The 144,179-nt window shown below is 41.5% G+C and overlaps 2 protein-coding genes and 1 long non-coding RNA gene across 6 annotated transcripts in view; 2 read left to right on the top strand and 1 right to left on the bottom strand.

Annotated features, from left to right (window-relative positions):
- LOC308661501 (olfactory receptor 6M1-like) overlaps window positions 1–870 on the bottom strand; it is a gene marked incomplete at both ends in the record, with an annotated part of 993 nt that extends 123 nt beyond the window's left edge. Inside the window, one exon of the mRNA XM_081316448.1 lies at window positions 1–870. This exon is cut by the window's left edge and continues 123 nt beyond it. Within this exon, the coding sequence (XP_081172574.1) occupies window positions 1–870 (870 nt within the window).
- A 27,149-nt stretch (window positions 871–28,019) lies between these two features.
- Window positions 28,020–31,882, top strand: LOC308661352. Its single transcript, XR_014024941.1, has 4 exons — window positions 28,020–28,157; window positions 28,390–28,532; window positions 28,678–28,747; window positions 31,103–31,882. It is a non-coding gene; the product is annotated as an uncharacterized lncRNA (long non-coding RNA).
- Window positions 31,883–54,486: 22,604 nt separating this feature from the next.
- Window positions 54,487–122,984, top strand: KEL (Kell metallo-endopeptidase (Kell blood group)). Of its 4 annotated transcripts, XM_081321343.1 has the most exons (20): window positions 54,505–54,607; window positions 54,712–54,851; window positions 76,476–76,608; window positions 77,848–78,051; window positions 81,975–82,099; window positions 87,583–87,729; window positions 88,631–88,696; window positions 98,498–98,686; window positions 102,473–102,618; window positions 103,542–103,671; window positions 104,742–104,852; window positions 105,275–105,373; window positions 106,244–106,321; window positions 107,232–107,335; window positions 112,830–112,940; window positions 113,568–113,635; window positions 115,503–115,669; window positions 118,935–119,030; window positions 121,943–122,115; window positions 122,263–122,984. In XM_081321343.1, the coding sequence occupies exons 2-20, from the start codon at window positions 54,834–54,836 to the stop codon at window positions 122,348–122,350; spliced, it is 2,253 nt and encodes a 750-aa protein (XP_081177469.1). In that variant the 5' UTR covers window positions 54,505–54,607; window positions 54,712–54,833; the 3' UTR covers window positions 122,351–122,984. The 4 variants fall into 4 exon arrangements, with proteins under 4 accessions (XP_081177471.1, XP_081177470.1, XP_081177468.1 ...); XM_081321342.1 differs by having other exon boundaries at window positions 54,497–54,851; XM_081321345.1 differs by lacking the exon at window positions 118,935–119,030 and having other exon boundaries at window positions 54,487–54,851.
- The last annotated feature ends 21,195 nt before the right edge of the window (window positions 122,985–144,179 follow it).

Raw genomic sequence — 144,179 nt, 5'->3', positions numbered from 1 at the left:
AGCTGTCAGAATGGCCACCACTTTGTTGAACTCCAGAGAGGAGCTCTGGGCTGGCTGAGCATACATAAAAAGGAAGCTGCCATAATAGATTGTCACCACAGTGAAGTGTGAGGCACAAGTGGAAAAGGACTTGCGCCTCCCGGTGCGTGATGGGATCTTAAGCACAGTGGAGATAATGTAGATGTAAGATACAATTATGAGCAGTAGAGTGCCCACAAGCATAAAGGAAGCAAGAAGCACATCAACAAGTTCAATGAGCTGTGTGTCAGAGCAAGAAAGCTTCAGGAGTGGGGTACTGTCACAAAAAAAGTGATTGATTACATTTGGTCCACAGAAAGGGAGCTGGGATATCACAACTGTTGGCCACAGGATATGCAAAAAGGCCCCCACCCAACAACCAACCACCAGAGAGATGCAGATATGACTGTTCATTATGATGGAATAACGCAGTGGGTTGCAGATAGCAACATAGCGGTCAATGGACATCACACTCAGAAGAAGTAACTCAGTGGAGCCCAGGAAGAAATAGAAGTGACACTGAGCAATGCAAGCTGAAAATGAGATAGTCTTCTTCTTAGCCAGCAAGTTAGTTAACATCTTGGGCACAATGACTGAGGTGAAGAATATTTCCAGGAGGGAAAGATTTCCCAGAAAAAAGTACATGGGTGTATGAAGATGAGCATCAGTTACTATAACACTGATGATAATCAGATTGCCCAAGAGGGTGAGAATGAAAATAATAGAGATGATTACAAAAAGGAAAATTTCTAACAACTGGACCTGAGGAAATCCTAGCAGAATGAACTCTGTCACAACTCGTCCAAGGCTCTGGTTGTTATTTATTTTCACTGCATCCAGCATGGGCTTCATCTGGAGAAATGGAAAAAAAGTGAGTGTGCACGAGGATAGGAATTCAATCACAATCACAATTAACTGGAAGAAAAGAACACCACTCTCACTATTATCTTGCAGAACTACATACCTAAAAAGAAAAGAGTTGGGAAGAACTGTATTTTTCAAGGAAATGTTTGGGAGACAAAATAAGTATAGAACATAGAGCATATAGACACAACATTGATGAAAATCAATCATCCAAAACCTTCTATAGTTGCAACATTTCACAATTATCTTATATTAGAAATGTCAAAGAGTTAAGTAAATTTTCATATCTGAAGGTTTAGTAATGCAAAAATAAAAATGAGCTTTTTCTTTGTACACCAAATATTTATTTATTATTTATAACTGGATGTTTTTCACACTTACAACCATTGCAGCATCCCCATGGCCAAGTAATCAGAATTTGGATGCTTGGCAACTGGCATGTATTTATGACAGTTGCAGTGTCCTTGGTCATATGTTCATCTTTTGCAACTCTCTGACAAGCAAAGACAATGGAGAAGCCAGATTCACTTAGCAATCATGTTACTAACTTAACAATTGTAGTGATTCACTTAATAACTGAGAAGGCCCTAAAATGAGGCAAATCTCATTTAACAACTATCTTGCTTAGCAACAGAAATTTTGGGATCAAAATTTTTGCCTGTAAATCAAGGACTACCTGTACTTTTTAAATAAGGCAACAAGCCTTTTTTCTCCAAATTTCCCCACACCAATAACCCTATGAGGTGAACTGGGCTGAGAGAGACTGACTGGCCCAAGGTCACCCAGATGGCTTTCATGCCTAAAGCAGGACTAGAACCCACATTCTCATGGTTTGTTATATTCTGCTGCTACCTAGCTACTTTATTGGAATATGTATCAACTTATATTTAAAATAGACAACTTGGAATAAGTTCATTCTTTTTTGTACTGAGGTACAAAAAAAATTCTAACCAGGTTGGACTACAAGGTACCTCACTGAAAAGGACAAGTAATGATGTCTCAATTGTTAATTATTTATAAAGAAATTCTATTGCATTTTCTTTTGTGTTTCTCCTCCTCTCATAGATGAGTCCACTGTGAGAAACTACTGCAGAGAACTGTAGTACTGAGTACTGTCCATTGTTGCAAATCTGGACCTTATTAATTTCCTCACTCACAAATGCTGGGCCTATAGGAACAAGATAACATTGGGATCATTTCTGAAGTCTTCTTTCCTATTTTAAAATTATTTCACCTGAAGAATTAAATACATCAGATTTGTCTATTTTCTTCTTCTCTACTTCCTTCCTCTTCTTTTTTTGTCTTTTATACTGGAATTGGGGAGTTTTATAGATCTTTTCATCATAATAAATATTGAATATTTTATGATTTCCTCCTCTTCATATTATATTTTTGAACCAAATGTTTAAGATAAATGATCTGAGTAGACCTGACCTAATAAATCAGGGGATACTGTTTTAAGTTCTAAATAATCAGCAACATTTTCCTTTGATCATAATTACTGAACAGTCTTATAAAACACACAGTTGCCAGATACAATAAGCATAGGCATTATATCTTCTTAACTCACTGTATCACATCATCAAGATCATAATTCAAAATATTGCTTTTCAGGAATTCAATATAATGCTTTGTTTCCTCATTCAGTATTATGATCTTTCAGACAAGCAAGATGAGTTATGCAGTTTCAGACATATAGCATTGATTCAGAAGAATTAATGTAGTTCAAAGAACTTTCATATAAATGCTTAGAATCAAAGAACCAGTAATTGTTCCCTGAATTATATAATACTCAAGCATTAGAGATCACTTCCACTTTGCTTCTTTGCTTTTATTAATCTCTGCACACTTAATGAACAACAGATTCATGATAAGTTGAGCAATAGATTCCCCCCCCCCAAACAAAACAATTTCTCAGAAAGATTTTTTTTCACATTATGGGATACAGCAATAATAAACGAATAGAAAGAATAATTTTACCTCCCAAAATGTACTAGTTTGTAGTGTAATTCTGGGCATTTTCAGATTAAATTCAGTAAGATGGAATCTCTGCATCACAGTCTTACAAATATTGTTCCTGTGCATAATTTGTATCTTCATTTCTTTTAATAGCATTTGGTTAGAATAAACTTCTAGCATCTGTAATAATGTTTCAACGGCTTCTTTCTTCTTTTGAGTGTGGCTTCTAAGATCAGAAATTGCACTGTTCATTAATACAAATGTTGACCTCTGGAGGAAACATATCCCTGTGGATGTTTCCTTCTATCTAACAATTAGTCATTATATCCAATAATATGGAAAATATTGAAATATTAATGTGGTCTCTGAATAAAGATCAGAGGCCATTTTTCTCATTTCATGTCTTTATGTGTGGCCCTTTTGCTCAAACTTAGATCTGTTCTACAGGTAATCTTTGACTTATGAGTGGTCACTTAAAGACCATTTGAAGTTACCACAGACTTCCTCAGAGCTACTTTTGACCTGCTTTGGAAATTTGGATGGCTGCCCACCTTACCCCATCCCCATGGTCACATGATCACATTTTGGGTGCTCGGCAACCAATCTGCATTTAGTGTCATTTGTAGCATCTCAGCATTTACTTTTGATTTCTGGCAAAAAATGACCATTGGGTACAATATATTACCACTCCCTCTCCAAAAAAAGGTGTAAAATTGGGTGCACTCACGTAGTGATTCTGATCCTTTCCTAGGTGATATTATTTTATGTCTTCCCTGAAGCTTCTCATCTCAAGACTGATGTAACCGGGTCACGCATCATGAGTCTTAGTTTCTCCTAAATTCAAAGAGCCATATGGCTCTTTGAATTTCCCAGTTTTTTTTCCTTTTAAAGTACGGGAGACTGTTTCTGAGGAGGAGGAGGAAGTCTGATTAAAGTGGGATAATTGTTTCTTGGGATTTGGAAACTCTGCTTCTGTCAAAGCTGTCAAACTGTGTGCTTTCCTATAGCAGCCACATCACAGTGCTGAGTTACATTATCTGAATTTATAGCTAGTTTCCAGATCCTCCTTCCCCACCCCCTTTGTTTTTCTCTTTCAGCAATTCCTAAAATTGCTCCCTGTCATTTAAAAATAAGATTGGCTTATATTGCACTTTTCATGTATTTCTGCCTTAGTACAGCCAGAAACTGCAACATTATTTTTCACCAACTGGAAAAAAAATGGAGATGCAAAATATGCATTTAGAGATAAAGAGAAATTTTGGGGTTCTCCAATAGTATCAGCTATTAGACCCTGCCATATGCTAAATTAAATAAATAAGCTATTGGACTTGAGCAATTACTTAATAATTCATTTTTTGCAGCAAGCCTCAAATATTCAGAGAAATATTGGGATGGGTAGTTTCACTTAATGGAATAAATGTACACATCAAGAAACAAAGTTAGAAGAATAGTGTTTTTACTAAGAATTCTGAAGGATGGTGCTTGCATGAAACAAAAACATTTTTTTATTGAAGTAACAATGTGATTGAAAGCCTAGTTACTTATTCTGATAGTGTAGGCATGGTCCATCCTCATATATCAAGAAGAACCTGAAATGAAATGGAAGTGATGAGAGTCCTGAGAATACCAATTTAATCCATTCCTTTCCATCAGTTTAATTCATTTCCACAGACAGAACTTTATGTCAATTCTGATGATCTGCCTTCCAGTCTCAAGGCCATGAAGAGAAAAATATCAATAACTCAGAATGGCAGGAAAAAATGCCATAAATACAGACTTATACAGATGATTTCAGTGTTGTGTGCTTCAGTAAGCAGGTCTTCTGTGTATATATGCCTTCATTTTTGTTTGAAATCAAAAAAATAATCTTGTGGTGCTATGTGTGTGAAACATCTGCTGAAAAACCAATTCCTGAATATAGAACTAGGTGTCTGGAGAATAAACTGCTATGTCTAGTTTGAAACCTGACAACTACATTCTTTCAAATATGGTGTCAATGGTGCTAACATCTGATATTCTTGCTTTGACAATGCAGCAAATGATTTATAGTGATCAAACAGGATTTGTAAGTGGTAGACAAATGAAGAATAATGTGAGACATATTGTAGATTTATTGGAATTTTTGGAAAGAAATAACCAGGTCTCTGCAGCGCTGATTTTTTTGGATGCTGAAAAAGCTTTTGATCAATTGGACTGGCAATTTTTATTTAAGGTACTGGAGAAAATGGAGTTTGGGGATAATTTTTTACAACCTATTAGGGCAATATATCAGAAGCAAACAGCTCAAATAATAGTCAATGGTAGTTTGACAGAAACATGTAATATTGAAAAGGGTACAAGACAGGGGTATCCGTTGTCACCTTTGTTGTTTGTTTTAACATTGGAAATATTATTGATTAAGATACGAGACTCAAATAAAATTAAGGGAATTAAAATAAGAGATCAAGATTATAGATTGAGAGCGTTTGCGGATGACTTGGTTATTACATTAAGTCAACCGACTTACTCAGTTGTAGAATTGATGAAGATAATAATGTCATATGGAAAAGTTTCTGGATTTAAGATAAATACGCAAAAAACTAAAATATTGTCTGAAAATATGACCATAGAACAAAAGGTTGTTTTAGAAGAGCTAACGGGATTTGAAATAGTTAAAAAGATTAAATATTTGGGGGTATATCTTTCAGCTTCAAATGTAAAATTATACAAAAATAATTATGAATTGTTATGGTTAAAAATACAAAAAGAGTTAGATAGTTGGAAAAAATTACAATTAGCCTTGTTGGGAAGAATTGCAGCAGTAAAAATGAATGTTTTGCCAAAATTTTTATTTTTGTTTCAAATGATACCTATACTTAAAAAAGATTCAAATTTGGAGGAATGGCAGAAAGGTATTAATAAATTTGTTTGGGCAGGGAAAAGACCAAGAGTTAAATTTAAGACAATGCAAGATGTACGTGAAAGAGGTGGTCTTAAAATGCCCAATTTTAAATTATATTATGAGGCTTCTGCTTTATCATCAATTAGTGATTGGTTTAATTTAACACAAGGGAGATTATTGAATATTGAGGGTTATGATTTGTTATTTGGTTGGCATGCATATTTATAGTATGATAAGAAGGTGGATAATGTTTTTAAGACACATATATTAAGGTATGCTCTGTTGCGAGTTTGGAAAAAATATCGACATAAGTTAAATTATAAAATACCAATTTGGGCAATACCTAAACATGCAATAGAAAATATAAATGTGGGATTTAAACATGATGTGATTACATACAAAGAAATTTTAAGGATAGAAAGGAATGTATGGCAATTAAAGCCATTGTTGTTGTTGTTAGCTGCGAAGTCGTGTCCGACCCATCGCGACCCTATGGACAACATTCCTCCAAGCCTTCCTGTCCTCTACCATCTTCTGGAGTCCATTTAAGCTCACGCCAACTGCTTCAGTGACTCCATCCTGCCACCTCATTCTCTGTCATCCCCTTCTTCTATTGCCCTCGATCTTTCCCAGCATTAGGCTCTTCTCCAGTGAGTCCTTCCTTCTCATTAGGTGGCCAAAGTATTTGAGTTTTAGCTTCAGGATCTGGCCTTCTAAAGAGCTGTCAGGATTGATCTCCTCTAGGACTGACCGGTTTGATCGCCTTGCAGTCCAAGGGACTCGCAGGAGTCTTCTCCAGCACCATAGTTCAAAGGCCTCAATTCTTTGGCGCTCAGCCTTTCTTATGGTCCAACTTTCACTGCCATACATTGCAACTGGGAAGACCATAGCCTTGACTATACGCACTTTTGTTGACAGGGTGATGTCTCTGCTTTTTAGTGTGCTGTCTAGATTTGCCATGGCTTTCCTCCCCAGGAGCAAGCGTCTTTTAATTTCTTGGCTACAGTCCCCATCTGCAGTGATCTTGGAGCCCAGGAAAATAAAATCTGTCACTACTTCCATTTCTTCCCCATCTATTTGCCAGGAATTGAGAGGGCCAGATGCCATGATCTTGGTTTTCTTAATGTTAAGTTTCAACCCAAGTTTTGCACTCTCCTTCTTCACCTGCAACAAGAGGCTCTTTAGTTCTTCTTCACTTTCTGCCATTAGAGTGGTATCATCTGCGTATCTTAGGTTGTTGATATTTCTTCCGGCAATCTTAATTCCAACTTTTGATTCATCTATGATATGCTCTGCATATAAGTTAAATAGGCAGGGCGACAGTATACAGCCTTGCCGGACTCCTTTCCCAATTTTGAAACAATCAGTGGTTCCGTGTCCAGTTCTCACTGTTGCTTCTTGACCCGCATATAGGTTTCTCAAGAGACAAATAAGATGGTCTGGTACTCCCATCTCTTTAAGAACTTGCCACAGTTTGTTATGATCCACACAATCAAAGGCTTTAGCATAGTCAATGAAGCAGAAGTAGATGTTTTTCTGGAACTCCCTAGCTTTCTCCATGTTCTGAACCAGCCTGCTACCGGCCTTGCAATAAGGCAAACCCCTGTTCAAACAGTAGAGACTGGAGAGCGTCTAAGGCTGGAAAGCGTCTGCCAAGATTTATTACTCAAATAACAGAACAAGAAACAAAAACACTGGAACTTGAATCCTCAAACGGAAGGGTTGCTTTCAGCAACCAGCCCTTCCCCAAACACTCCTTTTATTTAGAGTTCAGTGCGTGGCCTCCCTGTGCCTCCTCCCGAGGAGTCCCACAGCCTTTCTCTGTTTGGTCCTGCTCGACTGCCTCCTGCGTCGGGCGTCCTTGAACAGGGCCAGCTGTGGGTCATCATCCTCCGCACTATCGGGCTCACGCAGCTGAGAAGAGGGCCCCGGCTGGGGGCTCTGCGAAGCCTCCAAGCCATCATCAGCCGGTTCGTCTTCCACACACTCCTCCTCCCCCTCATCTGAGTCATCCGAGACATCTGAGCCGGCTGCCGGACCCACAGGCTGGCCCTGAGTCACAACACTCCATGATCCAGCGTATGTTGGCAATTTGATCTCTAGTTCCTCTGCCTCTTCGAAATCCTGCCTGTACTTCAGGTAGTTCTCGATCCACATACTGCTGAAGTCTAGCTTGTAGGATTTTAAGCATGACTTTACTAGCATGAGAAATGAGTGCAATGGTGCGATAGTTTGAACATTCTTTGGCACTGCCTTTCTTTGGAATTGGAATGTAAACTGATCTTTTCCAATCCTGTGGCCACTGTTGAGTTTTCCAAATTTGCTGGCAAATTGAGTGTAGCACTTTTACTGCACTGTCTTTTAAGATTTTGAATAGCTCAGCTGGAATACTGTCACCTCCACTAGCTTTGTTGTTGCTCAGCTTTTCTAAGGCCCACTTCACTTCACATTCTAGGATGTCTGGCTCAAGGTCAGTGACCACCTCATTGTGATTATCAGGGACGTTAAGCTCATTCTTGTATAGTTCTTCTGTGTAATTTTGCCACCTCTTCTTAATCTCTTCTGCCTCTGTTAGGTCCCTGCCATTTTGGTCCTTTATCATGCCCATTTTTGCATTAAACGTTCCCTTCATCTCTCCAATTTTCTTGAAAAGATCTCTGGTCCTCCCTATTCTATTGTTTTCTTCTATTTCTTTGCACTGTTCATTTAAGAAGGCATTCTTATCTCTTCTAGCTATTCTCTGGAATTCTGCATTCAATTGGGCATATCTATGTTTTTCTCCCTTGCCTTTCGCTTCCCTCCTTTCCTCAGCTATTTGCAAAGCTTCCTCAGACAGCCATTTTGCTTTCTTGCATTTCTTTTTCTTTGGGATGGTTTTGGTTGCTACCTGTTGTACAATGTCACGAACCTCTGTCCATAGTTCGTCAGGCACTCTGTCTATCAGATCTAATTCCTTAAATCTATTTGTCACCTCTACTGTATATTCAACAGGGATATGATTTAATTCATACCTGACTGGCCTAGCGCTTTTCCCTACTTTCTTTAATTTAAGCCTAAACTTTGCAACAAGAAGCTCATGGTCTGAGCCACAGTCAGCTCCTGGTCTTGTTTTTACTGACTGTATAGAGCTTCTCCATCTTTGGCTGCAGAGCATATAGTCAATCTGATTTCTGTGTTGACCGTCTGGTGATGTCCATGTGTAGAGCCGTCTCTTGGGTTGTTGGAAAAGAGTGTTTGCTATCACCATCGTATTCTCTTGACAAAATTCTATCAGCCTGTGCCCTGCTTCATTTTGTACTCCAAGGCCAAACTTGCCTGTTATTCCAGTTATCTTTTGGCTTCCTACTTTAGCATTCCAATCCCCCATGATGAAAGGACATCATTTTTGGGTGTTAGTTCTATAAGGTGCTGTAGGGCTTCGTAGAACCGGTCAATTTCATCCTCTTCAGCACTGGTGGTTGGGGCATAGACTTGGACTACTGTGATATTGAATGGTTTGCCTTGGATTCGAACTGAGATCATTCTGTCATTTTGAGGATTGTATCCCAGTATTGCTTTTCCTACTCTTTTATTGACTATGAAGGCTACTCCATTTCTTCTGAGGGATTCTTGTCCGCAGTAGTATACCTGATGGTCATCTGAATTAAATTCACCCATTCCTGTCCATTTTAGTTCGCTGATACCTAAGATGTCGATGTTCAGTCTTGTCATCTCTTGTTTGACCACGTCCAGCTTTCCTTGATTCATGGATCTTACATTCCAGGTTCCTATGGAGAAAAAATCTTTACAGCATCGGACTTTCCTTTCACCACCAGACACATCCACAGCTGAGCGTCCTTTCGGCTTTGGCCCAGTCGCTTCATTCTTTCTGGCGCTACTAGTACTAGCCCTCTGCTCTTCCCCAGTAGCATATTGGACGCCTTCCGACCTGAGGGGCTCATCTTCCAGCGTCATATCGATTAAAGCCATATAATATTTTAAAAGAAGAAAAGATAGTACAAACTTGGTTCCAGTATGGGCAGTTACAAGCAAGATGGAAAGAAGATCAGAAAGTTGGTATTTCGATAACTGATGGAAATTTGGTAAAACAAATTAGAGATCAAGGTCAAGCACATATAAGAAGGATATATAATGCACTGATAGAAATTGACTCAGAAATGGAACTTGTTAAAGATTGTATGATAAAGTGGGCCCAGAACGTTCAGGAGGTTATAACAATGGATACTTGGGAAAAGATTTGGGTCAGAAATGTAAAATTTACACAGGCTCAAAATTTAAGAGAGAATTTTTATAAAATGTTTTATAGATGGCATTTAGATCCTAAAAAATTTGCAAGTATGTATCCGAACTGCCAGCCCAAATGTTGGAGGTGTGGTTGTGAGGATGCAACGTATTATCATATATGGTGGACTTGTAAAAAAAGTTAAAGCTTTTTGGATTAAAGTTTGGTGGAATATGCAAAAGATATTTAAGAAAAAGATAAGGTTTTCTCCACAGTTATTTCTGTTGGGTATTATTACAGATTGTACTGTCATAGATACTAAATTGATGTTGAATTTAATTATGGCAGCAAGACTTTTAGTAGCGCAATATTGGAAGAAGGAGGAACTGCCTACTATAGAAGAGTGGACTTTGAAAGTTTCAAACCTGGCGGAAATGGCAAAGATTTCAGCATATTTGAAAGAACAATCGCAACAGAGATACATTGTGGAATGGAGAAGATGGATCGAATATATTCAGAATAAATATGGGACTAAAAAGTTTCATTTAGCATTTGAATAAGTATTAGTTTTATATGATGTATTATTAGTTATTCATTATTTGTTAGTAATTTAGTTATGTTTAAGGGGAGTTAAAGTGCGATAGAATTTAATGTGTTTTTTTAGTTTGTTAGCATATTTTAGCTTAAGTTTGTAAAGTTTTTACCCTGTATTCAGCTCTGGGAAGTTGGGGGGGAGGGTAAGGGAGGGTAAGGGGGAGGGGAGGGAGACGGAGGGAGTTTATGTTTTTAAAAATTTATCTTAAAACTTTTCAATAAAAAAAAGAACAAAAGTATCAGCACTACATAGTTGAAAGGAAAAACTAAATTCACCTCCCCTGGATACAAAGTAACAAAGCACAATTCCCTCTTCTAATAAACAGTCATAAATCACATTTCCCAATTAGCTTGAAGTGCGGGCTTTCTTCCCAGCTCTCCAGACCACCAAAACTCTATGAACTCTGGGCCCAATGACCTTGTTATGACTAGCTGAACTCTCATCCACGTTCCCCCTCCCAGCATCAACTAACTCTAAAAGCAATAGAGGAAAATGGCTGCATTTCTATCTGTTGTCAAAGCAAGAACATCCGATGTTAGCAGCATTGACAATAAGATTTAATTATTTACATCAAATGATGTGAAATGTATCTATATAAAAAGTAGTATTTACAGCAAGCAGCAGACTTCAACATTACTGCTTAAAAGATTAGGTATTTGGGAATTTATTTCATCCTCCCCCCCAAATAGGATTAATTTAAGGCAATTATTCCTAGAGTTAGAAAAAATAATGGCAGACACCTCAAGTGGAAAAAGTTGTAATTATCCTGGTTAAGAATTGCAATAATAAGAATGAACCTTGTCTCAATTATTTGTTGCAAATTATTTTTACAAGAATTGAATATAAAATACTTCATGACTGGCAAAAAATAAATTTTATAGGTCCTAGTAAAAGACCTAGGGTAAAACTTAAGAACTTATGAATCTCAAAGGATGCATGCAGCCAGTGCCAAGAGCAAGAGAGCATTTGGAAGCCTTAAGATTATGAGATTATATAATACAATTTCTTCCCTCCCCACTCAGGACTTGCAGCATGACCTCCATCAACCCTGTTGCAAAACTTTCTTATCTCTAAAGTAGGAGCTGTTCCCCCCATCAGGAGAGATTTTTCCTTGGCTGCTCCTTCTGCCATTTCAGTCCTGTCTATAGGGAGAGGAGATGTGTAAAGACTGTAAAAACATCAAGCTAGCTCAGCCTCCCCCTTCAAAGGTGAGCCAACCAGCCTGTCTGTCTTTTTCTAATCTGCAAGCCCCTTGTGAACAAGCAGGGGTGTTTACCCTCTGAAGTGCTACCTACCTTGACGGACAGGGAGTCCTTTCCTGCTGCATGACCCTCAGGCTGCTTATATAACCCTAACCCAAATCCCAACACCAACCCCACATATATATCAGAACAAGAAATCCAAACACTGGGATAGGAAGTAGGGAGTAGGGAGACTGCATTTATATTATCAGTGTTTCTGCACTCCACTCATAGAACACGTCACTGCTCTGTTTGTGTCAACTGGCTGTATTCTTTCGAGTCGCCTCGCATTCATTTCTATGGAGTGTGATTTTCTCTGAGTGACTGCTGTCGAAAGAGGATTGCTCTAGCCCAGGGGTGTCAAACTCAATTTCATTGAGGGCCACATCAGCATTGCGGTTGCCCTCAAGGGGCCAGGTGGGTGTGGCCTGGGTGGGCGTGGCTAGAGTGCATATGGCCTACTGGGTGGGCATGGCCAGCTCTACATCGTTCGCATCAAGGGTGCCTATGGGGGCCTGGGCAGGAGTGGGACAGATCTGAGGGTCTCTGGCAGAAGGAGGGTCTCTGGGCCAGGGCCAAGGCAGTGGGGGCCATTCCCTCACTGTTTCCAGGATGGCTTCGCGGGCCACATGAAACCACTTCGCGGGCCGGATCTGGCCCCCGGGCCTTGTGTTTGACATGTCTGCTCTAGCCTATCCCAATCAATGTGCTCAAGGAATTTGGCACTTGCACTACAATATATATTTGTGGTGCCTTGTTCCCAAAAACGATAAGATTTATGGTTGGATTCATATCCCACAAAAAACAATTGCCTTGCCCTATGCTGGCCTTTACTCCTGAGTTGTGCAGGAATGTGAACCCATGCTGGGGTGCCAAACGTGTGCAGGTAACCCAGGTCTGGTTTTCTGCCATGCCATAACGTGTATGGTATTTTACCGGTAGAAGAGTTCACCACGACATTTAGGACATGGTTTGCACATTTTGCCGCCTCCCCCCATAGTCTATCTGTTAAGCCAGAATCTGTTAACATAGTCCTTATCATAGCTTGTAACGTTTGCCCGTCTCTCAACAAATGCATTGTGTTGAGGCCTGTAAGGGGCTGAACACTTGTGCTCAATGCCGGCTGATTGTAGCATATCTACAAAATGCCTGTTAGTGAATTCAGTGCCGTTATCAGTTATTATACACTGAACTTTTCACTTTGTTTTTCTCTCTACAAACTTAAGCCAGTTTGAAAAATGTTGGAACGTGTCTGCCTTTGATTTAAGTAGGTAACAAAACCCATAAGAGCCTTGGTGGAGCAGTGGGCTAATGCCTCCTTAAGTAACACCAGCTGCCTGCAATTAGTGCAGGTTCGCATCCCACCAGGCTCAAGGTTGACTCAGCCTTCCATCCTTCCGAGGTAGGTAAAATGAGGACCCAGATTGTTGGGGGCAATGAAGCTGACTTTGTAACAATGCCGCTTGGGTGTGTGTGTGAAAGCCCTAATAAGCAGGCATATACATAGAATGAAGGCTATTGCTAAGCTTGTAAGCCGCCCTGAGTCTTCGGAGAAGGGCGGGATATAAATGGAAATAAAATAAATAAAATAAATAAATAAATAAATAACGAGAGTAAAGATCCATGATGCTCAGGACAAAATATGATCCCCCTAAACTAGGCTTCATGGGGCCGATAAGATCTGCAACTACAACTTCCAAAGGGACAGTGGTCTTGAAACCGTTTAACGTGTTTGCAGGAGTTGCCTTGCTCTTTTCCTGATTACATGCATTGCAATTCAGGTATCTCTTACACGGCTTCAGTCTTATTCTTTTCACTAATTCAATAGTCCTACGTAGTGCGGTAAAGTTCACATGCCCTAACCGTCGATGAAGCAAATGTAAGCACTCATCATGCGGCTTCTTGTTCTCACATATAGAGTTAGCATTAGTCGTATTAACCGGGTTGCCAGTGAGAACAAACAAACCATTTTTTAGGTTGGCAGTAACACAGGTTCCATTCCTCTCCATAATACATTTCTCCCCCTTGAACGTCACCACAAACCCAGCCTTAACCAATGCTTTTACAGATAAAAGGTAAAATCGTAGTTTTGGCACATACAGCATTGGTAAACGTTCGTCAATGTATGGACAGTATGCATTATCTTCACCAGAGGCCTTCATCCTCCAACCATTGGCCAGTGAAACATGTTGATTGCTGCATTTCATATAGACAAAACCCTCTTTGACTTTGGTGATACATTGAGAAGCCCCACTATCAACCACCCACAGATCATTGTATATGGTTGTTGGTTCACCAGAAACAGCCAAACCAATGTCCTTCTTTTTCTTCCTACTGCTATCCGCATTCTGTTTTCTACCCTTCCTACAGAACCTAGCTATATGCCCTTTAGCCCCACAAGAATAGCATTTCTTAACAGTATAAGCAGTAGTATACTGATGTTCCTCTTGTGGAGATGGCTCTCTCTGCTGGTCTCTGTCTTGCCTCCTTCTGGACTCCTCCAGCAATCTTCCGGTTATCCCTGGCAGTGTCATCTCATCTTTGGACAGGACTTCAAAAGAAGATACGTATGCATCATAACTGTCGTCTAAGGAGGACAGGATGATATAAACCTGATGCAGCTCTGAAAAAATCAGTTCTTTCTCATGTAGCTCTTGCCGAATTGTCTTCATGAAGTTCAAATGGGCTAACATATCCCCATTCTTTTGAAGACGAGCCCTAAACAGTTTACGTGTGAGGTGTATGTGTGCGCCCACACTATCACGAATGTAGATATGTCACAAAGTGGTCCAACACCTAGCAGCAGACACCTCACCATGAATATGGACAAGCTGCTGGTCATTCAGAATTAGTCCAATTATGCATAGAGCCTTTTCATTGTCACGGTTAAACTTGGCTATTTTCTGTGCATCGTCCTCATCTTCTGGATCCCAAGCAGTCACATCTGGAGGGTCATCAACTACAGCCCATAGTCCTTCCTTGCACAGCAGCAAGCAACACTTTGTCGACCACGTAATGTAGTTGGTCCCATCTAACTGAGTTATCCAGGAGATGCCTGACAACTGTTCTTGTGCCACTTTTACACCGGATAGCTAACACAATCTCAGCTATGATACTGTGTACTAACTCTCAGTACGTATCTGGGCCCATAACCAATGTTAGCAAAGTGTTTCTTGAGTTATGAGGAACCTACACAGGCAAAAGCGTATGAGAATAGCAAGAGTCACACAGTAACCACACAGATACACTGAGTTGTGCTAAACAGAAAAATACTTTACTATTAGGTGTAAAAACAAAAACACAATCCGAATAAACAGTCCAGGTCATACATGAATAACAACAGATAAGCAACAGCAACAGTCCAGGGAGTATCCAAAATACAATGTCTTCTTACTGATCTGAAGGTCAAGTACACAGTTCCTAAGGTTTAACACAGCAGTAAGCCAAAAAAGCAAAAACAATGAAAGCAAAGAGAGAGAGAGAAGCCACGTTCCTAGCTCCCTCTTATGGCCGTTGGAAAAACTTACACACCCATTGGCCAATTAGCACCTTAAGGTTATAACATCATGATTTATATATTTCCAACCCAACCAGGTAGGCTATAACCATATGCCTAACACATGTTATTATTTTTTTGATTTATTTTATCAAAATCACTTTTCATTTCCTCATAGTTTCCCATTGAAACTGTCATGTAAGTAACTATTGCCTCTTGAATTGCTTGTAACATTGCTTGAGTTTCCTTTTGGAAGTTTAGCCTTTTCTTGTTGGAGCATTGTATCAATTGATCTCTGATAAACTGGACTTGCAGAAGTAGAAGAGGGAGCAGAAGTTCCTTTTTCCCCAACTTTAGATAGATTGGGGATGCTCATCCTTATCTTTTAATTATATTTTACAATCCACCAGGTAAATCAGAATTTGTAATCCAATAGGCTCCTAATAAATAGGAGAGGTAAATAATAAAAATAATAAGTAATAAAAAAGAACAAAGGGGAAAAAAGAAAAAATATATATACCAAAATTTGTAATCCAAAGTGTTCTGTTAGAACGGGCATGTCAAACTGCCAGCCCGCGGGCCAGATGCATCACAATGAAACCGTGCCCTCCCCATTGCCGGCAATGGGGAAAACATCGTGATACGTCACATAACGTCACGTGATGTCGCAAGTTTGACATGCCTGTGTTAGAAGAAATTTCTTGTTATTCACTCTATCAAAACAGCTTGTAAAAATTCCAGGTCAAGCTGTATTTGTAATCCAGGGAAGTCAGATGACTTCAAAAACAACTTTTATTTATAATTGTAATCCATCCTGTAGAAAAGGGCAATCCAAAAAGAGACTTCTCTTTTCTAGCCACAATCTTCAGGACTATAAATTCCAAGGACACCAAAAAGTTTAAACTATAAGCTGTGCCTTGGCATCTAGCCAAGTTTTAGAGCTCCAGTCAAAACAATTTAGTAAGATTAAAAAAAAGCAAGGTTAAATGTAGTTCTCAGTTTTGCCACTAGATGTCATTAGATGTCCATTCCACCAAACTTTAAAAAGTTAAAAAGTTAAAATCCCATGGTTTCCAAACAAGGAATAAAAAAGGTTTATAAATGCAAAAGTTTCCCAAATTATCCTTCTTTTACCCCTCAATTATCTTCACAATATTGTTATAAGTCAGTTTTAATTTCCTCAAAGCTTAAACCACCGCTTATAGTTCAGGAGGGAGGGATAGAGAATCCCCCTCGCAAAGCTTAGGGATTTCTTGCTTTTGAGTGCTTTTTTCCAGAACTGGTATTTTTTGCTTGTAGAGAGGTAAGGAAAGTAGTCTGACCTGGATCAGCTGTTTTGCTTTCTGCTTATTAGCATTTATTGTTTCTGACAATTAGCTGCTTCTGGCTGACCACATGGGTGAGGTCAGCCTTTCTTCCTGCCGACCTGCTTGTCTTCTCTAAGGGTAGGGATTCGTCCGATGAATCAAAAAATGACAATGCAAACTTTCCCTCCATCGGCCTATCAACAAACCCGCAGAGACAGGGCTTCTACCATTACAAGGATGGGGAGATTGTCAGGCCGTGCCAATTCAATGGAGATTTCCCAAATTGTGTAGAGCTGTGGCCTCTTTTTCTATGGTTTCTCATCTCTGGAGAGAGAATGAAGCAGCCAAAGTTCAAAACTAGCCCTGGGCTGTCTTCAAGAGTGGCTATGTAGATGTCAACTGGCTGGCCAAGGGATTTTCCCTGAGTCATCTTCCTTTATCAGAAGCAGAAGCACCCTCTGCAAATGTTTCTTTTATCCTTTGTCTTTAGGGTGGTAGCGCAGCTGCCTTTGAGAGGACTTCAGAATCCATCTGCTGAGAGCACATGTTAAATTGAGAAGGTATCTTCCAGTCTGGGGGCGCTGAACATCCATCAAAACCAGAAAATAACAATTGTTCATTTGAAGGTATAAATTAAAGGTCTCTGCATGTGGTGGAGGGAGGAGCTGCATAGCAGAGACTGCAGAATTTGGAAAATTAGGCCCACAGGAAGAGGCTCAAAATGACCCCTTCCTGGTATTTTGCCCTCCAAGCCATCAAGATCTTTCCTGGAATCCAAGGGGCTCTTAGCTGAGAATGTATTTAATCTATTTAAACTTTAAGCATTCCATTCAGTAGATCTAATCATCTAATCCTTTAACTCTCATTCAAAACACATTTTTTATGCTTTTCTTATTATCACATTTAAATAACTAAAATGTTTGCTTTGTTTAAATCATTTCAACTTTTTTTTACAGAAAGGAAAAAGAGAAAAAACATATTGTATTAATTAAAAAAATCATCCCTCTAAGAGTAATATATTTCAAAGTTTTTCCATTTCTTTAGCCATATTCAAACAAAAGTTTCTTACTGTATTAGTTAACAAAAAAACATTCATCTCTCTAAGAGTAATATATTCCAAAGTTTTTCCATTTTTAGCCATATTCAAACAAATTTTTCTTTTTTAAGTATTCTCTCTGATACGTCCCATCATCTATTTTCTTGATTTCCATTTTAATCTTTTTTCCTCTGGCCATTGCCTTTCTTAATCAGTATGTTTTGCTGCATCATTCGTTTCCCTGTAAAGTATTTTTTCTCATTCTTTTCCTTATCTTCAAAGTTGCTTGGACGTGTTGAAATATTTCCCATTTGAATTAAATCATGATTTTTTATTTTATATGGTTCCATCTTTAAGTCTCTATCCTCAGAATTATGTTCAGTCATCTCTACTGTATTTTCCTGGGAAATTTCTTGGAGTGAAATTAAGTTGGAGATAAGTTGATTCATACTCTCAAGGTTGTTCTGTATTTCTTTGTGGTTTAAAATCATTGTCCTTTGAAATTGTTGCTGCTTATCATATGTTTCCTTTTGTAAAGTATTCATTGCTTCAGATTTGTTACTCTCACTTTGTTTACACAGCTGCATTTTTTAAGAACTTTGAGGGTCAGAGAATAAAAATTCCTCACCCACCAGTAGGTGTCAGAGTTTGCTCATTTTTCAGGTCTTTGTAGTCTTTTTTTCTCTCTTTAAAGGGTAAGTTTTGCCACTTCCGGTAACCAAAAGGAGGGAGTAAAATCCCTCTCCTTCCCCCCCCCGGAGATCTCTTATTTTTGGGACTTTCTTCTTCAGGAAAATAGGTAGGATAGAGAAAATCAATATTCTTACCCAGATTCAAACATGCTGTTTAAGATCTGCTTAGTTTAACAGCATATGGCTTCTGTTGTTTCAGCTATGACTGGACATGAAGTTAGCCAGCCTTTTCTTCCATTGGTTTCTGGGAGGCTTCTCCTGGACTGTTCGGAGAGACCGCTGTCTCTCCTAAGTCCCTGGGATTTCCTTCCTTCAATCCACCTCTTCAGGGTGGGTTCTGGCCCCTCAGGGTCCCCAACAAAAAGAAATTTCAGCCGAAGGGTTTAGCATTCTGAATCTTCCGACTGCTCCACTGAAAAACAGGAACCAGAAGCCTGGAATCCAAGGGGCTCATATTGACTTTGTTAGGCTGGCTGGGTTCCCCCAAGTGAGAATTCCTCCTTTTCCCATCCAATTTTGAAGTATAAACACCCATTGGCCATGTTGCAAACCCATCCCTACCACTGGGGATGGAGATATGTCTTCATCATGAGAGCTCTCCTACTCCTCAATCCATTTCTGGGCCTCATCAGTTCTGACCAAAGGAAGATGACATGTCAAAAAATATCTATCTAACTCAGCATTCTCTTTCTAAGACCAGCCAATCAGCCTGACCATCTTTTCCCCTGGTGGACAGAAAGCTGTCTTGGGGAGAGACTCTTACAGACACTGCAGCCCATTAATACTATCCCACCATGCCCAGCATTTAGGAGAAGGCCATGGTACCTGTCAGGAGGCACAGGAAGGCCTTCCACATTGCTGTCCATATAACATAAATGCAATGAACACCTTTATCAGAGGTCCTATGGAGAGAGGACTTCCAGTTTGACATCGTAGTGATACAGATGCAGGAAGGCAGAGCTTTACTTTCCGTGCCCGATTTTGCCCTGCTGGGGGCCCTAAATGGACCTAAAATCACCCCGAAGAGACGATGAAGAAGAAGGGATGCCTTACTGATCACAGAGAGATGGTAGTCTTTCCTTTCGATCCAAGGAAAACCCTCCAAACCAGCAAACGAAAGACTGGCTGTATCCCCGTGGCCAGCCTCCAGCTACTGACAATTGAAGAAACAAAGTATTAATTAGCAGATTGTAAACAGCGTGTTTGGAACTATATCTAGAGGGGAGAGATGCACCAGGTTAGAAAGACAGTGTCAGAAGAATAATTTGGGGTTCCAATTCGAGCTGGAGTTGCGCAAGAATAAAAATGAAATCCAGATAGCTGTGAGGAAAGGAGAAATATTTATTCCCAAAATTCAAGAGTTTGGCTTTAGGGGCAGCTGTAGAAAATTTGGGCATAGCAACATAGCTTTATAGGGGAGCTTGTCCTGGGTATGGAAGTGTCTACATGCTGATACTAGGGTGACAAGGAGCATGTGTGGGGTAGGTATGCTATCTACAATGTTTATTCTTGTGAACATGCAGTTCTGCTGGACACCTAATTTAATTAACTATATTTGAGTTTACAGATCTTATCCTTTGATATGAGGATTGGTCTGGGTAACTTATTTGGGTGTTTGAGGAAGTTTGGGTAAATGATCTAACCTGTTTGCTATTTTTACTTCTTTAACTTAGTTTCAGCTTGACTGTCAATTATATAGTGGAGATGCTTATTCTCAGTCCATTGTGAATTCTATTAATGTTTCAAGGGAAGACGGAAACAGTATAAAGAATAAAATATATTTTGATATAAAACTCTCAACAGGTTAATAGAGGGGTAGTCCACCAGCTTATTAGTCTCTCCCTCTGGCATGCTACTTGTTAATCAAAACCTAAGCCTTACTTTGTCTTCTGAACCTTGGAATTGTCACTCTTGGGGATTGCAGAAACCAACATTTGCAACTCAGGTTTGTTGGAGGTTATAATTTTGTAATGGATTTTATTATCATATTTATATATAGCTACCCCTCTAATTGAATGTGACTCTGGGCAGTCTATGATCAAATTCTAAAATACAAAAGTTAGTATTATTTATATAAGGTTAGGAGGGAGCATCAGGTATTATGGAACCACTTCATAAGATCACCATATATATTTCTATAAACCCAGTGTCTGATGGGCTTCAGAGTCAGACAACCAAAGAGGCCTTAGACTCTTATTAAAACAGAAGGATTTTTTTTGGGGGGGGGAGTTGCTGTCTTATTACATAGACCTTGACTTAAAATAGCAGATATTCTCCCACTTTTCTTGAATGCACAAATATTTAGAAAGTCCCAGAAACTGGATGATATCTTTATCTAGATAAAATGGTTTCTGCAACACGGTGACCTTGGTTACAACTAGTTTTGGTTAGTCTATTTAAGTCTTATCTTCTGAAAACATCTTTCGATTAGTTTCTGGGTCAATGTATTATGTCAATGTCAAAAAGAGGCTAGTTGAAACTGGAGAGCCAGTTTGGTGTAATGCTTTAGGTGCTGGTCTAGAAACCAGGAGGATGTGAGTTTTAGTCCTACCAAAAGCTATCTGGGTGACTTTGGGCCATTCCCCTCTCTCAGCCCTACCCACCTCACAGGGTTCTTGTTGGGAAAATAAGAGGATGAAGGAGTCTTAGGTACATCCACTTCCTTGAGTTATTTAATAAAAGTGTGATAAAAATTTTTAAAAAATAAAAATAATAATTACTTCTGTCACCAGGCTGAGTGTGTTTGGGAAACAACACTATTTAACAGGACACAGAGCTTCTAGGTTAATGCATAATAGTGTCTTTTGGTTAGTTAACTTCCTGAAATTTCCCTGAAATAATCAAGCCAAGGTCAATTTTTACCCTTTTGGTCACAGTGCTCATCACACTGGGACATCCTGAAGCCAACATTTTTTGGCTCCTAAGTCTTGTACATTTTACTTAGTGCACCTCCCCATCAGCCAACTGGCCCCAGCCTCCTTCCAGAGATGTGTACCTTCAATATGGTGGATGATGAGATTCAGTCACAGGTGTGGAAGTTACAAACAAAGCAGGTGCAAGCAAACTAACAAAATAATATCTATTTCCCCTCAGGGTTTGGATTGGCAGCCTGTGACAGCAGCTTTAACAGAGTCCCAAATAAGGGATATTCTTTCTGTGCAGAGAGTTCCAACCATCCAATCCACTCGCTTTCCAGTTATTTTGAACAGAGCCTCCCAGAACTGCAGTTTAGATTAACAAACAATTCTGGAAATGTGGGTGCTTGCCATGGTAACCTCCAGCTAATGAGCTTAGAAGGAGCCTGTGATGTCTCTAACAAGTCATTTTGATTTGGCTTGGAGTTGAGATTTGAAAAATAATAAACTGGTTGCCTTCACATGAGGGCCTGGCCTATTCATTTATTGGCAAACTCTTAAGGGCCAGTTCATCTGAATTGCTCTGTCTATTCTTTTGCTTGTTAGAGCCATTGTTAGGAACATCAGTTAGCTAACACCCACTTTGATACTTACTCGAAGCAGGTAAAGAGATTATAGAAAAGGTTATACTGTTTCTTAAAACAAATTAACTGGGAAACTAGTTCCTTTGAGTACTTATAAAGTCTACATTCTTCCTTATTGGTGTGATACAGGCAACTGTACATATGTCATCTTGGGCATGGTGGGCAGGCCTCAGCCACATGGAGGGAACTCAAACACAGCTGCCATTTTGTCCCACCCACTTGTGGGCTGGATCCAAATGGCAGCCACTAGACAACCTATTTCATTTTGCTGCCTTAATTTGGTCTGCACGGTGCTGTAGAAGCTTTCTGGAGCATTCAGAAGCTTCTGCAGCGCTATTCAAATCCTGTTAAGGCAGCATAATGAAGCAGTTTGTCCCTGGGCCATGTGACAATGACATGAATGTGGCTGCCATTTTGTCCCTGCCCACTTGTAGGCTGGGACAAAATGGCTGCTATCAGATAGAGTGCTTTATTTTGCTGCCTTAACAGGGTCTGCACAGTGCTGCAGAAGCTTCTACAAAGCAAAATGGAGCTGTTTATTCATGGTCCACATAGCAGCAACCAGAATGTGGTTATAATTTTGTGGGTATATCAAAATGGCAGCTGCTTCTGGAATAGCACTATGCAGGTGCATAAAGAAGCAATCCATTCCAGTCCTCTGGAAGGCCTTGGTACTCTTCAAAAGGTAAGTGAGAAGGAGGGTGTTTGACTTAGTGGGGTGGGAATCAGGCCTAAGTCCTGTAGTGACACAGTGTGAGGGAGAAAAGGCCTGTGGGGACCCAAAGAGCAGGAAGCAGAGCATGGGTTGTATTGTGGGTGGAGGAGGATTTTGGGAGGACCAGGGCAGATGGGTTTGGGCTTTTGCTAGGCCTCCAAGAACTGCCCCCACCTTTGAGGCACCCCATGAGCCACTTAACAATCTGGGCATTCTTTTAACAATTCATTGGGGAGGGCAGGGATGGACTGGCCTTAGATGAGACATTCATTTAACTACCATTGCAAAATATGACCATAAAGGGCAGGCTCTCAAAGTTGATCTGTACTATAATTTCAGATGTATTTCTGAGTTTTCCTTCTTATCTCATTATTATATAACACAATTCTAATATTCACCGTAATGAAGCAGGCCAAATTGGAAACATTTCTGTGGCTACAGTAGTAATATGAGTAGTATTATTTTCAGTTAACATTACTGCTTGATTCTTAAAAACCTTTTAAGGTCTTCATTGGAAACTCTGTTGTACAATACAGCTTTAAATATGGACAGGTAACAAAAGTAATGTATGTTTTTTTCTACTATAGTAAATTGTCCAGCTTGTGTAAACTGTATAGAAAGTTGAATTTTATAAAGGTGCAGATTTAACATGGTGATTAATGCCTTTCAGAAAGGGGTGGACCCAGTAGCTGATGGACTCATTAAATACCCTGTTGGATAATTTTTATCCAGTCTCCATCCTTCCCTTTTTGGGAAAAATTATTGAGAGGGTGGAAGGCTTTTACCTGCAGACAGCCCTGGATGAAGCAACCTTCTGAACCATTTTCAGTCTGGAAATATGGTATAGTACAGAGACAGTATTGGTTGTGCTTGCTGATGGCAATTCCAAGAGTTGTGTCTTACGGGATGGATGGCCATATTGATCAATCAAACAAACAAACAAATAGGTGCAGATATGTACTATAAGATATCTCAAAAAATAGCCCAAGGTTCTGCCTCAGTGACTGGTGGCTATTAGTTCCAGTTGGGCAAGAATGGGGTTTGGCTCAATCCCAGCAAGACGTGAGATTGTAGATCTAGTTCCAGGTATTTTCCAGCTTTAATTTCTTGTAGACCATGCACTGGTTTACAATTAATGTTTTGGTATGATTCCAGGTGCTGAATTTCACCTACAAAGTCCTTCATGGCTTAGATCATAGAAGTGTATAGGTCTGCCTATCTCATATTGGGTTTTGCCCGTTGTATAGGATCTGGCAATATTGGTATGTTCCAGGTCTCATTAAATAATTAGTTAATTTAGTTAAAAATAGACACCAAAGAGCACCAGTTCGATTGGAACAACACAAAAATCACTGACCATGTTATCACCCTCCACACTCGTGAGTTCATTGAATCCTGGCACTCCACAAGCAATTGCATCAACAGACATATTGACCTACAACTAGGCTATGAATCTCTCAGAATCCAAATCAACCACACAGCCAACCAGAGATAGCACCAACCTATGCAAGTTGCCCTTCTCACCAGCAGTTTGCCTCTAATGACACTGACCTGATGTAACCTCCCCATCACAGGACCCATTTCAAGAGTCACTGATGACTTACACCTGACCTATTACAAGACCCATCACAGACCCTCACTTGATACACATACACCTGAAGTCCTTATAAACAGAAGAACACTGACATCCCCTAAACTCTGCTGAAGATGTTACCTTTTCTGATAATGAAATGTTCAGAAATCAACCCACAAGCTTGTAGAATGAACCTTCACACTCATCCTAACCCCATTCTTGCCGAACTGGAACTAATAGCCACCAGTCACTGAGGCAGAACCTTGGGCTATGTTTTGAGATATCTAACAGTATTTATCTGCATCTGTTTATTTAATTGTTTGATTAATTGATTGATTGATCCATATGGCCATCCATTCTGTAAGACACAACTCTTGGTATTGATGCTATTGAAAGTCTCCTAGAGATCCAGGAGATGTAGGTCAATTATTCCACTCCCATTCTAGGGCATCTGGAGGCCATCAGTAAGCACAACCAATACTGTCTCTGTGCTATACCATATATCCAGACTGAAAAGGGTTCAGAAGGTCTGCTTCATCCAGGGCTTTCTGCAGAGCTACAGATATTTGCCAATATTGGAAATAAATAGTGTCATCTTATAGGTTCCCAGAGATGTACCTATTCTGTCACCACTCTTGTATTCGAAAATATCATTTTTCTCTGAGGATCATAGGACCTTGATTCTGTTGTGCTTTAGAACAACTTGAAAAGTTCTTCCAGCAGGCCCTAGGCCAGAACAATTTGTGAAACTGCAAAAAGTACACGCCTTTCATAATCTTTATATTTTCCCAATACAGTAGACTTTTATTAGCTCCATGTCTGAATTTCTGTAATTTGTTTTTAAATCCTTTTTATATGTCAGTTTGACTTGCTCTTAATTAAGTGGCTCAATAAATTGAATGAAATGAAACATCCATATTTAAATTAAATAATCAGAATGGCAGAATCTTTTGGAGCAGCCTGTTTATAATTATTCATGTAAAAAGGGATAGCGGTTGCTTCTTTTTCCTTTTTGTTATACTGTCCTTCTGTAGATTGCTTTTTCTGCTTTTGAAGGTCTGGATGTGCTTATTTCCCCATGAATAGCCTTCCTTCCTTCCTTCCTTCCTTCCTTCCTTCCTTCCTTCCTTCCTTCCTTCCTTCCTTCCTTCCTTCCTCCCTCCCTCCCTCCCTCCCTCCCTCCCTCCCTCCCTCCCTCCCTCCCTCCCACTATATTCTCCAACAGAAGTTCATAGGTTCTTTACATGAAACTTACATTTATAATTATTAGTGAGTCTGCCTGGTTTTCTCATTGACAGATGTGGATTCCACTGCTGATTGGGCAGATGTAGACTCCAGTGCCGATTCAATAGATGTGGAGTCCATTACTGAGTCCATTACTGACTCCAAATACAAATGTGGAATCTATTCATCATTTAACAAGGTACACCTTTTCAAACCAACTTGCTGACACAACATACTGTTATGTTTTCTTTAGGTGTTCCTTGTTTTCATGTTGCATGGGCATCAATGTAGAAGACATTCCTGTTCCTCCTGACAGGTAATACTGCTTTCTCCTAAATCGTGGGCATGGTGAGGCACCATTGATGGGCTGCAGAATCTGTAAGAGTCTCTCCTCCAAGATGGCTTCCTGTCCACAACGGGCTTACGGAGTAAAAGGATGGACAGGCTGACTGGCTGGTCTGAGAAAGGGGAGACTGAGCTAGGTAGATGTTCTTTGACATGTCACCTTCTCCCTTTGGTCAGGACTGAAGAGGCACAGGAATGGATTGAGGAGCAGGAGAGCTCTCGTGATGGAGACACATTTTCATTCCCAGGAGTAAAGATGGTTTTGCAACATGGCTTGAGGTTCATGCCTCAAGACTGTTTGGAGGAGGGGAGGAATTCTCAGCCAGCCTAGCAAACTCAGCAGAGGTAGAGGGAAGGGATTGGTGTGGCTGGATTCACACATGATTTTACCAAAATGAACCATGTGATGGTTTAGTGCAATGTGTCAATTCAATCTTTTCTCTTCATTACTTCCTGAGAAGGATATGAAATTTCCTTGTTTTGCTCTCTGTAGGAAAGAATACATCAGCTGAATGCCTAATCCTCCTTGGAAGGATGACCCCATTCATAATTAACTGTGCCTTTGCCTTTTAACTAGATTCCTTCTCATTTAAGGCTGCCACAGACTGACATACGTCTCATCCTAGAATCTCAAAAGCAGTGTAGATCTATGCTACACAAATTGGGAAGTTTTAAAACACTTGCCACAAGATGTCCCCATAACATAATCTAGAAATCACTGGTTGCCGGTGATGAAGCTACATCTAAAAGTCAACAATTAACTTTCCGTTCATCAGTTATTAGGTCACAAATATTCTATATGCTTGGAATGTCGTAGACCCAGTTTCATATGTTTTACTTCTTTTCACCCGCTCAACTAGCATTGAATCAAAAGTTAGCTCTGAAAATTTATATTAGCAAAAAAATATGGACATTTTCCTCTGAGCACACAGGATTGGCACCCACTAACAGGTGGGCAAAAGATGCCAGGTTGTGCTGGCCCAAAGGGGAAAGGAAGGTCAAATTGCCCAAGAGGTCCAGCAGAGAAGCAGAACCCTTTGAAAAGAAGAAGGAAGGAAGAAATAATAATGTCTTCCAATACATGAAGGTCTGCCACAGGGAAGAGTATTAATTCTCAATAATAGCTGAGGGTAGGACAAGAAGCAGCGGGTGGAAGCTCCTCAGGCAGAGATCCAACCCTGGAAATAAGGATGAATTTCCTAATGGTGAGAACTGTTAAGCAGTGAAACAATTTGCCTGCTGGAGTTGTGTATGCTCTATTGCTGGAGATTTTCAAGAAAAGATTGGACAATTATTTGAGATGTTATGAGGACTCTTATCTTGGACAAGGGGTTGGACCAGTAGACCACCAGGGTCCCTTCCAACCCTATGATTCCCTCTGTGTTTTGTGCCACACATGATTCTGCTTCTCTGTTGCTTATGAACAGACAGCTTCCCACATTAAAGGCAAAAGAGAGTCAGCCACTGGTCTGTCTAGTCACTCTTACTCCCACGTGAGCTGCCATAATTGTGTAGGTTCAAATAGTGGTCATTGTTTCCCTGTTGCCGAGGAAATGAGGTTGTGAGTTTGCCTGAAAAGCCAGTGCACTTTCTTCATGGCCTGAAATGCCAACATCTAGCTTGGCTATGGCAGCACAAAGGCTTTTTAGAGTAAGTATGGCCATGTCAGCGGCCAAGAAATGAGGATAGGGGAGAAAGTCATTTTTCCCAACTCTTCTGCCTGGTTCAAGTCTATTTCTCTTCTCTCTTCACAGAACCCCTGGAAAAAGGTATTTATTGTTTTCTTGGTGCACACTGTAGAAGACTTTCCTGGGCCTCCTGACAGGTACCACAGCCTTCTACACTATGGGCATAGTGGGGCCCCATTGATGGGCTGCAGTGTCTGTAACAGCCTCTCCCTGAGACAGCTTGCTGTCCACAAGGGGCTTGCAGGGGCAAAAAGATGGCCGGGCTGACTGGCTGGACTTAGAAAGAGAAGGCTGAACTAATTGGATGTTCTTCAACATGTCATCTTTTTCCTTTGGAGAGGACTGTAGAGGCCCTGGAACAGACTGAGGAGCAGAAAAGCTCTCCATCCCCAGGGGTAAGGATGGTTTTGCAGTATAGCCAGTGAGGGTTCATGGCTTATGAAGTCCAGGTGGGGAGGGGAGCAATTCTCACTTGGGGAAACCCAGCTAGCCTAAGAAAGTAAAGAAGACTCCCTTGGATTCCTAGTAAGATCTTGATGATGGAGGGCAAAATATTGGCAGATATTAGGGAGGAGCCATTTTGAGCTTGTTGGCCACATTTTATTTCCAATTTCTGCAGTCTCTTTGCCCTCTGCAATGCAGCCTACCCTCCCGGGAATCCAGACAACATTCCACCATACACAGAGAGCTTTGATTTATACCTTCAAATGAGCAATGGTTACTTCCAAGTTTTGATGAGTGTTCAGGCGACTGCCTGGAGCCCCAGGATGGAAGATGTTAAGTCTTTTCTCAAATTGGCAAGGTACGTGCTCTCAGCTAATGGATTCTGAAGCCCCCAAGAAGGCAGCTGCACTATTGCCCTAAAGAAAAAAGACTAGGAAAAAAGTTTGCAGAGGGGAGGGATCTCCACCCTCTACCTCTGCTTCTGATAAAGGAAAAATGACTCAGGGTGATTCCATTGGCAGTCCAACCCATTGGCTGATCAGCTGGTCAGCTTGCTGTCCTTGCACATCTCATTTTCTTCCTCTGGAAAGGACTGAAATGGCAGAAGATGGCCAAGGAACAGAAGAACTCTCCTGATGGGGACACAGCTCCTACCTCAGAGATAAAAAAGGTTGGATAACTGGACAAGCATCCCAAAGGACATGAAGCAGGAAAGGGGTCGCTGTCCATGAAGGTAGATAGCATCTTGGAGGGTGAAGGCGCTTGTTCACAAAGGGCTTGTAGGGTAGAAAAAGATGGACAGGCTGACTGGCTCATCTTCAAAAGAGGAGTCTGAGCTAGCTTGAATGTCCTTACATATTTTACCTCCCTCTGGACAGGACTGAAATGGCAGAAGACGAAGCTGACGAAGAGAACTCTCCTGATGAGGACACAACTTCTGCTTCAGAGGTAAGAAACAGGCTGATTGTGGTCATGGCACAAGTTCTGATTGGGGAGGAGAGAAACTGTGTTGTAGATCCTCCTAACCTTAAGCCTTCCAAATGCTCTCTTGCTGTTGGCACTGGGGCTGCATGCACCCTATGCAGAGAGCCTTGGATTTATGCTTGATACTGTCATTGGCAGGATTCGATGGAAGTCCAGAGGGCCTCCGGGACCCACAGCCTAGAAGATATTGACTTGTAATGGCAGAAGCTCTGTGTCTGCGGATTGTAGAGTCAAATGAGTGTTTTCTGTTGGGGAGGGATGGAGGTGCTATATTCAGTTCTCCTAACTTGAGTGAATTGTGCTGGAGTGCTCTGGGTGCTGAATTGAGATGACTCCTGGCCCCTCGGGAAACTTACATAGGCTAAATATATGCACCCAAGCTCTGGTGTGATTGACTAATTTACCACAAAGCAGAAAGAATAGCCCACTGCAGCAGACTGATGTCCTAATTGATGTGATGCCCCTGCTGATGCCTTTCCTTTTTCTGCTTCATCCTCTCCAGTATCCTACTGCTTCTGGTTAGGGCTTTAACAGACAAAGATTAGAAAGTTTATTTTCCTGGGGGATGGGTGGGGATTCCTCCAACTACAGAGATTCATCCTGTGACAGAAGCACTTTTCTAGTCACGCATCCCCATTCAATAAACCCTCTTTTTTATTTTTAACCCCTAGGTTCATGGAAATTGAAATTCCGAGTCTCTTTTCCCCCTAGTGACTAAAAGGAATCATTTTGTTCACAGAATTCCCCCAAAGAAAGCAAAAAGACCTTAGACTGTGAATAGCCTGGAAGAGGATGCCTAGTATCCCACTCTTAATCCAAAGAGGTACCCTTTCAGTTGTAGAACCATTGGGGAACTGGCATCCTTTCCCCAGAACACTGCCCTTGGAAAACTGCATTGTCTGCAGAAAGTCCTAATGTTAAAAAAAAACACCCTCCTATAGGGCAGTGGGTTTGAACAATGGGAGTCAAAAGGAAGCATCATGCTTTCAACCACGTGGAGACTTTCACTTTCTAATCAGTTTCAGAAATCACCTATTCTGCTACCTTAAGTATATAAGAATCTTGAAAACAACAAGTTTGAAAAGCTACGTGGTGAGTTTACCTTCCTTCTTGAATAAAAACAAAGAATTAGAATAGAATAGAATAGAATAGAATAGAATAGAATATCTTTATTGTCACTGGGTAACTCAGAATGAAATTAAATGCTGTCTATAGTGCACACCACACACAAGTAAAAACTACAAATAAGAACATACATTATATACAAACATCCTTCACATTCTGTTCACCATAAAACTATAAGCTTAAGAGTTTTAAGAATTAGGAACAAAAGGCAAAAAGAAAACAATAATCCAATTCAAGAAAATTCTAAATGAATTAAGGGGCCAAACAAGCTGGATATTTTGGGATATTAAGATTTAACAGAATAACAAAGTTGGGGGCCTTGGAGGCCCTAGTCTAACCCCCTGCTCAAGCAGGAGACCCTGTACCATTTCAGACAAATGGCTTTCCAGTCTCTTAAAAGTCTCCAGTGATGGAGCACCCACAACTTCTGAAAGCAAGCATTTCCACTGGTTAATTGCTCTCATTGTTAAGGATATTTCTCCTTAGTTCTAGGTTTGGTTCTCTTCTTGATTAGTTTCCATCCATTGCTTCTTGTCTTGCCTTCTGGTGCTTTGCAAAATAAGTTGACCTCCTCTTCTTTGTGGCAGCCCCTTAGATACTGGAACACTGCTATCATGGCACCCCTACTCCTTCTGTTCACTAGAATAGATATACCCAGTTCCTGCAACAGTTCTTCATATATTTTAGCCCCCAGCTTCCTAATCTTTGTTATTATTGTCTGCACTCTTTCCAGAGTCTCAACATTTTTTATTTTTGGTGACCAAAACTGGGTACAATATTCCAAGTGTGATCTTAGCAACACATTATAAAGTGATACTAACACTTCATGTGATCTTGATTCTGTCCCTCAGTTAAGGCAGCCTAGGATTGTAGTGGCTTTTTTGGCAGCTGCAGCACCCTGCTGGATCATAGTTAAATGATTGTCCACTAGGGCTCCGAGATCCCTCTCGCAGGCACTGCTATTGAGCCAAATTTCACCTAATCTGTATCTGTACATTTGGTTTTTCTTGCCTAAGTATAAACCCTTACTTTTTTCTCCATTGAATTTTGATGAAATTCATTGAATTTCCATTGAATTTGTTCTATATGATTTTGGAACTAAATATATAAATAAACAGCACCTTCATGAGAACTACGTAATTTGTTTAGTCTATCCTAAATCAAAAGAAAAACGTGAGGTTTTTATGATTTCAGAAAATGAACACTAGAGGAGACTAAAGATTCTAGGAAGAATGAGAAAACAAAGAAAAGAAAAGAAAAGAAAAGAAAAGGAAGAAAAGAAAAGAAAAGAAAAGTGAAAAGTCTGCCTCTTGTCATTGGACAACTTGGCACTTGTAAAATGACAAAAAATGCATTATAACATTCAAAATACTTCAGCAGATCTTTAAAGAATGGGGTGAAAAAATAGTAGCTGCAGCCTCAAAAATGATGCTTGTTTCTATGAATAGATTATATCCAAAAGATGATAAAGAAGAAAACATTGAAACATTTACAGAATAAAGGGTTGAAACAAACTTTAACTGGTGCAGAAATATTCGAATATAAAGAATTTATACAGTAGTACTGGAAAAATAAAGAGAATTATGGACCATAATACAGAGGAAACAAGTAAAATGGAACTACAAATAAACCAGAAGATTGACCTGGTAGATTGACTACAGGTAGTCCTCAACTTTCAACAGTTAACTTAGTGACCATTCGAAGTTATAACGTCACTGAAAAAAGTAACAACTGATTCCTGGAAAGAGTGTTTTAGATAGGAATAATTGTGATGCGATGACAAGTAGAATGATTCTGATAAGTGTTAGAGCCCAAGGCAAATTTAATGGAAAAGAAGCACTCATTCAATGAGCATGTTGCAAAATGGCCAGGCTATAGAGGGAATCAGAATTGGATGCCCCTCAGAGCTAGATTTATAGCACAAATCACAAGTTTAAAAATAACATTATTTATTTAATCTTAGCAGCCAAAGTAATAATTGTGCATCCTTCAGAAACTAGATAACACAACAACTGAGTTCTAGATTAATAGGGCCTCTTCAATTATAAGGAACGGTTGCTGGAATTGGGTATGTCTAGTTTAATGAAGAGGGATGAGGGGTGACTTGATAGCAGTGTTCCAATATCTCAGGGCTTGCCAGAAAGAAAAGGGAGTCAAGCTATTTTTCAAAGTGCCCGAAGGCAAGATAAGAAGCAAAGGATGGAAACTAACAAAGAGAGAAGCAACTTAGAACTAAGGAGAAACTTCCTGTCAAAACAATTAGTCAGTGGAACAACCTGCCTCCAGAAGCTGTGAATGCTCCAACACTGGAAATTTTTAAGAAGAGATTGGACAGCCATTGTCTGAAATGGTGTAGGGTTTCCTGCCTGAGCAGGAGGTCGAACTAGATGACCTCCAAAGTCCCTTCCAACATTATATTATTGTTATTATTATTATCATAAAAAATATAGAGTTAAACATCAGAAGCAGGAACCACAAATTTTTCAAACTTGGAGAGATTTAATAGTTTATTTCAATAGCAATAGATTTAAGGTATACTTTAGGTCATCCTTTATAGTGTCCAGCTAATTGATATTAGCATGTTCCCTTCTTTTTTTGCTGATCATTTCCAGCATGATTGACTTTTTGAATGAGTCAGCTCGCATGACATATGATAGCTTTTGTTTGATGATCCTAGCTTTGAGTGATATTTTGGTGAGGTTTGGTCTAGGACTTCTTTGTTTGTAATTTCTGCGACCCATGGGAGGCGTAATAGTCATCTTCAGCAACACAGTTTGAAGGTGTCCACCTTTCTCCTATTTGCCTTTTTCAGAATCCAAATTTTACAGTCATAAGTAGCAATGGGAAAAATTATTGTGTTGACTAATCTGCATTTGATTGGGAGGTTGATATTTTTACTCTTCCAGATGTTATTCATGCCCAACATCTTTGATTAGTAGTGTTGACTATCTTATAAAAAATATGCCAAAAGGCTATATTGATGACCACCTCAAAAAATAACCTTTTTGACAACCTTTCCAACATTTGGAAGAATAATTATGATATATGTGCCAGCCTAACAGGAGTTAAATAGTAGAGATGTATAATCTTTCATTGCATTTCTTGCTTTGAAGCTGAAGTGAATCTGCTTGGTTTCCAGAATGTCTTACAATTTGTCTGCTATATTGGATTATTAAATATCCTGAGCTTCCTTTGAATTATACGGTAGATCCTCTATTGGAAGGATTGGAATAACAATATATTAACTTAGACTATTTGATATTTCATTTCTTGGCCTTTTGTTCCTTGATATTTCAAATGGGAGCATATCACATAGATGCCATAACTATTTGAAACCCTTCTCCATGAAACTTGAAAAATGTTTAATCCACTGAGCAAATGTTTCAGCTGGTGTCCAAATGTATAGCATCTGAAATACCAAGAATTATTTAAGCAGATGATGGATCAAGAGATGCTACAATACTTTAGTTCAACATATGCTGTACAATATTACTAGCATACATTGAATTATTATGCTGATATGGAGAGAGTTGAGTGATGAAATTGTTTTTTTTAAAAACCTGTGTCTCTTGCCTATGAGATGATGTTCTTGCCAAAAATCACAGGAGCATAAGTATAAAAAAGAATAATGCTAATGTTCTGAGTACAATATAAGTGCATTGACCATATTTATATCTACAGATGCTTTTCTTGCTCCATAAAAGTGCCCAGGTTTAGCTCAAATATATTGAAGGTGGTTTGAGTTTTGTAGTTCAAGTTATGATATAACGTATTAAAGTTATGTCTAGAATCAAAGCAAAGCTTTAACAACTGATTAAATAATCCCTTTAGGGTACAGGGAAAACTGAAAGAAGTGTTCTATAAAATAATCTTATTTCTTCTGTGTCAGAAATTGCCTCTGGGACTGTAATTTTTCCTATCATTGAGCTGGCATGCAAAGATTCAGCAAGATGACACATGATTAAACTGCAAACAAATGCCAAGCATTTGAAACTGTTGCCTGCAGCATAATACCTCAATTAACTTTTCTTTTTGTGGAAAGTTAGCATCTGCATGAGATACATAAGATGCACATTTTAATTAGTTGAAATGGTTACTTTCCCTCGGATATTTTGCTGGGAGTTTTTCCTGGACAAATTCTGGATTGTGCTAACATTGTTCAGGTGTATTTCCACAAGTGGCACACACAAATAAAAAAACTGATGATGATCTTCATTTAAAAGCAAATAAATTACACTTAATAAGCTACAGTATTTCAAAGTATGTGTGTATACTGTAAATTATGGCTTTAAACTGCCAACCAAGCAAATTAGGTCTCCCTGAATTCAGTGAAACTTATTTCTGAGAAAAAAATACACCAAATTGGGTGATCATAATCATGTTTTTATACTACTTTAAACAACCTATTTTGTTATTTATATATTACATTAGGATGTTTTAAATGAAAACAACTCTAAAGGAACATATATTGCAGCCAGTGTAAGATGTGAATTTAAATCAAGCAATAGTTTTAACAACAACAAAATGATCCACAATTCACTGCCTCTTTCAGATTTGCCATGGTCATGCGATGTGATACCGAGGAGCATGGAGAGTGCTGATTCATAGATTGGCCAAGGGTCAGACACAACTGAATGGCTGATGACAACAATGTTGATTAATCAAGGAATTGGATCCTCCTCAGAGCTAGGTTTATTGCATTTATTTACAGCACAAATCACAAGCTTAAAAATAACATTATTTATTTAATCTTAGCAGCCAAATTAATAATTGTGCATCATTCAGAAACTAGATAATAAAACAACTGAGTTCTGGATTAGTAAGGCCTCATTCAATTTGTTATTTATATATTACATTAAGGTGTTTTAAATGGAAACACTAAAGGAACATATATTGCAGCCAGCGTAAGATGTGAATTTAAATTAAGCAATAGATTTAACAAAAAAAAACCTAAAATTGACTTGAGAAAATACTCAATAATGAAATTAACAAAAAAGAAAGGAGGAAATACACCATAGCATTCAGATACAAAAAAGACCTCAGTCGTGCACAATCATGCATTTTTCCAATTACAGAAAACCTGAGCAAGGGTTCACAGATGCTAAACATCCTGTTCTTGCAATTGGTCAAAACCTACCTCATCCCCATCCAAAATTAAAAGAAATGATTGATGGATTTCCTCCCCCCACCTCCAGCTGGTCACATTTGGTGATGGGGGAAACAAAGGCATGGGCAATCAACCTATTGCTTAGTTAAATTTGTCCAGATTGAACACCACTCACAAGCCTGATTCTTAGACAGATTAGAATTGGACTAACAAGGCAGCACCGTTTATTCTGGCCTTCTTTTCTGGTGACTCAGAGACTGGAGGAATATATGTTAACCTGGCTGTGAGAAACAGCCCATTGCTGTTATTTTGGCATGCTTATAGTTGGGTGATTCTAGAATATACTATAAATTGCTTTTGGGAAATGATTTGGATAGTTTAATGGCATGAGATGATCTGGTCTTTGAAGTTGCCATGGGAGCAATGAACAAACACTGACAGAAAAGACACTGACAAAAAAGTATCACTAAACCACCTAGAACTTACAGGTGAGATCTAGGGATGAACTGCCATAGTTCTGAAAAACTATGAAAATCATAGTATAACAGAACCAAGGGACTTTATAGGTCTTCTACTCCAACCCCTTGATGACCGCAGCAATCCTCAGAGCATCCCAGAGAAACAGTTGTTCAACCTTTCTTTGAAAAGCACCAGTGATGGAGCGCTTATGACTAAATATTCTGTACTTTGCTGCAGAAAAATCTAGGACATGAGAAAAAAAACCTTGTGAATGGTTCATTGGGCTCTTAGTGAAGAAAACCTCCTTTTTGACTGCTATTGTATATAAACAGCTGTAATGCTTCAATAATTAAAGAAAAACATCTTCATAGCCATGCAAATTCCTTTGCTTAACCAATTCCTGTCACAAACCAATTCCTCTGGTCACAGGACCAGAGGAGAAATTAGAAAGACCCTCTGTCTTCTTTCCTCATTGTTGCAGACATCCAGTTATTTTAAAACTATATATTTTGATAATTTTATTTAGTAAAATAGTGCAAAAACATGTATATGCATCTATCTAGGTACATTTTACAGGTGGATGTATAAACCATTAGTGTGAAATAAAGAGCTAAAATCTGATTAGAGAAGAAGGAAATACCTTCTGTGGGAAGTGTGTAGTGGGGTGCCCCAGGGCTCTGTTTTAGGCCCAGTGCTCTTCAACATCTTCATCAACTATTTGGACGAGGGGATAGATGAGGAACTCATCAAATTTGCAGACGACACCAAGCTGGCAGCAATAGCCAACACTCCAGAAGATAGGCTTTACAGGAGGATCTGAACAAACTGGAACATTGGGAGCTATCTTGCTCAATAGTAGAAACTGTGAGAGGGATCTCGGAGTCTTAGTGGACAATCACTTAGATATGAGCCAGCAGTGTGCTGCAGCTGCCAAAAAAGCCAACACAGTGTTGGGCTGCATTAACAAAGGGATAGAATCAAGATCAAGTGAAGTATTAATACCACTTTACAATGCCTTGCTAAGGCCACACTTGGAATACTGCATCCAGTTTTGGTCACCACAATGTAAAAAAGATGTTGAGACTCTAGAAAGAGTACAGCAACAAAGATGATTAGAGGTCTGGAGGCTAAAACATAAGGAACGGTTGCTGGAATTGGGTATGTCTACTTTAATGAAGAGAAGGATGAGGGGGCACATGATAGCAGTGTTCCAATATCTCAAGGGCTGCCAGAAAGAAGAGGGAGTCAAGCTATTCTCCAAAGCACCTGAAGGCAGGACAAGAAGCAATGGATGGAAATTAATCAAGGAGAGAAGCAACCTAGAACTAAGGAGAAACTTCCTGACAGAACAATTAACCAGTGGAACAACCTGCCTCCAGAAGGGGGGAATGCTCCAACACTGGAAGTCTTTAAGAAGAGATTGGACAGCCATTTGTCTGAAATGGTATAGGGTTTCCTGCCTGAGCAGGGGGTTGGACTAGATGACCTCCAAGGTCCCTTCCAACTTTATTATTATTATATAAAACTTTTATTCATAAAACATGAAACTCAGTCCACTGAACACTCAAACTGACTGGACCTAATGGTTGATACGGGTTGCTGCCAGCATCCTAGGTATCAACCACGTATCTCCTTAAAATGTAAGATGTTCCGAGTAGCGAAGTTTTTTGTAGCTTTACTGGAGTTATTGCAGGAAGCTGCAAAGTTTTTGGACATAGTTCCCAGTGCCCTGATGACAATGGGTATCACTGTTACACGTTTCATTCATAATCACGCAGTTTCAATGGCCAGGTTGTGGTATTTCGTAATTTTTTCCAGTGCTTTTTCTTCGACTCTGGCATCTCCTGGTACAGCAATATCAATCAACTGTACGCTTTGGTTCTCTATGACTGTGATATCTGGCGTGTTGTGTTCTAAATGGCAATCTGTCTGTATTCGGAAGTCCCACAAGATCTTCACCCTCTTATTCTCGATAACTTTTTCCATCCTATGTTCCCACGACTTTTCGGACACAGGCAAGTCATATTTTTTACACAATGCCCAGTGGATTAGTTTAGCAACTCGGTCATCTCTAGCTTTGTAATCAGTCACGAGTTATTATTATTATTATTATTATTATTATTATTATTATTATTATTATTATTATTATTATTATTATTATTATTATTATTATTATTATTATTATTAAATGCAAGAGTGAAACTTTTCCAGCAGATGAACTTAAAACATTCCCTCCTGCTAACTCTTAAGAGCACAGAGAGAGAAAGGGAAAAAGAAAAGAAAAAAGCCACACATTTCTCTTCACTCTGTTGGCCAGACAAACAGAGTGAGGGTATTTCCTTTTGGTGGCTTAATTTAAGCAGAATTTCTAACAGAATTTTAAAATTCTTTTCTCTTTGGATTAGAGACAGTTAACAGTCACATTTACCTCATACACAAAGACTTTGACACACATATACACGCAAAGACAAGAGAACAAAAAAGGAAACGGAAGTCTTAGTTTTACACATCCTAGTCATTCCCACTATAAATCTCAGTTAACTCAAATTAGGAAAGGCACAAATCTTAAACTTATCACGTGGTTAGAGAGAGAGAGAGAGAGAGAGAGAGAGAGAGAGAGAGAGAGAGAGAGAGAGAGAGAGAGAGAGAGAGAATCACTATTTCTTATTTTCCCTTTAAGTACCTTTATTTAGCCAAATTTGTTTCCCAGAAAAGCCCTAAGCAAAGTCCATTTTTTATATATAGTTTCTCTACCTATCTCTTTTTCATACCTGCCTGAACAGGTAGCTGATTCCCATCCCAGGCCTCAAGCAAGCTTTACTGGGGCACCTATCTCAACCCTTGAACTAGAACAAACCATGATTCCCTTATTCCTGATGCAGGGGTTTACTTTGGTTCTTTCGGGTTCGGTGCACTGAAGCCTCCTAGTGAGACTTCCAGCTACCACCACAGTTTTGGGTCAAAAAGGGACCCATGGAGCACTCTGGATCACTCACAGAGTAACTGGTTGCTCCTTTAGGGATCTACCACCACGATTTCAGACCAATAAGGAGTCTGTCGAGGACTCTTCTTCTCCCCTGCAGAAGGTACATGGACACTTACCAGCTTTACCTTCACTTTTCACCACCACTGTTTGCGGACTTCAAATGTCTGGGAGGACCTCTGCTTGCTTTCCAGAGGTAAGGAAAGCTCCTAGTCCGGGGCTTAATTTTCTAACTTTGCTTTGCTTTGCTTACAGGGACTAACCAGCTGGTTGCCCAAATCCAATTCTCTCATTCACTCATTCCATTCCATTTTCACACAGCCTGTCCCTTTTCCCTAACAAAAGGTTCTGCGTTCTGGCCAAACCCCCATGCTTCCCGGATCTGCCACTTGAACAGATCCTTTCTGTGGTTAGGAAGGACAGAGGGAGCAAAATCCAACTGAGATAGGGAAAAGGGTCTTCTCACTCACACACATAGAAACATAGACACATTTCTCTCACTCCCCTGGGCTTTAAAGTTAAAATTTAGAGATACTCACCTTCACTTTCTTTCCAAAGCAGCCCTTGAGCTCAAATCCAAATCTCCCTTTACTACCCTGGTTCCACATGGGTAGGGCCTAGGAAACCCATCCACAGACACAAGGGGTCTGCTGCTGGCAAGATGGGGTTTACCAGTCTCAGTCCATTGGAGAGGTTAGCTTGGAGTCCCATCTGGGTCGCCAAATTGTTGAAGGAAAAGTCTTCATCATGGTTCATCAAGCTGGGGATAAACAACATGGCAACTGCTTTAGAAAGAAAGTTGCAGTTTATTGAAGAGGAGAGCCAGACAGAAAGATGGCTCTGGAAGGAAAAGAGACAAAGGGTTGAGCATATGTAGGGAGTGGGTTGTTTCCTGTTCCTGTTTGTGGCTATTTCCTGTGTCATGTATTTTTTTAAAAAATTCCATTTATATCCCGCCCTTCTCCGAAGACTCAGGGCGGCTTACAAGCTTAGCAGTAGCCTTCATTCTATGTATATGCCTGCTTATTAGGGCTTTCACACCCCGCCCAAGCGGCATTATTACAAAGTCAGCTTAATTGCCCCCAACAATCTGGGTCCTCATTTTACCTACCTCGGAAGGATGGAAGGCTGAGTCAACCTTGAGCCTGGTGGGACTCGAACCTGCACTAATTGCAGGCAGCTGGTGTTACTTCAGGAGGCATTAGCCCACTGCTCCACCAAGGCTCTTGTTCTGACCGGAGTCTGGGTGTGCCCTTTGGCATCTGTGGATTAATCCTATTATGCCCTGTCTTAGAGTTTGGGTGAGGTATGTAGATTTTAGGTGTCTTTGTCTTCCTAAGCTTCTAGCTTAAACTTTCCCGAATGGTTTACATCTGCATTTCTATAGAGCTGGTTTCTGCTTGGGGGAGGCAGACTTGGGTCCATTAAGAAAAATTGGGCATGCTTTTCTGCCTTCCTTTGAGGAAATATATTTTTCTGCCCTTTTAATATTTCCTTCTCTGGGGGCCTGACTTCCCACACTTCTAAAAGCAATTATCTAAACAACAACCTTAGATATATTTATTAATTAATATATTCATTCATTGTAATATTTAGCTATCTCTACAAAAGTTCAAGGTGGAGTATGTGGTATTCCATCCTTCAGTTTTTCTCCACAATAAAAAACATATGAATAGCTCACCTGAGAGAGAGACTCTTGGCCCAGAGTTACACAGTGATCTATGACTGAAGGTGAATTTAATCTTGGGTTTTCCATATTCCTAATTAATGTCTTAATTGCTCTATCACATAAAATCACCATTATTATAAAAGATAGGAATCAAAATATGGAATTGTTCATAGACACTGACCTTCCTTCTGCCTTTGAAGGAAAACTTTAGGACAATGGTCCCCAACCTTTCCGGGTTGGTGAAACAGCAGAGGGCAGAGGTTGTTTCTGTGTGAGCGGTGGTGCATGCTTGCACGTATGGCAAGTGCTTGCCCACCACTTGTGTGACCCAGTTCCAAAGGGGACATGGCCCGGGGGTTAGGGACCTTTGATTTAGGAAATAGTTAATTTGAAAAAAAATGCCTTGGAAATTAAAGCAAGAGGGAGAGAGTCGGGATTAAAACTGCCCTCATGGTAACACCACATCCATTGTATTATGTATATTAAAACTAGATGCAGGCTTTATGAGAGACATCTGCCCAAATTCAGTTCATTCCTGCATAAAAATGGAGAATTGAGTGCAATTCTCTCTTCAGCTAAAGAGCAATGATTGATTAGTGTAGGGAGTTGCTTGTCCTGAAGTGTTCCTGCCAGGCTGTTCTGAAAAGTCACTGCGCTAATGCTTTCTTTTTCACAGGTTCTGCACAATCCCTCCCTCTTAGTATACTACTTAAAGTGACTTTTTTCATCTTGAGGGATGACCTGTCCAGTCTTGGCTGATCCTGGGATCCTGAAATACTGTTAAGTCTCCTCAGTATACAGCTGTCATCTGCAGTTGAATGATAAGGTGGAAGCCAGCTGATAGCTCTTGTTACTTCCTTATCACTACCCTCACTCTAACCTGCTCAGTGAATAATAACAATTCCCAGAGAAAAAGAAGCTTCTAATCAATTATTTATTTTGAGCTGTAGTCTTTGCTTATTCCATCACCCATTGTTATCATACAGAAAACTGGAGAATCTTATTAATCAGCACTGCATAATGATCTAGGCATGCAAGTATCTTGCAGTTCCATATCCTGTTTCGGTAAAAGCAACAAAAATGCTTACCGTCTCTCTTCCTGTTTAACGGATATGGCTGTTATAAGAAACAACAAGTCAGGGTGATTTGCACAGTTCCTTATCAGGCAGCAGGTTAAATAAACCAGAAGCAGGGGGAATCAAAACACTAGGGTGGTGTCATTTCTTGTGCATATACATAATCTGGAAATGGGAAAAATGACATGTTCTAAGATATAAGAACTATGTGATTTGATTGTATGGATGACACATTCCTCAAATATTCTGTGAATTACAACTCTGGGCAATTGCTCTGGTGAATGATTTCAGCGTTGAAGCTTAGCGTGAGTTATTTTGAATGCTTTGGGGAAAATGTGAACTCTTTTCTGAAAGGCTTTGGGCTACTGCCCACTAATGAGAGACAAATTTTCCCCCTCTTTGGTATCTTGCTGGCTTGCACTATTGTCTAAGGTTTCAAATAAAGTTTTAATATCTCAACTCTGAAAATTGTGCTTTCTCAGCAACAAAATTGTAGAACAAAATAATTAGATATTTGGCAGAAAACTGATTTCAAGTGTAGAATCTAGGTTGCTGTTTTTTTTTTAATTGCAACAGTTTTGCAGGGGTATTCTTCTGCTATTCTCCTCATCGCTTCTTTTTTGTCATTACTAGCTCCTTTGTTTCCAAGCATTCTGAAGAACTTTATAGGAACCAAATCCCGACTCACAAAGAAGTAACTTTCTTACTACCACATGTGCAAGCTGCATCTAGATGTAGTTTTTAATGTAAAAATTTTATTTATTTTCTTTGTATCCTCCCATAATTATTTTTAATTCAAGGTGGCAAACATTCGGACCCCTGGGGTGGGGTCAGAAGTTTGGGCAGATGAGTTGGGCAATGTGCCGCCCGCTGCCTCCCGAATTCAGCCGTAGGGGCGCCGGGACATCTCCGCCCCACCGCCTAGGCCGTTGGCGGCCGTTGTAAATGGGGCCAACGCCTCCGCCCTGCCTCAACCGCTTGATCTACTCCCGGGCAAGGGCGGCGTCTCCGCAAATCAGCTGTGCGGCGGAGGCGGCGACAACGAGGACAACAACAGCGGCGGCGACAGCTCTCCAGCCCCCAGTCGGTCATCTCATCCCCAGGAGCCTAACAGCGACGGTGGCGGTGGCGGCGTGGCATCTCCGGCCCGCCCCCTAAGCCACTAAAGCCATTGCAGCCATCCGAGAGGGGCCGGCAGCTCTGCCCTGCCCTGGCTCCCTGATCGGCTCCCGGGCGGCGGCGGCATCTCCGAGGGATCAACGGAGGCGCTGCGGACCAGCTGGGTGGCGGAGGCAGCGGCAGCGTCAACAACGGCGACGGTGAGAGCTTCGCCAGGCCCTAGTCGGTCATCTCATCCCCAGGAGCCTAACAGCGACGGTGGCGGTGGCGGCGTGGCGTCTCCGGCCCGCCCCCTAAGCCACTACAGCCATTGCAGCCATCCGAGAGGGGCCGGCAGCTCTGCCCTGCCCCGGCTCCCTGATCGGCTCCCGGGCAGCGGCGGCGTCTCCAAGGGATCAACGGAGGTGCCGCAGACCAGCTGGGTGGCGGAGGCAGCCGCAGCGTCAACAACGGTGACGGTGAGAGCTTCGCCGGGCCCTAGTCGGTCATCTCATCCCCAGGAGCCTAACAGCGACGGTGGCGGTAGCGGCGTGGCGTCTCCGGCCCGCCCCCTGAGCCGCTGCAGCTGTTGCAGCCATCTGGAGTGGGGCCGGCGTCTCCGCCCTTCCTCGGCTCCCTGATCTGCCCCCGGGCAACGGCGGTGTCTCCGAAGATCAAGGAAGGCGCCGCGGATCAGCTGGATCAGCTGGGCGGCGGAAGTGGCAGCCGTTGCAGCCACCCTGAGCAGGACCGGAGTCGCTGCTCTGCCTTGGCCTCCTGGCCTGCTCCTGAATAGTGGCGGCGTCTCCATGGGATCAAGGAGACGCCGCAGACTGGCTATACGGGCCCGATCGACCACCCTCCGAGGGGCCTTTGACAGCGGCGCTAGCAGCGGCGGCGTGGCGTCTCCGGCCCGCCCCCTGAACCTCTGCAGCCGTCTTGAGTGAGGGCCAGCGCCTCGTCCTTCCTCGACCACCTTGACCTAGCCCTAGGCGGCGGCTCCTCCGATCTACATCAAGGAGACGCCGCGGACCAGCGGATCAGGGGAACAGCTATGCAACGGAGCAGCAGCGAAAGCGACAGCAGCGACAGCTTCTCCAGACCCCGGTTGACCACCTTTACCAAGAACCCTCGACGGCAGCACTATTAGACACGGCGTGGCGTCTCCGGCCCGCACCCCTGGGTGCCGACGGTGTCTCCGTGCCGACCTTCAACCAAAAGATGCCACGATGCAGCTGATCAGTGGAGACAGCGGCGACTGGACCACCGAAGCCATCATCATCTTGCCTCTACCAACTCTCAACCCCCCCTGCCCACCCTCGCCCCACAGGACATGATGGGCCTGGGTGCAAGCCACGGTGGCAGAGTGGCTTGACCTTACACCTGCAGCCCCATAGAGGTGAGAGCTCTATGGGGTATGCTTCACCCTGAGTGGGTCCTGGATCACCCCCGGAAACAGAGTTACAACCCATCGTGAGAGAATGGGGAGTGGCCTGCTTCTGGGGTTCACCCAGCCAAGTGGCAGTGGCTGGGTGACGGTCCAGATACCCACCTACCCAACTCGACCCTCCTGCCAATTCTCCATCCAGGGGACCGCCTTCCCAAAAAACCCTGTGACTCTATGCTTCTCCAATATTCAAGCACAGACCTACACGCCCTCAGGGGTTCCCCCCTCTCCTGGGTGCGTCCCGCCTACAATACATCCAATCTCGATGACGGACCCGACCATTGGGCCTCTGAGAGATGGCCGGGCAGGGTCAGGGGCCTCCAGCACAAGCCCAACAAGAGGCCCCTGGTTAAGTTCCTAGTTAAGTTTTTTGTCGGGTTAGGGAGGGGGGCGGGAAAAGACTATGGTTGTTCGGCGAAGGGGGGCCTTCCAACTACCATAGCGCAGGCCAGGCCTATGGCCGTTCACGAAGGTGAGGAACGAGGGCCAGTTGCCGACAAAGCCCAGTGGCGAGCTGACGAACAGCCAATTCCCAGGATGGTGGGGAATGGCAGAAGGTGCACAAGCAGAGGGCCGTATCGTCACCGGGAGAGTCATCTCCGCTCTGTACAAGCGGTGAGACGCTCCGACCCTCTGTGCTTCCCCCGAGGACCCAGGAGCGAAGGTGTGCAGCCTCCTAAGCTCAGCCTGGTCTACCTAAATGCCAGGTCCGTAGCTAACAAGGCTCACCTTGTTCGTGACCTAGTGGAGAGTGAGCACGCGGACCTGGCTTGCATCACGGAAACCTGGCTGGGCCAAGAGGGTGGTGTCCCTCTGGTTGACCTCTGCCCGCCTGGTTTCCAGGTGCTGCACCAGCCTCAGGCGCATGGGAGGGGCGGAGGAGTGGCAGTAATCATCAGGGAGACCCTTAGCCTGCGAGAGACCACTGTCCCTCAGATAGTCGGGTGTGAGTCTCTCCTTCTGAGATACGGCCCGGGGGCGCAGTTGGGCCTGCTGCTGGCGTACCTACCACCTAATCGTGCAGCGGCAGCCCTGCCCAAGCTACTCGATGTCCTCTCAGGGTTGGTGGTTGAATTCCCAAAACTCATGGTCTTGGGCGACTTTAACCTACCGTCCCTGGGAGGATCGTCCGAACTAGCTCGGGAGTTCATGGCTTCCATGGCGGCCATGGACCTGTCGCAAATAATTTCTGGACCAACTCATGAGGGAGGCCACACCCCCGACTTGGTGTTCTTGTCTGGACGGTGGCGTGATGATATCGGTGGGGGCGCCACGACCGTTACGCCCCTATCATGGACCGATCATCACCTCCTACGGCTAGACTTCCCCTTTGCCACCCCCCGCCGTGGGTGCATGGTGCTAACCAGATGGTACCGCCCTAGGCGCCTAATGGACCCTGATAGGTTCCAGGCAGCGCTTGGGAACCCACATGCACTCCCTGCTCACAGCTCGGCGGACGCCTTAGTGGAAGCCTGGGAAAGGGCAGCCATGGAGGCTCTGGACCGAGTTGTACCCCTGCGGCCCCTGACCCGGCGCAGATCCCAGCGAGCCCCATGGTTCATCGCGGAGCTCCGGGAGATGAAGCATCGGAGACGGGGCCTAGAGAGCCGTTGGAGATCCAGTCGATCCGAATCCGACCGATTGCGACTAAGAATCCTCACCAGGTCTTATCTCGCAGCGATAAGGGTGGTGAAATCCAATTACTTTTCCACCCTCATCGCGTCCGCAGATAATCGCCCGGCTGCCTTGTTCAGAGTGACTCGCTCCCTACTGAACCAAGAGGTGAGGGAGGAACCCTTACAGGGTCGAGCCGAGGAATTCGGTCAATATCTGTTGGATAAAATCGCTCGGATTCGAACCGGCCTGGACTCCAACTGGGCAGAGTTGGAGGAACAGGACATGGACAGTCTTGTCGACGTCATCTGGGAGGAATTTGATCCTGTGACTCCAAAGGAAGTGGACAGGATTATGAGGAGGTTGAGCTCCTCCACATGCTTACTGGACCCGTGCCCTTCCTGGCTGGCCTATGCAGCTCGAGAGGGGACACGAGGCTGGTTTCAGGCGGTCATCTCTGCTTCTCTGAGTGAGGGTCACTTCCCCACCGCCTTGAAGGAGGCGGTGGTGAGACCTCTCCTCAAGAAGCCCACCTTGGACCCAACCTCATTGAATAACTTTCGTCCAGTCTCCAACCTTCGCTTCCTTGCGAAGGTTGTTGAGAGTGTGGTGGCGCATCAACTTCCTCAGGTCCTGGATGAAGCGGTTTATCTAGACCCGTGCCAATCGGGCTTCAGGCCAGGCTACAGCACAGAGACGGCATTGGTCGCTCTGATGAATGATCTCTGGAGAGCCCGGGACAGGGGCCATTCCTCTGTCCTAGTCTTATTAGACCTTTCGGCGGCTTTCGATACCATCGACCATGGTATCTTGCTGCGGCGCCTCAGGGGACTGGGAGTGGGAGGCACGGTTCTGCGGTGGTTCTCCTCCTTTCTCCTGGGTCGCTCGCAGTCGGTGCTGGCAGGAGGACAGAGGTCGACTCCGAGGCCTCTCGTTTGCGGAGTCCCTCAAGGGTCGGTCCTCTCGCCTCTCCTGTTCAACATCTACATGAAACCGCTGGGTGAGATCATTCGTGGTTTTGGAGTAGGGTACCATCAGTATGCTGATGACACCCAGCTTTTCATCTCAACTCCAAACAGCATCAGTGATGCCCTCGACGTGATGTCCCGCTGCCTGAAAGCGGTCCGGGAATGGATGGGGAGGAACAGGCTTCAACTCAACCCGGACAAGACTGAATGGCTGTACATACCGGCAAGCCAGGATACTCAGATCATTCCATCCCTTAACATCGGGGATGAGTTATTACCCCCTGTTGATAGGGCCCGCAACCTGGGTGTCCTCCTAGACTCACAGCTATCCTTGGAAGATCACATAGGAGCTGTGACCAAGGGGGCCTTCTCCCGGGTTCGACTGGTGCGCCAACTACGACCTTATCTGGACCTGGATGCCTTACGTACAGTCACCCATGCACTTGTGACCTCTCGCCTAGACTACTGTAACGCTCTCTACATGGGGCTGCCCTTGAGAGCCACTTGGAAGCTTCAACTGGTACAAAATGCAGCTGCACGGACACTTTTGGGGGCCTCCCGATACTCCCATATCACACCTCTCCTCCGTGAGCTGCACTGGCTTCCGGTTGCCTTCCGAGTGAAATTCAAGGTGCTAACAATGACAAAGCCCTACATGGCATGGGTCCGGACTACCTACGGGAGCACCTTCTGCCAACGTCAACACCCCTCCGTCCTGTGCGCTCCCACAGAGAGGGCCTCCTCAGGGTGCCACCGCTCAAGGAATGTCGGCTGGTGGCCCCCAGGGGGAGGGCATTCTCAGTGAGTGCGCCAGCCCTCTGGAACTGCTTGCCTACCGAAATCTGGATGGCCCCCGACCTCCGCACCTTCCGGCGCGATTTAAAAACTTACCTGTTCCAGCAGTCCGGCCTGGCCTGATAGCTCTTGGGGTCTCAGTTGTTTTTACCATTGTTTTTCACTATTGTTCAATCTGTATACCTACCTTACTCTGTACACCGCCCCGAGTCCCTCGGGAGAAGGGCGGTATATAAAAACAAATAAATAAATAAATAAATAAATATATCCAACACACTTCCTTCTCCTGTTTTCGCCACAACAACAACAACCCTGTCACATGAATTGGGATGAGACAAGGTCACCCAGCCAGCTTTCATGACTAAGGTGGGACTAGAACTTACTGTCTCCTGGTTTCTGGTCTGGTGCCTTAGCCAATTGACTAAACTGACTGCTTTGGGGGTTTGGACTTGGAATTGAGAAAGTCTTGCTGCTTCATTGATAGAATTCATGAATGGATTCAGATAATTTTCTTCCATTTGTAATTGTGCTTTTCTATCTCTTCTTTCTTATCATGAAGTATAGATATCACTGCACAATGTCTTTGTTTGGTAGCAATGTCTTTGATTTGTCCATATAGGTTACCCTGAGAAATGGAATAGTCCTTGCTGAAATGATTAACATCTGTACATCTTATGAAATAAATTAGTGATTTTTCCTTCCTTCCTTCTTTCCTTCCTTCCTTCCTTCCTTCCTTCCTTCCTTCCTTCCTTCCTTCCTTCCTTCCTTCCTCCCTCCCTCCCTCCCTCCCTCCCTCCCTCCCTCCCTCCCTCCCTCCCTCCCTCCTTTCTTTCTTTCTTTCTTTCTTTCTTTCTTTCTTTCTTTCTTTCTTTCTTTCTTTCTTTCTTTCTTATTTGGTGTAGTGATTAAAGCACTAGTCTAGAAACCACGAGACTATGAGTCCTAATCCCACATTAGCCATATGTCAACTGTCCTACTCAATCATCCAGCAAAGAAAGACTCCTGGCCACTTGTTTTGCCAAGAGTATACTCTACTGAAGCTTAAATGGTTAGCGTTAGCTGAATCTGAGGTTTTCTCATGCAAACAACACAAAGGAAAATTCCCTCTCCCCCCATCCCTGGCCATCCCCTGGTTATCTGAAAATGTCAAATCAGGTGCTTGTATATTGTTTAGGAAATCAGTGCTTGGTTTTCCCACTCTGCATCTCTTATTTGATCTTGACTAACTGTAGCTTCTCACATGGCTTAGCTGGGCTTTCATTCCCCCCCCCCCCCACTTCTTCCTTACATTCCAATCTTGCCCTCTCCCTCTCCCTCCGGTGCTAATGTCAGGCTGTCAGCTCATAAAGTTTGGTTAGGTGAGATGCAGCCATGACACCACAATGGAGTGGGTGACATTGGGCCAGTCATTCACTTTCAGTCCTAGGAAGGAGGCAAATCAAGGAAACTGCTGGGACTAGTTCAGGCAGTTATCAGGACTTGAAAACTGACAGGAAGGGAGGAAGGAAGAAAGGGAAGGGAAGGGAAGGGAAGGGAAGGAAAGGAAAGGAAAGGAAAGGAAAGGAAAGGAAAGGAAAGGAAAGGAAAGGAAAGAAGGAAAGGAAAGGAAGGAAAGGAAACAGAACTAGCTATAGTTACCTGGCACATTTAAAGCAAAGCATTCACAATCGAAAAGTGAGAATTTCTGAAACAATACTGTGACTTATTTTCTTCTCCAATAACTTCCAAGTTGATAACATCTCTGTTTCCCCATGATAATTAGATAATAAAACAAATCTGCTGTACTGAGTGCTTTGACAACTAGCCATGGCAACGGAGAGCCTCTTGTCACTCAATTTCTCTAATAGCCTTCAATAGTATGATGACCTCCATATATTTTAAATAAGAAAACCATCTTTCTGAAAACGTACATAATAGTGCTGATCTGTAGAGAACCAGCTACAATGAAACTTCAGATCTCTAAGTTTCAAAAAGTAATACAAATAATGCATTATTTAAGGGGAAAGAGAATTGGAAGAGTCTTGTCTTTCTGCCCTTCCAGATGTTCTTTCCCAGACATTTCTATTAGAAAGTTCCTTGGGGAAAAGTACCACAGAAGAGTACAGTAAGAAAGCATGGGAGTTCAAATGTTCTTCCACTTCAGGGAATAGTCACTACTCAAATGGGATGTTCTGCAATCTCCCCTCAGTAGCAGATTTTGAAGGATGTTAAATCTGGCCAAAGTCCTATTGAATTGAATTTTGGGACTGAGAAAAAGATGATGTTAGCTTTGCCAGTTGTGCCCTGTCCCCAAAGTGCTGTGAGTTTATCTTGTGACATTCAAAGTAGTAGAAAGATCTCATGATGGATATGCAGGATAATCAGAAATAAGTTGAGAATTTTATGGAAGATGGTACAACTCATCATTTTATATGACTGTTTCACTCACTGACAGTTAGATAGTCAGAAAGATGACTAGCCTGACCTTAGAGTTTGAACCTATTGATTCTGGTTCCTGCAGTCTGGAGAATTAAAGAATAAATTCTTCATATATTTAGCAACCCTGCATGTTTTTGAAGATTACTCCCTTATCTTCTAGAGATCTTGAAATGGAAGGGGGACAATAACCTCTCAGATATGCTCTAGTGAACCTCACACTAAACAAGAAATTTAGATGACCTTTAGATTCCTTTCCAGCTCTATGTCCCAAAGGTGCTTTTCTAAAAAAGCAACTGGACTTTTAAAATTCTTTTTCCTTGAAAAAGTTTTGCTTCTGGATGAGAAATAAAATGTTTTCAAGGGAAAAAACTCCCCAAGAAAGTCAAGTTGGTGGAGCAGTGGGCCCTGAGTCTTCGGAGAAGGGCGGGATATAAATGGAATTAAAATAAATAAAATAAATAAATAATGCCTCCTTAAGTAACACCAGCTGCCTGCAATTAGTGCAGGTTCGCATCCCACCAGGCTCAAGGTTGACTCAGCCTTCCACCCTTCCGAGGTAGGTAAAATGAGGACCCAGATTGTTGGGGGCAATAAGCTGACTTTGTAAAAATGCTGCTTGGGGGGGGGGGGCAAAGCCCTAATAAGCAGGCATATACATAGAATGAAGGCTATTGCTAAGCACATTGTGCTTTAGATTGTAAGCCACCCTGAGTCTTTGGAGAAGGGCGGGATATAAATGGGATTAAAAAAAGTTGCCTTTTAGAAAAGCACATTTGGGACAACCATGACCTGGATGATTGAAATCTCCATAGACATTTTCCAACTCTATGATTCTTCCAAGAGAAGCATAAGAGTGGAATCTGAATTTTGATACCAATCTTAAGGATTTCCATGATATTATTTGTCAAGGATTATGAGGGGGCAGCACTGATGGGCTACTACAACTTTTCTTTCGCCATCAGAATAGCAATGGCTTAGCTCTATTGCCTTAGCTCCAAGAGCTGCTGCCCTTTAGTAGATACTAAAGAATGAGCTGCTGCAATAATGTTCCTGAGCATTTTTATCTTCATTTTGATTTATCTGCCGATCATGGATGGCTTTGAGTAAATAGGCTTTCTGCATGAGTTAAAGCTATAAGCACCACATTTCCTTTTGTGTACCCACAGAATGGGGTTATGAGAACTGTAAGGATTCTTTTTTCTTTCCTCATGGCAGGGATCTTTTGTGCCCAGGAACCCAATCATTTCTCTCTTGTGCATGAAATCTTTCAAAAGGTCAACTGGATCAGAGGAAGCTAATAGTAACAATGTGATGGAATAGACTTTTAGGTAGCTAAAGATCTTCTGAAGTTTCCTATCCCGGGAACTTAGTAGTTGCAGAAGAAAATGTTGCTCCAGAGAGAAGTACAAGTGGTATTTTAAACAATGTTTGGGGGAAGAGAAGGCACATTTTAACCTGCAGTCTTCCAATGAACATCTGTTCTGCCATTCCTGAGAAGCAAGGCACCAATAAACAAAGAAATGACAGGAACCTCCTGAAAGAGATGGATTAGGGATACAAGCCCAGACATCCAGTTTTGCAGTTGCTAATATCAAATACTTTATTAACTACATTATTGTATATTTAAATAAAGCCTAGATGTCCACAAAAGGTCACTCCATGTCCCTGCTGTTCAGCTCCTTTGGCAAGCCATTCACACTGTTGTTTTATTTGCTTTCATTACCTCGCAGAGCAGAGAACAAAAAAGAAGAGCATGGAGATGACCCTTTCACCTGCACAGTTCAAAATCTTGGCTGCAGGGCTGGAGGTTCTGCACAGGTCTGGGGACTACAAAAGAAAGCTGCAATGAATATATAATAATAATCAGAATATTCAACCTGAATTATGCTTTTACCTGGTTTCTTTTTGTCTCTTGTGACTAACCCAGTGGATAGACTTACCATAAAGGTTTAACGCAACGATAAATGGTATCCTCATGCAGCTCACTGGATTTGTGGTTTATCTTATACAATCCATATTGGGAACTGCCCAGAGTTTCATATGAGATAGGCAGCTATATAATTTTTTTTAAAAAAAATAAACAAATGTTGCTGGAGTTATTTTCTAATTGCTAATCAGTTTAGATTTAGATTGATCAGTTATTGTACATTGCCCTGAAAAAAAATGAAGGTGCCTCCTCCTCTTTCCTGCTGTAAGCTACAATAAAATTAATTACTCGGAGATATAAAATATTCCTTTCAAATCCATGTTCTTGTGCCATTGCAAACACAATGACAGCAGAACCAACAACTGCCGTGCCAGATTACCCTGCAGGAATGAAAGATAGACTATGCTTGGTATGTTGTATCACAAGATTGGGGTTTCCGTCCCATTTTTGCCCTTGCATTTTTTTCTAAGGTCAAGGTCCAGCTCCAAGTTGTAACAGAGATCATTCTTTGGCCTTCACCAAGCAGAAGCTGACTCAAAGTGTGTGGTGTGATACTCCCCTTCTGCCCTCTCTCACCTTTCCCTCCTTGGAGTAAGATATAATATTGGCTTAATAGTATTTCTGAAGTTCAGTCGCTATCAGAAACACAGCATTATTTTACATCTCAATCAAGTATTGGTGCTGGAATGTTCTTCCTAATTTCTGCTCCCAAGGTCACAGTGTTGAGTGTTCTGGGTTTCTACTCTGCCTTTAGACTTCCATCATACAAGAGCTATGGAGAGCATGGGAAGTAATCTGCAGTGTCATTTAAATTGTTAGAGAGAAGCAGTTTCAAAGGAAAGCTTCATAGTGGGCTTGATGCAGTTGATCCAGTGGATCTGTTTACCTGGGCTCTGGACTGGTAATCATGGATCATCAACAATGTCAGCCTTGCACCTTCCGTGCTCTCTTCAGCGCTTCTGCATAGACATCCTGCCTTCTTGTGAAGGCATTTGTTGGTAGCAATTGGTGCATCAATGAGCCACAGTGAGAATCTGCAAATTCTTGCCCCTTTCATGTTCCTACGTGTTCTTGTTGAGCAATACTTTTAGACCTATTTATTCTCTTTCACTTCTGTCAACCCTGATTGAACACCGCCTTAAAGTGTATTGATGCTTTGCATTCTTATAATGTGCCATCATCAGTATTAGATGTGAGATTGGGGAGAGTGCAATGATGGGATCTGTCAAAAAAGTATCACCTATAAAGAAAAAGAATAAAAGCTTAAGCAGAAACAAGTGTTTTCAGAGCAATCTGGAAACATTTACAAAAGTTTTTCCGGTGGTTTTAAGGGTGATGACGCAAAATCAGAATTAAATAGTCTTTATCCCTTAATATATTTGTTGAGATTTGAAGCTAATTCTAAGTATAAAGCCCTTATTGGAGGTTCAGCAGTGGGTGTATCCTATATATAATTTTTTTCTGGGATTATCTCTACTGATATCAGATGGAAGTTATATAATTGAAAGATGAAAAAACTTCACAGAAAAATACTATGCTAAGGAGGAAAATAAAAAACCCTAACTTTCCTCAGCATATTCAAGGAACTTCTTCTTCTTCTTCTTCTTCTTCTTCTTCTTCTTCTTCTTCTTCTTCTTCTTCTTCTTCTTCTTCTTCTTCTTCTTCTTCTTCTTCTTCTTCTTCTTCTTCTTCTTCTTCTTCTTCTTCTTCTTCTTCTTCTTCTTCTTCTTCTTCTCCTCCTCCTCCTCCTCCTCCTCCTCCTCCTCCTCCTCCTCCTCCTCCCACCCTTAACTATCAGCTTTTTTTTTATAAGGGCTACACTCAGCCGACTGGAAAACCAACAATATTTCATAATAATCCTTATCTCATCATTGCAAGAATGCTACTCTCAATGTGCAATTCAGGATAAAATATCTGGGGGTGTGTCCTAGTCTAGGTTTATAATGTTATAAGGAGAATATAGGAAGTGATATTTGTCCAGACTCATACAACCTTTTTATTGATTATTATTTTTCTTAGGATAAAGTTCTCAGAGTTGTTCTGGAGTCAGGTGGCTTCTAAATCTCATAAGCAAAAAAACCCAAAATTTTTAAAAAAGCAAAATTTCCTCCTAATCAAATTAAACAGAATTATTGGGCACAGTTATTGAGGGCAGAAAATTTGACCTAAACAGGCTGAATTTGCAAGTTACACTGTAGCCATATGTAAAAGGAGTCTGATGGCACATTATTGCCATGTTCTCCAGAGAGAGACATTTAGGAGCAGAGAACAATATCTTCTAATGTTTCTTTGTATGTGTAATCATGGGTTAAGAAATGAGATGAGAAGAATGAAAAAAATAGAACTCAGGAGTCCTTGCTGCTCTCTGAGCTTAGTTATTTGCTTGTAGAGATTTTGTTACTGGACTAGGTAACATAATCATCGGTGCTCCATCTAGAAGGAGCTAAAAGAAAGCTGCTGACAAAAGGAAAATTAAGCATTCACTTTCTTTGCCACAAAACGTCTGTCCAAGGGTGCTTTCCAGTGAGAAAAAGCTTACCAGACTAATAAAATGAAGTCTAGCATTTTGGATGGCTGCATATTTCAAAAGTGGTTTATGAATTTTCTATTCACATAAAGAGAATATTGTGTTAATGTCAGTCACTGAAATACATTTATAGTATCACTTGTTTTAGAAACTGGGCAGAAAAAGGAGACGGATCAGTGGAAGTCAAAGCTTGCATTATTTGTACCTTAATGTTAACGGAAGGCTGAGGGCCCAGCATGGCGAGTTGGAACAGGCAGGATGCAGAAAATATATCAGATCAAAGGAGGCATGCAAAGTTGTGGCAAGATGGGTAATAGGCAGCAGCAGGACAATTATGAGGGCAAATTATGGATTGAATGTCAAGTGTGGTTGAGCAGTTGGGTCCTAGCATTGGGTGTGTCTCCATGTGCATGTGAGGAAGAGATAATATCCCTGAGGGTGGGGGGACAGAGCAGCAAAATGACAGCCAGGGGTTGCAGTCTTGAAACCATTGCAGGCAATGAAGTTGCTGTGCAGTTACTGGAGAAAAAGGATATATAAGTTCCATTCCAAGAAGTAGAAAGTGTGTTTGAACTGTACATTCCAGGAGGAAACCATGACACAAAGAAGAAGTGGGTGTGAAAGTTATCTGCTTCTTTTTCCTTCAGGGATGTTATTTTGACCAGTTTCCCCGCCACTCCTCCTTCATCTCCTCCTCTGTCTTGCCTCCAGCCAGAATAAGAGCAGAAAGCTTGGTCTCTGCTCTGAAATGATATACTTTGCTAACCCCTAAGGAGAAGGTGGAGTAAAGGACACGGAGAAAGAGAGAAGCTTTGCAAAGAATTCAAAAGTCAAATCATGAGGACATCGCCGCAGGTAGGATGGAGCCCACTTTTCTCTCTTTGCTCACCTTATTTTAGGCATTTATCTTCTCAGGCATTAGTTGCTTTAATTTGCAAACTAAAAGATATGTTGCTAATTAGCTCCTGATATTTAGAATGAAAAGATACACTTCGTCTCTATCACTACCACCACACAAACGTCTACCAGCTAAAATGGAATTTTTGTGTGTATACGTGTTTTTGGAGCCAGACTTAACTCTAGGACAGAGAAATTATCAGAAGCAGAGAGGTTTTTTTTTAGCTTGTACTCTAGTTCATTTACAGCCAGACTCAGAATTCATTCCAACAAGTTATCTACAACTGCTTTTGAAATGTAATGATATTTAATGTAATGAGTCATCTTTGGGGTCTGGCTGCACTGATCTTGGCTTGTCAGATATTTTCATTTACAATATTTGACTTCCATCTCCCCCCCTTTGAATATGTTGTGCTGGATTTGTTTAAGCTAAACATATTTTAAGGTAAGATCAATCGCAAGTGATAGAGATTATCCTTAAGCAATATACAAACAAATACAAACTTGATGAGATTATTTTTTACTTATTACTTAGATAACTCACACTTTATGTTAATTGCTCAATGTTCCAATGAGAACTTTTTTTGATGGTAGAATATATATCACATATATTTCACTTACTTTGCAGTGAGATCCTTGTGTCTGTCTTAGTCCAGGAGACAGCCCATTCTACTTGGTTCCCAATTTTGAAACCAAACTGAGAAAAATAGCTGTCTCCCTGCTGTTGGAAAAGCATAATAACTTTTAAATCTTTTAAATCAGAACAGATTGAAATTTGCCAGAACTAGAGGATAAGAAAATGCTAACTACCATAGGATTCACAATAGGGACTTATAAACCACATGCTTCAGAATCGGTTTTCTTTTTAGCTAAAATAGAAGAAAATTTTAACATAGAGCAGATTACTATTAAGTATTATTTTTGCCAAATTTCACAGAGCATTTTGTCATGGTGTCAGGCTTCATTCCTGGTGACTATTTGGATAAATGCTTGTCAACTTGATTTGTCTTTAGTATTAATTCATAGGTCTTCTAAAATATTCTTGGAGGTTCTTGATATGTCTCAATATTATGAGAAGGTAATAACATTGAGAGTGAAAGTAGATCATGTGATTAGAAATACATATGTCAAATCTCAGAACAACATTAATGGGTTTTAAGGCAGAGGAAAGGAGAAGTAACAAGGAATTAGTACTAGCACCTGGGAGTAAAAAGCACTGAAGAAAAGTACATGAAATTAATTCATTCATCTATTCTGTAAACAAAACAAAGCAAAACTCTTCTTTAAAACTATCATATAAACAAGCCTGGCACAAAATATATTCTTCCCATCCCCCAACTTCTACTGATGAGAGATGGGAGTTAGTGAAGCAAATAAATAAGTAAAGTAACATTTCTTTTTCAAATTCTCTCCTAGCATCATTTCTAAGGTACAATCTTTAAAATAACCAATGATAATCTGATTGTAAAGGACATTCCAGTTAGAGAGCAAATCTGACAACATTGAACCCTTTTCCTGCAAAGTTCATTTATTTAAGCAAGAACAACATTTGGCATGGGCAGAGCTCCTAAACATCAAATCAAAATGGAATTTTATGGAGAAATTCAGGAAAAATTAACCTTGTCATTTTACAGAATACCAAAAATAACACTGAGCTGCCTCATGCATGCAAAGTTAAGATTTCACATAATGATACAGACTTCACATAATGAGAAAACAGCTGGTATTTACATGTATGACATTCTTTTTTTAAAAAAAATAAACTTTGGGAATCTTGCACAATATTCAATAGAAGAATATTTCTGTACCATGGATTTGCTTTAATGAACTGTTATTAACACCTAAGGCTAAACGTAATACTAAAGTTACTTTGACTTGGAAGTTAGATGTAATTATATATTTATGTTAATTCTTCCTTTTTAAAAAATGAGGCTAAGTTTTGTTTTGGCCTAGCTCCAGATAAGAAAATGTAAGATAGCTCCTTACTACCTTTGCCTCTATTTTAGAACTGAATGTGGTAAAGCAGGTTTTTTTTTCTTAGAATAACATCCCTTAAACCTCCCAGTCCAATCCTAATAGTTGGGAATTACAACTATTACAACTACAATTACAACTATTTCCAATTTCCAACTCCTATGGAGATCACTAGATTGAAGATTATCATACATATACGTATAGGCCGAGTACTATTGTATGCTGCTTCCATCTGCTGATTTAAGCTTGGTTACAGAAGAACCCCAGAAAGTGGTTCTTCCAAATCTTTTCCCTGAATCTTTTATTCCAGGGATCTGGCAATCCTTGCTTTATAGGTCTGCATACAAAAATGTCAAGAGATGAGGATGACCTGGCAGTGATTATATGGCTGAAGGTGCTATGATGGGCCTTGGGTTTGTTCTCTGCATACAATAATTGTTTTCTTCCTTCGTCAGCTGCCACTCTCCCTACGATTCTCTCACACAGCTTATATCTGCAGAAAAAATATGTACCACAATGCAACATGCTGAATTCAGATTGCAGCTCTAGAAAATTGTAGAATTATGTAAAAATAATTGTGATGGTTGGTTCACAAGTTGACAAATGTTGAGGAAATGGTTTAGTAAACAGACTGTTCTAAGATTCTCCATTATCTATGAAAAGGTTTAGCTCTTTGCCACTTCATAGAAAAAAGAAAAGGAGTAAGACCTTGCAGTTTCTGCCCTAAAATATTGAGGGTATAAATTAGTTTCATATGAAAAATAATTAACTTTTTTTATAGATAACTCAAGGCAGTGAACATACACATTATTTCTTTCTGTTTAACCCACAACAATCCTGTGAGGTGAATTGAGCTGAGAGAAAATGACTGGCCCAAAGTCACCAAGAAGGCTTTCATGGCTAAGGAAGAACTTAGCCATGAAAGTCTAAGTCAGCACCTACATCTAACCTGGCTATCTTGTAGAAAATCATGCTGAAAATCATGTACCGGTATTCTGTCCCTTTCAGTTCAAAACATTAAAGAAGGTACTGTGAGTTTCTGATTTGGAAGAGCTGCCGTGGGTTTGAGGCAGTTGCCAAAATGGCAAAAATATTTAATGATTGATTTCATTCTTTCAAAAACGACAGGCATTATGTGTGGTAGGGCAAACCGAAAAAGAGTCATGTCTCTAAGATTCAAGTACTTCATTTTGACCTCCATATTGTACTGGCAGTGATACACAGAGAGGACTGTGAGGCATCTTTGTTGTTGGCAAATTTGGACCAGCATTTGCACTTTCATCATTCTGTACATGTTACTTTTCCTTTACTTATGCTGTAAGCTGTTATTTCTCAACCTCAGCAACTTCAACATATGTGGACTTCCACTCCCAGAATTCCCCAGCCAGCATGATGGCTGGGGAGCGCCCACACTTCTTGAAGTTGCTGATATTGAAAAAAACTGATGCATTTGCAGTAGCTCTAGAAAACACAGGGACTTTTGCAAGTGGATGTCTGTTATTTAATTTAATCAAGACATGAAAAAGTAGTTTCCATCAAATTAAGCTCAGCTCCCAGTTATTTCATGGAGACATCCATTTTGTTTTCTTGTTAGAACTATGGGAGTACTGTGTGCATATGTGTGTATAGATTTATAGTTTAATTAATCATTTTCAGGACTTGTAAAGCCATTAGATATATCAAAAATAATACTCTCTTTAAAAGGAGAGTGCAATATTTGGTAACTTCATAGATCTGTCTAGGTGACTTTTGTTTGTTTTGCCTTCTGGGATGATGATGATGATTTGGACTTCTCTAGGCCTGTCCCAGCATGGGTGTTTAGGAAAGAAAGACCATTGGCTTCATTTGCAGTGAAAGGTACACCTTTACTAAAGCCAAGTGGTTACAGCGTAAGCAAAACCCATATTTTTTATTTTTATTTTTTATTTTAATTCCATTTATATCCCGCCCTTCTCCGAAGACTCAGGGCAGCTTACAAGCTTAGCAGTAGCCTTCATTCTATGTATATGCCTGCTTATTAGGGCTTTCACGCACACCCCCCAAGCGGCATTATTACAAAGTCAGCTTATTGCCCCCAACAGTCTGGGTCCTCATTTTACCTACCTCGGAAGGATGGAAGGCTGAGTCAACCTTGAGCCTGGGGGGACTCGAACCTGCACTAATTGCAGGCAGCTGGTGTTACTTAAGGAGGCATTAGCCCACTGCTCCACCAAGGCTCTTAAGAAAGCATATCTGAGGATTCCCGCATAAAGCCAGTAATTTTCCCTTTTTCCAGGGCCTCTCCCTGGTTATCTTGTAGAGTGTCCAATAAGGTTCAAATTAGTGGGTTTGGTAACAGTTCTAAAGTTTGATGCCTCTTTGGTGGGTGTTCACATTCCATTCCTGTGCCTGTGTCCTTAAATCATTCAAACCTTGTCTCCGGTTGGCACTTCTAGTTCCTTTCATCTCCCTCCCTGTATCCCTCTTTCTCCCCTCCCCAGGCTGCCATCAAAGCAAATCAGGGCTAGCTGCTGCCCAGTCTAGCTTCCAACCTTGGTATTCCCTGGAGGCCAGTTACTGTACTTAAGAATCAACCAAGTCCCGATTCTGCTTAATTTCTGAGGCCAGACATGGTTATTCAGGTGTTAATGCTTGCTATGGGTTGCACCTTAGAAATCAACATTGATTATGACATATGCTTTTGTAGTCTCCACTTTAATAAATGTAGGTTGTCACTTTTGTGGCAACAAATTTGACAAGGTTGCTTCTCTAGAAATGATCAATGAATGAAGACTCTCAGTGATACATGCAAATTGATTTTAGGTGATGTTATGAAAGTTTAATTATGAAAGTTGTTATGCAAGTTCTATCTGGAGTATTTGATATGACAGCTATAAATATACTACCTGAAGCTGCTGACTATATCCTGTGATGCCCAAGGTTGTATTAATTTTTCAGTGCACAAGTAAGAGCTTGCAGAGTACCCTGTCATCCAATTTTTTAGAGAGCAGGAAGTGTATGAAAGAGTTAAAAAAAGAAAGGGAAGGAATTTAAAAATCCTCAAATGTATTTCCCATTATTTTACATCTTACCTAAACTGTTTCATTATGGCATTTGTTCACTTCCATCTCTATTTCCACCCATACTCCTATTTACATCAAAACATTTCATTTCATTTTGTATGTTTATTACATATTCTCCATTTGCTTTGAAAACTGATGGTATCATCCCACCTCTAATTCAGCTTTCCAGAGTAAAAGAAGGATCTTTGTGAACTAAATGGACTCATAGAGACTTTCGTAAAGAGAATATGAATTAGACAGTTTAGTCATACTTGTCAGAAAGTAAACCAGTCCTAACTCAATTGGAAGCTCCTCTCTCCATGAATATTGCTGATTTGGGTTCTGGTTGGTCTGTTTTAATGGCACCACTACAAGCAATGAGTTCCCAAACACTGATAAATGATAAAAATAGAAGTCCTCATTTAATTAAAAGGTGGCATTCTAAGTCCTGAGTATTGATAATTGTATAAGATTTATACAAATAAAAAAGAAGTGATTCTGGGGACTTCCGGGTGGCAAGGCTCCGTCGATGGTGGTCATTTCTGACCGTCAGCCCCGTTGTTCCGTTCGAATCGTGAAAACAGCGACAATCAGCTGTTTCACGGTTTGGGAATCCTCCCCTCGGAAGAAGAGGGGAGGGTGAGCATTCAGGTAGAGGTAGAGCTCCCCTAGACCCCCAGAATTATCAATCTGGGGGTCGAAGGGTGAGAGCTCCCTCGGAGCCTGAATTAACTCCGGACTCGGGGACTCCTCTGTTTTAAGGCTTTAAAACAGAGCAGGATGCTGCAACCATCCCTGCACTCAATATTGTACTCTGGATTACTTGGACGCAGGCAGATCTGAGCAGGAGAATATTGAAACAGAAAGTATATGATATTTAACTCTGGTTTAACTTAAAAGAAGGGGAGGAAGATGGCGCCGGAAAAAACTTTTTGGAGAAAGCGGGAAGAACAAAAGAATAAGGAAAATAAAATAAAAGATCAAGGAGAAAGACAGAAAGTGGATTTTTAAAGTTGTAAAAGACTGTTAAAAACATTTGAATAATAATAAATCTTTATTGTCAAAGTACAACATGTGTACATTGAGATTAGCTGAGCCTCCCCCCAAACACACAGTGACAACAAACCCTCCATCCTACCACACCATGTGAACCAACTACACCACACACCGGCCTCCCAAGTCAATTCTGCATAAATTCACAGAGATTATATCCCATTTAAAAGCCTAACAGCCCATGGATAAAGCTATTTTTCAGCCTGTTGGTACGGCTGTTTATACTCCTATATCTCCTACCAGATGGTAGGAGAGTAAAGAGATACCATCCAGGGTGTGAGTCATCCCTGAGAATCTTCCTCACTCTTCCAAGGCAACGAGCCCTGGCAATGTCATCCAGTGGTGTCAGGGGACAGCCCACAATGTCTTGTGCTGTGCTCACTACCCTCTGTAATACTTTCCTGTCCGCGGCTGTCAGACCAGCATACCAAACCACAATACCATATGAGAGGACGCTCTCTATAGTAGACCGGTAAAAGAGGGTCATTAGCCGTTTTTCTACCCTGTTCTTCCGCAAGACCCTAAGAAAGTGAAGCCTCTGTTGGGCCTTTCTAGCTACCTGGGTTGTGTTAACTTTCCAGGTCAGATCTTCACAGAGGAAGTTGGCTTAAAAGAGATTTAAAAGATTTGGATATTTAACAGTGAAGCAACAAAATTGCAATTTGGGTGGAAAAGTGAAAGTGAGAAACGAAAGTTAATTGGGTGTTAAAATGGCTTCCAAACCACCTAGATTTACCGTTTCTAAAAGTGCGGAGGCATCACTAGTTCAACAATCTGGATTTCAGACATTGATGCCACCCCTCACAGCACCTACACCCACATTAACACTAAAAGATTTAAAAGATGCTTTAAAACTTCAATCTGAGAAAATATCTGAGCAAATGGCAGAGCTCATTAATGAGAAGAATAAGGAAATACGAGAGGATATTTTGCTGGCATTTCAGGGACTGACAGTTTGTATTGAGAGTTTGGATGAACGTGTGGAAGAAGTTAAGCAAAACAATTTGATATTGGAGGCTAAAATGTGTGAAGCTGAGAATAAAATGGATAAAATTGATGATGAGGTGGTAATGATAGAATATAGACATGGAGTTTGCTTTGAGGATAAGAGGTTTGAAAGAAAATCCACAAGAAAATTTGGAAGAGATATTGGCAAAAGCTGTGGCGCCTATTTTGGGTTGGCAAGTTGAAGATTTTATATTGGAAATAGATAAAATATTTCGTGTCAACTCCTGGATTGCTAGGCAAAGAAAATTACCAAAAGATGTGGTTGTTTATTTCACAAAGAGAATGATCAGAAATGCGATTATTCAAGCCTTTTATAATAACAGATTTAAAGTGGCTGATCAAGAGGTCTTAATTTTGAAAGAAATTCCACCAAGAATTTTAAGAAAAAGGAAGGAGTTTGTTTTCCTGACAGATGAATTTAAAAAATGACAGATCCAGTTTAGATGGGAGATACTAACTGGGATAGTGGTGAATTATGCTGGTACAAGATATCGTCTTAATACAGTTCTGAAGGCATGAGACTTTTATTGTAATATACTGAAAGCAGACCCACCGCCATCCCCAGAATTTAAAAGAGGAAAGGAAGAAGGAGCACAACAGACACAATCGGAAGGTATACAGCAAGGTGAAGAAATCACCTTGCTGACTCCAAAAGAAGCACAGCAAACTCTGGAAATTGTTCAGCCCTTGGTCCCATTAGAAGAATCAAAGGCTCAAAGAGTGACACAGGCTGCAACCAGATGAAAGGAACAACAACAACAGCAACAGAAACAGTATTCTACAATTACAACTCAAGAATCTATTAGTGAAGCAGTGGGAGGAGCGAGACCAAAGAGGCAGCTGATTGTGGATCTGCAAGATATGCTCCGAAAGCTTCAAGTTGCAAAAGATGGCGACAAAGTTTCTAACTTGGAATGTTAATGGTTTAAATTCACCGCAAAAGAGAAAGAAAATATTTCAGTATTTGAAACAATTTAAAAATGATGTTATATGTTTACAGGAAATGCATATCTGTGTATCTGATCAAAAATATTTGATAAATTCTAGATTGGGTATACAGTTTATTGCATCTGCTCCAGAAAAGAAAAATGGTGTAGTTATTTATGTGAAGAAGACTTTAATAGCTAATCTAATTGAAGCAGATAAACAAGGAAGATATATTATAATTGAACTTTTAATAGAAGGGAAGAAAATAGTTTTAATTGGATTATATGCACCTAATCAACAACACCCCTTCATGGATTACTGCCTTGTTGTGGCGAAGGGGCTTACGTAATTCAATGAAGCTATGTGTTGTGACTCAGGGCCAGCCTGTGGGTCCGACAGCCGGGTCCGATGTATCGGAGGACTCAGATGTGGGGGAGGAGGGAAACGAACCGGCTGATGATGATTTGGAGGCTTTGCAGAGTCCTCAGCCGGGGACCTCTTCTCAGCTGTGTGAGCCCGAGAGTGCGGAGGATGATGACCCACAGCTGGCCCTGTTCAAGGACGCCCGACGTAGGAGGCAGACGAGCAGGGACAAACAAAGAAAGACTATGGGACTCCTCGGGAGGAGGCACAGGGAGACCACGCCCTGAGCTCTCTATAAAAGAAGTGTTTGGGGAGGGGCTGGTTGCTGAAAGCAACTTTTCCGCTTGAGAAGACAAGCTCTTGTGTTTTTGTTAACTGCGTAATTAAATCTTGGCAGAAGCCTTTTAGCCTTGGACGCTTTCCAGACTCTTCTCTTAATTAGGGGTTGCGAGAAGAGGGCTGGTTCAGAACAGTTTGCTTTCAGCCACCCACCCCTTAATACTACGATGGAGCAGCTTCTTGCCGAGAATGCCCAGCTCAACCAGCAACTCACCCTGCTGGCCACTCAGGTGGCACAACTGCAGGCTCAGGTACATGCTGCCCCCCCACCCAGGAGGAAATGTCAGTTAGCTATGCCGGATAAATTTGCTGGTAAACCAGAACTGTTTCCTGCCTTCCTGGGACAATGCCAGCTTTATATCAGCGTGAGAGCAGCTGATTTCCCCACTGACCGAGATAAGGTGGGATTCGTGTTGAGCCTTCTGTCGGGAGATGCAGCTCGTTGGGGCACGCCTCTGTTGGCACAGCCTAGCCCTTTGTTGGATAACTTTGGGGGGTTTTGTGACCATATGCGCCTCATGTACGAGGACCCGATTAAGGCGCAGACCGCCACCCGACGTCTGAAAGCTTTGAGGCAGGGTCAGCGCCCCCTACAGGCCTATATCAGCGATTTCCGGCTGCTTAGCCAGGATTCCGCCTGGAATGAGGCTGCGCTCGTGGATGCCTTTCAGGATGGCTTGTCAGAGGAGATGTTGGATGAGCTGGCCCGCGTGGACATTCCCTCAGATCTGAATGGGCTGATCCATCTTTGTCTGCGGATCGATGCCCGGCTGCAGCAGCGTAAGAGTCGCCGTGCCACCCCACAGACCCCTGCCGCCCCTGTTGTGCGTGAGCCCCCAGTCCAGAGGGAGGAGCCAATGGAGCTGGGTGCCGCCAGGTCCCGTCTATCGGTGTCGGAAATGGACAGACGACGATCGGAGGGGTTGTGTTTTTACTGTGGGGACCCTGGACATTTGGCTGCTTCTTGCCCAAAGAAGCGTCAGCGGGCGTCAGTGACCAAGCCAGCTCCGAGAAAGTCCCCTGCTTTGCTATCGGGAAACGGTCCGAGCCCGATCTAGACGGTGTGAAAGATCGGGCGACCCACAACGATCACGCCGAGCGACGCCGTTCCGACGGTGCCTGTGAACCTCCACGGCATTTGATTTTGGAGGCACGACTGATCCTTCCTGGCAAGCCAGAGGGGATTCCGGTCCATGCCTTAATTGACTCTGGGGCTACCACTAACTTTATGGATTCGGCCTTTGTGGCCAAATGGGCTGTTCCCCAGTGTCCGGTGGATCCGCCCATGCTTGTGGAGACCATCGATGGTCGAGTGCTCCTGTCCGGGCCTATCACGGCCGCCACGCAACCCGTGTGTATGGCCATCAGTACCCATGTGGAGGCCATTCAGTTTTACGTCACTTCGGATCTGCACTTCCCCGTGGTCTTGGGACTGGCGTGGCTCCGGGCGCATGATCCACAGATCTATTGGTCTCAGAACCTGGTCACCTTCCCAAGTTTGCAGTGCGTGGACCACACCCGCCATATCTGTGCCGGCCAGGTGGAGGGTTCCTCAGGGGTTTCCTTGCCTCCCGTACTGTCCGACTTTGCTGACGTGTTCAGCGAGTCAGAGGCGGACCAATTACCCCCGCACAGGCCCTACGACTGCTCCATTGACCTAGTCCCTGATGCGCCTCTCCCAGTGGGGCGTTTGTACTCCATGTCGGAGCCCGAGTTGGCCGCATTGCGGGACTTCCTGACAAAGAACTTGGCTCGTGGATTCATCCGGCCCTCGTCCTCGCCAGTGTCTGCGCCCGTGCTCTTCGTCAAAAAGAAGTCGGGCGAGTTACGGCTTTGCTGTGACTACTGGAAACTCAACGCTATCACGGTACGTAACCGCTACCCGCTGCCCCTCATCCCCGAGCTCTTGGACCGACTCCGGGAGGCTAAGATCTTCACGAAACTGGACCTGCGTGGAGCTTACAACCTCGTCAGGGTTCGGCCGGGTGATGAGTGGAAGACAGCGTTTGGTACTCGCTATGGACATTTCGAGTACACGGTGATGCCGTTTGGCCTGACCAACGCCCCCGCTGTGTTTCAGCATTTTATGAATGACATCTTTCGGGATCTGTTGGACCAGTTTGTTGTGATTTACCTGGACGACATCCTGATTTACTCCCCGTCGCGTGAAGCGCATCATCAGCATCTCCGTCAGGTCCTGCAGCGCCTCCGGAAACATCGGCTGTTTGCCAAGTTGGAGAAGTGCCAGTTCTACCAGGTGACCATTGATTTCTTGGGCCACCGCATTTCTCCCGAGGGCATCGCCATGGATCCAAGTAAAGTTGAGTCGTTGCAGAGTTGGCAACCCCCGCGTCGCGTGAAGGATGTTCAGCGACTTCTTGGATTTGCCAACTACTATCGGACATTCATCCCTGGCTTTGCTGCCTTGACAGCCCCCCTCACCCGGCTCCTGCAGAAGAAGACTCGGTTCCAGTGGAACGCCCCCGAACAACAGGCGTTCCAAGCTTTGAAGGACGCCTTCATGAAGGAGCCCATCTTGAAGCATCCTGACCCGCAACGGCCGTTTGTCGTGGAGGCGGACGCCTCCGACATTGCCATTGGGGCCGTGTTACTCCAGGCAGCGACGCCCAACGGTACCCTTTTCCCTTGCGCGTATCACTCTCGGAAATTGAATCCCTCGGAGCGCAACTATACCATCTGGGAGAAGGAGCTGCTGGCCATCAAGGCGGCGTTCGAGGCTTGGAGGCATCATCTGGAGGGGGCGCGGCATCAAATCGAGGTCCGGACGGACCACAAGAATCTGGAAAGCCTGCAGACCGCTCGGAATTTGAACCAACGCCAGATCCGGTGGTCCCTCTTCTTTGCGAGGTTTGACTTTCGGGTGCGGTACATACCAAGCGGGCACAACCAGAGAGCGGATGCTCTGTCCAGGAAGCCCGAGTACACCCGAGTGGAAGACAAGCTTCCGCCCAGGACAGTGATCCCCGTCGAGTCTTTTGCTGCGGTACGGGAGCCGGTGGATATACGGGCTCGGATCCGGGAGGCGCAGCAGCAGGAGGCGTGGGTGGCTCAGCGGAAGGAAGAGGTGGGGCCAGATTCGCCTTGGTCGGTCACGGATGGACTCCTGTATTATCGTGACCGGCTCTATGTTCCAGGAGGGCCACTCAGGGGACTCGTCCTCAGCCAATGTCATGATAACCCGGCTGCGGGGCATTTTGGCCTGTTCAAGACTCTGAACCTGGTCTCCCGTACTTTCTGGTGGCCCCGAGTCCGACACGATGTCCAGTCTTATGTCACCTCCTGCGTCCCATGCAGGCAGGCCAAGTCAGCGACAGGGGCCCCGCCTGGTTTACTGCAGCCTTTGCCAACGCCCAAGAGACCCTGGGGGGCTGTGTCCATGGACTTTCTGACGGATCTACCCCCATCCTCCGGCTTCACGACAGTGTTTGTGGTGGTGGACATGTTGACCAAGATGGCGCACTTCATCCCCTGTCGCGGCTTACCGTCAGCTCGCGCCACTAGTCGCATGTTCATCCAACAGGTGTTCCGGCTGCACGGCCTTCCCAACAGGGTCGTCTCCGATAGGGGGGCCCAGTTTACAGCCCGCTTCTGGCAGGAGTTGATGCGGGCGTTGGACATTAAGGTTTGCCTCTCGTCCGCGCATCATCCTCAGACCGACGGGGGTACCGAGAAGGTCATCGGCATCTTAGAGCAGTATCTGCGCTGCTATGTTAACCTGCAGCAGGACAACTGGGTGGACTATTTGGCCATAGCCGAGTTTGCCTTTAATAACTCGCAACACACCTCCACGCAGATGACACCGTTCTTGGCCAACGTGGGTTATCACCCCAGGTTCTTCCCTCTTTCTCCCGTGGACTCACCGGAGCCGGCAGCGAACGAATTCATGGCGGAGTTACAGGCGATCCATCGGTTGGTGCGACGGCAGCTGGAGAAGGCCAAGGCCGACTACAAGAGGTTCGCCGATCGGTCGAGAAGGGATACGCCTCCACTATCGGTGGGGGATCGGGTCTGGCTGTCCACCAGGAACCTACCATCCACTCGGCCGGCGAGGAAGCTGGACCACCGTTACCTTGGACCGTTCCCAGTCGAGGCCGTCATCAACCCGGTCGCCTATCGTTTAACTCTGCCACGTTCCCTGCGCGTGCACCCCGTCTTCCATCGGTCCTTGTTGGTCCCCGAACAACCGGCCTGTCCACTTCGCCAAGCGGAACCTCCCCCATCAGGAACTCGTGATGGAGGCAGCACCCCCGAGTACGAGGTCGCCAGCATCAGGGATTCCCGCTGGCTGAAAGGTCGCTTCCAGTACCTGATCGAGTGGAAAGGGTACGGGCCGGAGGACTTCACATGGGAAGACGCGACCGCCGTTCATGCCCCTGCGTTGGTGACTGCTTTTCACGAACAGTTCCCATCCCGACCGCATCCGGATCGGCAGACCCGAGGGAAGGGCCCTGCGGTGCGGGATAGTGTTGTGACTCAGGGCCAGCCTGTGGGTCCGACAGCCGGGTCCGATGTATCGGAGGACTCAGATGTGGGGGAGGAGGGAAACGAACCGGCTGATGATGATTTGGAGGCTTTGCAGAGTCCTCAGCCGGGGACCTCTTCTCAGCTGTGTGAGCCCGAGAGTGCGGAGGATGATGACCCACAGCTGGCCCTGTTCAAGGACGCCCGACGTAGGAGGCAGACGAGCAGGGACAAACAAAGAAAGACTATGGGACTCCTCGGGAGGAGGCACAGGGAGACCACGCCCTGAGCTCTCTATAAAAGAAGTGTTTGGGGAGGGGCTGGTTGCTGAAAGCAACTTTTCCGCTTGAGAAGACAAGCTCTTGTGTTTTTGTTAACTGCGTAATTAAATCTTGGCAGAAGCCTTTTAGCCTTGGACGCTTTCCAGACTCTTCTCTTAATTAGGGGTTGCGAGAAGAGGGCTGGTTCAGAACACTATGAGCTATGCCGTGCAGGGCCACCCAAGACGGACAGGTCATAGCCGAGAGTTCTGACAAAACGTGATCCACTGGAGAAGGAAATGGCAACCCACTCCAGTATCTTTGCCATGAAAACCCTATGGACAGTACCAAAAGGCAAAACGATATGACGCTGGAAGATGAGCCCCTCAGGTCGGAAGGCGTCCAATATGCTACTGGGGAAGAGCAGAGGGCTAGTACTAGTAGCGCCAGAAAGAATGAAGCGACTGGGCCAAAGCCGAAAGGACGCTCAGCTGTGGATGTGTCTGGTGGTGAAAGGAAAGTCCGATGCTGTAAAGATTTTTTCTCCATAGGAATCTGGAATGTAAGATCCATGAATCAAGGAAAGCTGGACGTGGTCAAACAAGAGATGACAAGACTGGGCTTCCGGTGGCTCCGCGGCGCCGGAGACAGCCTTCCCGGGCTGCCCGCGGCTCAGCTGTGTGATTTTTCGCCCGAAACAGCGCCGATCAGCTGTTCGGGCGAATTTGAAGCCCCCTCCTCGGGAGAAGAGGAGGGGGTGAGCCCCCAGGTAGGGGTCGAGTTCTCCGGGGCCGCCTGAGCTTGGAGCTTGGGCGGCTGAAGGATTGAACTCCCCCGTAGCCTGGGCTGCTCCCAGCTGGCTAGCGTCTCTGCTCCAGATTTCATGGAGCAGAGCCAGGCGTCTGCGACCATCCCTGCTTGAAGGAGAGACTATGAAAGGAAAAGAGCAGGCAGAGCAGTACAAGAGGGAAAGATGAAGAGATGAAGAGGATTATTTTATTTTACTCTCGAGCTTGATGGACTTTGCTTAAAACTTAAAGTGAAAGTGCGTCACAATTGTAAGTAAAAGATGGCGGCTAAACCTCCCCCTAGAACTTTTCGGAGTGCTGGAAACTCTCCGGTGCAACAACAATCATTACTGCAGGCGTTGCATTCTCCCGATGTATTGACATCGAAGGACCTTGAAAAACATACCCAGTTAATTTTGGAGTCAATGGGTGTTAAATTTGTACAGATGGAGGAGAAATTGGAGAAATTGGAGCAGAGAATGGAAGAAAGGATGGAACAGAAATTCAGAGAGATGAAGGTAGACATTTTGTCCTCAGTGCATAAAGTAGCTAAATGTGTGGAGGTGCTGGATGACAAAGTGGAAGATTTGACTCAAAAGAATGCTATATTAGAAGCAAAAGTATTGGAAATTGAAGATTTAAAAGACAAAATGGATAGCGAACTGAGTCTGGCTCAATTTTACCAGATGCAGTTTGCTGTTAGAATTAGAGGCCTAAAAGAGAATATTAAGGAAGATTTAAAGCAGCTGGTTTCTGAGGCTTTCGAGGTGGTATTGAACCATCCAGCATCTGAAATAAAACAAGGCATGGACAAAGTGTTTCGTGTGAACTCGTGGATTGCTAAACAGAGAAAGTTGCCTAGAGATGTGGTGGTTTATTTTGTAAAAAGGGAAATTAGAGATGAAGTTATACAAGCTGCCTATGATACTAAAGTTGTGATTGCTGGTCAAGAAGTTTTGGTTCTAAAAGAAATTCCTCCAAAGATTTTAAAGAGAAGGAAGGACTTTATATTTCTTGTGCAAGAGCTCAAGCAAAGAGATATAAGGTTCAGATGGGAGATCCCAGCTGGGTTGAGCTTCATGTATGAAGGCAAAAGGTACTGTTTGGGTACTGTGAAGCAAGCGCATGATTTTTACAACAATGTCTTAAAAGCAACCCCATCAACACTTTTGGAAGCTGCAGAGGGATCTGGAGAAGGTGAACATCAAGAGGATGAAGATGGACAGATAGACGAGAATGGTACAGGAGGAGATCAAGCTGCAACTCTTTTGGATGATCCTAGAGAACAGAGGGTGACGCGTGCTGCCTTAAAACGCTCAAAAAAGATAAAAAAATAAGACCAGTAGAAATCTATGGAACTTCCACAACATACTTACAGTCAAGTGGTAGTTGTGTTTCTAAGAGTTTTGGGATGATATGTATGGTAACAGAATTTTCAATTTGGAATTAATGGACAATTTACTACAGAGGAAGAGGTAGAAAGTTTTGTGGGTTAATGTGGGTTAATTTGTGTAAGAACTATCTATTATAGCCTATTTTGGCTAGAGAGGTTAATAGGGATAGGTGCTTGTGATGTGTAAATGAGAATTTGTTTAGGAAATAGTGAATTGTGGAAGAACATAGAAGGGAATGACGCTAGCTTTCTTTTATTTTAGTTCTTTATACATATTTAGTATTATTAAGGATTGGTTTACTCTATATAAGCTAGAGAGTGATGGATTTTAGAGTTTATAATTGTTAGTATATGATTGTTTATGATTGCTTTTTAGATATATACCTTGTATTTTGCTCTGGGAAGTCGGGGGGGGGGAGGGGGGGAGGAGGGGAAGTAGGGGGGGAGGCAGGGGAGGGAGGAGGGAGAGGGGGAGGGGGGGAGATAGGGGGGAGGTAGGGAGGGGAGGAGGGAGGGGGAAGGGGGGTTTTTTAAAGGAAAACTGTATCTTAAAACTTTTCAATAAAAAAAAATGAAAAAAAGAAAAAAAAAGAGATGACAAGACTGAACATCGACATCTTAGGTATCAGCGAACTAAAATGGACAGGAATGGGTGAATTTAATTCAGATGACCATCAGGTATACTACTGCGGGCAAGAATCCCTCAGAAGAAATGGAGTAGCCTTCATAGTCAATAAAAGAGTAGGAAAAGCAATACTGGGATACAATCCTCAAAATGACAGAATGATCTCAGTTCGAATCCAAGGCAAACCATTCAATATCACAGTAGTCCAAGTCTATGCCCCAACCACCAGTGCTGAAGAGGATGAAATTGACCGGTTCTATGAAGCCCTACAGCACCTTATAGAACTAACACCAAAAAATGATGTCCTTATCATCATGGGGGATTGGAATGCTAAAGTAGGAAGCCAAAAGATAACTAGAATAACAGGCAAGTTTGGCCTTGGAGTACAAAATGAAGCAGGGCACAGGCTGATAGAATTTTGTCAAGAGAATACGATGGTCATAGCAAACACTCTTTTCCAACAACCCAAGAGACGGCTCTACACATGGACATCACCAGACGGTTAACACAGAAATCAGATTGACTATATGCTCTGCAGCCAAAGATGGAGAAGCTCTATACAGTCAGTAAAAACAAGACCAGGAGCTGACTGTGGCTCAGACCATGAGCTTCTCCTTGCAAAGTTTAAGCTTAAACTGAAGAAAGTAGGGAAAAGCACTAGGCCACTCAGGTATGAATTAAATCATATCCCTGTTGAATATACAGTAGAGGTGACAAATAGATTTAAGGAATTAGATCTGATAGACAGAGTGCCTGAAGAACTATGGACAGAGGTTCTCGACATTGTACAACAGGTAGCAACCAAAACTATCCCAAAGAAAAAGAAATGCAAGAAAGCAAAATGGCTGTCTGAGGAAGCTTTGCAAATAGCTAAGGAAAGGAGGGAAGCGAAAGGCAAGGGAGAAAAACATAGATATGCCCAATTGAATGCAGAATTCCAGAGAATAGCTAGAAGAGATAAGAATGCCTTCTTAAATGAACAGTGCAAAGAAATAGAAGAAAACAATAGAATAGGGAGGACCAGAGATCTTTTCAAGAAAATTGGAGAGATGAAGGGAACGTTTCATGCAAAAATGGGCATGATAAAGGACCAAAATGGCAGGGACCTAACAGAGGCAGAAGAGATTAAGAAGAGGTGGCAAAATTACACAGAAGAACTATACAAGAATGAGCTTAATGTCCCTGATAATCACAATGAGGTGGTCACTGACCTCGAGCCAGACATCCTAGAATGTGAAGTGAAGTGGGCCTTAGAAAAGCTGAGCAACAACAAAGCTAGTGGAGGTGACAGTATTCCAGCTGAGCTATTCAAAATCTTAAAAGACAGTGCAGTAAAAGTGCTACACTCAATTTGCCAACAAATTTGGAAAACTCAACAGTGGCCACAGGATTGGAAAAGATCAGTTTACATTCCAATTCCAAAGAAAGGCAGTGCCAAAGAATGTTCAAACTATCGCACCATTGCACTCATTTCTCATGCTAGTAAAGTCATGCTTAAAATCCTACAAGCTAGACTTCAGCAGTATGTGGATCGAGAACTACCAGAAGTACAGGCAGGATTTCGAAGAGGCAGAGGAACTAGAGATCAAATTGCCAACATACGCTGGATCATGGAGAAAGCTAGGGAGTTCCAGAAAAACATCTACTTCTGCTTCATTGACTATGCTAAAGCCTTTGATTGTGTGGATCATAACAAACTGTGGCAAGTTCTTAAAGAGATGGGAGTACCAGACCATCTTATTTGTCTCTTGAGAAACCTATATGCGGGTCAAGAAGCAACAGTGAGAACTGGACATGGAACCACTGATTGGTTCAAAATTGGGAAAGGAGTCCGGCAAGGCTGTATACTGTCGCCCTGCCTATTTAACTTATATGCAGAGCACATCATGAGAAAGGCAGGGCTAGATGAATCAAAAGTTGGAATTAAGATTGCCGGAAGAAATATCAACAACCTAAGATACGCAGATGATACCACTCTAATGGCAGAAAGTGAAGAAGAACTAAAGAGCCTCTTGTTGCGGGTGAAGAAGGAGAGTGCAAAACTTGGGTTGAAACTTAACATTAAGAAAACCAAGATCATGGCATCTGGCCCTCTCAATTCCTGGCAAATAGATGGGGAAGAAATGGAGGTAGTGACAGATTTTATTTTCCTGGGCTCCAAGATCACTGCAGATGGGGACTGTAGCCAAGAAATTAAAAGACGCTTGCTCCTGGGGAGGAAAGCCATGACAAATCTAGACAGCACACTAAAAAGCAGAGACATCACCCTGTCAACAAAAGTGCGTATAGTCAAGGCTATGGTCTTCCCAGTTGCAATGTATGGCAGTGAAAGTTGGACCATAAGAAAGGCTGAGCGCCAAAGAATTGAGGCCTTTGAACTATGGTGCTGGAGAAGACTCCTGAGAGTCCCTTGGACTGCAAGGCGATCAAACCGGTCAGTCCTAGAGGAGATCAATCCTGAAAATTACAGACCTATTACAGTCCTAGAGGAGATCAAATCTGAAAATTACAGACCTATATTGCTTTTAAATGCTAACTATAAGATATTTGCAAAGATTTTAGCAAATAGATTATTGAAGGTTATGCAGCAAATGATTTATAGTGATCAAACAGGATTTATAAGTGGTAGACAAATGAAAAATATTGTGAGACATATTGTAAACTTATTAGAATATTTGGAAAGAAATAATCAAGTCCCTGCAGTGCTGATTTTTTTGGATGCTGAAAAGGCGTTTGATCAATTGAATTGGCAATTTTTATTTAAAGTCTTAGAGAAGATGGAGTTTGGTGATAAGTTTTTACAACCTATTAGGGCAATATATCAGAAACAAACAGCTCAAATAATAATTAATGGTAGTTTAACAGAAGCTTGCAAAATTGAAAAGGGTACAAGACAGGGATGTCCGTTGTCACCATTGCAGTTTGTTTTAACATTGGAAATATTATTGATTAAGATACGTGACTGAAATAAAATAAAGGGAGTTAAAATTAAAGATCAAGACTACAGATTGAGAGCGTTTGCAGATGACTTGGTTATTACATTAAGTCAACCAACTCAATCGGTTATAGATTTAATGGAGATAATTTTGCAATATGGACAAGTTTCTGGATTTAAGGTAAACAGGCAAAAAACTAAAATATTGTCTAAAAATATGACTACAGAACAAAAGGTAGTTCTAGAAAAATTAACAGGATTTGAAATAGTTAAAAAGATTAAATATTTGGGGGTATATCTTTCAGCTTCAAATGTGAAATTATATAAAAATAATTATGAATTGTTATGGTTAAAAATACAAAAAGAGTTAGAGAAAATTACAATTGTCTTTATTGGGAAGAATTGCAGCAGTGAAAATGAATGTTTTACCAAAATTTTTATTTTTGTTTCAAATGATACCTATACTTAAAAAAGATTCAAATTTGGAGGAATGGCAGAAAGTTATTATTAAATTTATTTGGGCAGGGAAAAGACCGAGAGTAAAACTTAAGATAATGCAAGATATAAGTGAAAGATGTGGTCTTAAAATGCCCAACTTTAAATTATATTATGAGGCTGCGGCTTTATCGTCAATTAGTAATTGGTTTAATTTAACAGAAGGAAGATTATTGAATATTGAGGGATATGATTTATTATAAGGCTGGCATGCATATTGTATGATAAAAAGGTGGATAATGTTTTTAAGAAACATATATTAAGGTATGCCCTGTTGAGAGTTTGGAAAAAATATCGACACAAGTTAAATTATAAAATACCAATTTGGGCAATACCTAAACATGCGATAGAAAATATAAGTTTGGGATTTAAACATGATGTGATTACATATAAAGATATTCTTAGACTGGAAAGGAATGTATGGCTATTAAAGCCATTTAATATTTTAAAAGAAGGAAAAATAGTACAAACTTGGTTTCAGTATGGCCAGATACAAGCTAGATGGAAAGAAGATCAGAAAATTGGCATTTTGACAACAGATGAAAATTTGATAAAACAAATTAGAGATCAAAGACAAGGGCATTTAAGAAGGATATATAATGCATTGATAGAAATAGATTCAGAAATGGAACTTGTTAAAGATTGTATGATAAAATGGGCCCAGAATATTCAGGAGCCAATAACGATGGATACTTGGGGAAAAAATTGGGTCAGAAATGTAAAATTTACTCAGGCACAAAATTTAAGAGAGAATTTTTATAAAATGTTTTATAGATGGCATTTAGATCCTAAAAAATTAGCATGTATGTATCCAAATTATCAGCCTAAATGTTGGAGGTGTGGTTGTGAGGATGCAACGTACTACCATATATGGTGGACTTGTAAAAAAGTCAAAGCTTTTTGGATTAAAATTTGGTGGAATATGCAGAAGATATTTAAGAAAAAGATAAGGTTTTCTCCACAGTTATTTCTGTTGGGTATTATTACAGATTGTACTGTTATAGAAACTAAATTGATGTTGAATTTAATAACGGCAGCAAGACTTTTAGTAGCGCAATACTGGAAGAAGAAGGAACTGCCTACTATAGAAGAGTGGACTTTAAAAGTTTCAAACTTGGCAGAAATGGCAAAAATTTCAGCATATTTGAAAGAACAATTGCAACAGAGATATATTTTGGAATGGAGAAGATGGATCGATTATATTCAGAATAAATATGGGACTAAAAAATTTCATTTAGCATATGAATGAGTATTAGAATTATAAGATGTATTATTATTTAGTTATGTTTAAGTGGAGTTAAAGTGTGATAGGATTTAAAGTGTATTTATAGATGGTTAGCATATTTTAGCTCAAGTTTGTTAGAGGTAATACCCTGTATTCAGCTCTGGGAAGTCGGGGGGGGGGGGAGGGGGAGGGAGGGGAAGTTGGGGAGTAGCAGGAGGGAAGGAATTTATGCTTAAAATGTATTGTAAAACTTTTCAATAAAAAAAGAAGTGATTCTGCTTAGAAAATCTGAAGTATTCATAGAAAGTACTAGTTGTACATTTTAGTGAAACATTAGTCATTTTATTAAGTATTATATTGATTATATTCAAATATTGATGCAACATGAGTGTTCTTAAATAATTCATTGATCTTTTAGAATAGAAAATAGTATTCGATAAAGGCTTGTTGTATAACTGAACTTCTTATATTTTAGAATGAGTGTAGAGAATTCATGCTGATCTACCACTCTCAGTCTCCTCCATTATTTCATTCATTCATCATCTGTGTTTTGATACTTGCTCCCTGATTTTCACCTGACCTCAAACTTCTCCTGATTTTGGTTCCTGGATAAGAATTATTGTAGTCCTGTCTACCCAAGGAAATAACTTGCTTCTGTGTTTTTCTGATTCTAGAGTGATGAAGATCCAAGTGGGACTGTGCAAAGATGTCATCAAAGAAAATCCTTGTTCCTTTATGTTCTACTCTTCAGTGCTGTTATTGGTCTTGTATTAGTCATTGTCTTCTCTATCATTACATGTGATCAAGGTATCAGAGCTTTCCTTTTTTAAAATAACTTATTCTGTGTTTGCTCATTTGAAGGCTCTCCCTTATCACCAGTTCTCTCCAGGTTAAGCATAAAAACTGAGTGATAAAAACATTTTGTCAGATTGAGGGAACCAAAAATGCTTAATTAAATTGGAAGTTGCTTCATAAAGTTGCTTTAGGGTAGTTATGATGACTAAAGAGCATGGAGATTGCAATCCTACACACAATTCTTGTCAGAAGTTTGTTGGGAAGTGATCTGCTTTTAAAAGGGAGTCAGTGGCTCCTGGTAGTGTGTAGATGCTCTTTGTATGTCTATCTGACAGAGATATTTGGTTGAGATGCTTTCCTTTGAGTTAGTATTGGAGCAGAATGACAGCATGACATTGGTGATGTACTCTCAGCTCACACAGTTTGACAGTGAGGTCCAGTAGGTTTAGACACAGGAACCTCATCCTGAAAACTATTTCCTACACCCAGATTCTCTGCAATGGATACAGACTGATTTTACATTTTAAAAACACAGCCAGCTATTGTACGATGCATTGTCATAATAAAATATAGCATCACCATATCTTGAAATATTAATGAAATATTCAGTGTAAATATTTCTCCTTGGTGTAACTCTAGATATTCAGGTTGATTACCACCTTTTAGAAGTTACCATTTCTCTGATGCTTCATTGACCAAACAACATTACTGAAGCTAAATATATATGGCCAAAAGATAGAAGAAAGAACTTGAGGAGAGAGTAGATGGATGATAGCAAATTCTATTATAGACTGTGCTTAGTCACTTATATTACCATTAATGATACAGTGTAAGATATATAGGTAGGCGATCTAGCCTGATTTATATCATGTGACTTTCAAGGCATTCTGGGAAGCACATTTCACGGGACTTGGTTACTTAAAGTTTTTCTGAGTAATGTGGAACTTATTTTGAAAGAACAAAAAAAATCAAAGGAAAAATTAGATGGAAAACCGCCATTAATCAAATTGCTCCTTATGGAAGAGATTGCATCCTAGAAGGCAGGGAAGAATTTCAACACAATCTTAATTCCATTGCATTCCCTCTTATTTATCCACCCCTTATTTGCTCAAAGGAATTTTATTTTTATTTTTCCTGATGTAGGAAGTTGAATGTATATAAAGTTATTGGTTTTCCTGTAAAACAATCTATACTTTTCAATAAAGGCAAGATAATTTACTATCCCTCCTTCCTATTCTTATGTTTTTGCAGAAAGCTGTAATACTGTGTCCTGCCTGGTGCTCCTGGCTAGACTTCAGGAGGCTCAGAATGGCACCATTGATCCTTGTGAAGACTTCTTCAGTTATGCATGTGGCAACTGGGAGGCTAATAACACATGGAACATGGATATGCCCTCAGTGAATGTGTTTGATGTACTTTTGGAAGAAAACCATCTCATCATGAAGAAACTTTTAGGTAGAGGGAAAATGAGTATGGTTACTGCTATGGTCAAAATCGTATGCAGATATCTGGGGTGAGGGTGGGGGGCAAGAACCAGGAACATATTCTAAATAGGGCTGCTACAGTAGTAGTCATACCATTAATGAATATATAGCGTGTAATAGACATGGATCCATTAGTACTAAGATTTTTCACACCAACTCCCTGTTATCAGAAAATCTACATATATCCCCAATTGTAAGTATAACAACCTGCAACAGAACAATTTTAAAACCAATTCAGATGGTAATTTTTTATTCAGCAAGAGGTATCACTAGATAACATTTTCCTACTCTTTTGATGTGGAGAGCATTTTTTTTCTAAATGTCTCCAATTAGAGGGGTAAGGAGAGCTTTTAGCTAACCTTTTCTATATGCATTCCTTTTAAATCTGTTTATTCTTTTGAATCGATTATTATTTAAACTTTGGTTTATTCTTATTCATATTCTACTGTGAACCCATAATTTTAGAGATTTCTTTTTGCTTACATTATTTCATCAAGTGTTGTTCAATTTGATGCACAAAGTACAATTCATTTATTCATCCCACTTGTAATACAATTACCAAAAATCTCTGCTGCTTGCAGTGTTATATTCTTTCTTCTGTATCAAAGTTTTTCAAACTGAGTCTTGGCAAAAAAACAAACAAAAAAATCACTCAAATACAGCCAAATTTTATCACTAGAGTGGAAATCTTGGAATTCTGGGATAGTGATGATGAAGATGATCATGATTTTAATGAACAAGCTTTGTGGCATGAACAAATTTGAAACCACTTGCATTGTACTGTGCCTAATTCTTAGCCATTTGTTGTGACCCTAGTAACCTATAATTTCCAAATATTATTTTTGCCAGTTACCTATTTATAAGAAACATATATTCTTCTCTATTAGTTACCTACTTCTTGAGTATTCCTTTCTCAGTTCTGCATATCTACCATATCTGATGCTTCAGTTCCTCTTGTTCCTTTCTGCTAAAGGAAAATGATAGCCAAGTCACCTAACATTCTTGTTTTTCTTTGAAGACATTTCGCTTCTCATCCAAGAAGTTTCTTCAGTTCTGACTGGATGGTAGGGAATGGAAAGATTTATATTCCTTGCAGACAGCTGGTCATTTGCATTCTTTTAGACAGTCATTGAGGCCAAATGACTCTCAAAGAATGCAAATGACCAGCTGTCTGCATGAAATACCATATAAATCCTTCCATTCCCCATCATCCAGTCAGAGCTGAAGAAGCTTCTTGCATGAGAAGTGAAACATCTTCAAAGAAAAACAAGAAAGTCCAGTTGCCTCCTGAAAAAGCACCTCTGGGACAACCATGACTTGGATGATTGAGAATCTCCATAGACAAGTCACCTAACATTAATTTTTTAAAAAAAAATACAATGAAAAACAGAACTTTCAAATGGGAAAAGACCTTCAATAAAACATACAGAATTCCAAAGGCCAAGTTTAAAAAAGTCAATTTTTGAATGCAGAGAGAACAGACTGATAAAGACGAATATCTGTAGCTCAGGGTCGAAATAAGGGGTTCTTGGTGCTCTCTGAGCTTGGTTGTTTTCTTGTAGATGTTTCATTGATGATGTTAACCTAGTTGGCATAATGAAACATCTGCAAGAAAACAACCAAGCTGAGAGAGCACCAAGTACCCCTCAGAGAGAACAGAGACAATCACAACTCAAAGTAGAGTGTGTTGTACTGTGCTTTATCTTCTGTACTTTTAAATTGTTACACAATAAGCTACTTTGAGTGTTTATATAAACAGAAAGTTGGAGTATAAATTCAATAATAAAATAAAATGATACAAGGAAAGATGATTTCTTAGGTGCTGGAAAAGTAGGTCTTAATCAATAAGCATATATAACGAAAGGTTTCTCTGATAGATTTCAATATTTATAATAAAGAGGTCTCTGCACATAATAAGATCAGATCTATTATGTGTTTGAAGTTTAAGACCATTTCTTTAAATTGAATTCTGAAGGTCATTTTCAGTACTGGTGTTGGTTGTTTTCAGTACATCAATACATACAAGCACACTAACAGGAGTATTTTACACCAGACTTTCCCAGATATTCTTCAACCATAATGCATTAGTCTAGTTGTGATGTGAATAAGGTGCAGAATAACCATTGCAATATTCAATTGACTAAGGAATGATTATTTCTGGTGTGCAAAACATAAATCTGTGTTTACAGAATTGCTTTTGACATACTAGCTCAGAGTATTCATTAATGTTGTTGACTTTTTTTTTCTTTACCTTTCTCTTATTTATAAGCCTCCTAATCACTCTTTGGTTTCATTCTGTCAGTAAACATCTTAAGCTTAATGTCTTTCCTTTAGAATTCTCTCTCCATTTTTTAAAAAAAATCAGCCCAATTCACTTTCTTCCTTTGGTTCTTTTGCTAAAAATGATACTCATTTCACTTAGCTCTGTATCCTGGGAACTGTTTCCCAGTTACTAGCAATTCCTCATGTAGTTTTTAAATCCAGCCAAATAATTTCTCTCCCAGAAGTAGGCTATTTAATAAGTCCCAGAGCAACTGCATTTCTCTATGGTATCATATCAACTTACCAATTAATAAAAAAGTTTCATCTGTACAAGCATAATATAATCAGCTAACATTTTTGGAGGTATTTTTGTGGAACTCTCCAGTTGGAGAGTTGGACATTGGAGTCCAATATGTCATCTTTAGCCATATTCAAAAGAAAATATCATTGTGTGGGACCAAATTAATGTGACCAAATGGGACCAAATTAATGTGATGATCAAACTTTGATTTCTGCAGCCAAAATATCTTCATGCTGCTCCTTCGCACATACATTCTTCTATTTTGCTGTGTCCTTTTTTGCTCTATTTTTTCCAATTTTATTTATTTATTCCAGACATGTCAACACAAGGCCCGGGGGCCAGATCCGGCCCGCAAAGTGGTTTTGTGTGGCCCCCGAAGCCATCCTGGAAACAGTGAGGGAACGGTCCCCACTGCCTTGGCCCTGGCCCAGAGACCCTCCTTCTGCCAGAGACCCCCAGATATGTCCCACTCCTGCCCAGGCCCCCATAGGCACCCTTGATGCCAATGATGTAGAGCTGGCCATGCCCACCCAGTAGGCCATACGCAGTCCAGCTGCGCCCACCCAGTAGGCCACGCCCACCCTGGCCATACCCACCCGGCCCCCCGAGGGCACCCACAATGCTGATGTGGCCCTCAATGAAATTGAGTGTGACACCCCTGATTTATTCCATTGAAATAAGTAGCTTCACGAAAAAGAAGCCTGAAATACCTCATGGACTTAATTTTAACTGACTCATTTTTCTGCCTTAAATATCAAGTTATCTTATATTTCTGAACGTGGAAATATGCCATAGATGGAACCCCTTCCATGATGGCGAAAGGGTCATTGCCTCCATTCCCTGATCAATAAAAGGCAATGGGACTCTAACACATCTGAAGGAAGTGGTTGGGCAAAAGTATTGTACTTTATATCCTAATGCAATAAAGCAGACCTATGAATGCCAAAGCATATGGAGATGCTCATCTGTTTTTGTTGAACTCGTGGATATAACCTTAATATGATTTGATTTAATAAACTTCATATGACTTAAACTTACGGTAATATGGTTTAAATTAAGGGTGATTTCTGCTAGCCAGTTAAATGGATGTATTGGTTTCACTCAGATGGTTCTTTTCGAATAGCATCTCTTAAAGTTGATTACAAATAATATAATATGCTGAAGAAGCACATATCAAAATAGAAAGCACCATTATTGGAATAAAGGAATTTTAGCTTTGTTTCACTATGCATTTTATAGCTTGTCATATTGAAATGAATTTGGTTTATGTCACACTTTTTTTAAAAAAAATAATCTCGATTTTGTTGATTTTAACTCGTTCTCTTGTTCAGAGGAACCACAGCTTGGGACTGATGGCTCAGCAAAGGAGAAAGCTGTGCGGTTTTATACCTCTTGCATGAATACGGATCAGATTGAAGCTCAAGGTGCTGAGCCTTTGAAGAAGCTCATAAACGAGGTGATCACTGTACATTAATGTGGTTGTCTGCTTTTGCCCAGACATAGATGTATCCTATTATATAGCTCCATCGTCTTCATATTAGCCTTGAACATAACATGCATGATCATTTACTTTCTGCCCCAGAAACTCAAATAATTGATGGTTGGTTATGATGTTCCTATTTCTTATTGACCTACATTTATAAAATATAAATATTCTATCCTGCCTAGGCTATATTTCTGCTCTTATTTTCTGTTGTTTCTTAAATTCTGTATCTACTTAGATTCATTTCTCATTGCCATTATTTCTCCCTTATTTGCTACTCTTAGATTGATAGTAGTTTCCTCCTTATTAAAATGTCAACTCTCAGAACTTAGTGGCCGGAATCCATTATTTTTAAAATGTACTCAATTGGAAAGTTTTAAATGTAAAGATGTAATGGTATGTGGGAATGACCTTGAGAGACAGGAAGAAGAGCCACAGCCAGGGAAATAATTGGATAAGAGGCAGATTAGCCCACAGGACGAATGTGGATGTGGCAAAAATTTCAGAAGGGATCCTTCCTAGTTTCTCGGACTGAATGGCAATGAGGGGAAAATGTACTGGTAAGATTCTGTAAGTGTAATCTTAAAACAAAGTAGAATTAGTTGATCTGGGGGTACCTCTGGTCTGGATTAACTTACAAGGCTGACAAAAGGTAGTAAGCCTGTATTTCTAATTAAGGATAAACTCACATCTCTCTTGTTCCTGGGCCCAGAACATCAGAGGAACATTTTGAATTGCAAAGAAAGTTATTGTAGAAAGAGGAGGAATGACAGCAGCTTCATATCTTGCCACTTTTCTGCTCAGGGTAGCTTGTTCCTGCGGCTTAAATAAAATAAAAAGGCAGCAAATAGTATCTGTGTGTATGTGTATGTGTGCATGTGTGTGTATGTATATTTAATCTGTTGACTCATAAAAATTGAGTATTAATAATACTTTCCAAGGATGTGCAAACAGTATCCCTCTTGAACATGGTAATCCAGTGATGATATTTTCTTGTGTGGGTTTTTCTGCTTGTTATGTCATTTTTATTATTTGTTCTCTTTTGTGGTTGGTTGTTGAACAGATTATTGTGACAATGTAGCTTTGGACATAAAAGCTCTTTCCAGATCTATTTTTCTAAGACTTTCTTAAAGGTTTATTTATTACTATAAATAGGCCAATCACAGATCTAATACTAAAGAGTTTTCATAGTTCCTTAAAAGGTAACCTTTTTCCCCCAGAAAAATCATCTTAACTTCCATATTCAGCTCCCATACTTCAAATAAGGCAATCCCAGGTAGGGAAAAATGCATATATGAATCACCTCACAGAACCTCTCCTTGGTTTTCATATTACTGAGAACCCACAAAAGGTTGCAATGGAATTCATATGGATCAATGATACATTTGACACCTAAGAAGGTAACAAATAGAAATAAATTATTTTTCTATTTATGGCGCCTTAGGAAATAGTAATGAAGGTGGATGGATCTGATTTTGCTGCTGTGACTTGCAAGAGTCGGGAAATACAAATGGCATTAGTGGGAAAAATACTGCAGCTGAATGAACAAGGGACTACAACTGTTCAGAAGATAAGACAAAATTATTAGATTAAATAAAGGTGCATTACAACAGGAGCCAGGAGTGGAAGCAACTTTCCAAAGGGATGAGAATCCAACAAAGAAGCAAGTTGAAAGGGACTGATAACAAGAACAAGAAAGGCAGAAGAAATAATGCAGTACAGGAACTCAGAAATGGTTTTCTGGGAACAAGAAAGGAAATGGATTCACCATTCTAGGGAAGGAAAACCAGGGTAGATTAGGCAGAATGAGTGACTAGATCTTTAAAGAGCAGATGCACGCAAGATAACTTAGAGGAGAAAATTTAGTTGGATTGTGTGGTTTTGAAAACAGAAATTAATCAGGAGAATTACTTACCAGTTTCTGCCAATCCAGAGATTAATTCATTGCTAACTTATTATTCAAACAACCTATGCATGACCCCTGTATACATTGACATCACAAGATGGAGTACACTCTGACAGCAAAAATATGAAACAGTTAATATGCAGGTTAGACGTCAAGGTAAAGCCAAAGAACAAAGCCAACGATCACTGTGAAATCCTGAACCTCAATAATAGAGAAACAAAGGAATGATGGAATGAAATCAAACAAGTTGTTAAGTACAGATGTGGGGGAAAAAACTGCCAAAGACCACAAAACAGAAGAACGCAAATTAGATGTCAGAACAATGAAAATTGCCAAGAAGAGAAGAGAAGCTAAAGTCACGAAAGACAAATACCTCAGGAAGGAGGTATTTTACAGAGCTTCTAGAAGACATAAGAAGCAATAACACAACATATGTAAGAATGTGGGGTAAGGAAACAATCATAGAAAAACAGGAAAACAGTTTTTCAAATGATCTCTGAAGTCAGAAGGAGTTCCAATTTTGAAATGGTATGCTGGAGGATGCCAATAGACAGAGTAACTGATACCTTAGGAATGATTTCCTGTTTATAAGAATCCCTAGTACTAGAAGATAAAGTTAGATCAACACTCCTGTGATCACCAAGTTAGAAGGATACAAGAACATATGGGAAAACTGTAGAAATATACCATGCAACAGAAGAAGAATCAGTAAAAGTTCCAGTGAAATTGTGTCAGCAAATCTGGAGAACAATACATTATGCAACAGATTGAAAGGATTCAGTCTACATACCAGTAACCCCCCCCCAAAAAAAAAGGAAACTTAACTCTACATAATAGCAAAATAACTATAAACACAGATTTATTCCCTTACATGGAAACAATCATTTCCTTATATTTGTTTCCTTACATGGAAAAGGAGATGCCAGACGTTCAAAGTGGTTTTTTAAAAGAGACATTATTGCTGGGGTATGATGAATAGAAAAACAAAAGCCAAAGAGGGGGAAAAATCAATATGTGCTTCATTGACTATAGAAAATATTTCATCTTGCCAACCACAAGAAGCTGTGGAATTTTCTACAGCTGTGGAAGGGGGGGGGTGTCAACCTATTTTCCAAAGCATCTGAAGGAAGAACAAGAAGCAATGTATGGAAACGAATCAAAGAGAGAATCAAACTAGAAATAAGGAGAAATCTCCTGACAGTTAGAACAATTAATCAGTGGAACAACTTGCCTTCAGAAGTTATGGGTGCTGCACGATTGGAGGCTTTTAAGAAGAGATTGAACAAACACATGTCTGAAATAGTATAGGGTCTCTTGCTTGAGGAGGGGGTTGGATTAGAAGACCTCCTAGGTCTTTTCCAATTTGGTTATTCTGTTATTTTTGAATACAGATAGCAGAAAATGAAAATTATCTGTAAGCTCTAATAAGAAAAGTTAAGAAACACAGTAAAAAACCCCATGAGACTATGCTTACGTGTAAAGAAAAACTAATGTCAACATGTACAGCAACCAGCTTTAAAACTGATTATAAAGACATTGAAATGATAGATAGCTTCTGCCTTTTAGACTCGAGTATCAGAGTAAAAATACCAGCAGTCAAGAAATTGTTCAGGCTAGCATACAATAAGGTGGCAGCGAAGAAATTTAGATGCCACGTGTGTGAAATAGCTTTCCTTGTGACCCTCTGTAGAAGAAACAGGGTAGAAAGAGTATTGATGACTTTGAATGTTGCTAGGGGAGACCCTTGAGAGTACTATGGACAGCTAAGAAAACAAATAAATGAATCATAGCAGAAATGAAACCAAAGTTCTCACTCAAGGCACTTGGAAGAAACAGAAGAGTACAGCCAGCAGCGAAGTGGGAGGATTCAATTACAGTGGAAAATAAGTTAATTACTGACAGATTAAAGGGGCAGGTTAGGGACTGATCATCCTGGAGGAAATTTATATATGTGATTACTAAAGATTCAACACTCACTTGATAGCCCTTAATTGAACAAACACTTATTCAAGGTCTTTGGATTTATTCAGACTCTAAATTATCTATGGAATACTTGGTAAAAGTATTGGAGATAAAAAAATCCTGCTGCTTTGAGAGTTATTATGGGCAACATGTCAATTTATTTTTACCGATATAATATTTCCTCAGTAATGTCCCCCTTTAGAAGGTTTCTTTTCAAAAATTACTGAGGTAAAGAGAGCAAGGATACATGGAATGCTGCAGCATCTTATCAAGGCCGTGATTCATTTTGATAAGTTTTTCATTTTTAGATGGGCAAAAGGTTGCTTCAGATTAGTTTTATTATCCTACTGACTTACCTCCTCCATGATATTAGGTGGTATCTAGATGTCAGCTAACAACAACAAAGATGTCAGCATCTTTATAATTCTGTTTCCTCACTGTTTCTTCTGTCTGTTGGGTACTATAGCTACAAGAAATGTGTTAAAAAGGAAAGAACAGGAAAATTGTGTTGTTTGGGTCCTTCATCTGAGGCACGGCCACGCTGTAAGTCCATCAATAAGTTCAAATAATAGTGGACTGAAACAATAGTAAAAAAACATGAGCAGAAAAAAATTAAACCCTTTCTTCTCATAACACAATCTTGACAGAAATACTAATGCTCTTATTCCTGTGGGAGGGAATCAACAATTTTGCATTAGTTTTAATGAGGACATATCGAGCAGGGAATACAACTAGATGTGTAAGGCTACATTATTAGAATCGTGCAAGTTTGAAAGTACAAATTTCCTCCCTGCCATTTTTAACCTCTTGACCCATTAGGGCAGCTCCTTCTTATCTTTCTTTCTTTGACTATTAAACAACTGTGAGCTGTGCTCCCTCTCTTTTATGATGGTTTCCAAGGCAGCATTACCTCTCCCTTTTCCTCAAGGTAACCCATGCATTCTATTATAGGGATTACTGTTTTAAGCTAAGGACAGTGTGGCAGGACATTTATCAGGAGTGCAAATGAGGAAAGAAAAGAATGAAACCTGTTCTTACATATGGTGGTGAGGGTATTTATTGTTATTATGGTTTTATTTATTTTAAAAGGAGTCTTAAGTGAGTCCATTTCTGAAATGAAATTTGAACTGAGCATTTTCCAACTCAGAACCTGTACATAATTAGCTATTTTATAACCCTTTTTTCTTGATAGGTAAAGGTAAAGGTTCCCCTGCACATGCGTGCTAGTCGTTTCCGACTCTAGGGGCCGGTGCTCATCTCCATTTCCAAGCCGAAGAGCCAGCGCTTGTCCGAGGATGTCTCCATGGTCATGTGGCCGGCATGACTAGACGCCAAAGGCGCACGGAACACTGTTACCTTCCCACCATAGTGGTCCCTATTTTTCTACTTGCATTTTTTTACGTGCTTTCGAATTGCTAGGTTGGCAGAAGCTGGGACGAGTAACAGGTGCTCACCCTGTTATGCGGCACTCGGGATTCGACCCGCCAAACTGCCGATCATCTGATCGACGAGCTCAGTGTCCTAACCCACTGAGCCACCACGTCCCTTTTTTTTTCTTGTTAACAGTGATCAAATTTTGTTTGTTCAGATTGGCGGTTGGAATATCACCGGTTCCTGGAAAGAAACGGATTTTAACCAAACTCTACAAATACTCATGGAAAAATACAACACTTTTCCATTCTTCAAAGCATACGTGGGACCCAGTTCATCTGATCCAAGCACCAATATTATCCAGGTAAGACTACTAGAAGGCAAAGTTTAGGTAATACAGTGAAAACGTTTGATTTAAATATATATGCATTTTCCTACATGAAGTTACCTTATGCAGAGTTAGAACAATGGAATGCCCTGTCAAAGAAATTAGCACACAGAATATGACCACTATGCTAAATTGCTCATCTCTTTCCTTTCCATGTTATATCAAGATTCAGGATTGATGATTTTTTTCCCATAGAAAAGAAAATCCATGGAAATATGAGTATTTTAGTTTTTGTTTTTTATATATTTTCATGTATTACTACATATATGTGAACATGCTTCTTTAGTGCAATTCTTTGGGGATCGGGGAAAAAAGGGAGATCTAAGCTGAAAAATGCATCTATCACTGTTCACAACATTCAGTAAATTTTCATGCTGATGTTTGCAATGTGGAGGGTTACATAGTTTGTTTTTTAATCAAGGAAAGATATTAGCTAGATTTTATCTGATATTTGCATTGATATCATTGCTCTGTCTAGTGGAATTAGAAATGCTTATTGGTTCCAAACAAAATCCATGATGGAATAGATGATTTATTATCCAACAGTAACAACTCAGAATGTATTATTTTCCTCTTTGAAAATTGCTACATCAGCTTATATCTGATAAATAATCAAATGCAAATTTAATGCAACTTTGTGCCATTGCTGAAACAGCTTGACAAAACCCACTCTTCTGTTTACAATGCTCTCTTCTTATCAGCAATTTTGCAGAAGTCAGTCTTCCTTCCTTCCTTCCTTCCTTCCTTCCTTCCTTCCTTCCTTCCTTCCTTCCTTCCTTCCTTCCTTCCTTCCTTCCCTTACAATTGCTTTTGGATTATTGTTACCGTGTTTATAATGTAGCTGGTATTACTATTCATCCTTGTTTTCTTTTTTCAGATTGACCATCCAGAATTTGAGTTGCCACCAGAATACCATTTTGAAAGAAATGTGAATTATCCCCAGGTAAGTTGTGTTAAATGATTAATGTACTGTTTCTGGATCAAGCCAGTCTCTATGTCTTATGCTTGTTGTGTGAAACAGAATATATTGTGAGGTGGGTCACAAGGTCTCATTCATCTATGATGTATGTTATTGTACTGAGAAATTTAAATGGATGATATTGCTTGTCTGTGTTTTTAAAGTGGCATCAATTCATGGTGGGGATTGGAAGTCACCTTAATCCCTTTGTCTAAATTGAAATATACTATGGTCTTTATGTGACATTGAATCAGTGGGACACTTTGAAGAAACTTGGTTTATCTATCTGAATAGTCTTCCTGAATGAACTAGCTGAGACGATCTGAAGTGTGCTATTAAAGAACTCCAGAATAAAGTTCAACATCCATGCTGAAGTTTGGACTTTATGTCTTCCATGTTAACTGTGAATCATTCTAAAACTATAATTAGACAAGACACAACATTGACCTGTCTTAGTATAGAGTAGGACATACCCTCAAATTAATCCTGGCCTGGGATATGGATATAGAATGAATTGGATACTGGAGGAAAAGGTAATAGTTATTCCAACATGATACTCAGAACTTCATTCCTCATCAAAAGAAGTAAAGGACTCATTAAGGGCATCCACCCTTGACAACTGATAGAATTTAATGGATTCTTGGCTGCTCTGCAGGATTTGCAGAAGCCAGAGTTAATAATCCTGTTTTAATCTACTGTATACTGGACTTTTTGACCTATAGAACAGGAAAACAAAAGATATTGAGACAATTGCTCAAGTTGTTTTATTCAGCATTGTAGATAAAAAGCTTCTCCCTAGTTCTTCTGAAATCTCTAACCATGGAGCAGGTGAAGAGACAACTAAAGCATAAGTGGTGTGATATTTACAATGGGATCTACATGCTAGTGCACACAGTTCTGCTCGTTGAGTGGCATAAAAAGTTGTAAAGAAGACCTCTTCACATCTTTAAATGGCTGTTCAGTAGATATTTTAAAAGTGGGGTTATTATTATTAAGGAGTTTATTGTCATTGCCTCAGATAAATTGAATTTACAGCTTTCAATTACTTGCTCAACAGATTTAGAAGGCACTGAGGACAAAATTGTTCATCTTCACGCTGATGTGAACACAGTTTTGATTTCAAATCTACTGAACTGTACATTGTACCACCTGATGCCTGTAGATATGATAAGACATCTTATTCGCTTGACCATATTAGCTTATTCAGTGATCATCTCAGAAAATAACTTTTGCTGCTCTTCAAAGGTTGTGTTGTGGGATCCTGTAAGATAGTATTTTATTCCAAACTCAAAGGTGCTTTTTCAAAAGGCAACTGGGTTTGGTTTTTCCTTGAAGACATTTTGCTTCTCATCCAAGAAGCTTCTTCAGTTTTGACTGAATGGTGGAGGATGGAAGGATAGATAGTAGATAGATAGATAGTAATATCAATTACATTATAAAGCACCTTTGGAACAACCATGACCTGGATGACTGAAAATCTCCATAGACATTTTATTCCAATGCTAACTATCATTTATATGGAACTGCTGGCTCTGGTATTTTCAGTATGCAAATAACACTATTCCATAGAATCTGAATCAGAAAAGATTCTGTCTGGATGTGGATGGCTGGATGAATTAAATTCTTAGACTGAATCCTGGCAAAGTGAAGATATTTTTTGTGGGTGATTCTGAAAGACATCATTGTGTTTGATAGCCACGTGATTTCTGTTTAAGAGAACTTATTGTCAGCTTTAGTTGATATACTTGAACAAGGACATCTAAATACAGGGTCATTCTTAAAATGGAAACCACATATTTAGATCTCTAATATACTTTGTATAGGGCAGCTGTTTGCTTGGTGTGGAAACTGCAGTTGGTACATAACCTGGGAACCAGGTTGCCACAAGAGACACTTGTGTTAGAATTTGTTGTTGAAAAAATGGTTTGTTTAACAGAGTATTATTAATACACAGTGGAAGTTGTACTGGGACTTTTAGGCAAACAGTAATGCACTAACACGAGTTTTATAACTTATTTTTACTCAGACAACAAAAAGAAACACAGTAAGAAATAGTCCAAGTATCAATCCAGTATCATGCACATAAAAGTCAGTCCATAAAAACATAGTATCAAAATACAAAAGCTGCTTACCAATATCAAAAACAATATACACTGTAGCAAGCAGTTGATTCTTGAGAGAATAAATATCAAGTTAGCAAACAAGAGAACAAGAGGTATCCAAACACTAACATCAAACACATATACAAGAGCAACAACGTGTAACATCTAACTCTCTTTTATGTGGAATAATTACAGCCACACCCTTAGGCCGTTTAACTCCTTAAAGGTGCTTTTACTCCATTATATAATATTGTCACCCAAATCAAGTTTAATCTCTAACAATCTCCCCTTTTGGGTGGCATATTATACATATATTTTTACAATCTCAAATTACACATATCACAAACAGATTTATGCTTTATAGCACCCTGAGCTTTAGTAAACTGGTCAGCAATATTATCTTCAGTTGCACAATATTCCAGTTTAATCAAATTATCTTTAACACATTGTCTGACATTTAGATACCGTAGATCCGTATGTTTTGATCTAGTTTTCACTGCAGCATTAGTTGCTAATTTTATAGCTGCTTGATTGTCTTCATACACTTTTATTGGTTCATTACAATTTAAACCCATATCAAACAATAATTGTTTCCATACCAATAGCTCAGTACATAATAAAGATAAACAAGAAAATTCGGATTCAGTTGTTGATAAGCTTATATGCTTCTGTCTGTTAGACCTCCATCCTACTAAAGCGTTTCCCAATAATACAACCAATCCTGAAGTGGATTTCCTGGTTACAGTATCAGATGCAAAACTAGCATCTGCAAATGCTTTTAGTTCCAATTCCTTTGTTGGCTCTAGATATAGAGAATAATGTATGGTGTGCTTCAAATATCTTAAAACTCTTTTCGCACCTTGCCAACATCTGGTTGTAGGATTCTCACAATATCTAGCTAAATGATTAACTGTAAATGCTATGTCAGGTCTTGACCAGTTACATAAATACATCAAGCTGCCTATTAATGATTGATATATCTTTTTATCAAAGACATTGCTGTTATCTGCTGAACTCTCAAAACCTTGAACCATAGGTGTTTTTACTGGTTTACAGTTTTCCATATTATAACGTTTCAGCAAACCATTAATTTTCTTAGCTTGAGACAGTTTAAATCCTTTACTAGTCCTGACAATATCCAGCCCTAGATAATGACTAATAGCTCCTAGATCTTTTACTCTAAATTTTCTTTTTAACCCTGAAATTATTCTTTCAGTTTCTGTTTCATCTTTTGCTATAATAGCAATATCATCAGTGAATAATAATAACAATGATAATTCACTATTTTGCTGTTTTATAAATAAACAAGGATCTGCAATACTAGCTTTAAATCCCAAACTATTTAACTCTTTTACTAAACATCTATTCCACTCATAACCTGACTGTTTTAAACCATACAAACTCTTATTCAGTTTCCAACAGTACCCTACTTTACTTTCTATTCCTGATGGAACTTTCATATATATATCATGGTTTAATGTTGCATGCAAATAAGCAGTTTCAATATCTACATGTTTTATACTATAATTCTTATTTGCTGCCCAAACTAAAGCAGCCCTAAGAGTGGAAGCTCTTAACGTTGGGGAAAATACTTCATCATAATCACTATTATTCTGTGCAAATCCTTGAGCAACTAATCTTGCTTTATGTATTACCTCTCCTGTAACACTTTCTTTCAGTTTAAAAACCCATTTACATCCAATTAACTTTTCTGTTTTAGGTATTTTAACCTCTTGATAAACATTAAGATCTTGCAAAGACTTTATTTCTTTATCCATAGCTACTTTCCAATTCTTTCTTTCATTCTCAGGATACATTTTTATTTCTTCAACATTAGAAGGTTCAATGTCTATTTGACAAATTAAACCTGCCTCGAAACGATCAGGCTGTCGTCTTTCCCTGTTAGACCTTCTGAGAATTATTGGACTTATAGGTACATTTACATTATTATCTTCTTCCTCTCCTGTCTCCACTATCAGTGGTTCTTGTTTGATCTCTCTAGCAGGTTCCTCCTCTTCTTTATCACTTTCATTTGAGGAGTTAGTTAAATCTTGTTGAGGAATATATACAATATCTTCTACCCTTTCCCAGCCTGACTGTTCTTGAAAAACAGCGCTAGAACTACAATAAATGTTTTTAGTACCTTTCTCCCAGAACCGATAAGACTTATGGTTTAACTCATAGCCAACAAAAAATAATTGTTTAGCTCTATGTTCTCCTTTATTTCTTATTGAACTTGGAATATGTACCCAAGCAGGTGTCCCAAATGTGTGAATATAACTAAGATTTGGTTTTCTCTTATACCATAAGGTATAAGGAATTTTACCTGTAGCTGAACTAACCACATTGTTTAAAATATGATTAGCACATTTTGCTGCTTCTCCCCATAAGCTATCAGGTAAACCAGAATCTTCAATCATAGATCTAATCATAGCTTGCAATGTTTGGCCCCTCCGTTCAACAAATGCATTATGCTGAGGTCTATAAGGAGCTGTACGTCTATGCTCTATTCCCTCTGAAACTAACAGCTCATTGAACTGTTTATTAACAAATTCAGTTCCATTGTCTGTTATTATGGTTTTTACATTTAACTGAGTTTTCCTTTGTACAAACTTGAGCCAATTAGATATTGTTTGTATAGTTTCAGTTTTTGACGTAAGGAGATAACAGAACCCATATCTGCTATAATGGTCTAGAATATTTAATATGTAGCAAGCACCCCCTAAACTGGGTTTCATAGGACCTATCAAATCCATAAATACCAGTTCTAATGGAGTTGTGGTTTTAAATCCATCTAACCTATTAGCTGGTGCTGCCCTGCTCTTTTCTCTACCACATACGTTACACTGCAGATATTTCTTACAAGCCTTTAACTTAAACCCATTAGACAAAGCTACAGTTCTTTTTAGTGTATTAAAATTCACATGACCCAATCTTCTATGTAATAAATGAATACATTCATCATGTGGTTTTTGATTTGTACAAGTAGTAGCCATTATAATAGGATCATTGCTAATTACAAACAAACCGTCTTTCATATTAGCTATTAAGTTCACTTCATTCTTTTGAATAAGACATTCCTCCCCTTGGAAAGTAACTTTAAAACCTGCTTCCAATAATGCCTTAACTGATAATAGATTATAATCACATCTGGGAACATATAGCATTTCCAAATTTTGTTTTAAAAATGAACAGTAAACCTTACCCTCTCCAGAGACCTTGACTCTCCAGCCATTAGCCATAGAAATATATTTTTTACTAGACCTTATATTCTCAAAATCCCTTTTTATTTTTGAAATACAGTGTGTAGCTCCACTATCTACCACCCACCAATTGTGGTTATTAGTAGTTCTATTAGCTACAGCTACATTAATCAGCTTTTTATTCTTTCTATGGTTTTCCTTTCTCTGACAATTACTATTCTGACAAAACTTAGCAATATGTCCCTTTAACCCACAATTAAAGCATTTCCTTAAAATATAAGCAGATTCAGTCTTCTTTATTTCTTGTTGCAATGGCTCTCTCAACTGTTTTCTCTCCATACGACATCTTGATTCTTCCAACAACCTTCCAGTTATTGAAGAAACAGTTAGGTCTTCTTTGGACAAAACCTCCAAGGACGATACAAAGGCATCGTAGCTCTCATCCAATGATGATAAAATGATGTAAACCTGGTGAAGCTCTGAGAAAATAAGTTCTTTTTCTTGCAGTTCCAACAAAGTTGCTTTTATAAAGTTAAGGTGAGCTAACATATCGCCATTCTTTTCCAGTCTAGCTCTAAATAGCTTTCTGGTAAGATTTATATGAGCACCAACACTGTCCCGAACAAAAATCTTTTTCAACTTAGCCCAACATTTAGCAGCAGATTCTTCTCCACGCACATGGACTAGCTGTTGGTCTCCTAATGTTAGCCCAATGATAGATAAAGCCTTATCATTGTCTTTATTGAAGTCTACAATCTTCTTGTTATCTTCTTCATTAGTTGGATCCCAGGCAGTTACATCAGGAGGATTATGGACTATTTTCCAAAGACCTTGATTTTGTAATAACAAACTACATTGTGTAGACCAGGATACGTAGTTTGACCCATTAAGCCGGGTAATGCAGAATGGATTGAATAGTCCTTGTGCCATTGTCTGAATTTGAAAACTCAGTTAGGAAATATAAATACAATACTGTGCCTGTCCTCAGCACCACACTGGATCTGGGCCCATAACCATTGTTAGAATTTGTTGTTGAAAAAATGGTTTGTTTAACAGAGTATTATTAATACACAGTGGAAGTTGTACTGGGACTTTTAGGCAAACAGTAATGCACTAACACGAGTTTTATAACTTATTTTTACTCAGACAACAAAAAGAAACACAGTAAGAAATAGTCCAAGTATCAATCCAGTATCATGCACATAAAAGTCAGTCCATAAAAACATAGTATCAAAATACAAAAGCTGCTTACCAATATCAAAAACAATATACACTGTAGCAAGCAGTTGATTCTTGAGAGAATAAATATCAAGTTAGCAAACAAGAGAACAAGAGGTATCCAAACACTAACATCAAACACATATACAAGAGCAACAACGTGTAACATCTAACTCTCTTTTATGTGGAATAATTACAGCCACACCCTTAGGCCGTTTAACTCCTTAAAGGTGCTTTTACTCCATTATATAATATTGTCACCCAAATCAAGTTTAATCTCTAACAACTTGCATATCCACATCTTATATCTCTGCCAGAGCATTTGCACTAGCTGCTAGTTAGCTACCAATCCAGCTTCAGATTTTCATTTTTGACTTGTAAGGTACTAAACAACTCGGGACCACAATAGCTGAATTTATCCCTCCATCATTACAGATCTGTCAGTTGCTAAGATCATTTAGGGAGCTCCTGTTGCACGAGACAGGATGAACAGGGTATTGTTTTGTGGTTATTCCCAAATGGACCTTCTTTGTAGTGGCACCTATACTCTAGAATCATCTCTCTTTTGAAATTCATGAGGTGCCTATTGTTATGTCTTTTAAGTCTCTGGAAGACTGGCATCTTTTTCCAGGCCTTCATAAATAAATGCTGGACAAAAGTTCCCTTTTGTTTTTGTTTTTCACACACCTCCTTTGTTAATAAAAAAATAATACTTCATATTATTTTAATGATTTGTTTTTATTATTGAATTTTATAATAATACTGTAAATTGCTTTAAGATGACAAGGATTTGGCAAAACAGAAAGAATGAGATAGAGGGACCCCAGTGAGTTTTGATAATGCAGGCATGTTACTATTTAGTACATTTGGACATTGAGTACATTGAGTACACTGAGACGCTAGAAAGGGTACAGAGAAGAGCAACAAAGATGATTGGGGGACTGGAGGCTAAAACATATAGGGAACGGTTGCTGGAATTGGGTATGTGTAGTTTAATGAAGAGAAGGGTGAGGGGTGACATGATAGCAGTGTTCCAATATCTCAGGGGCTGCCCCAAAGAAGAGGGAGCCAAGCTATTCTCCAAAGCACCCGAAAGCAGGACAAGAAGCAACGGATGGAAACTAGTCAAGGAGAGAAGCAACCTAGAACTAAGGAGAAACTTCCTGACAGAACAATTAAGCAGTGGAACAACCTGCCTCCAGAAGTGGTGAATGCTCCGACACTGGAAGTTTTTAAGAAGAGATTGGACAGTCATTTGCCTGAAATGGTATAGGGTTTCCTGCCTGAGCAGGGGGTTGGACTAGATGACCTCCAAGGTCCCTTCCAACAACTACTTCTTCTTCTTCTTCTTCTTCTTCTTCTTCTTCTTCTTCTTCTTCTTCTTCTTCTTCTTCTTCTTCTTCTTCTTCTTCTTGTTATTGTTATTGTTATTATTGTTATTGTTATTGTTGTTATTGTTGTTGTTGTTGTTGTTGTTATTATTATTATTATTATTATTATTATTATTATTATTATTATTATTATTATTATTATTATTATTATTATGCCAACTGTCTTATTATCCAAAGCAACTCTGGGTGTCTTACAATGGCATAAAAGCATAAATATAAAAGCATTAAAAGCATTGAAATTAATGATGATTAATTTAAAGCCTAAAACCAAGAGCAGGGACAGTAAAGGATGGACTTTTGTCTCTGAATCAATCAACCATCTTCAGTAGAATGTTCCTCCATCAGGGTCCCAAGCCAATTGGCAGAGGCAGCTTTAAGGCTCTTCCAGAAGGCAGGAAGATGGAGTTAGTTTTCACCTCTGGAGGCAAGATCTTCTCTTTGACTCCACTAGCTGAAATTCCTTGGCTGACAGGATCCAAAGAAGGCTTCTCTGCCCTAGTGAATAGGGTGGGGGCAATCCCATTGCAGCAAGATGATTCCTCAGATAACCTGGCTCCATGCCATGAAGGGCTTTAAACATAATAACCAACATATTGAATTGGAAGCAAACTGACAGCCATTGCAACTCATGTAACATTGTGTTACATGTACCACCCAAGGCGTCTCCAAAATATCTGTGCCGCTGATGTATGCATATATATATAAAATGCACACATTATCTCTGTATTGCTGCATAGATTCAAATTTTATTTATTTATTTTTTATTATTATTATTATTATTATTATTAAATAATAATAATAATAATAATAATAATAATAATAATAATAATAATAATAATAATAATAATAATAATAATAATAATAATAATAATAATAATAATAATAATAATAATAATAATAAATGATGTTGGAAGGGACTTTGGAGGTCATCTAGTCCAACCCCCTGCTCAGGCAGGAAACCCTATAACATTTCACACAAATGGCTGTCCAGTCTCTTCTTAAAAACTTCCAGTACTGAAGCATTCACAGCTCTGGAGGCAGATTGTTCCACTGGTTAATTGTTGTAACTGTCAGAAAATTGATCCTTAGTTCTAGGTTGCTCCTCTCTTTGGTTAGCTTCCATCCGTTGCTTCTTGTCCTGCTTTCAGGTGCTTTGGAGAATAGCTTGACTCCCTCTTCTTTGTGGCAGCCCCTGAGATATTGGAACACTGCTATCATGTCACCCCTCACCCTTCTCTTCATTAAACTACACATACCCAATTCCAGCAACCGTTCCTTATATGTTTTAGCCTCCAGCCCCCTAATTATCCTTGTGGCTCTTCTCTGTACTCTTTATAGAGTCTCAACATCTTTTTTACATTGTGATGACCAAAACTGGATGCAGTATTCCAAGTGTGGCCTTACCAAGGCATTGTAAAGTGATATTAACACTTCACATGATCTTGATTCTATCCCTCTGTTAATGCAACCTAGCACTGTGTTGTTGTTTTTTGGCAGCTGCAAAACACTGTTGGCTTATATTTAAGTGATTGTCAATTAGGACTCTGAGATCCCTCTCACAGTTACTACTATTGAGCAAGGTACCACCTATACCAGGCATGTCAAACTGCCGGCCCGCAGGCCAGACGTGTCACACTGAAACCACGCCCACCCCATTGCTGGCAATGGGGAAAAAGTTGTAATACATCGCGCAATGTGACATGACATCACGAGTTTGACATGCCTATACCTTATATAATAGTTAAATTGAAGTTGCACAGGTATCTATGAGTAGTAAAAGAGTGGGGTATTTGAATAATTTTTTATTATTTTTAGATGTCTCAGAACAAGTTTAACCACTGACTCTGCTTGAAAGAAAGGTTTGTTTTGCAGGTTTTACGTTCGTATTACTTGTATCTCAAGAAGCTAGAAGAGCTGATGGGTGGACATACAGATTCCACTTCTACCTATATTTCCTTGGCATTCTCCTTTATCTCAAACCTCCAGAAGATTGTTACTCCCCTGAAGAAGCGACAGGAGAAAAGCATGTTATTTTACTACACCACGATCAAGAAGCTACAGGTTCTACAGTTTTCCAGAAATGTATATTTTGCATATTTATATAATGCTGAGTCAATAAGAAATCTCAGTGGTTAAGAGTAATGCTACAACATTACTGTGAAATCAAAATATCTACAACAAAATGTCCATGGCATACATACAAAATAGTCACAAATCCTGTAAGAGTAATAATAAGGATAATAAAACAAGGGATTATTTAAATCCTACTAAGACCAGAAACTATTGCCACTATCTATCAAACATTTTTTTTTAGAATTTCTTAGTCTTAATTAACTTCCAGAAGCTTAAAACAATGGGCAAGTCTAGGTTTCAAATGCAGTTAAAATTAAAATTAAAAAAATAATAATCCAGGATATTCTGGATAATGAAGTGACCTTTTAGTGCCAAGAGGACTTGAAATTCTTGATTTAAAAATATCCATTATTTTTTAAAGGCGATCTAAAATTAATGCACAAAGGGAATTTGAAATACCAATTATTCACCAAATTTTCTATTGTAATAGTACCAGTCTGTACCAGTCTGAAGCCTCCAGATCATCTTTAACATTGGCCCATGCAGAGTACATTGCAATGGCATGAAAGAACAGGAGGCTAAACTGTGGCCATGAGGAGCCGGAAATAAGCAAATAACTCAGTGCAGCCATCTTCACTGACAGAAGTTGTCCATGAAGACAGTTCTTCAAAGAGAATACAGTACTTTCCAGAACAGGCCATTTTTCTCATTTACTAGGGCTGGAAATCATGCACCAACAGTATGTCTAGCTTCCCAGAATCTTGTTCTACTTCTATTCAAGGCACTACTTCTATTTCAGAGCCAACTCATGAGGGAGGCCACACCCTTGACCTGATTTTTTTATCTAGACGGTGGTTGGATGATCTAGGTGGGGGCTCTCCATTTATTATGCCCCTGTCATGGACCGATCATCATCTCCTGCGGCTGGTCTTCCGCTTTGCCACCCCCCGCCGTGGGGGTACGGAGCCAATTAGATGGTACCGCCCCAGACGCTTAATGGATCCTGATAGATTCCAAGCGGCGCTGGGGTCCCCACCTGCCTCCACTGCTCACAACTCGGCTGATGCCTTAGTGGAAGCCTGGGAAAGGGCAGCCGCTGAGGCACTTGACCGGGTTGTACCCTTGCGGCCCCTGACCCGGCGCAGATCCCAGCGAGCTCCATGGTTCTCCGCGGAGCTCCGGGAGATGAAGCGTCGGAAACGGGGCCTAGAGAGCTGCTGGAGGTCTAGCCGATCCGAACCCGACCGGTTGCGGTTAAGAACCTATATTAGGTCTTATCTCGCAGCGATGAGGGTGGCGAGGTGTAACTACTTCTCCACCCTCATCGCGTCCGCAGATAATCGCCCGGCCGCCTTGTTTAGGGTGACTCGCTCACTTCTTAATCAGGAGGTGAGGGAGGATCCCTTGCAAGGTCGTGCCGAGGAATTTAGTCAACATCTGTCGGATAAAATCGCTCGGATTCGGACCGGTTTGGACTCCAGCTGGGCAGAGTCAGGCGATCAGGACACGGGCGGTCTTGTCAATGTTATCTGGGAAGAGTTTGATTCTGTGACCCCTGATGAAGTGGACAGGATTATGGGGAGGCTGAGCTCCTCCACATGTTTGTTGGACCCGTGCCCTTCCTGGCTGGTTTATGCAGCTAGGGAGAGGACACGAGGCTGGCTCCAGGCGGTTATATCTGCTTCTCTGAGTGAGGGTTATTTCCCCACCGTCTTGAAGGAGGCGGTGGTGAGACCTCTCCTCAAGAAGCCTGCCCTGGACCCAGCTGTTTTGAACAACTTTCGTCCAGTCTCCAACCTTCGCTTTCTTGCGAAGGTTGTTGAGAGTGTGGTGGCGCATCAGCTCCCTCTAGTCCTGGATGAAGCGGATTATCTGGACCCCTACCAATCGGGTTTCAGGCCCGGGTACAGCACGGAGACGGCATTGGTCGCTCTGGTGAATGATCTCTGGAGGGCGCGGGATAGGGGATATTCCTCTGTCCTAGTCCTATTAGACCTCTCAGCGGCTTTCGATACCATCGACCATGGTATCTTGCTGCGGCGTCTCAGGGGATTGGGAGTGGGAGGCACAGTTCTTCAGTGGTTCTCCTCCTATCTCCTGGGACGCTCGCAGTCGGTGTTGGCAGGGGGGCAGAGATCGACCCCTAGGTCTCTCGTTTGTGGAGTTCCTCAGGGGTCGGTTCTCTCGCCTCTCTTGTTCAACATCTATATGAAACCGCTGGGTGAGATCATTCGTGGTTTTGGAGTTGGGTATCATCAGTATGCAGATGATACCCAACTTTTCTTTTCGACCCCAAACCACCCCAGTGATGCCCTCGCCGTGATGTCCCGTTGCCTGGAGGCGGTTCGGGTCTGGATGGGGAGGAACAGACTTCAACTCAACCCTGACAAGACTGAGTGGCTGTGCATTCCGGCATCCCGGGACATTCAAAATGTTCCATCTCTTTCTATGGGGGGTGAGCTCTTACCCCCCGTGGATAGGGCTCGCAACTTGGGAGTCCTCCTAGATTCACGGCTTACCCTGGAAGATCATATAGTGGCCGTGACTAGGGGGGCTTTCGCCCAGGTTCGCCTGGTGCGCCAGTTGCGGCCCTATCTGAACCGGGATGCCCTGTGTACGGTCACTCATGCGCTCGTGACCTCTCGCCTTGACTACTGTAATGCTCTCTACATGGGGCTTCCCTTGAAGACCACTCGGAGGCTCCAACTGGTACAGAATGCGGCCGCGAGAGTTGTCTTGGGAGTTTCCCGGTGCTCCCATGTTACACCTTTGCTCCGCGAGCTGCATTGGTTACCAGTTGTCTTTCGGGTGAGGTTCAAGGTGTTGGTTACGATCTTTAAGTCCCTACATGGCATGGGTCCGGGATACCTCAGGGACCACCTGCTGCCGGCATCGATTCCCCTCCGCCCTGTGCGTTCCCACAGAGAGGGCCTCCTCAGGGTGCCGCCAGTCAGGGAATGCCGACTGGTGGCCCCCAGGGGGAGGGCCTTCTCTGTGGGCGCTCCGGCATTATGGAATCAACTGCCGGTGGAGCTCCGGATGGCACCAGACCTCCGAACTTTCCGTCGGGGCCTGAAGACCCACCTGTTTGAAATAGCTGGTCTGGCCTGATGGGGGATTATGGGTTTTTAATTGTTTTTTAAATTTGTATTACTGTTTTAATTGGGCATGGGTTTAATCCTTTTTTAATTTTTGTATTGTCTTTTTTATATATGCCCTGTGAACCGCCCTGAGTCCCTACCAAGGAGAAGGGCGGTATATAAATCAAATAAACTATAACTATAAACTATAACAATGGTTATATGCACTGAAATGGGAACAATATTTATGATCATGTAAATTCCTGCATAAAACCAGGCTGTTAATGTTTACTTCCTATTTCTTCTTGTAGTATAGTCTTGCTTCCTCCACCAAATCATAGCATTGTCTTTGTATTTTTTTTTTGTAGTATGCGTGTGTGTGTGTGTGTGTGTGTGTGTGTGTATGTATATGTATGTACTATAAGTTTACATTTCGTAAGTGCTTAAACGTGTTATCTGGGTCTTATCTTTATAACATGTAATATGTAATTTGTCTTTGTATTGATTTCTGAGGAATGTTTTGGGTTTGTACATGTGTGTGTGTATGTGTGCGCACGGGCATGCGTGTGTGTCTTCTTTCCTCCTTTCTGCCCTTCCTTTACATTAGAATGCCCTTCAATTTCCAAGCAAGCATTTTGTTGTGTCTCTTCTTGGTGAGATTTCATCATTTCTTTCTGTCCATTTCTATCTTTAGGAAAAGGCTCCTGCTATTGATTGGCTGTCATGCCTTCAGGCGGCTTTCCATCCCGTGCAGCTGAACATGTCTCAACTCATTGCTGTGCATGACATGGATTATTTGAAAGGAATGTCACAACTTATTGGACAATGGCAAAACCGGAGGTAAGACATTGCTGTAACTTAACTTCTACATCTTAGGAAAACAAGACCTGGAGAAGCTGTTTTGTACAGACTGTACATATGGAAATTGAGAAAAGAGGCCACATTGATTACTTCATGTTCACAATTATATTCTGCATCAAATGCACAGTTATATTCTGCATCAAATGCATACCTGTTTGCTATTCACAGAACTTTGCGTAATTCATGTGTGAGCATTCTTGCATGTGTACTCTAAAACGGGTCCCCAACCCCTGGTCTGTGGACCGGCATTGGGCTACAGCATGCCAGAAACTGGTCCATGCAAACAAGCAAAGCCCCATCCGCGTAATGCAGGCAGTACATGAAACCGCGCCTCCTCCAGTCCGTGATGAAAAACCTCTCTCCACGGAACCGGTCCCTGGTGCTCAAAAGGTTGGGGACCTCTGCTCTAAAATACCTTATTGCAGTCCTTAACCAGTACATACTTAAAAATCATTTCACCTTTTTTCCCAACACTTTTTTGTCTGATGTTTTCTTTTCCCATGAATACAACAGTAATACAACTATATATACTTGCCTTAAATATGCCCCAAACAATTATTAAGGTGCATAATCTATAATAGTTTTAAAGAGTGAAATATTTAATAAATATATTAAATAATAAATGATAAATAAACATTGGTTTGTTACTAAACATCTTGTTTTTATAGCCATACTGTAGTTACAAATCTGGCTATTCCTAGTGTAATTTTAGGATTTTCACCTGCAAGTAAATTTTTTACATACTCAGAGGAATAATAGTTTAATATTTAATATACGTAAGATAACTTCCTGCTGAAGACTCATCAAATTTACAATACAAGAAAATATGAACTACTCTTTCGAGTTCAATATCATTACAGGGACAAAAATCACATTTTTTCCCTTTCTTTTTCTTATTTTAGAGATGTATTGCAGACCTACATGATACTTTGCCTAATTGGAAATCTCTCCCCAGCTCTGGACAGCCAATTCCAGAAAGCTCGTCAAGAATTAGCAAACATGCTGGATAGCAGGGCGAGGAATACAAACATGGTAAGAGTGCTTACCGTATGCCTTCATTTCCTATTGCATTAAGAATTAGCACTGAGCTCCAAGCTCACTTTTTCATTATAATTTTGGAGTGCTAGAGCACTTGAAAGAAAAGAAACGTACAATTCATAAGTAAGCTCCCTGGGATTCTTCCTCTCCAAATATTAAATTGGGGACAGAGGATAGGGACAATTTCTTTCCTCTTTTTTTAAAATAATGCGGTCTACATGGTGGACTTTCCACTCACGTAGGACAAATACTACTAATAACAACTACATTTTTGGGGTTATTCCACAATTAGACAAAAACTTTCTGTGGATGGCCTAGGGCAGGGGTCCCCAACCCCTGGTCTGTGGACCGGCACTGGGCTGCGGCATACCAGCAACTGGGCCATGCAAACAAGTGAAGCCTCATCCACTGGATACAGGCAGCACAGAAAACCAGGCCCCCTCTGGTCCGTGGAAAAATCTTTCTCCAAAGAAATGGTCCCTGGTGCTCAAAAGGTTGGGGGCCTCTGGCCCAGTGAACCTCTCTGTTTCTTGATAATATTTCAGATTTGCAAATGCTATTTCCTGAGATAGGCTCATGACTGTAATCAGGGCCATTGTCCCAGATGCAATATCATTGCTTCTTCAGCAACACTGCCTCATCCATTGAAGCTATAGAAAGGGATACAGTCTTCTGGCTGATGTTGCAGCTACTAGTTGCCACTAGCTGCTAGCAGTCACATTTTATTTTTACAAAGGGGAGGAAACTGCCCCAATGGCTTGTCCTAATAAAGCCTCTGCTCCCAATTGAAATTTTGCTCCACATTCATGCACTACAGTATCATGTGGGATGTTTTTATGCCATATTGGAGGAGGTGGAAGAAGCATATTCTTATGTATAGATCAAATACATTTTTGATTGAAGGACTCCTTGGCTATGCCCATGTAGGTTGCATTGTCTTCTTCCATGATTCTTTTTTTCCAACTTAAATCCTGGAATTATTTTTTTTAGTGGATTTTCATCCCCAACCACATTCAGATTCATTTTTTTATACTTGTTCAATTTTTAATTTTAATTATTTTCAGCTAAGAACTGAGCGATGGAGGAAATGCCTGAGTGACACTAGCACATTCTTTGGACCTGTAGTTGGGAAGATGGTTGTGCAGGAGATTTTCCCCCAGAAGGCCAAGGATCTCGTAGGTATTCAATAGTACCAGATACTGGCTTATTAATCCATATGCTCTTGTGCTTTTCAAACTAATATGCTTATGTGGTATTTTCCATGCCTATTCAAAGCTAATCTTAACTAGTAGATAATATCATTATCTATTATTTCACTAGAAATGGCAGGAAATACTATTATAAGGGGGGTGGGTGTCATAAAATATGCTCTTCAGCATTCTATTACCATACTCAATATTCTCTACTATTCAGAATAAAACAGCAGGTGGCTAGACTTAGTTTCTCCTTAAGCATTCCTTTCAAGAATGCTTCCATATCGACTGTATAACTTCTGGTTTTAAGGTTTAGTAAGTTCAGTTTAGTCTTAGGGTTTATGGGCAAATAACAGCCAAAGTGCTTCCCTACTTCTGGGAATCTCTTTCCTTTCTCTGGCCAGGCAGAAGAGATTTTTTATGAGATCCAGGATGCCATTGACAGCCATCTGGATCAAGTTAATTGGATGGACTCCCAATCCCGTCAAGAAGCCAAGGACAAAGTATGTCCGTCTGTTGTGATGCTTGTTTGGTTAGGTTGTGGGAATGAATGACTGTAATAGAATTTATATCTAGGGAATGTATTCTCCAGCTCAGAGACTTCAAAACTAGTGCCCATGGCTGGAATGGAGCTCTAGGTTTACAAGCAAGAACTTAGACATTTCTGAGAAGTCAGTATTTATTCCAGCACTTACCAGTTCAGAAATCTTATCTTTGTTAGCCCACTGCTCCTTGGTGGAGCAGTGGGCTAATGCCTCCTTAAGTAACACCAGCTGCCTGCAATTAGTGCAGGTTCGCATCCCACCAGGCTCAAGGTTGACTCAGCCTTCCATCCTTCCGAGGTAGGTAAAATGAGGACCCAGATTGTTGGGGGCAATAAGCTGACTTTGTAATAATGCCGCTTGGGGGTGTGTGTGAAAGCCCTAACAAGCAGGCATATACATAGAATGAAGGCTACTGCTAAGCTTGTAAGCCGCCCTGAGTCTTCGGAGAAGGGCGGGATATAAATGTAATAAAAATAAATAAATAAATAAAATAAATAAATAAATAATGCATGATTAATGATGTCATTGCAATCTTTACCTTTAGAGTAGTTCAATATTAAGGTTATGTAGACATGAAATTCATCAGTCTAATTCCAGGCTTAGACTAGAAAATTTCCCATCCAATCTTTAATGGCCTTTGACTGGGGCCTGCTTTGTAGAAAACTTGGATTACTCACATTAGTGAATGGATAAAAGAGTTATAAGCAGGGGAAATCATACCAAATCTTTTCTGAAGGATGCCCTTGTTTAAGTGCCTACACCAATAGTCCTTTTTTCATCATGTCATGGGTTCAAGTAAATAACTAATCTTTATTTTCATATTTTTAGATTTATAGACTCCAGGTGGAGATTGGCTATCCAGAAACCATGCTCCAAACAAACAAAATTGACAATGAGTACCAAGAGGTAAAAGTTAAGCACCATTTGTGATTTGGCTTCAAATGTCTTTATTTCTTCCACTGAAGGATGGGTCTTAAGACACAGAGAAGTGTATTTGCTGCTCCCCTACAATTTCAACTACTAGAAACTGAATCAAAGATATGAACACTATCTCATGGCCAGGGGACTCTGCCAAGAGAGTCAACAATATCAAAATGGCAAGGGTCACCAGCTAATTGAAGTCCCACCACTTTTTAACGTGTCAAACAAATTGTAGGCATCTAAAAAGGAGTGAAGGTTTGATGATCCTGCTTTATGCCTGCCATTTTGACACAGTGTAAATAAAGTTGCCCATTTTTTAATTTTACAAATAAAGTTAAAAACGTTTAAATGTTTAAATTATCAGCAATATATATATATATATATATATATATATATATATATATATATATATATATATATATATATATATATATATATATATATATATATATATATATATATATATATATATATATATATATAAATGTAAAGGTTCCCCCCGCACATGCGTGCTAGTCGTTTCCGACTCCATATATACACGTTAAGTGTTTGTTAAGTATTTAGAATACCTTGCTAGGCCCCAAACATGGGGCAAATCTTATTTCCTGTATCAGCCTAACCCAAGGCCATCCACAGGCTGTAGTCACAACAGTGACAGCTCATATTTGTGTAAATTTTTTGGATTGCTAACAAATTGCTAACATACACACACACACACACACCTGTTGGCAAAAGCTTAGAATTTCAGGAGAAAGACGGAAGAATTAAACACCCAAAATAATTTGTATGTGATTATTTAACCAAGAGAACAAAATGAAAATTAATATTTATTGTCTTTGACAGATATTAGTTGACAACTCCCATTCCTAACATTATTATTTGCTACTTTGTTCAGCTGAAGATTGATGAGAATAACTTTTTCCACAATGTGGTTGCCTGTCTAAACTCTCTGAAAAAGAGGTTCTTGCTCAGACTTGTCAGTCCCCATCTGAATGATAGGTATGTTTTTCTTATCAAATGAATAAACTAATTTCTTGTTTTCCCACACCCTCTTCTTCTATTGCTCTGCAGGTTTGCTCACCCTAGCTTGCAGTTTTATTTATATGATTAGATATTTTAGAAAAGTTCAGAATTGCTTACTATTACACTTTTTTCTTTATAGACTATTACTCTTGCACACAATAACAACTGAATGAAGACTTATTTTTGAATCTTGCATTCATCTGTGTTGTGTCTGGTCCGGTCGGGCGAGTGATCACGCGGAGGCGGACTGCGGTTAACTGTTTATTGAGGTACACGTGGCCGAACTGGCCTTACCTGCCCCGTCGCCTGTATATATATGCCAGGCGCGCCTGGCGCTGGCCAACCCGCAGGCTCAGATCTCCCGCGCTAGCCCTGGCCACCCAACCCAGGGATTCCCGCCGCGCGGTTGGGCCAATCAGGTGGCCGGACAGGTGTATACCTAACACCCCTTTCCCCCCAATTGGATCTGCTATTGTCTTATGTAGTCTTTTAGGTATGCTGGGGGCCTGTGTGCCCTGGTAGGGTATCTCCCCGTTGGCCTGGCTGGTTTGGGCCCCCTCTCCTGGGTCGGTCCTGACGGCCCTGACTGATTCCTCCCTTGATCATGCCCCGCTGGCAGTAAGGACCCTGTGTGTTCCCCTTGCCCATTGTCAGTGTTTGGCTCTGGTGTCCCCAGTTCGGTTGTGACGTCCCTGAGTCCCTCCGTCCCTGGTGCCCTGGTCGCAACCCTGGTGTTGGCCTGTTGTGGGGCGATTGGGAGTGTGAATGTTCCCCTGTGTGAGTTGTTTGGTGGCTGCTGGGTCTGATTATGTGTGGTGATTTCTGGGGCCCTTTTCTTTAACTGGTCAATGTGTCTCCTGACCTGGCGTTCCCCTTCCCCCTCAATAATGTATGAGAGTGGGCCCAGCTTGTCCACCACCACTCCCGATATCCACTTGTCCCCCTGACTGTAGTTCCTGGCCCACACTAAGTCCCCAACGTTCAGAGTCCTGGCTGTGCACTCTTGTTCCATTTCTGCTGTTGCCTTGTCAGGATGGAGTCTGTCTAGTTTGGTCGTGAGTTTCTTGCCCCACCTCATTGCTGCTGGACTTTTCCCAGTTGCTGTGCACGGAGTGGTGTGTTGTGCCAGCAGGAACTGTGCCAGTCTTTGAGGCCAATCACCAGTGATGATCCGACGTAGTGCGTCTTTTGTGGTCCTTACGTTCCTTTCTGTCAAGCCGTTGCCGGAGGGATGGAAGGGGGCCGACGTCGCGTGTCTAATCCAATTGGCCTTGAGGAAGTCCTGAAATTCATTAGATGTGAATTGGGGGCCGTTGTCAGACACAATCACGTCAGGTAACCCATGGGTGGCAAAGAGTCCCCTCAGGACCTGTATGGTCTTGGCTGATGTTGTGTTCTTGACAGGCACTACCTCTAACCACCGTGAGTAGCTATCGACCACTATTAAGAACATTTTGCCTTGAAATGGTCCTGCGTAGTCGATGTGTATGCGTGACCATGGGTTGTGTGTGGCCTCCCACCTGTGAACTGGTGCATGGGCCTGCTCTGGCCTAGACCTCTGGCAGAGGTAGCACCCCGCTACCCTTTCTTCGATGGCCTTGTCTAACCCTGGCCACCATAGATGACTCCTGGCTAGGGCTTTCATGCGTACTATCCCCTGGTGTCCCTCGTGTAAATCGCTGATAACCCTCTCCCTTAATTCTTCTGGCATTATTACCCTGTTTCCCCACAATAGGCAGCCGCGGTGTGCTGATATTTCGTCCCTTCTCCTTAGGTAAGCCTGGAACTGTGGTTCCTGGCTCCCTTGATTCCACCCTCCTAGGACCCATGTCGCCACTCTGCTTAGCACTGGGTCCTTGCTGGTGGCATTGGTGATGTCTTTAGCAGTCAATGGGCATTCTGGGAGTTCTTCTATTGTTAGGATTTGGCTCGCTGGGGCTGGGTCAGTGTCGGTGTCTGGGAGGGGTAGTCTGCTTAGTGCATCTGCGTGACCCATGTCCTTCCCGGGTCTGTATTGGATGGAGAACGTGTAGGCTGACAGGAATATGGACCACCTCAACATCCTTGGTGACATTATTTGCGGGGTTTGTTTGTCAGTGGTGAATAATCCTAGTAGTGGTTTGTGGTCAGTGAGTATCGTAAATTCCCTTCCGTATAAATAATCGTGGAATTTCTTTACACCTGCCACTATTGCTAATGCCTCTCGGTCTATTTGAGCGTAGTTGCGCTCAGCCTTGGTTAGGGTTCTGGAATAGTATGCTATGGGTCTTTGTTCCCCATTACTATCCCAATGGCTGATCACTGCCCCTACCCCGTATGGCGAAGCATCGCATGCCAAACAGATTGGTTTCCCTTCAATGAAGTGGGTTACTGTGGGTCTACTGGATAGTATGTCTTTAAGTGTTTGGAAACTTTTCTTGTGTTGCTCTTGCCAGTGCCAGGGTGTTTTGCTGTCCAATAGCCTGTGCAGTGGTTCAGCTATGGCAGCCTTGAGTGGTATGAATGCGTGGTAGAAGTTTATCAGGCCTAGGAATGCTTGAAGCTCAGCCTTATTCTTGGGTTCTGGGGCTGCCTTGATTGCCCTTATCTTCCCCTCTGTTGGATGTATGCCCTGTGCATCTATCCTGTATCCCAAAAATTCAGTGGATGTTACCCCTATGGAGCACTTTCCCTTTTTTAATTTGAGCCCTGCCTTCCTAAATCTTTCTAATACCCTTTCAAGCCTTTCAGCTAATGCCCCCTCATTTTTTCCTGCAATTAATACGTCGTCAAAATAGGGGCACACCCCAGGTATACCTTTCAAGGTCTTCTCCATCACTTCTTGGAAAATACCTGGGGCTGTAGCTATTCCAAATTGCAGCCTGTTGACTCGGAACGCCCCCTTGTGGGTAACTATCGTCTGAGCATCTGCCGCTTCCCTGGTGACTGTTAGTTGCAAATACGCCTTCACCAAATCGAGTTTAGCGAAGATGGCGCCGTCCTGGATGGTCGCGAGGACCTGCTTCACCGTCGGGACCGGGTAAGCATGCTGCTTTAATCCGCGGTTTAGTGTGGCTTTATAGTCCGCACAAATCCTCACGTCCCCGTTAGGTTTAAGTGGGGTGACGATAGGTGTTTCCCAGGGGCCCCCATCTACCAGTTCTAGCACTCCCTGGCCTACTAGTTTGTCTAGCTCATTTTCTATTTTTTGCTTGAGTGCGAATGGCACTCTCCTGGCCTTTATTCTTATGGGCTGTACTGTGGGGTCTAGTTTAAAGCTGATCGGCGGCCCTTTGTATTTCCCTAAAGTGCCATCGAAGACGTCCGCGTAGCTATCGCAGACGGACTGCAGGGTTTGGGTTTGGATTGAATTGATTCCCCCGACCCATATACCTAGCGGCTCGAACCAGTTGAGGCCGATCAGGCTGGTCCTCCGGCCTTCGGTGACTAATAGCTCGAGGGGTCCCTTGAACCCCTTGAAGCTGACTTCTATTGTGACCGTCCCTTGTACCTTTATGGGTGACTTTTGGAAATCGGCCAGCTGAATGTGTGAGTGCTTAATGGGGACCCGGCGACCGCTTCTGGCTTCGATGCGAGCCAGTGTTTCTCTAGAGATTATGGACACTGCCGCCCCTGAGTCTACCTCCATCTTGCAGGGGGTGCCCTGTAGACGGACCTCGATTTGGAGTTTGGGCCTAAGTACTTGGTTAACGGCCTCAACCACCCCTCGGTTATGGGTTTGTGCCTGCGGCCTAAGGGACCCTTTGCCACCGTTCCGGGGGGTTACCTTACCTGTGGCCCAGGCGTCGATGTTGTTCAGGTTTTCCCATGGTTTGCTTCTGCAGATGCTCTGAATGTGTCCGGTTTTTCCGCAATTTCTGCACTTTGCATTCCTGAACCGGCAACTCGCGCGGGGGTGGTTGCCTCCGCAGCTTCCGCATTTGGGTTCCGAGTCCCTGTGCCTGTTCGGGCCTTCCCTTGGTGGACTTGCTTGCTGGGGGGGTGGTCTCCTGCTTCGATTGGTGTCGTCCGCTCGCGGTGTTTTCACTGTGGCTTTTCCGAAGCGTCGGGTGACCTCGTTGATGTCTGCCTCCCATGGGTAGTCCTCCACCCCACCGTCCACAAGGCACTCTTGGTGGATGGATCCAGTCGCGCCGTTGCTGTTGTGGGGCGGGTCGCGTTGCCCGGTGACTTCGTATGTGAGCAGTTCATCGAGGACTTCTTGCAAGTTTCCCATGGGCTTGGCTATGATTCTATTCTGTAGTTGTTCATCGCGTAAGCCCAGGACCACTCGGTCTCGAATGCGCACCTCCAGGTTATCATACTTGCAGCGGAGTGCGGCTTCTCTCACGGCAGCCACGAACTCCGTTATCGATTCGCCTGGTTTCTGGTTTCGCCTTTCAAAAATCCTCCTCCAGAATAGTTCGGATCTCTTTGGGGTGAAGTGTTTGCGAAGTTTCCCTAGGAGTTCGGCGTATGAGACGCTGGTGACCGTTGCTGGCTGGCATAATCCCACGGCGACCCGATAAACTGGCGTCCTGCTGATCGTCAGCAACGCGGCGGCTTTTTTCTGATCGTCCATGATGCCGTTCACCAGCATGTACCCCTCGACTTGGCCCACATATTCCTCCCAATCTTCTGGGTGCCTGGGGTCGAATTCTCGGATTGAGCCGACCTGCGCCATTCTCTCTCGTTCGATGCGGAGTTGTTGCTGCTGACGGCTCTTTGAATTTCCCGCTTCGCGTCTGCCCGTCTCGCGCTTCTTTCTCTGCCGTTGCTGATCCCACCTTCGTCGCCACTGTTGTGTCTGGTACGGTCGGGCGAGTGATCACGCGGAGGCGGACTGCGGTTAACTGTTTATTGAGGTACACGTGGCCGAACTGGCCTTACCTGCCCCGTCGCCTGTATATATATGCCAGGCGCGCCTGGTGCTGGCCAACCCGCAGGCTCAGATCTCCCGCGCTAGCCCTGGCCACCCAACCCAGTGTCCAGGGATTCCCGCCGCGCGGTTGGGCCAATCAAGTGGCCGGACAGATGTATACCTAACAATCTGTGTATTCTCTCCCCCTCCCCCCTTTACTGTACTAAGAATGGGGAGACTAAGTTCTGGTCTTTTCTTGGGTATAGAAGCCAGCTCGGTGACTTTGGGCAATCACTCCATCTCAGTAAATGTACAGATTTGCACTGAACCAATGGTTGATTTACATCTCATATTTTTTACATAAGTAAACAATAGTTCAAAAAAGATAAGAGACTGAAAATGTAAAATGTTTCTGTCTGAAGACAAACCAGACTCAAGCAACACATTTGGATCAGCAGATTGCTAACACATTGGTGCCACATTGCTAAAAAGATCAAGTAATTTGGAAACGTAAAACTGTGAAAAATTTGGCATTGCTATAAATGTGAGAACATATACCAGCAAGAATGAGAGAACTCCAATGAAAGCAATTATTTTATTTCTTCACTATGATTTTTCCCCCCATTTCAGTTGGGAAGTGCCTCCTTGGTCTGTCCATTCCTACTACTCACTGCGGCGCCATGCTGTAGTTTTTCCTGCAGGGATGTTTCGTAATCCTTTCTTCCATACTGAATTTCCCAGGTAAGGAAAATGGCAAAACTGCTATAAAAACCATTAATCATTGTCCCAAAGCTGGCTGGAGAACATGGGCCTGAAGCCCCTGAGTGCCAAGCCGTGAAGGGCATTATAGGTTAAAACAAACACCTTAATGTGGACCAGAAACCAACTTGCAAACAAGCAGATTTCATAAAATCAATATTACGTATGTGCTCCCTCTATCACAATTAGGTGGGCTGCTGCATTTTAAATCAATTGCAGTTTCTGAATATTCTTTAAGGGCAGCCACAAGTAGAGCACATTACAGTAGTCTATTATGGGTGGTCATGGGACACAATTGATACACCAATCAGAGTTGGGTATAAGCACCTCTTGCTTTGGCTTCCAACTGTTGATCAAGCATGAGTTATGAGTCCATCAGGATTCCCAAGACTTGAATCTGCTCCTGATGTGTAGTCCTAGCCCATCAATTAGTAGCTCTGGTGGCCACAGAAGACCTTGCTATATCAGCCGCAACCCTGACTTGCCAGGGTTCCATTCGGTCAGTTCTCTCTCATCCAGATGCTGCCTATTTGGTACATTTTATATCTAGACATCTATATAAACCCAAGTCTATGGAAATTTAAAAGATCTCCCATGTCTGTTTTCCAGTGCTGTCAACTTTGGAGTCATGGGTTTTTTCATGGCACATGAACTACTGCACTCCTTGTATGATTATGGTATGTATTCTGAGAAATTATGAGTAATATATTGACCATACCATTATCCACATTTATAGGGCCTTATTTGGTAAGATCAGAATTGAAAATTCAGGTGCTGTAAGTCTTTTACAAGTGGCTTAGCGGGTGGGAGGTGTGATTTTTTTTAAATGGTAAATGTTTTGTTGATCACTGTTTAACTCTGCACCCTTTTCATCTGATAATCCCCCCCCATCTCTCTTTTCTTTACAGAATTATAGACCCACATTTTTTTTACAAAAAAATAATCACAATGTAGGGTTTTGGGATGGGGTTTTGGAGTTGGGGAAAAAGAGGGCTTTCTTCCAGGGAACTACCTGCTCATTGCATGTTGGCACTTTCAAGGCTGCCTTGCTGAGAAGAAACAGTGTCTGAATAAATGAGACAGATGTGAAATGAATAATTTTAGTTTAAAAGAGTACAGATAGTCCCTGACTTACAACCATTCATTTAGTGATCTTTGAACTTACAACATCACTGAAAAAACCCCCCACTTATGCCAGTTTTTCACACTTATGATCATTGCAGCATTCCCATGGTCACATGATCAAAATCTGGATGCTTGGCAACTGGCATGTATTCATGACGGTTGCAGTGTCCTGGGGTCATGTGATCACCTGTTGCGATTTCCTGACAAGCAAAATAAAAAGGGAAACAGATTCACTTAACATCTGTGTTACTAGACAACTGCAGTGATTTGCTTAACAACTGTGACAAGAAAGGTCATAAAATGGAGCAAAACTCACTTAACAACTGTCTTGCTTATCAACAAAAATTTTAGGCTCAGTTATGGTCATATGTCAAGGACTACCTGTAACACACCAATTGTTAAGCATACAACATAGTTAGTATAATATTGAAATCTCCATTGAGAAATCTAGTTCTTTTTGGGCTCCTGTGTTATTCTTTAGCAATATGGTAAATCCATTGTAGGCTCAGCTTCTTTTTCATCCTTTCCCCATATGCATTCTTAACTCAGACAGAAAAAGTATCTTTATTTATAATATTCAAACCATTTTAGTGAAATGGAGAAAAGGGCCCCAAACTCATATTGGATTGAGCTACTACTCTAGAGATGTAAATTAATCCTGGTATAATTTTGTTATGAATGCTGTGGGCATTTTGCTTTCTCTCTATTTCAACTGAATTCTAACCTGAAGTCCTGTAGAGTTTTGCCATTTTCCATTCAAAGATCTATTAAATCACCTTCTTTAAAAAAAAAGATCATGAAAATGGCCTGAAAACAAATTACATTTTTTAAAAGTACTTACATCATAGAAAGATTCCATGAAGCCTATATCACAAAATGTATTGGAGCTAAAGGTATTTTTCCCCCCTGTCTTTATGTTGAAGGAAAATCTGTGAGCGATTTATATTAATGCTGATTTAATTTAGGGGGGAATGGCAATGAAAATATAAATGGCAATGAAAATATAAATGGTCATGAAATATTCTATAATTGTTTCAACTGCTAAAAGGTAGATTAGAACAGGGGCGTGGTTTTGCATGCTGCCTTCATCCTGTGAATGGGGCTTCACTTGTTTGTACGGCCCGGTTTCTGGCATGCCGTGGACCGGTGCTGGCCCATGGACCAGGGATTGGGGACTCCTGTATTAGAAGACCATCTTATTAACCCCATAATCTAGAAGAAATGCACAGATTTTCGCAACAATCAAGTTCTACCTACTGAAACGATATTTAGTCATTACAGCTTCAAGGAGATGTGAAGGGTTTTGAGGAGGGAAGTTTTGTTTAATGGAACTATATCAACATATAGAGTTAGAGTGGCCAATGAGACCCATTATCACATGTAGCTTTCTTTCTGGGCTTTCTTTCCTTTTGCTTACAGTGTTGCCCGAGAACTGTTCTACTTGTGGCATGAACATACCAGCAGAAGAGAAAGATTGTCTGGTGAAACAATATGGGAACTACTCCCTGAAAGGCCATAGAATCAATGGCTCCTTTACACTCCTGGAGAATTTAGCTGACACTGGAGGGCTTGCCATTGCTTACCAGGTATCTGAATCAAATCATGTAGAGAAATTGACTAGGGCTTCTCTTTGAAATGAACTGACTTAATTTGGACTTGACAGTTTAGAACCGTCCATAGCATAATGAATTGAACTTTACACAGATGGTCCCTGACTTATGACTATTCACGTAGTGACCATTCAAAGGTACGATGGAGCTCCCTGGGGATACTTACTTGCAACCCAGTTCTGAAGTTCCAAAGCTGCCCCTCCCCCACAGTCACATGACCACATTTTGGGCACTCAGCAACCAGCCCGTACTTATGACCATTTGCAGTGTACTGCAGTCACATGATCGCATTTTTTTTAGGTTTATTTTAAATATTTACAGACACATACACACTAAGTATATACATTTCAAATTAAGAAAGAAAAGGAAAAGGACAAACACTTAACAAACATGCATATAAACTAACTGGGGATTGAAATCCCCTGTGTAATTATACATAGTTACATCCCGGTAAATCTTAAATCTTATTTAACGTTGTCTATTTCGACTATTAAATATTATCATAAAGATTACTATGAAGTGTCATATTAACTATTCTAGGTTTGTTCTATTTTTTAACCAATCATACCATCGTTCCCAGTTGGTGTAATACATAGATTCTTATTTCTGTTTTAACATATAAGTTAGTTTATCCATTTCAGCACAATTCAGAATCTTATTAATTAACATTTGGTCCGTTGGAATATTTATATCCTTCCACTGTTGAGTGAAGGTTATTCTCGCTGCTGTTGTAATATGTACAAAGAGATACCAATCTTGTCTATTAATTAGTTTTGGCTTTATACCCAGTAGGTAAGAGTCTGGAAGCAGAGGGAAGATGACACCAGTTATTTGTTTTAACCAGTTTTGGACCTTCTCCCAATATTTCTTACTCTGAGGGCAAGTCCACCACTGGTGGAAAAAAGTACCCTTGGCCAGTCTACATTTCCAGCATTTATCAGAGGTGTCTGGAAACATTTTGGCTATTCTAGCTGGCGGCAAATACCATCTATAAATCATTTTAAAATAGTTCTCTTTGAATGCCGAAGATAATGTTATTTTCATTGTTCTGGCCCATATTGTCTGCCATTCCTCTAGTTGGATTGACCTCCCTATGTTTCTCCCCCAGGCTTTCATTGTATCTTTCACGATCTCATCATCTATATATCTAGCTAGGAGGAGATTGTACATTCCAGAAATAAATTTTAGTCCGGGGCCTTCCAAACTTTTATCGAAGGGTTGACTAGTTTGGGAGATGCACATGATCGCATTTTATGATGTTTTTGCTGAAAATCAGAATTTACTTCCAGTTTTCGGTTAAACTGGCCCATAGCAAACATTTGGTTTGCCTAATGATGGGTCGGTGGCATTGGTGACCAATTTTTAGGACCATCATGACTCACGACCATAATGGGCACGTTCCGTTAGGACTGTAAGTTGAGGACTACCTGTACTGTTCAGAACTTTGCAGATGGTTTTCGGCTCTTACAAAACAAAAGCCTTGCAAGTCTGTGTTTGAAATCTATAGGAATTCAATAGAAAATCCATGTGAATGCATGTGAAGGAATAATGCCAGAATTCCCCCCCCCCTTTTTTTTAAAAGAGGAAATAGCATAATTGAAACCAATTATGGAAAGGCAAACTTCAATAGCTATAGAAAAATACATTGCACAAAGCAATGTGTATACATTTAAATAAGCAATAGAATTTATTTCACACATAATGTGCGGAAACCCATATGATTTTGCTGCTGGATGTTCATTTGGTTAAGAGCTGCAGCTGACCCTGTAACCTTGATGATTGCATATTTTTGCAAAAATCCCAGCAAAGTTTTCCTTTCTTGCTCAGAGATGTTGCTTCCCTCAGGACTCAATGAAGAACAAAGTGTCAAGACAAGAAATATGTGTAGAGGCCTCCTGGCCAAAGTGAGAAACAGTTAATAGTACAAGCTGTTCTCTTCTCCAGATCCATAGGAACCTTGTTGCTATTTTTAAAATGCCAAAAAAGGCTTTGCTCACTCAGCCAGTGTGTTATTTGAGAAGGATGAGAAATCATAACACATGTTTTTGCAAAATGCGAAATGTCTGGAATGGTTATCCCTTTGTTAGTAAAGGGTCAGCTGAGAGCTAGAGCATGACACAAAGTAGTGTGCATGAGTCCTCTTAGCAGAAGCACCAAGGAAAGAACAACCTGGAACAACTCTTGTTTGATCTCCACTACATGATAAGCCTAAGCATTGGGGATGCAATATATTGCAATGTTTCATTAGAGCCCCCAGATTTTATTTGGTAACCTTAGATCAGTGTTTCCCAACCTTAGCCATTTTAAGATGTGTGGACTTCAATTCCCAGAATACCCCAGCCAGCAATGCTGGCTGGGGTATTCTGGGAGTTGAAGTCCACACATCTTAAAATGGCTAAGGTTGGGAAACACTGCCTTAGATGTTAGCCAAGATCACACTACTGAAATGCAATAATAAAATATTAAATAACAGGAGTAATACTTCCATTTGTAGAAATCCAATAGAATAGAAACACAAAGGCGCAATGTATTTCTTCACATGTTATGTATTTGTTTCTTTCTCAGGCTTATATGCCATTTTTGTCATAAACCACCTTTAAGCAGGATACCCACCAACCCACTAAGAAAATGTAGTTATAAAATATAACAATAAATATATAAATCATTTCTATCACATCAAGGAAAACTTAAGCCAAAAGAGTGGAGTAAGTATTCAACTCTCAGTGTTAGGGTGTCATCCTAACTAGAAACTAGGAAGGGATGTTCCCAAACTCAGTTGGTTTCTGAACAATTCGACACTTCAGCCTGCTGAGATTAAGCTCGAATTTGCTCTTTCCAAACCAGATCCTTACAGCCTCCAAACACTTAAATAACATCTTCACTGTATCTCCTTTTCAGGCCAGTCTTAAGAGATACATTTGAGTATCATCAGAATATTGGTAATAACCGATACCAAAATAAGAGGGGAGAGAGAGTTGAGCCTTGGGACACTTCATAACAGGGACTCTGATATCGGCTTGAAAAAGGTTTTGGAAAAAGGAGAACCACTGCAAAATAGTGTCCCCCTACTTCCAACCTTTGAAGATTGTCAGAGGGACTCTTCCCCTAACTATGGTTCTTTTTTTTTTTAACCAGGATCCTATCCTCCAAAAGTTGTCATGCCTGTATTATTGTTTTCTCATGTAACATCATATCCCAAAGTATAAAATGCATTTATTTATTTTCTTTCTTTTCCTCACAGGCTTATGAAAACTGGTTTGCAAAGCACAAAGGGGTAACAAATTTACCTAAGCTGGGACTCTCACACCATCAACTCTTCTTTGTCAGCTTTGCCCATGTAATTCATCCTTCTTTTTTTACCCTCATGGTGCTTTTAGTTTGCTTTGACTTGTCCTTAGTTTTAAGACAATCTTTTACATTTTTACAACTTTGCCTACTTCTTTTATATTTTCTTGTAATACTGTGTAGCTCTTTTCCCTTCAGTCATATCAGGAACATCTGTAGCTCAATAACTGTACCATGAAAATATGATGGTAGTTGCAAGAGAAACATTACCAGTGATCTTCCTTTTCACTTTCAAAGTATCTCCCTCTGTTTGAACCACACAGATCAACAAGCTGCAAATTTGGCTTAAGAAAGACCTAATAGCATGTCATATCATGTATCCATGTAATTGAATCAAATAGGAGTTAAATACCCATAGAAAGAAATCTGTATTACTGAACTCCTGATTGATGATAATGATGATCATAATGATGACAATAATACCATCTACTTTGTGGCCCTAAATATTATTAGGGAGCATAGGTAGTCCTATGTTATAGGTAGACTTTGCTTGTTGGAAGGTCACAAAAGGTGATCGATCACATGACCTTGGGACACAGCAACAGTCATAAATATGAACCAGTTGCCAAGCATCTGAATTTTGATCACATGATTGTGGGGATGCTGCAAAGGTCGTAACTTTGAAAAACAGTCATAAGTCACATTTTTCAGGGCCATTGTAACTTTGAACGGTCATTAAATGAACTGTGGTAAGTGTCATGGTTCTGACAGATGAAACTCTTCAAAAGAACTTCGAGGCATTGTTTACCTTAAAGAATCTTTTATTCGAGAAACAAAGTATCGGCACTACACAGTTAAAGCCAAAAAATTCTCCTCCCCTTGGCACAAAAATTCTCCTCCCCTTGGCACAAAGTAGTAAAGCACAATTCCCTCCTCCAATTAACAGTCATAAATCACATTCCCCAATTAGCTTGAAGTGCAGGGTTTTTCCCCAGCTCTCCAGCCCGTCAACTCTGGGTGCAATAACCTTGGATTCCCATGGCTGAGTTATTATGTGCGCTAGCTCACTGGGTGGGCTAAGTTCTCCTGTAACGTCTGTTGAGTTAAGGGGACAGGGCTTGGGTCCTATAGCTAACCTCACAGTCCTCATTCCCTTCTCCCACCAGATAAATGGTTTCCATTTGATTAGCCAAGCTAGTCCTAGGATCACAGCCTCATTCATTTTCGGAGCCACTATGAAACGAATGGACTCCTATTGCTAAGCATAAGAGTTCAGTCAATTATGTGACTAAAGTTCCTCCCATTAGGGAGCCATCGGCTTGCTCGAACCTCACGGGTTTGGAGAGCGGCCTTGCTTGTATACCCATTTTCAGGGCCAGTGATAAGCTAATAATGCACCAGGAGCATCCAGAGTCGACTAGTACTTTTAAATCTACCTGTGCCCCCATCTTAGGGATTATTAGTTTGGCAGGTAGTGAGAAAGGTGGGACATGTCGACTCACCATTGGGTCGTTCTCTCCTTCATTGTCGCTGTCGTAGGAGGGTAGAGCGGTGGCAGGTCCGGCTTGGGTCTTGGCACTTTCCTGCGTTGGGGGGCATGACTTGGACAATGGGTTCCTGCGCGATCCAGTTGGATTTCTCTTTCATCGGCTACTGGGCTGGTTTCTTTCTTGCTGGTGGTTCTGGTCTATTCTGCTGCTGAGAGTAAGGGACTGGGCAACTCGCTGCTCGATGTCCCCGTTGTCTGCATTGGAAACACTTGAATGGTGGGCTTTTGGAGAGACAATGACTGGAGCTGTCTCTCCCCGCGGGGCTGGAGGCCATTGTGGGTGGTTTCAATAATGGGGAGGCTACATGATCTGCACAGGTGGGACTGGGGTTTCCCCTTGGCAGGAGCTGGTGGCTGCCTCACCGATCATCATGATCACTCGTGTATGGGGAACGGGAAGGTTGTTCTCCACTTTTCATCTCTAGCTCCTCAAATGTTTCCACCAACTTCTCCGGGCTGCGGACAGGTACTTCCACTCACCCATGTCTTCAGTAGTATTTAATTTTGTGGTTCTCCACCGATCTGGGGAACACGACGTGCGGGAATCTCCTCTTCGCAGCTCAACCTTGTCTGCCTTAGAAGCACTTGATTATGGCAAGGCCATCTCGAGGTATCTAGAATCTTTACTGGGTAAGGTCAATTCCAACAACTAGATCAGCCTTCCTCACAGCTTGGGCCTTGCCCCCAACTGAGAGGCCTGAAGAAGTTCCTTCTCCACCAGCGTGCTGGCTTGCGCTCCCCACTCTGGGGTAGCAGCCGCTGCCAGGTTGCTGGTTTCAGGTGCTCTTGAAATGTTCCCCGAATCTTTGTCGGTCTATCCCTCAATTCTAGGGATAGCGACTGGGGCTCGGGACCCCAAGATAGTTAGGTAAAAAATGTAGTTTTTGGCTTAATGTCATGGTTCCGACAGATGAAACTCTTCAAAAGAGAAACAAAGTATCGGTACTACATATTTAAAACCAAAACCTGAATTCCCTTCCCGCAAAGTAGTAAAGCACAATTCCCTCCTCCAATTAACAGTCATAAATCACATTTCCCAATTAGCTTGAAGCACGGGCTTTCTCTCCAGCTCCAGGCGCAATAACCTTGGATTCCCATGGCTGAATTATTGTTATGACTAGCTGGACACTCATCCACATTCCCCCTCCCAGCATCAATGAACTCTAAAAGCGATAGAGAAAAGATGGCTACATTTCCATCTGTTGTCAAAGCAAGAACATCCAATGTTAGCAGCATTGACAGTAAGTCGAGGACTACCTGTATGTCATTTTATTCTTTGCATACCTTTTCTCTATTCTCAAAAGTTCTCCCACATGAATGGCTTTTCCTCTCAATATTTGTACTAGGGTGCAGTTATTTTGTTTGCTGTTTCTCTATGCTAACTTTCTTCTCCAACCTTTCATTGTTTTCCACAGGCCATGTGTGGGCGCCAGAGCCTTGAGAGCCTGCAAGCCTTCTTACATAGGGATCCTCACAGTCCCTCTCCTCTTCGTGTGCTTGGTTCTTTAAGCAACAACCAAGATTTCTCTAGACATTTCCAATGTCCAAGCGAGTCACCAATGAATCCTGCTCTTAAGTGCCACATCTGGTGAGATGTTCTCAAGAGCACATGGGAGAGTTAATGCAGAAGTCACAGACACTGGGGCTATAAAGTCATGACTCAATATGTTGATTGTACTTGCAAGGCTATATTCCGTTCCTTCATGACACACGTGCTTCTTCCCTTACTCTCCAGTTGTCAACGTGAAAAAAGGTTCCATGCATTTATCAAGATGGAAAAGAAGGGAACATCCTGCACTGTGGAACTTCTCTACTACTTTTAAAATGCATTTTGTAAAAAGCATTTTGTAAACAGACAAAAGAAAGACTAGAGAAGCGAAACTTGAAGCTCTGAGATAAGAAACCGGAAGATTCAATATCCACTAACTAAAGTATGCATGTCAGTTAAAATTTAATCCACGATCAATGTGAGAAATTTGTGTTTGGGTTGAATCAATTCAGAATGAAGTTAACGGCTGACTTGCCATGCAAAATTAAAGAAGCATAATTGTGCAAGGAAAAAAAATCATTCTTGCTCCTTTACATGATAATTTCCTATTAATTTAAGAGCTTTTTGTACAGAGAATATAGCTATCACCATCATAGCTTGATTTTATAAATGGTCCCCAAATAACCATAAGTAAAAATCATAACTTGTTTTTTTTATCTTCATGATAAAGCCCCTGAAGACAAAGCAATAAGCACAGCTGTTTTTGTTCAGGAATCATATCACAATATAGGTTGTACACTTCCTAGATTGCAAAAACCACTTCCAATTATGATTTTAGATTACAATTTCTAATTCTGATTCCCAGGTGGAAAACCATAGTTTATCAATCAGTTGATGCTTCGTTCCATGCTGTAAGTTATGCTTTTTTTTAACCTGAATTAATCTTAAATAAATGTACATATTGATGACTGGTTATTTTACTTTACTATTTATATTACACAATATAATCTTGATATTTGCTTTATCTGTCTGCAGCCACAAAAAATATATTGTTTTCTTTCGCTTGGAGGCCAAACACTGAAGTGACCAAGTAATAGCTTAACCCAGGCATGTCAAACTGCCGGGCCATGGGCCAGATGTGTCATGCCGAAACCGTGCCCACCCCATTGCTGGCAATGGGGAAAATGTCCCGATATGCCATGTGACATCACATGACGTCGCAAGTTTGACATGCCTGGATTAACCACTTAAGTTAAACATTCTGATGTAAATATATGTGGCCCATTGAAGATCTACTAACTTTTCATCATTTAAAAAATATAGATATTTCATACTGATGCTGTTGATTGCTACCTCAGACCTTTTCTGAGAAAAGGTATATGGCAACTGTTAATGTGTTTTTCATGGCCATCTTTTGAGAATTTTTTGCTCATTCTTCCAACTCAAGTCCTATTTAAGAAGTTAAGTACATTTACAGATGTGTACATACTACTATGAATTCTATCCTTGTGGGCTAGAAATGACAACATGAGTGTAGATGCATAGGAGCAGAGGCAACAACAGTTTAAAGTAGCAAAGGGATTTGTTGTGTCTGCTGCAACAGAAGTAGAGCCTGACAGACACAGAATGGAACAAAGCACCTAAAATGAAATAGCTTGTCTCTTTGGCTTTTCACACTAAGATGGTACTATTTTCAAGAACAGGCTGTGTAAATTAGTCACTGATGTGCCATTCTTCAGATGAGTGTACCCCCTAAAAGTATATATGTTTGACCATCCTTTGTTCTAGCATAACTCCTTAAATGTCACAGCTGATCCTATTGTTACTTGGCACTCTTTACTGATTTTCTATCAACAAAATTATTATTATTTTTTTAAAAATGAAATTTATGTTAAGATGGTTCTTGAAAGCTAATTAATTAGCCAGAAGTGTCATGCACTTCTCTTTAAACTCAGTGGTATTATTGTCCAGAGAGAAGCATGTGAGTTCCATTGAACAATTATTAAAATTTTAGGTGATTGGAGCATTCCCCACCCAATCATAGAAAATGTGAATGTTTCTCCTTATTAAATTTGACTGTTCAAACCTGAGCACTGAAAAGTTTTCTTCCAGTTTAACTGAACAGACCAATGTGTACTTTTAAAGGCACAAAACTGAATCACAATTAAATTGACATAATCTGTATGTGGTTTTGAATGGCACCATATCTCTTTCTCTTTATTGAGGTCTAAGAGCAGTACAGCACAATGTAAAAAAAAACAGTGTTGCCAATCGGTACAACAGGCATTACATCTTTCAGAGAAAACAGAGGAATAACTAAAGCAGCAGAAGAGCAAATGTTGGGAGATCATTTGCATTTAAAGCTAAGTTCAGAATCTTACATGTATTTATCACATAACAAGGTAGAAAAACAGCTCTGGGTCCCGTCCCCCAATGGTGCCATGAAGTATAACAAGAATCAGAGCACCCTGTGAAGGAGATCACAATTTCTCTAAGGTTCACTTGGTGTTCCTAAGGATTAAGATGAGAGTAAGCATAGGAAGCAGCAACAACCTGTTAAAAAATGTTGCCTCTGTGGTATGTTAAAAATGCTTGCACAATGTTACGTTAAATGCGCAGTTGCAGTTCATAGATCTCTCCTGCCTGACAACACACTTTAAAAATGGCACTTAAGAGGTCTCACTGCAGAGAGGATCATTTTTCTCTCTCCATAGCATAGTGCCTGTGAAACCTACCCCTCTGATGCTGCTCATCTTCTCCATACAGCCTGACCTTAAATGGTTAGAATTCAGACAGGGCGCTGCTGGTGATTCAAAATCTTACAAAGGGAGGAACTTGTGCCTGCTGGTAGGCTGATAGATAATCAGCTGGGAGGTGAAGCCCAGGAGAAGATTAAACATCTTGTAACCTTGCTGGGTCATTTAAAGGCAAACCTCTCCAGCTGTCCTCAGCTGGTAAGAAGGAATCCCCATAATTCTAAAAATAAAACCAAGCCATTTTTCAGGTGTGAAAAACAAGGGCTCCTACGTTTTTGGTTGAGAACAGCTTAACATAGGGTGATTATGCACCATTTCAGATTAAAGAAGGAATGACTGAGATCCTCTTATGAAAAGGAATTATACACAGAAAACTAAGATATTGAGGAAATATTGAGATTCTTTTTTTTTTACTCTCTGATACAGTATGTTGATTAAAGGGTCCTGGAGACTAGGAAGAAAAATTACAGAGGGATTATCTGCTTACCTAAAATGTTTCTAAAGCCCAAGAAGATCTAAACGGACATCTAAGAATGGGCAAAACAGTGAAGATCAGAATTCATATTTCTGGCTTAGGACACATTCTACAAACTTTGATTAAAAGGTTTATTGCTCCTTTCAGGGGCCATAGTGTGGAGACATGCCTAGTTGGTACTGAAGTCCCTGGGTCCGAGTGATGGTCACAGCTTAGTAGGCAATCATGAAGCAGAAGTAGATGTTCAGGTTGTCTTCATCCATTACCATTGCTAAGACTTCTGGCTCTATGTCACGCATAAAAAAAAGAGCACAACACTGGCAGTGTTCAGAGAGATGACCAAGTCCAGCAAGATGTCCTTCACTGCTGCATTCCCAAGCTGTTGGGAGTCCTCACTCTCAGCCATGTTGATCACCTCCATGCCTTCCCCTGTTGATGAAGCCACAAATGTTTCTTCCATCTTTCCCTCACCTTAAATACAAACCAGGAATCAACCGTCTCTTTTCTGGGACTTTCATTCTTTCACTCACCCTAACTGCCCATTTTGCCCTTTGTTTCTCCTGAGTCAGTCATTCTGTTGTAGTTTTTAGCCTGACTGCCTCCTCACAGAGTTCTCCTGAATGTTTTTTATGAGATGGTTGAATAAGTGGAAATGTTTGAAGGAAATCAAAAGAAGCACAGGACTTAATTGCTGTGAGCTTTATCGATTTCAGGAGAACTTTTATTATGGCTGATTATCATCTTAATCTTACTACAGGTAGTCCTCGACTCATAACCATTGAGTGGCCATTTGAAGTCACTCAAAAGTGACTTATGACCATTTTTCACATTTTAGACCATTGCAGCATTCCCCGGTCACATGATCAAAACTCAGATGCTTGAAACTGCCATGTTTTTATGACGGTTTCAGTGTCCTGAGTTTACGTGATGATCTTTCGTGACCTTCTAACAAGCAAAGTCAATGGGGAAGCCAGACTCACTTAACAACTGTGTTACTAACTTAACAACTGCAGTGGTTCACTTAATGACAGTGGCAAGAAAGGTTGTAAAATGGGGCAAAACTCACTTCACAGCTGTCTTGTCTAGCAACAGAAATTTTGGGCACAAGTGTGGTCATGAGTCGAGGACTATCTCTATAATAAAGTAGAAAATAGAGCATTTATGCCAGCACCTCTGGCTGTTTTCCTACCAGCCTTTGGGAAGAAAGATTCTGATGTGAGCCTTTAATCAATATTAAATGAATTTGATATCCATAGCTCACTGAGCTGATACCAAATAATGCCAGCATAAGATTCCTATTGTAAATTTTTATCCTGCCTTTGTTACCTCTGTTCAAAGTAATTGCCAACTGATATTATCTTAAACTGGCAAGTATCCTACTTGCTTTAAGCAAAGTGATTGGGTTTCTCCTCTGGCTTTGTTGTCCTTTTCCTTCAGCACAACACCAGCCAGCAGGGAAAGCTTCCAGTAATCAGGGCACTATGGCAGAAATAGGGTGGATCTTCAGAACTTTGCCTGTCTTTGCTTGCTCCTCCTGATTTGGGCATTTAAAGTAATAGATCATGAAGCAGGTGGGAAGTCACAGCCCTGGAGAAGATAGTCAGATTCTGCTATGTGCCCAGCTAGGGCAATCTCTTTCTACCCAGCTAGGGCACTCTCTCTTCCATTGTACTGCATCGATGGGGGAGGAGAAGTGACTGATAGAAACTGATCAAATTCACCAAAACTGGCAAACAATCCACAGTAGCCTGATTTGATGTCTTTCATTATTTTCAGGACACTGCAGTGAGGAAAAGCATCAAAAGATGTAATACAAGCATATAATGGAAACATAATTTTGCAAATAACCCCTTCTCCTTGCCCATCTAAAATAACGCAGATCTGCCAATAGTGCCAATTTGTAGCCAAAGTATCTTCTCCTCTTTTAAGGGAGGGCTGTGTTGTACAATCAAGGAAGATGATCATGGTTAAAACATGATGGTGACATGAGAAGCTGCAAGTTGTTTGCTGCATAGACTTTCTGCGCAATCTATTTATAGTCATGCCCAGTTATGTGTATCTAACTGGGGCAAGATTGGCTGCGTATGAAAATATGCAATTGAATGGCTGCCCCATTAATAGCAAAGCAGTATATACTAATGACCCCCCTAAATGGAGAGCCATAATAAGAATATGTTTCTTTTCTTCCTGTCTAATTTTCTTGACAATAATTTAAATTTGGGGGGTGAGGGGGAAAGGAGGACTTGGTTTTTTTCTCTTTTAAGTGTATAGAAATGGGTTGCAGACTTCCCATCAACAAGGAATGCTTCCTCATTGCTCTGTACGATAAGGGGAAACACCAACCTGGCTTGTAGTGCTCCTTACATTGTGCTGCCAAATACGCCCCCTTCCCTGGCTGTGCCAGCTTATCTACTCCTGTCCTAGCAGTTCAATTGGCCATCTACCTTTTAGACATCATTTTGAAAGGATCTTTACCATGACCCATTGTAAGATAGCCACAGCTATTGACTGTGCAGGCAGAGATCATGACCAATTCACAATACAGCCTTTAAAAGACTCCTCTGGTTGATGCATATAAGGTAATGTAGTAAAGCCTTGGTGGAGCAGTGGGCTAATGCCTCCTTAAGTCACACCAGCTGCCTGCAATTAGTGCAGGTTCGCATCCCACCAGGCTCAAGGTTGACTCAGCCTTCCATCCTTCCGAGGTAGGTAAAATGAGGACCCAGATTGATGGGGGCAATTAAGCTGACTTTGTAATAATGCCGCTTGGGGTGTGTGTGAAAGCCCTAATAAGCAGGCATATACATAGAATGAAGGCTACTGCTAAGCTTGTAAGCCGCCCTGAGTCTTTGGAGAAGGGCGGGATATAAATGGAATTAAAATTAAAATTAAATTAAAAATTAAATCAGCTGCGCTCTTAAACAAGAGCACACACCAAGCAGTGGATCGGAAAAGTAGCAAATGCAGGCTTGATTTCAATTGGCATCCATCCTGATCCATTGCCTGAAGTGACTGCTTGTTAATAGCAGCAGGGACGAACCTGAGATATGCTATCATTTGGCATCATTCATGAGAAGACAACCCCAACTGAATGTCAGTGATCTTTCAGTAAAGGAAGAAGGGGTTATTTTTTGCTGAACTTAGGAACAATAATACGTCTGTATACATCATAAATGTATTGGAAACCATCTTTTGGAATAATGAAGTTAATCTTCAGGAAATCCTAATTACTAATCCATTTCTTTTTAAGTCTTCTATATTCTTACTGTCAGTATATTCTATCACACCAACTTTTGTGTCTGACTCTCCCCCTAGTCATAATGGTGAGCTTGTTTGCTTAGGGAACTTCTACCTTTCCACAATTTTCAGCCACATTATTTGTTGCAACCGATAATGTGTACAGAGCCTAGCATTTTCCTGCTTAGCTACTTCTGTTGGTACAAATTACATGCACAGTTGCAAACTAAACCTCAGATGTTTGTCAATTGTATTAAATAACTCAGTGAAGATCTACAAGTAGATTTCATTCACATTCGAATAGGAAACCCCATTTTAAGTTCCCTATCATTTAAATTTAAATCAGTGTTCTCTATTCCAATGAGAAAAGGAGGAAGTGGAAAAATTAATGCTTTGCCTTTAAGGCATCCTTAATCACCTTCTAAGATGTTGAAACTCTACTTTCTGATATTTTCTGTCCCTGGAAGTTCTCCAGTTCTATTTTGTCCCTAGGCTTGGAGATGAAGCTTCTTACTTGTAATTCATGTGGGCTTGTTTTTAATAATAAAAATAACTATTAATTAAGCAATAACCAGGCTGGCTCAAGGCATTTGGCTCCTGCAGAAGAAGCATTGTATTCACACCCCTGTGCTCCTGATATATTATACTACTCGCATAGCAGTAAGAGATAGAGTCAGCAATGGTATGTGGGAGTCACCTGTGATTAGATAAAAGGCAGCTGAACCCTCAGAAGGACTGGGGACATGGCAAACATCTCAGAAGAGACCATTCCTAGGTCCTTAGACTGTAAAGGACAGGTGTGAGAGATGTATTTTCAGACTTGCAAGATTCTGTTAATGTAACCTTGCAATAAAACAGGGGTCTTCAGACTTGGCCCTTTTATGACTTGTAGATTTCAACTCCAGAATTCCTCAGGCAGGCATGCTGGCTGAGGAATTCTGGGAGTTGAAGTCCACAAGTCATAAAAGGGCCAAGTTTGAAGACCCCTGCAATAAAGCCACACCTAATATTCCTGAATGTGCTTCTTATCTGGATTATCTCACAAGGTTGACAGATTCTTGGTTAAAACTGAATGTAGCAGCTAGTTTAATCGGGGAAACCTTGTGAGAAACACAGCAGAAAATAGCTGAGCCAACTTTGAGAGAAATAGCTGAAGAAGAGGTGCTATCCATACCCTAGTAGTTTTTCATCCAATAATTGCCTTTTAATTGAGGGTCATCACACATTCACAGATTATCATAGGAGAGAGTTCCCCAACCTTTCTGGCTTTGCAGACTGGTGGGGGGGGAAAGAGGGGATTGTTCTGCATGAATGATGGGTAAATATGGGCACAACTCCATTTGCCTGAGCCGCAGACACACACATCTGCCATTAGTGCAAATGGAGTGCATGCACAAACCCTTGGCCTTGTGCTGCTTGCACAAGAGAGAATGCTCGCCCACCAATTGTGCAGCCCAGTTCTGAAAGGCTCAAGGGGTTGGTGACCCCTGCTAGAAGACAATATTGGAAAACAAAGAAATGGGGAAGAGGTATAGTTCTCCCTATTCACAGGCATCCATTAGCTGTTACTTGGGAAGGAGTTGTTGATATTTGCCTGCTGAATTTAACCCTTTCTCTAGTACCAAGCTCTGCTGAAATTATATTTTTACGTTTTCCTCTGTTAAAACAGTTTTGTGCAAGACACAGGTTGGCAACCCGCGGCTCCGGAGCCACATGTGGCTCTTTCAGCTGTCTCCTGCAGCTCCCAGTCCTCTGCCATGTGCAGTCCAAAAAAAAAAAAGTGGGACTAAAAAAGTTCAACCAATCAATTCAAACTTCTCATGGAAAAAAAAACAACTTGCGAAGCTTGAATTGATTGTTTGAAGTTCTTTGGTTTGTGGGACTTCCCACAAGCTGTTTGTGGGACTGCCCACAAACCTCTTTTCTTCCTCGGACTGCACATGGCAGCAGCGGAGGAAGAGACAGAAGGACTGCTGGAAAGGTGAGTGGGTCGGTCTGATGGGGCATGCAGGGAGGGGGAGTTCTCTCTCTCTCTCTCTCTCTCTCTCTCTGTGTGTGTGTGTGTGTGTGTGTGCACGTGTGTGCATGCGTGCGCCTCCAAATCCGTTCATTGCCAAGGTTTCTTCCCAGTGAGGAGGGTCCACTAGAAAGAGGGGATTTAGCAGCTTAGTTGGTCAGCCCACAAGCTTTCTCTTACCAGTTTTGCTGGATGAGGAAAGACGCAATCCCCTTTCCCGATCTGTACCCTCCCTAATACCCATTGGGCACCACTCTGTCCGTTAGAAGGAAAGAAACCAAAAGCCACCCCTTTTATGTTCCTCTTTCCAAGCAGGGAACCTTTTGGAGGAGGAAAGGGTGAAGCAAATGCACCCCTCCCCCAACCATTCCTTGCAGAAGAAACTAAGACTGATCAGCCGCATTTATTAGGAAGCGGCCCCTCTATTCTGGAGAGCCAGCAGGGCCCCAGCTTCACTTTGCCTACATCAGCAGGGCTGGCACTCCCTTAGCCTGGAAAAAGAAGAGTAAAAAACTCAAAAAGATGGTTCTTGCTAGCGGCAGGGAGCTGTGAAGGTTGGTGAATTGGGAGAAATGGCCGGGGAGAAGGTGGTGTCGGAAGAAAGGGATAAAAGGAAAGCTTTTATCTCACTCTCATTCACTCACATATTCCTTGCAAAAACCTCTCTTGCTCTCATTCACTCACATTTTGCTCTAAAAAGCCTCTTTCACACACTCATTCACTCACACTTTGCTCAAAAATGCTTCTCTCTCGCTCTCATTCACTCGAAAGGCCAGCCGTGGCACCTCCATTGACTTTCATGTGGACGCTTGGCAATGAAGGGGCCGATTAAAACTGCTCCCACTAGTGCTGCCACTGCTAACTTTTTCACTTGCTGCTTGGTTCTGATGAAACTGGAGAATCCCTGGATGCCCCTGCTGGGGGTGGAGGAGGCTGCCTAGGTTCGGCCGTAGCGGAAGCCAAAGACAGTAGCGGTGGAGAAAGTGGCGAGAGAGACACATGGCAGCAGCAAGCCCCAAGGACTGGGCAATCGCTCTGCCAGCGGTGGCTGCTGTTGGGCAGCCTAGTGCGCTCTCCGAGATGCTGGAGCATCTTTGGTGGCAGGAGTAGCAACGCCTGCCTGCCGGGCAGAAGAAACAGGAAGATTGGTGGCGGCAGCGGCGGCTGCTGTTGAGGCAGCTTAGTGCCCTTGTAGAGATACTGGAGGTGCTCGAGGCCCGGCAGAGCCACTGTGTGGCTTTGGCGGAGAGGTAGCAATGCCTGCCTGCCGGGCAGAAGGAACAGGAAGGTTGGCGGTGTCAGTGGCCTCAACTGTTGGTGAGACCGTTAAAAGTCGTTGGTGCTGTTTGAATTTGTTCTACCAGCAGCAAGATCTGACTGCTGGCCCAGTGATGGATTCTACTGCAAATCAAGGCTGTTTCCAGAGGAGGCAGAGGAGGAGAGGACCTGGAGCTTATGGAGCGAAGGAACTGGATGAGGCTGTCGGCAGGCCCAGAGGAAGAGAGAGAGGCTTTTGGAGGAATTGGTGGCGGCGGCAGCAGTGTGCTCCAGGGGTGAAAAGAAGCAAGGCCTCTTTAAGGAAAGGGTGGAAGAGTCAGCATCAGAAAAAGGAAAGAAGGCGAGGTTGTCAGAATACAAGCTAACTTGAGGGCTAATCCACATGGAGCCCCATTTCCATCTGTCCTGTTTGCCATCGTTCACTCCCTAGAGACTAAAATGGACAATGTGAAATTTGAGCAGGCCCCGAACAAGGAGTATATATCGGAGGTGGTGACCCTTTGAGAGCTGTATGCAATGAAATTTCATTTTGATGTATGCCGATTGGTGTACATTCAAAGTGACAATAAAGTTATCATCATCATCATATGGCAGACCTCCAGCATCTCTCTCGCCACCGCCTCCACCACTACTGTCGTTGGCTTCCGCTACGGCTGAACCCGGGCAGCCTCTTCCACCCCCAGCAGACCCATTTTTTGTGGCTCCCAGTTTTTCCTTTTGTGAGGGAACCGGTTCCGAGTGGCTCTTTCACTGTTTCAGGTTGCCGACCCCCAGTGTAAGACAAAACTGGTTGCTATACTGATGGATATATCTCATTTTACAAGCAACTGATTTTAATCAGTGCTTGGTTGTTAACCTGTTTACTTTCTTGGTTCTGCCTGATTGGATTCTGGCAGATATATACATATATGATTACATATTCTGGAAGATATACAGTATGTGGCAGATATGTACATGTATGGCCTAGGTAGGCACTTACTGATGAGAGCAAAACATTTAGGGACCATTTTAGCTGGAATGGTAAACTCTGGATTGGCAAGGTGTGGATGATGGGACTACACAGTTTTATCTGTTTATAATTTTTCCTGCTTAATATTTCTTTTGGGGAGTGGTCACCTTGAATTCAGGACTGACTCTTTTGTAAGTAAATATTAGGACAGTATGTGCTTTAAAAATTAATCTCAAAATGAATTTCAGCGCTTTTCTGAACACCCCACCTCACTGCTGTTTTTTAAGATAGTTCAACATTTTTTTCAGACTGTTTTGCAATCCTGAAAAAAATGTTACAGCGTAAATGCTTTTAAGTTGATTTCTTAAAGCACTGACACCTTTTTATAAGGCCGTGCTGTTGTATGTCAAGTTGTATGTTGAGCTGGCACTGCTTCTGAATAATTTTTGAAACACTTGTATCTCTGGTAAATATACAGTGGTACCTCAGAGTGCTTTAAAATTCATTGGATTTGGTACTGAATGCATTTTGACACAAACATTTTGTTCTGATATCCTCACAAGCTGGAACTTGTTGCTGTCGGCAGCCTTGTGACTCAGTACAATTTTCAATCAAAACAAAGGTTCACTTGTTAAGTCACATGGTTTGTTTGATACTTGTTATTTTTAGTACTCAGCATGCCTCCAGGGACCAATTAATGACTAGTATCGAAGTACCACTATAATAGCCTCTGCCACCAGAGATAGCTGCCTCTGCTTAACTGTAGGGATAATTTATTTAATCATCCCTTGGATGTCTAATGTTTTTCTACTTTCTATCTCAGGATGTAATTCCCAAACCTCCTAGCATTATTACTTACCTTTTCCTTGCCATTTGTTAGTGGTTGCTTGAAAAGCAGCTCTGAAGCCATCAGAGTAGACAAGGAGATGCGTTGTGAAGAGCACAGCCAACAGGCAGATGGTACACCCCAGGGACACCATTGGGATTAGATCACCCCTTCTCCACCTTTACCATTTGATAGGAGGCCCTCCTCCTCATGACTCCCTTGAGCGAATGAAGGCCTGAATCAGGCTCTCACTTCTGAAATGGGCCTGTGACATCACCAGGCTTTTGTGACCTCATATTAGTTTATACTCTCTTCTGCATCTCAGCAGACAGTAGGATCCTGAAGAAAAAGAGGGAATAATAATAATAATAATAATAATAATAATAATAATAATAATAATAATAATAATAATAATAATAATAATAATAATAATAATAATAATAATAATAATTTAATTTAATTTATTAATATTTCTATACTGCCCTTCTCCCGAAGGACTCAGGGCGGTGTACAGGGCAAGAGTAAAATACAAAATTACAAAAGTTAAAAATTAAATATATGCCCGTTAAAAGAACAATTAATACATAATAAATAACCCCAATAAAATAATAATAACCCCCCCAATCCCCCCTCAGGCCAGGCCGGCTTGTTCGAACAAGTATGTTTTTAGGTCGCGGCGGAAGGAGCGGAGATCGGGCGCCGTCCGGAGCTCAACTGGTAGCTGGTTCCATAATTCTGGGGCGCCCACAGAGAAAGATCTCCCCCTGGGGGCCACCAATCTACATTCTCTGACCGGTGGCACCCTGAGGAGGCCCTCTCTGTGGGAACGCACAGGGCGGAGGGAAGTTGATGCCGGCAGCAGGTGTTCCCTAAGGTAATAATAATAATAATAATAATAATAATAATAATAATAATAATAATAATAATAATAATAATAATAATAATAATAATAATAATAATAATGAAGTTGTCTTTGAATGGAAAAATTGAGATGGACTTGTCAGGTGCCAAGAATCAAGACCATCCATTAGATTGTATCATAGAAGATTTACTCAAGCCTCTACAGAAGAAAGAGGGTCAACTAAAGATCAACAATAAAATGAGCCAAATAAGGGTCAACAGAATTCAGGATGTGGGGTTGGATGTGGAGGCTTATGGGTATGCACTTTTTCTACAGGATTAGAACTTGAGTCAAAAAGCAATATGGGTAATTTTACAATTTACTTTGTGAAATAGCACTGTGAAAGTCTCCTACCACAAATTTCTCTGGAAGTTGATTTTCAGGGCAGGAGTGACCAATTCCTGAGCAATTCTGGGAGTTGAAGTCCACAAGTCTTAAAGTTGCCAAGGTTGAGGACCCCTGGACTAGGCCGAATTTTGTATCAGTAAATCTCTGAGTGATCTTTCAGGTATGTGATTAAAATGTGTAATCTTAGAAAATCAGGTGTTTTCCCTACTTTCCTTCACCACCACTTCTTGGACTGACATTGTGAAATTGTATGCTGGTATGGTTAGTAAGTTCACATAAGATCTGGAAATATAAGTAAATAGAAGTAGTTCTTGATTTACAACAGTTCATTTAGTGACTATTCAAAGCTACAACATCACTAAAAATGTGACTTATGTACGTTTTTCACAGTTACATCCTTTGCAGCATCCCCATGGCCACATGATCAAAATTCAAATGCTTGGCAACTGGTTCATATTTGTGACTGTTGCTGTGTGACAAGGTCATGTGATCACCTTTTATGACCTTCTGATAAGCAAAATCAATGAGGATACCAGACTCACTTAATAACTGGGTTGCTGACTTATCGATTCCAGAGATTCATTTAACAAATGTGGTATGAAAGGTCGTAAAATGGGGCAAAACTCACTTAAATGTCTTACTTAGCAACAGAAATTTTGGACTCAATTGTGGTCATAAGTCGAGAACTACCTATATAACTAAGTGAAAATATGCATTCTCCTAACTTATAATGTGTTCATTTTAGTCATAAATAATTTAAAACATAATCATTCTGCTTTTCATGTTAGCTGAACCACTGTTGCTGTACATACCCCAATAATTCCAGTTCATTCCTGTAGAAATGCCAGCTTATAATATAAACCAAATAGCAAAAAAATGTTTCATTTTAACAGGATTTGTAAAGGGAATTTCCCTGTGCTCAATTATGTTTTTTTTTAAATTAATATTTATTCTCCCACATGGCCACCAGATGGTGATATGGCACAGTGATCATAGCTTGGAAAGTATGCTGGATCTGGAGAATTAGCAAAGGCCAATGAAGTTTAAATTATAAATTATAATTCTGCTCTGTATGCCTGCTGTAGAGGCTTTAGTGGAGTACCCTTGACAAAAATTTCATCTTCCAATGGTTCTAAGTTTAAAAATGCATAAGGCGCAGTACATGATCAGAATTCAAAACAATTCTTCTACGCAGATGTATAAAATTTCTATTCTCGTAACGTGCATTTTAATATTCAGAATCATAAACACCTTGTGTTTGTGAGACACAGTAGCCCTATAACAACATATTCATAACTTTTGAAGGATCTTAGCAAAGTACTGGGTGAGTACCACTGAATACCAGTTGCTGGTGGATTGTACTGGTGGGTTGGGATTAGGATTAGGGAAAGAAGACTCTCTTGAGTAAAATAATTCCGAAGATTCATGCAGGATTCCCATATTTCAACTGGAAAAAAAAGTTATAGTAACATTTTCCTACCATCTAGAGTTCTTCTGGATTTTTGCAGTCCAAATGTGGTACCCTCATTCAGGCATCTCCAACCCCTGGTCTGTGGCCCGGTGCCAGACTGCAGACTGTTTAGAACTGGGCCCTGGAAATGGTGAGTGAGTATGTGCATGCCTGTAATGTATTGGGCTTGCTTTGTTAAGGGAACACCACGTGGTAATTGCTGGAAGGCTGTTTGAGCAGAGAAGCTAGCTAACAGCTCCCAGCTCCTCAGACAACCCATCTCCAGTGCTGCTTCAAACCTATTGGCCGCTGCCTAGGGGCCAGGGTATAAATTGCTGCATCTGCAGCCCTGTTCTCTAGTTCACATCCTGCAAGCAATAAACCATGATCTTTGCTGAACTCACTTGCCTCGTCTTCATTCCTGTGCAACAAACCCAGTACACAACACTGGTGATTAGGGAGGGATCTTGCTTCTCCGTCGAAGCTGAAAGTCACTAGGTGAGAGGCAGCACATGCCTGGTGGGAAAACAATTCCCCCCACTACTGTCGGCTAGCTAAGCCACGCTAGCGACCACGCGCTCAGAGGACCAGTCCCTGGGCAACAGAGAGGCAGGATTCGAAGACGCTGAGATCCAGCCGCAAAGACCAGCAGAATGCCCAAAGGCTGCATGAATTTAACATCAAGCAACCAGAAGAATGGCCCTCGTACCTGTCCCAGGTCAAGAACTACCTTCGGGTGAACCAGGTCGCAGAGGATGGATTGAAGGCCGCCACGCTACTCTGTGTGCGCGGCCCAGCGACATTTGATCTAGCAGAGAACCTGTTCACGCCAACACTGTTGGAGTCCATCTCCTACGCAGAATTGAAGAAGAAGCTTGGAGAACATTTCCAACCAAAGATGTCGGTGATTGCATGGTGCTACGCCTTCGAGCAAAGAATACAGCAACTGGGAGAGACTGCATCCGAGTACATCGTGGCCTTGAGGCAGGCCGCATGCCTGTGCCAATTCTCAGACATCAAAGAGAGACTTTGAGACCGGCTTGTCTGTGGCCTCCGCAACCGAGAACTACAGCAGAAACTATTTGCCAGGGAGGTCCTATCATTTTCAGACTTGGGCCTCCTCAACTTCTACCACACATTCCTTCCTAACAAGGCCGCAGTGGCAGAGCCACTTCACAGGCTCCTAGAGAAAAAAGCTTCTTGAAAGTGGACTAGCATTCACGAAAAATATTTTCAGGACCTGAAGTCACTTCCGTCGGTCAGTTCCACTATCACTTATTTCAAGGAGTCTAAACCAGTTTGCTTAGCGTGTGACGCATCCCCATACGGGGTGGGTGAAGTCTTGAGTACTTAGAGAAAGATGGAACTCAAGTTCCCATTGCTTTTTATTCGAGGACACTGTCCTCTGCTGAGTGTAATTACGCTCAAATTGACAAAGAGGCATTGGCCATTGTAGCTGGAGTTAAAAAATTCCATGACTACTTATATGGCAGGGACTTCACGGTCTTCACAAACCACAAACTGCTATTGGGGTTATTCACTACAAGCAAACAGACACCCCACATATTATCCCCTAGAATGTTGAGATGGTGTATTTTTTTATCGGCTTATATGTATAAGCTGATTCACAAACCCGGCAAAGAGATGGGCCACGCAGACGGCCTGAACAGGCTTCCACTGCCACAAATCAAACCAGATCCAGCCCCAGCATCCTGTGTTTTGTCCATTCAGGACCTGCCAGAGTTTCCTCTCCATGCAGGGGACATAGCTGCAGAAACAGCGGCTGACAAGACACTAAGTAGAGTGCTTTCTTGGGTACATACAGGGTGGCTGGATAAAAGCCCAGGACCTGAATTTCACAGTTATTTTACAAGAAGACATGAGCTATCAGCTCACAAGGGTTGTATTCTTTGGGGGAACAGGGTCATAGTTCCTACGTCACTAAGAGACAGGGTTCTACAATCACTACATGAAGGCCATTTGGGTATTGTCCATATGAAAGCTTTAGCTAGAAGCTACTTATGGTGGCCAGGATTAGATAAGGCCATTGAGGCCCAGGTGCATGGATGTTATACATGCCAGCAATCAAGTCCTGAAATGCCGCACACTCCAGTTCACAGGTGGAAGGAGACTCACACTCCCTGGTCTAGAATTCACATAGACTTCGCTGGGCTCTTTCAGGGACAGCTCTTCCTTATAGTGGTTGACAGCCACTCTAAATGGCTTGAAGTAATACCAGTTGCAAACATGACTACTGCTAGGACCATCCAGGTGCTTAGGAAACACTTTGCCACGCACGGGCTGCCAGACATCGTAGTTTCTGACAACGGAGCCCAATTTACTGTGGCAGAATTTCAGGTGTTTCTGAGAGCGAACCTAATTAGATATGCAACGTTGGCCCTGTTTCACCCTTCTACTAATGATCAAGCCGAATGTATGGTTTGCACCGCAAAAGAGTCACTGAAGCAGATAGTGACTGGGGACTGGTACCACAGAATGGCAGATTTTTTGCTTTGCCAACATTCCATGCCATGCATGGGTACAGGAAAAAGCCCAGCAGAGGTGTGCTGGTGGAGGTGATTGATCACGAAACTGAACAGGTTGCGCCCAGACTGGGTGGCAGCAGAAGCCTCTTGCCCAAAACCCCTGAGGGGGCTGCAAATGGGCGACGGGTGTGGGCCAGGAACTATGGGCATGGGAATTTGTGGGTGCCAGGGAAAATCACTAAAACATCAGGCCCTCTCTCCTACGAAGTGGGCCTAGAGGGTGGGCAAGTTGTCCGGTGCCACATCGATCAGCTTAGGAAGCGTTTCCCAGAACGGCCACAAAGCAAGCACTTCATCATAAGTCCTCACCAAGGGCCGCAAACTGGTAGCCAGGCCGATCCAGACATAGACTCTGAAGGCTTAAACAGCCAAAATAATGGGGAGTTGGCCATAGAGGAGGGAAGCCTGGAAGTGTAACATGGGTCCCCTGATGGAGAAAGCCAACCTGAGTTATACAGCCACTGTGCTAACTCTGCTGAAAAAACTGACTCTGGGGTGGGCCAACCTGGAAAGGCCAGCCAGAGAGTACTGAGCTGTCCTGAATCACTTGAACTAAGGGACACTGGTCTACCCAGCCCAGAGGACAAGCTGGTAGACCAGGAAGTGCCTAGGTCCCCCAGGCATTCCACAAGGGCTCGCAAACCTCCTGCTTATCTGCAAGATTATGTTCTGAAATAAAAAAAGCCATAATGTTGTATGTACCTTTTTGTAATGCTTGTTGACCTACAAGATTGTCCTGAACAATGAAGCTATGATGTTGTAAGTGTGTTATTGAGCTGCTAAGTGGAAACCTGTTTTCACACCATTGTTAAACCTTTGTAATTCGTATTGCTGTAATTACTTTCTGTTGTTGCTATAATCTTGTTCATTCTAGGGGGGAGGGGTGTAATGTATTGGGCTTGCTTTGTTAAGGGAACACCATGTGGTAATTGCTGGAAGGCTGTTTGAGCAGGGAAGCTAGCTAATGGCTCCCAGCTCCTCAGACAACCCATCTCCTGTGCTGCTATTGGTTGCCCCTAGGGCAGAAATAGGTTGCTTCAAACCTATTGGCCGCTGCCTAGGGGCCAGGGTATAAATTGCTGCATCTGCAGCCCTGTTCTCTAGTTCAGATCCTGCAAGCAATAAACCATGATCTTTGCTGAACTCACTCGCCTCATCTTCATTTCTGCACAACGAACCCAGTACACAACAATGCACATGTGCACCAAGCTGCATTTGTGAAAGTGTTGCACATCCATGTGCGTGAAACCATCCCTTCTCCCACCACCGGTGCCACCTCTACCAGTCCGCCAAGCCACAAAGGTTAGAGAACACTTCCCTAGTTCATTGACAAACAGCAGTAGGAAAAAAAATGAAGGAGGAAGATATCCAGGGCTTTTTTTGTCATAGAACACTCAGAACCGTGTTCTGGCACCTTTTTTTGAAAAAAAAAAAAAGCTCCCTCTATTGGCTTTAGGAGTAGGCAATCTTGGCTCTTTTTTATGACTTGTGGACTTCAACTCCCAGAAATCCTGAGCCAGCCACGCTGAGGGGAAAGAGAGAGGTTTCCAAGCTGAGCCATGCTGGCTCAGGAATTCTGGGAGTTGATGTCTTTGAGTCATAAAAGAGCCAAGGTTGCCTACCCTGCACTAGAGGAGGACATTAAAATTATTTACAAGGTTACTTCTTTAGCAACTAAACTTTTAGAATCTAAAACAGCTAATTCAAAAAAGTCAACAGGAAAGAACCTCACATTTTTCATCTGTTTCTGTCTTTTGGAAGGTAAAATTAGATAACAAAATAATCTATTTCCTATGTTAACATCTCTGCAATGAAATCAATAAAGGTAACAGGAAAGAAATGAGAAACATTTTTCTCAATGTAATATATCTAATTTAGCTGATGCTAGAAAAAATAGTATCTTTTGTAAATACTCTTGAAAACTATTTTGAATCTATAACCATCTATTACAACTAAATCACATTAAATTAAACAATTCTTAAGAATGAAATATTCTTAATTTGGACTTTACTTTTATTGTTTGGACTGTTGTGTGTTTTGAAAAATAGATTATTTAGAATCTAGTTATGTTGCACTTTAGTCTTTAAATAATTAACCTGGTATATACATAACAATATATGATGTTTTCCATGGTGAGCGTAACATCAATAACAACATTTATTAAAAAGGCTAAAATAATTTCTGGTGGTATTATCTGTACATTAAAATTTTGTTTAGTCACAATCTTTCAAAAGTTGTTACATATGTGCATAAGTGTAGTCACTAGCATATGCCTTTTTAAAAATAGCAAACATGCAAAGAAACAAGAATAAGTCCAAAATATATGTATTACATCCAGAAATGCCAACTTTGCAACCAATATTTCTCATCCATAACTATGGCACCCTAAGGATACCTGCATACATGCAAATGCTTCTCTGGGATCAGTAACGCAGCAGGGATTGCTTTTTCCGTCCAGTAACAGATTGCTGGGAAATGCCAAACATGTTTGTTACAAATTTTTCTGGATGTGGTTGGAAAGAGGCTGCTTGGTGCCGGAGACCACTGCCACGAGGAACACAACTCTGGGTCGGGGTTCGGAGCAGCTCCAGGTGGGGGCTCAGCACGGGCTGCAGCGTGGCAACTGCGGGGAGGGGAATCCCCATGGTGGCTGTGGGGAGGGAAATCCCCGCAGCCTGTGGCTCTGAGCTGCAGGGCCAGGGGTGCAAAGGACGGGCGGCGAAGCCATAGCAAGACACCAGCATCACTCCCCGTGACAGCTCCTCTGAGTTCCGGCACCTTTTTTTTTTTAGAAAAAAAGCACTGGAGTTACAGCACCTTTTTTGGATGGAACCTTGTAGGGCAGGCAAGGCAGGTTGTATTATTATTATTATTATTATTATTATTATTATTATTATTATTATTATTAAATTTTTATACCGCCCTTCTCCCGAAGGACTCAGGGCGGTGAACAGGGCATATAATAAAAATACAAAAATACAAAAGTTAAAATAGAATTAAATTAATGCCCAAAATAAAACAATAAAATATACAAATATTTAAAACCCTAAATTAACTCCCCATCAGTCCAGGCCAGCTTGTTCGAATAGGTGGGTCTTTAACCCGCGCCGGAAGGAGCGGAGATCCGGTGCCATCCGGAGCTCAACCGGCAGTTGATTCCACAGAGCCGGGGCGCCCACAGAGAAGGCCCTCCCCCTGGGGGCCACCAGCCGGCATTCTCTGACCGGAGGCACCCTGAGGAGGCCCTCTCTGTGGGAACGCACAGGGCGGAGGGGAGTTGACGCCGGCAGCAGGTGGTCCCCGAGGTATTCCGGACCCATGCCATGTAAGGACTTGAAAACCATCACTAAGACCTTGAACCTCACCCGGAAGACAACTGGTAACCAATGCAGCTCGCGGAGCAAAGGTGTAACATGGGAGTACCGGGAAACTCCCAAGACAACTCTCGCGGCCGCATTCTGTACCAGTTGGAGCCTCCGAGTGGTCTTCAAGGGAAGCCCCATGTAGAGAGCATTGCAGTAGTCAAGACGAGAGGTCACGAGCGCATGAGTGACCGTACACAAGGCCTCCCGGTCTAGATAGGGCCGCAACTGACGCACCAGGCGAACCTGAGCGAAAGCCCCCCTAGTCACGGCAACTATATGATCTTCTAAGGTAAGCCGCGAATCTAGGAGGACTCCCAAGTTGCGCGCCCTATCCACGTGGGGTAAAGACTCACCCCCCATAAAAAGAGATGGAACATTTTGAATGTCCCGGGATGCCGGAATGTACAGCCACTCAGTCTTGTCAGGGTTGAGTTGAAGTCTGTTCCTCCCCATCCAGACCCGAACCGCCTCCAGGCAACGGGACATCACAGCGAGGGCATCACTGGGGTGGTTTGGGGTCGAAATAAAAAGTTGGGTATCATCAGCATATTGATGATACCCAACTCCAAAACCACGAATGATCTCACCCAGCGGTTTCATGTAGATGTTGAACAGGAGAGGCGAGAGAACCGACCCCTGAGGAACTCCACAAACGAGAGACCTAGGGGCCGATCTCTGCCCCCCTGCCAACACCGACTGCGAACGTCCCAGGAGATAGGAGGAGAACCATCGAAGAACCGTGCCTCCCACTCCCAATCACCATGACATGTGTGAGTTCCAGCACTGAAAAATATTATCTCCCCAGAATTATTACTTACATTGTGGGGAAGGTAAAAGGCATATATTTTGTCTCCAGATTACCCCAGGAAAATGTATGAGATAAATAGTATACAATGTTTAGAACAGAAAGTACCAGCACAATTACAACATATACAGTAAACAGAAAGCACTTCACTTTTCTTATTTGTTGAAAAGGTGACTACTATCCTGAACAAATTATCTCCTTAAAAGTAAAAAGGCAACTGGTGGGGAAGAAGTGGGATGGTGTTTGGAAAGGAAAGTTTGACTGAAGATGAATAGGAAAGGATAACACCAGTTTCCACTCTTTCTACAGGTTTCTGAAAATGCTTTTGGATTTGAAAAAGGGTGGGAGACAGTTTTACATTTTTAAAAAAATCTGGAACATGCTTTTGGTGGCACCTGTTTTGATCACCAGTTTTATTCAGAGTTATTAGATTTCATTGGATGCATCTGAAAAAGTGAGCTGCAGCTCAGGAAAGCCCGTGCCTTGAATAAAATTGGTTAGTCAGAAAAGGTGCTACCGTATTCCTCCTGAATTTTCGGCCTGCACAGATTAACACACCTCTCTCCTCTTACCTTTTCTACTCTTTCAAATGGTTTCCATGTTTGTTCCGGATGATCCTGTGTCTGTGTTACTGTTAGGATTGCTGTTTTAGCCACTTCATTTTAATTCTCAACTGCTTTGGAAATCCTTTTATGAAGGAGCACAGCATAATTACCAGTAAAACACTAATATCATGTCTGATTGTGACTTAGTTAATACTAAAAACAACAGATAATCTAAGAGATTTTGTTACATGTTTCCGAAACTGCAGAGAGTAACCTTCTGTAGTGGATAAACAATCTGCTTTTATTTTGGATGTTAACTCGCATTACCCCCATATCCCAGGTCATGCAGTGCTCCCTAATCATGGTGGTGTGTGTGTTCCTAGGAGGGACGAGCAAAGAATATTGGGGGTCCATGTCATGACTCTCAGGGAGATCATTCAAGGTGTGAAGTTTTCTCAGTTCTCCTGCTAAACCAAATAGGTAACTATACTGAACAACAGCAATGTAGGAAGATACTGGAGGCAAATGATCACTTTATTGACAATAGCAAAAGTTCAGGAGAAAGCAGTGATAAACCACTACTGAATTTTTTATCAAGAAAACCACCTGGATAGAAAATAGAAAATGATTGACAATAGAGTACTGGATGATGGACTCCTCAAGTC

The sequence above is a fragment of the Vipera berus genome (genome assembly GCF_964194415.1).
Source record: "Vipera berus genome assembly, chromosome: 2".
NCBI classification, from domain to species: Eukaryota; Metazoa; Chordata; class Lepidosauria; order Squamata; family Viperidae; genus Vipera; species Vipera berus.
This window is presented reverse-complemented; position numbering and strand designations above follow the sequence as displayed.

Coding starts and splice junctions, on each gene's coding strand:
- KEL (XM_081321342.1), top strand. Junction 107,336..112,829: donor AGTCCCCATCTGAATGATAG/GTATGTTTTTCT, acceptor CCCCCATTTCAG/TTGGGAAGTGCCTCCTTGGT. Junction 122,116..122,262: donor GCTCTTAAGTGCCACATCTG/GTGAGATGTTCT, acceptor CTTACTCTCCAG/TTGTCAACGTGAAAAAAGGT.